General features: G+C 43.5%; 3 protein-coding genes across 9 annotated transcripts; 1 reads left to right on the top strand and 2 right to left on the bottom strand.

Annotated features, from left to right (window-relative positions):
• Positions 1-445: 445 nt before the first annotated feature.
• On the bottom strand, positions 446-20,892 carry LOC106604846 (macrophage colony-stimulating factor 1 receptor 1). 6 transcript variants are annotated; one of them, XM_014199901.2, is made up of 22 exons: positions 20,708-20,892; positions 20,385-20,572; positions 15,129-15,419; positions 14,738-15,025; positions 14,420-14,556; positions 14,138-14,303; positions 13,706-13,901; positions 9,542-9,657; positions 9,244-9,355; positions 8,889-9,088; positions 8,527-8,618; positions 8,183-8,309; positions 6,965-7,069; positions 6,685-6,795; positions 6,362-6,515; positions 6,123-6,202; positions 5,892-6,001; positions 5,561-5,683; positions 5,349-5,460; positions 5,133-5,232; positions 3,836-3,950; positions 446-3,625 (listed from the first exon to the last, which is right to left on the bottom strand). In XM_014199901.2, exons 2-22 carry the CDS (start codon positions 20,434-20,436, stop codon positions 3,461-3,463), a joined length of 2,952 nt encoding a protein of 983 aa, XP_014055376.1. In that variant the 5' UTR covers positions 20,437-20,572; positions 20,708-20,892; the 3' UTR covers positions 446-3,460. The 6 variants fall into 6 exon arrangements, with proteins under 6 accessions (XP_014055376.1, XP_014055375.1, XP_045574193.1 ...); XM_014199900.2 differs by having other exon boundaries at positions 20,385-20,493; XM_045718237.1 differs by having other exon boundaries at positions 15,129-15,416; positions 20,708-20,891.
• Positions 20,893-21,608: 716 nt separating this feature from the next.
• Positions 21,609-80,913, bottom strand: LOC106604848 (platelet-derived growth factor receptor beta-like). Of its 2 annotated transcripts, none has more exons than XM_014199903.2 (23): positions 80,488-80,913; positions 47,891-47,966; positions 47,235-47,516; positions 46,483-46,740; positions 45,995-46,125; positions 43,510-43,675; positions 42,273-42,453; positions 41,759-41,874; positions 41,331-41,454; positions 40,848-41,056; positions 40,433-40,527; positions 40,168-40,300; positions 39,911-40,015; positions 39,702-39,812; positions 37,367-37,526; positions 35,344-35,510; positions 31,078-31,196; positions 27,814-27,936; positions 25,892-26,003; positions 25,255-25,354; positions 25,032-25,137; positions 24,416-24,705; positions 21,609-23,531 (listed from the first exon to the last, which is right to left on the bottom strand). In XM_014199903.2, exons 2-23 carry the CDS (start codon positions 47,937-47,939, stop codon positions 23,378-23,380), a joined length of 3,291 nt encoding a protein of 1,096 aa, XP_014055378.1. In that variant the 5' UTR covers positions 47,940-47,966; positions 80,488-80,913; the 3' UTR covers positions 21,609-23,377. The 2 variants fall into 2 exon arrangements, with proteins under 2 accessions (XP_014055378.1, XP_014055379.1); XM_014199904.2 differs by having other exon boundaries at positions 40,168-40,297.
• A 4,967-nt stretch (positions 80,914-85,880) lies between these two features.
• Positions 85,881-88,732, top strand: LOC106604895 (homeobox protein CDX-1). The gene is made up of 3 exons (XM_014200010.2): positions 85,881-86,414; positions 87,672-87,820; positions 88,037-88,732. The coding sequence occupies exons 1-3, from the start codon at positions 86,003-86,005 to the stop codon at positions 88,238-88,240; spliced, it is 765 nt and encodes a 254-aa protein (XP_014055485.1). The 5' UTR covers positions 85,881-86,002; the 3' UTR covers positions 88,241-88,732.
• The last annotated feature ends 33,164 nt before the right edge of the window (positions 88,733-121,896 follow it).

Genomic DNA, 121,896 nt, shown 5'->3' with positions numbered 1-121,896 from the left:
TGCACCATGCTGCATCGTTAACAATATGAGCGTGCGGCACGGACCTCCATTTCATTTTGAGCAAGGCACGCGTGCCATTGGCCGGTTCAGCTCGGGGAAGCTTAAATGATTACATTTCCTGAGTGGTTTTGCGCAAGACTTTCTAAATAAAGTGGAAAAGTATTTATTTATGTTGAATAAGGTTGTTTGGGGTGATTCTTACTTCCTATTTAGGTGGTCTGGTATTGCTCAACCTCCCATGACAACATGGAATGAAACTTCAGAAGAACGCAGAGAAGACATTATTGTATCCAAAATGGGGACTGAGTTTAAAAATCATAGAAATGTAGCATTTTGTTCCCTGTTGTGGTCCTATTTGTTCTTAAGACGTACAATAGAGTATCTAGGCTGAAATATTTCGTTTTTGAAGTCGAGGATAAATGGAAATTACATATTTCCAAGGAAAGCCAGAAAAATATATTTATTCAAGTTTCAGAGTTGCCCTTTGCCTTCTAGCAGTAAAGTAAAAATAACATTTACATTACACTGAGTATACCAAACATTAGGAACACCTTCCTAACACTGAGTTGCACCCCCACCTCTACAAGGTGTCGAAAGCGTTCCACACGGATGCTGGCCTATGTTGACTCCAATGCTTCCTACAGTTGTGTCAAGTTGGCTGGATGTCCTTTGGGTGGTGGACCGTTCTTGATACACAGCGTGAAACTCAGCAGCATTGCAATTCTTGACACAAACCGGTGCACCTGGCACCTACCCCGTTCAAAGGCACTTACGTTTTTGTCTTGCACATTCACCCTCTGAATGGCACACATACACAATCCATGTTTCAATTGTCTCAATGCTTAAAAATCCTTATTTAACCTTCCTCCCCATTCATCTATACTGATTTGAATTGGATATAACAAGTGACATCAATAAGGGATCATAGCTTTCACCTGTTCAGTCTGTCATGGAAAGAGCAGGTGTTCTTAATATTTTGTATACTCAGTGTATATCATACATACAGTTAAAGGGGCATTTCAAAATCTTTTTACTTCATATGCATCATCTCCAGCACCACCACAACATCAACATATGTGAAAATTATGCGTTTCTATATTTTGTAGTAAAAAAGATAGTGGAAGATAAGGCTGGAGTTACACGAAGCAACTTTCACGACATTTTCGCTACAGATGCAGGTTGCAAGTGACATAATCTCAAGCAACTTTGCTGTTACATGAAGCTACTCAAACGTGATTACATTTGCATGCAACAGCCAATCAAATTGAAGCTGCTTGTTTGAGAATTCTAAACTCTCCCCATGTCTTCTGCTGCATTACATTGTGGTTTCACAAATGAGTTGTTTATCCAACCATTTGGTTATTGTAACAGCAAGGATATAGAAGATATGCATTATGTACAATTTAGCTTGTTAGCTTGCCAAAAGGACATTGCAAACACCAACACAGCTAGCTAGCTAGCACAGTTCACGGTGGACATTTTTTGTTTGAAATATAATTTATTGACTGCTAAACCATGTACAATCATTTGTATACATCTCCTGTTGTGCTAGTCTCTGTTCTGTCAACCTTGACCACTGATGGTGCTGCACAGCACTGACAGCTGTGTTGACATGACAACTGGGTCAGAATTCCTAACCTTCAAATGGATAATGTGACAAAAGTGTTTGTTTTGATTGGTTGTTGCTTGCAGCCAAGTTGCAGATTAGTTGCTTATTATTTCACAAAGCAATGAAGAAGCAACTAAAATTGCATGCAAGTTGCATCGTGTAACGGCAGCCTGTGTTGCAGTGGCATCATCAAGCAATTAGAAGACAATGCCTACTCATAAATGCTTAAAATCACATTATGCACACCAATGATGTCAATGGAAATACTTATCTTTATCTTTTTTACAACAAAAAAACATAGAAACGCTCCATTTTCACATGTTGATGTTGGGGTGGTGCTGGAGATGATGAATATGCAATTGAACATCCCTTTAATAAAAAGCTCATACTTTTCTCTGCTTACAACTCAGTATTGAGAATAGCTGCTGACAATCCGAGTAAATGCCTTACAACAATTCTGATTTACAGCTGACATATAGCTTTTACTCTGACGTAGAGCTCGCATCTGCAATCATCAAAATTACAGCAGGCAGTATTAGCTGAATTCTACATTCAATACAATGAATCAACATTTTTACAGCATAATTGACCCCCCAAAAAATGATGAACTGATGAATGAATGAGCATCAAAATATTGAGTGTTACAGAAATAAAGAATCGGTTGAATCAATCAAAAACAAAGCCTTTGTGTTGTCCATACTGTGATCCACAGATTTCCTTACACAGTTTTATCTGCCTTTCATTCCCTACTGTAGCATATAGGCTATATGTCGATGTGACAATCACATGTTGCCATCGACTGGCTGAGTCTGAAGTAATATTGCTTAACACACAACTAAAATCTTGCGTCATTTAGTCAGCTGCGTGATTCTGTCAACACGAGAGTAACTCAGAAGATACTGTGACTGTCATACGAAACAACTATGACTAGAGATAAAAGAACAATACACATGCTTTCATTGACGTAAATAGCGTCTCAATATCCATTTCAATGGTTCATGCAGCATGTTTAGGCTGAAGGACAATACATAGAATGTGGTCCCCAGTTAGATTGTATCTCATGTTATTACATCCAGCATCAAACTAAGCCATCATACAAATATAGAACATGCTCAAATATACTGTAGCAGAAATTATACAATTGCATTGTTTGCTACTGTACGGAAGAAAAAAAAATGTATGAAATGTATTCACTACTGTAAGTCGCTCTGGATAAGAGCGTCTGCTAAATGACTAAAATGTAAATGTGAATGTACTGTCTTGCTGCTGCATAGCATGTTGAAAAAAGGTAGTCCTACAATGTGAAAGTGAACCCGCTGACAAATGTCAATTTAAACGCCACCAGCATTCATTCCCATTTCCCACAGATAATAGATAAACCCTCACCGTAGTGGCTACAGAAGAATATAATGGACATTAAAAGGACAAATAGCCTACAAAATGCTGTGAGCAACACAATCTGTTCTGTCACGGTAGGTGCATCTTTCGTGCATAGATTTAAAATATAATCTCCAAAACATACAAAGAAGAGTAATTAATGTAAATTAAGGCATTATATGTATTAATTACACAAATAAGGCACTATCTGTGATAGATTATTTCTCGCCTTTGTTTTTCCAAAACTTGTCATGGGATATAACAAGTCACATGACATGACTCTCTCAGCTTCCTGTCTGTATACAGTGTAAAACAGGGCGTAAAAATTGCTTTTCACTGCTTTAACAAAATATCTGTGCTGCCAGAATGATTCTACAGTGAGCAGGAGAAGATAGAAAGTGGACGAATTCCAGATCAGAATGTGGATAGTTTGATGATGTCGGAGCTGTCAGACATAGAAATAGAATTATGCTTTCAGCAGAACTGATAGTTATTGGTCTTCACCAGTGGTTGCTCCTCCTCTTCGTGCTCACACGACTGGTCACAGGAGCCGTCACAACACTTAGGCTCATCATTATCATCACACAGCTCCAACTCCTCAACCATCATGTCCTGCTGCAGCTGGACGTTCTGGTGCTCCTGGGACAGGAGAGAAGAACACTGAAAATAACAGGTTTCAAAACAAATACTCATTCATATTGCTATCTTCAAACAATGCTTAAATCTGGTCAATCCAGTCTGACAATGAAATATGTTTTATGTTGTCCATAGGGTATATGCTGTTTTATTCTGATAAGAGCTATACAGCTTATCTACCATGGTAAACATCCATCCCCCTGTCTGTGTTACCTGGTCTGGACGTTCTGGCTGCTCACCCAGTAATCTCTCAATCAGCTGGCTGACCTTGCTGAAGGTCGGTCGCTCTGTTGGCTCCAGATTCCAGCACATTTTCATGATTGTATACCTAGTGGGACATAAATACATTATTATTTTATTCTTCTTTATTCTTACTCTTATTATTATCCATCCTGATGCCCAGTTACTTTACCCTGCCTTTATGTAAATATATACCTCAAATACTGTGCATAGTACCCTTGCACATTGATCTGGTACTGCTACTCGCTGTACTGAATATACAGTAGCTTCATTCTTGTGTATGTTATTCCTCTTGTGTTATTTTTTACTCTGCATCGCTGGGAAGGGCTCGTAAGAAAGCATGTCACGGTCAAGTCTACAACTGTTGTACTCAGCGAATGTGACAAATATAATATGATTTGTTTTGAAATATCATATTGGTTCCGATACCGTATAAAAAATGCAATATTTTGTATCATTCATCATCGTTCTACAAGGCCTTCAAGCATCATGGAGAAGATTGTCTCAATATAGAGCTCTGTGGTCTTTCGAATCCCACCATGTCCATATCAAATTAACTGGACAGTATACTTTTCAGTTGCAATACTTCTGCCTTGTGTTACTTAGAACCCTTTTTGGCCAATCTTTGGGGTTGTATGTATCTAGGTCCGAGAATGATAAATATGGTTGATTGTGACGCACGGAGATGCACCCCTCCTAAACGCCACTACAGTCCCTCTAGTCTTCTCCTTGCCTGGTCTGTGAAAGGTCACTGTTCCGGGCTACAGTCTGCTGATCATGTGGCTAACACGCAGAACCATGCCTGACCAAGGACTGACTCATCCCCACACAAAGGGGCCCAGATGAATAAGTCCTGACTCAGTCTCAGTCGCCCTCTGTCGCTCTGTCTCCGGACCCACAATACAGTTATTCCGGGTAGTGTGGCAACCACAGCGAATCGACACACACAGATGTATGGAGCCTTGGAGATATTGAAAAATACACTCTTTATTTCTCATTTCTGTGGGGTGTTTGATTGTGGAGGAGAGCTTTGTTACTTTTTCAATGTAGGGCTCAGAACTCCAGCCAAGTAATCTGGAATCAGCAATGCTTAATGCTTTTATGGCACAATACATGTACTTTTACTACAAATGCTGAAAAGGGGGTATGACTGGAACATAGGGTGACTTTGTCCAGTCTTGCATAATATTATAAAAGGATATCCCAATGAAGCCCAATTGGCCTGGGAACAAGGTTATTTAAACCTAAAAGCCCTGAATCTGTAACTTACATCTCTGGAGGTGCGAAGTCTGGTTGAGACATCTGATAACCACACTTTATCATGTTGTAGAATTTAATATCCACCAGGATACTGGGGTAGGGGCTCTTTCCTAAAGAAATTAAACAAAGACACATGAATTAAACAACTAAACAAGAATGACTGAATGATTTCACCAGAGATATCAAAATCTATTATGTTGAGAAATCTATGTTTATGCCAGCTCACCTAGAGAGAAGATCTCCCATAGCAGGATCCCATAGGACCAGACATCACTCTGGACAGTGTAGAGACAGTCAAAGATACTCTCTGGAGCCATCCACTTCACTGGCAGACGCGCCTATAGACACAGGGTGTGAGGAAGCGCATATTACACATACATGAATGTTTTTTTATTGACATTGAACATGTTACTGAGGTTGTTGTTGTTGTTTGCTCACATTGCCCTTCACCACATAGTTGGAGTCATTCATGATGTCACGTGCCAGGCCGAAGTCACAGATCTTAGCCACACGGCGGTCTGTCAGGAGAACGTTCCGGGCTGCAACGTCCCGGTGAATACACTGAAACAAAGAGACAGAGAGAGAGAGAATCAGTTACAGTACCTTACGACAACATCACATAGTGCATCTCCAATTTCTATGAGATGATATTTAAAAAAAACTATAGTATGCTGAATTTTCATCAAACATAATCTCAAACTGTGAAATATAGTTATACAAGCTTTGTTTCGCAACCTTTGTTGTGAAACTTTGTGTTGATGTGACTCACGTTCTTGGCTGCAAGGAAGTCCAGGCCCTGAGCCACCTGGTAGGAGAATCTCAGCAGGTCCTCCATGTCCAACGGCCACGAGTCCGGCCCACCATCCTCACACACAGAATCTGATAGAATAGAATTTTATGTTCATAGAAATGTCCAACTGAGACAAACAACAATAAACTGGTGAACCAATGCAATGAATGGTGCTAGATAAAAGAAAAGGGAGTAAGACAGATCAATTACCCAGAGAGGAGTTGACAGGCTGGGGACCAGGCCTCATCTCCAGGTAGCTGTCAGAACACACACTGGATATCCCACTATCACTGGTAGAAGGAGCGGAGAACGGGATCAGGGGAGGAGAGGAGCGTGAGGGATCGGGAGGAGGTAAATCACACAAAGTGGTTACTTCACAAGACTGCTGCTGTGTATGCTGAGTACACCTTATTTTTCATGAGCTTGGTGCATGCCAACATTATCCATACCTTCTAATGAACTGTTTCCCCTCACAGAGGTTCTTGTAGTCACTGGTCTCTTCTGGTATGTTCATGACAAAGTTCAGGAAGGTCTCCTGCTTGTGTCGCAGGAAGTTCAGAAGGTCGCCATGACTACAGTACTCAGTGATCACCAGTACAGGTCCTGAGATAAGAAACATTTATATTTTCAATAAATGGAGAAAACTATCAAACTTCCACATAGTATGAAATTTGACTCAAATACATTTACAAAAAAATACAGATACTGTATTCTCTGAATGTCTCTGTACTTCTTCAGATAGGAAGCTGTGTTGTATAGTGTTCAGTCTCACCCGCCTGAGTGCAGGCTCCCAGGAGGTTGACAATGTTCTTGTGCTGTCCCAGGTGACTCAGAATCTTCAGTTCTGACATCAAAGCCTCTCTCTCATCTGAGTGGGCCCTGGCTGCAGAAAGAGATAGATCGATAGACAGATAGATAGACAAATAAACAGAGAGAAAGACAAACCCAATCATATGACACTTCCCTACCACTGTGATCACAGACGGTTTCTCAGACTTTGATCAATTCTACTCCTGAACTAAAAAAGCTTGTTCAAGTCAATGGATTCTGACCTTTGAGCATCTTTACAGCCACTCGCATTGCGTTGTCGTCCTCCCCCAGACCATAGGCTGTGGCCTCCACCACCTTCCCAAAGGCCCCGGCTCCAAGGATCTTTCCTGCAGGTCACACATCCAACGCATCACTTTCTAGTCTGACTGTATGTCAATATCCTTTCTTTCCGTAAATAAAGACACTTTACAGTTGTACATGTAGTTGAGATTCCACTCATTCACCATACAGTATGGAATATCTAACCCAGGGATGGGAAACTGGCAAATTCACAAAAAAACTTAAATAATAAATCAGTCGAGGTCTCAAATTACTGTTGACAGTTAGAATAATAGAATACACAAGGTGCAATGTTGAAATTTAGTTGTGCATCAGCAGTCAATTAGTCCATGTCAGCTGTGTCTTTTTTAACGTGGTAAGTTAGTCTAGCGGACAGCTATCTAAACTTGTAGTAAGCATGGTCGAATTACCGATGGGACGGGGCCCATTGATCATCAGTTAGCATATTAAAAACTGCATACATGTGTTTCAACCTTAAGGCAAAATGAGCAGAATTGCATGAAATGATTTATACAATTTCAAAAACGTCTCTCCGCCCCATGGCAAAATGTGTAGAATTGCAGCTAACTTGCTTTAAAACGGCAACGTTTTCGCTACGCCACATGGCAAAATGTGCAGAATTTCAGGAAATGTACTTTAACCCCCTTGTGGGAGTCGTAGTTTTGCTCTACTACCCCGACCATCTTCTTGGGACTCTTCTGTAGTCGGTACAGCCGATCTTCCAACTTCTGTCTGTAGTGTCTGAACAGTTTGGGCTACACACTAATATGACCCCTCTGTGGAAAGGTGAGTCTCTCACAAACACGTACATGTCCATTGTTTTGCCTTAGGATGCCCACAAGCCTCACAAGACTCCTCTGAAGGTCCCCCATTACCAGTTAAAAAAAGTAATGGAAGCACTGTATACAGTATATGGAGATAGTTTTTGTCAAAAATAAGTGGTCAAATACATGTCAGAAAAATCTTTCTTATATCTCACAGATATAGAACAGACACTTCAGAACAAACTTCCTTTTTGGGGGACCATCTGTTGTTCCATGTAGTGAATCTGTTATTCAATGTGTTTGTATGGGCTAACAGTAGTAAGGCCAAATTACATTTTTCATCAAACTTCCAAGAACCAAACCACTGCAGTAGCCTATCTAAGAAAGGCCACACACCTAGCTTGAGCTTGTCCCTGGGAAACTCCCACTTCTCATTGTACGGCATCTGAGTCGGGTCGATAAAGGTGTAGTTGTTTCCTTCACTGGCCTGGATGATCTTCCACCGGATCTCATATCTCGGTTTCTTCAGAGGGAAGGAAATTTTCATTTGTCAACCATTTGAATAACTAAGGGTTCTCCATGGTTTCTATGACTAAAGGTAACAATGATTTCAAACGAAATATATTTGTGAATACTCTATTCATGAATATATCAGTTTCTTACCTAGTTTATTTTAGATGAGATCACATACTGGTCTATTAGTATATTTTCTATATTACAGAGGGTGTTTTGTGTCCTACCTGTTTGTACTTGTAGAGCAGGACCATGAGTAGCAGGAGGAGAAAGGCCAGAACACCAGCTGCTCCCAATAGAGTGGAGGTGAACATTATATCTATCCAATCAGAGAGAAGAGTCAGGGTGTCTTGTGATGACACACTTAGAACCTTCTGTGTGTGATGGCTTTGTTATGGGTTTATGTGGAACCAAGGAAGAGTAGCTGCAGCTAAAGTAACGGCTATTGTGAATCTGAATAAACAAAAGAACAGACAGTTCATGTACCGTTCATGTACTTGACTATGATGACACAGGAAAAAGGAGTATGAACTAAGGATAAGACAGTAAGCCTGAGGATAACCATGGGTGACCGTGCTCTGGCTCTTACTGGAAACTTCCATGGCGAAGGTGTCTTTACTGACTCCGACCAGGTTGAAGGCGACACACTCCACGGTCATCCTATGGCTGGACGGTTCCACTGTCAGGACGCTCTGGACTTCGACCGCTCCATACTCCTCCCTCCGGACCTCGACTGTTTGGGCCAAGAGAGGAGCAGGCATCTGGAGACCTGTTGCGTTCTCATTGCACCTGTTCCATAGGAAGACACAGATAGGACAGAGTTCCCCATTTAGTTATGATACCTAATATGTCATTATAATAAAAATAAAAAATACATACTATATTTATTAACTCTATCTTTTACAATGGCAATATCATACCACTGTGCCCTCTCTAACACCTACGTGGTTCGGATTCCAGAGCACTGGTACCAGAGGATTATGGGAGCAGGGTAACCGAACGACGTGCACGTGAGGGTGGTGATGTTCTCCCATCTCACCACGGCAACCGGCCTCTCTGCCAATCAAGAGAGAGCAGAGGAAGTCAGTGGCATGGTCAAATAATAAATCTCACACACACTCAAAATAGAGACAAATATGTTCAATAGATGCTGTGCTGAAAAAAAATGTATTCCTCAGAGAGTATGGTTGTTGTATGAACTGACACTGTGTATTAGTACGTCTGTACTCATACTTTACTTACGATACATTTGGATTTGGAATGTAATGGATGCGTTGGCCATGGAACTCCTGGCATAGAAGGTGTACTGGCCCTGCTCCTGTGCAATCATCCTCTTGAGCAGCAGGGTTGCGGAATACCTGAGTGAAAAACAGACCGGATCTACAGTCGTGGCCAAAAGTTTTGAGAATGACACAAATAGTAATTTTCACAAAGTCTGCTGCCTCAGTTTGTATGATGGCAATTTGCATATACTCCAGAACGTTATGAAGAGTGATCAGATGAATTGCAATTAATTGAAAAGTCCCTCTTTGCCATGCAAATGAACTGAATCCCCAAAGTTATTTCCACTGCATTTCAGCCCTGTCACAAAAGGACCAGCTGACATCATGTCAGTGATTCTCTCGTTAACACAGGTGTGAGTGTTGACGAGGACAAGGCTGGAGATCACTCTGTCATGCTGATTGAGTTCGAATAACAGACTGGAAGCTTCAAAAGGAGGGTGGTGCTTGGAATCATTGTTCTTCCTCTGTCAACCATGGTTACCTGGAAGGAAACACATGCCATCATCATTGCTTTGCACAAAAAGGGCTCCACAAAAAGGGCTTCACTGCCAGTAAGATTGCACCTAAATCAACCATTTATCGGATCATCAAGAACTTCAAGGAGAGCGGTTCAATTGTGGTGAAGAAGGCTTCAGGGCGCCCAAGAAAGTCCAGCAAGCGCCACAACCGTCTCCTAAAGTTGATTCAGCTGCGGGATCGGGGCACCAACAGTACAGAGCTTGCTCAGGAATGGCAGCAGGCAGGTGTGAGTGCATCTGCACGCACAGTGAGGCGAAGACTTTTGGAGGATGGCCTGGTGTCAAGAAGGGCCGCAAAGAAGCCACTTCTCTCCATGAAAAACATCAGGGACAGACTGACATTCTGCAAAAGGTACAGGGATTGGACCGCTGACCGCGTCATTTTCTCTGATGAATCCCCTTTCCAATTGTTTGGGGCATCCGGAAAAAAGCTTGTCCGGAGAAGACAAGGTGAGCGCTACCATCAGTCCTGTGTCATGCCAACAGTAAAGCATCCTGAGACCATTCATGTGTGGGGTTTCTTCTCAGCCAAGGGAGTGGGCTCACTCACAATTTTGCCTAAGAACACAGCCATGAATAAAGAATGGTACCAACACATCCTCCGAGAGCAACTTCTCCCAACCATCCAGGAACAGTTTGGTGACGAACAATGCCTTTTTCCAGCATGATGGAGCACCTTGCCATAAGGCAAAAGTGATAACTAAGTGGCTCGGGGAACAAAACATCGATATTTTGGGTCCATGGCCTCTAAACTCCCCAGACCTTAATCCCATTGAGAACTTGTGGTCAATCCGCAAGAGGCTTGTAATTATACTTCAGTATTCCATAGTAACATCTGAAAAAAATATCTAAAGACACTGAAGCAGCAAGCTTTGTGAAAATTAATATTTGTGTCATTCTCAGAACTTTTGGCCACGACTGTACACTCTTAGAAAAACAAGGTACTATTTATTTAGAACCTAAAAGGGTTCTTCGTGTCACGGTTGTCGTCTGTGAATGAGGACCAAAACGCAGCAGGTATGTGTATGCTCATTGTGTGTATTTATTTACAGACTAAATGAACATCAAAACAACGAAACGAACTCACGAGAATAAACGAACAACCAACAGTCTGGCAAAGCATAGGCTCAACACAGAACAATCACCCACAAAATACAAGACAAACACACCCAACTAATATAGGACTTCCAATCAAAGGCAACACCAAACAGCTGCCTTCAATTGGAAGTCCAACCCCAATTAACTCAACATAGAACCAGACACACTAGACTAAACATAGAAATACCTAAACATAAACCAAAACCCGGAAATACTAAATCAAACACCCTTTTAACAAACACACCACCCCGAACCACATAAAACGAATACCCTCTGCCACATCCTGACCAAACTACAATACTAATTAACCCTTATACTGGCCAGGACGTGACACTTCGGCTGTCCCCATAAGAGAACTCTATGAAGAACCCTTTTTGGTTCCAGGTAGAATTTGTTTGGTTCCATGTAGAATAATTTTGGGTTCCACAGAGAGATCTACATGGAACACAAAAGGGTTCTACCTGGAACCAAACAGGGTTCTCCTATGGGGAGAGCTGAATAACCCTTTTGGAACCCTTTTTTCTAAGAGTGTATTGTAGAATCACTGGAAATGTTTAACTGGGACAAAAGTGGAATGAATGCAGATGTTGTGGTGTGGTTTGGTGACTTATACATGCTAGTTCTCCTTAGACAGTTACTGCTATGTGTCATAGCGGAGGTAAAACTTTAGCTCTTTCCTTCCCTTAACTCTAGTTTCATAGTACAGAACTCTCTGGACTGGTGGTGGTCACCTCTGAGTTTGTGCCAGATAAACAAATAAACGGAAACATCAGCTAATTTCAAATCTTCTGCAGTTTCCCCATTCTGAATTGTAGTACATTTAGAAAGTATTCAGACACCTTGACCCTTTCCACAATTTGTTACATTACAGCCAATTTAACAATGTATTAAATAACAAATGTCCTCATCAATTTACACACAATACCCCATAATGACAAAGCGGAAACAGGTAAAAAAATGTTTTTTGCAACAAAAAAACTAAAAAACCCAGAAAAACCTTATTTACATAAGTATTCAGACCCTTTGCTATGGGACTCGAAATTGAGCTCAGGTGCATCCAGTTTCCATTGATCATTCTTCATATGTTTCTACAACTTGATTGGACTCCACCTGTGGTAAATTCAATTGATTGGACATAATATGGAAAGGAAAACACCTGTCTATATAAGGTGCCACAGTTGACAGTGCACGTCAGTGCAAAAACCAAGCCATGAGGTTGAAGGCATTGTCCATAGAGCTCCGAGAAAGGATTGTGTCGAGGCACACATCTGGGGAAGGGTACCAAAACATTTCTGCAGAATTGAAGGTCCCAAAGAACACAGTGGATTCTATCATTCTTAAATGGAGGAAATTTGGAACCACCAAGACTCTTCCTAGAGCTGGCCGCCCAGCCAAACTGAGCAATCCGGGGAGAAGGGCCTTTGTCAGGGAGGTGACCAAGAACCCAATGGTAACTCTGACAGAGCTCCAGAGCTCCTCTGTGGAGATGGGAGAACCTTCCAGAAGGACAACCATCTCTGCAGCACTCCACCAATCAGGCCTTTATGGTAGCGTGGCAAGACAGAAGCCACTCGTCAGTAAAAGGCACATGACAGCCAGCTTTGAGGACTCTCAGACCATGAGAAACAAGATTCTCTGGTCTGATGAAACCAAGATTGAACTCTTTGACCTGAATGCCATGCATCACGTTTGGAGGAAACCTGGCACCATCCCTATCGTAAAGCATGGTGGTGGCAGCATCATGCTGTGGGGATGTTTTTCAGCGGCAGGGACTGGGAGACCAGTCTGGATCGAGGGAAAGATGAACGGAGCTAAGTACAGAGAGATTTTTTATGAAATTCTGCTCCAGAGCGCTCAGGACCTCAAACTGGAGTGAAGGTTCACCTTGCAACAGGACAATGACTCTAAGCACACAGCTAAGACAACGCAGGAGTGGCTTCGGAACAAGTCTTTGAATGTCCTTGAGTGGCCCAGCCTGAACCCGGACTTGAACCCGATCGAACATCTGTGGAGGGACCTGAAAAAAGCTGTGCGGCTACTCATCTAACCTGACAGAGTTTCAGAGGATCTGCAGAGAAGAATGGGAGAAACTCCCCAAATACAGGTGTGCCAAGCTTGTAGCGTCATACCCAAGAAGACTTGAGGCTGTAATCGCTGCCAAAGGTGCTTCAACAAAGTACTGGGTAAAGAGTCTGAGTATGTACTATGTACATTATTATTATTATATATTTTTTCAAACATTTCTAAAAAACAGTTTTTTTGCTTTGTCATTATGGGGTATTGGGAAAAAAATATTTAATTAATTTAAGAATAAGGCTGTAACGTAACAAAATGAGGAAAAAGTAAGGGGTCTAGTGAGCCTTTGATCCGTGAACATTTTAAAATACAGTTTTCTGTTGCTGCCCTTTAGTCCCAAAGCCCCAAACGCCTTCCCAAAACAGCTAGAGGAGGATCACTCCTCACTCAGTCAGTTCTCTTCATCTTGTTGTTGTATGAGTCCCACCCACCTGTTGTTATAGCGTGTAAAGGTTTGTTCCTGCGTGGAGGAGGCTGTAGGGGTGTCCCAGTGCTGGCCTATGATCTGAGGGTACGCCTCGATCAGGACACTGAGTTTCAGGTCTTCCCCCTCGTTCACGTCAATGGACAGGCCCTGCTGAGCCAGCTTGGAGGATAGCTGGGGAGAAAGACGGATGTAGGCCTCCTCTGGACAGAGACATGGAGAGACATGGGAGTGGTTATCTTCAAGATCAGCCAGAAGTGTTTTCATTAGGCACTGAAACAGAGAGGGACTTCCTTAACTTGTCCACCCAAAAAAAGCTTCTGTTGCAAAATGTTTTGATACAGTGTGTGTTGATTCTAACAATCCAGTTCTGTGATTGGAATATGTGCTAATATCCCCATGTGTGCCTGAATTGTATTAGAGTTATCCAATAACTTACCTACAACCATCAGGGAGGTGGTGGATTTGTTGACTCCAGCCTCGTTGGTGCCGATGCAGGTAATGTTGCCTGTGTCTGACTGGTCCACTACAGGGATGGTCAGGATGCTTTCAATGTCCAGACGGTTACTGTCCACTGATTGGACTTTCTGCTCTATTGTAAATCTCTGTAGGAAGAGACAGGAAAATAACATAATGTCATTGTCAAGACATATTGTCATGCATTTTATTTTGGCCAACAGTGGAACAAATAGGTTGTTTCAGATACTCTGAAAGTGCTTGCCTTTTTGGAGCTGTAATTCCACGTGACATTATAGTTGAAGTTGGGGTTGTGTGTGGTGCAGTGGATGCTCAGCTTCTCGCCCACGATATGAACATACTCATTCTTTTCCAGGAATACATAAGGTGGGAAACGCAGCCCTGGACACAGAGGGAACCAGAAACACAGCATGTATAAGAAAAGTACAAGCTCCTTTGCCAATTCGAATACTTGTTCCTGAATTTGAATATATAGCAATTTTACAGTACAGTATGGTACATGGGCCTGATCAAGCATGCGCCTTTAAGTAAAGTATCCCTCCACAACACTCAACCTACTTACTTTGGATGATGTTGAGGTTGAAAGTCTTGGAAGTCCTCTCCACCCCGTGGAGTTTGGCGCTGCAGACATAGTCAGCATTGTAGCTGGGGTGGAGGTTGCGGATGAGAATGCCTCTGCGGGGGTCTGCTGTGTAGTTCATCCCTGGGGGCACGGAGGTACAGTTGTCCATGCGGAGCCCCAAGTCTGTGGCCTCTGGGTCGGTCAGCAGGCAGGGGAGCAGGTGGTCCTCCCCCTCCTTCCTCACCACACGCAGGGATGTGCTGCTGGTCCAAAACAGGCTGTCTGGGTCTGGTGGAGAAGGTGGGATGTGTTAGAATGAGGGATACTGGCCAACACACCCTTTCTACAGGTATGGTAAACAAACGGCAACTCACTCCTCTTCTGAGCTTACCTTTAACATATACGTGCACCGTAGAGAACAAGTCCCGGCCCTTGACGTTCCCACTGGTATATTCACACTTATATGTCCCAGTGTGTTCTGCAGAGGGACGGTCCACCGTGAAGGTTCTGACACTCCCGTTGCCCTTGGAGATTAAGCTCTTGTGTTTGGACAACCGGGTTAGCCAGTTGACTGGCCCATCCCCCTCACACCTCAGGACCAATGGGGTGCCAGGGTTCAGTACTACTTCAGGCCCAACCACGACCTCTGAGTTTAGCTTGATCACAGGACGCCGCCATTCTGCTGAGGTTAACATAGAGATGAGATCATAAATCTACGTGTTCAAAACAACTGGGAACTGGGAACTCGGAAATCTCTGACTTCAGTGGGTTCAAGACTAATGGGAACTCAGAAAAAGCTTAAACTTGGAAAATTTGTTTTGAACAGACATCAAACTGGGAATTCTGGGTCGGAAACTCTGGCATCTTTATAGACGTCTGACCAGAATATCACTGATGTCATGATTTGACAAAGTTTTTTTTTCAGATTAGAAAGCACCATATTGGTTAGGATGGAGTTCTTCAAATAGGGGGTGCTTATATTTGTCCTTTTTCACACATGTACAAGTGTCAGGTGTAAAATGGAAATGTATGTTTTACATATCCTCCTCCCACTGAGAATGGGGTCACAGCCAGGGATCAGCCATCATTGACGGTGACCCTGGACAAACAGGTTTTCACCTAGTCGACTCAGGGATTCGAACTACTGTAGCAATCTTTCAGCCCAATGCTCTTAACAACTATGCTACCTGCCACCCTGTGCATGACCAGGAAACTCTGATTCCTAAACATGGTTATATCAACTGGTTTTATTTCAGTTAACTCTGTCAAGACAAGATTTAAACCTCAAATCACATTTTCTTTCTTCGGAATGTCTTTTTGGTCACTCTGTGTTTAGGGGGTTTCATCGGATGGGGCCACAGTGTCTCCTGACCCCTCCTGTCTCAACCTCCAGTATTTATGCTGCAGTAGTTTATGTGTCGGGGGGCTAGGGTCAGTCTGTCACATCTGGAGTATTTCTCTTGTCTTTTCCGGTGTCCTGTGTGAATTTAAATATGCTCTCTCTAATTCTCTCTTTCTCTTTCTTTCTTTCTCTCTCTCGGAGGACCTGAGCCCTAGGACCATGCCTCAGGACTACCTGGCTTGATGACTCCTTGCTGTCCCCAGTTCATCTGGCCGTGCTGCTGCTCCAGTTCCAACTGTTCTGCCTGCAGCTATGGAACCCTGACCTGTTCACCGGACGTGTTACCTGTCCCAGACCTGTTGTCCCAGACCTGCTGGAACCCTGACCTATTCACCGGACGTGCTACCTGTCCCAGACCTGCTGTTTTCAACTCTCTAGAGACAGCAGGAGCGGTAGAGATACTCTCAAAGATCGGTTATGAAAAAGCCAACTGACACTTACTCTTGTGTTACTGACTTGTTGCACCCTCGACAACTACTATGATTATTATTTGACAATGCTCGTCATTTATGAACATTTGAACATCTAGGCCATGTGCTGTTATAATCTCCACCTGGCACAGCCAGAAGAGGACTGGCCACCCCTCATAGCCTGGTTCCTCTCTAGGTTTCTTCCTAGGTTTTGGCCTTTCTAGGGAGTTTTTCCTAGCCACCGTGCTTCTACACCTGCATTGCTTGCTGTTTGGGGTTTTAGGCTGGGTTTCTGTACAGCACTTTGAGATATCAGCTGATGTAAGAAGGGCTATATAAATACATTTGATTTGATTTGATTTGAGTAAGAGTCATCTTGGACACCACAAATTCAGGAAACAAATTACAGAACTGGCCAGTCTGGCTCTAAAGGAGAGATCCTATTCTCTCTCTCACTTCTGCTTTTCTTCTCTATATCGATGTCATGCTACCGAGGACGGGAGTGAATGGAGACACATTTACTAGTCCCTCAGGGACCCACAGACATTTCATAATTTAGTTGTAGCCCTGAACTAGTTCAGTTGATTTACCTAGTCAAGGGTCGTGTTCCCCTGCTCAGATGTTGCATGCATCAACTAATGGTTGCGTGTTGCGTCATTGACAGTACGGTCGGGCACCAGATTGCTATAATATATTATATGGTTAGCTGATACATAAAATACATATCCAGGCATGTAAGATCTGGCATGCGACAGAAACACCTGGGCAGAGGAACACGCCGAAGGGCTTGATGATTAGTTGACAAGTTGAGTTAGGTGTGCTAGTTCTGGAATATATCAAATACATGTTAAATACAGTTAAATAAGGGTTAAATAAAAATCCATGGAACGGCTGGGGGTCCCTGAAGAGCGGTTTGAGAACCACCGTCCTAGACTATGGTAAAGCCCTGGCCCTTTTACACCCACAAACACCAACACAAAAACAAACAAAGAAATCTTTGAATTACTTATTTTCTTCCCGAACAGAAGGGTCAGAGTGAGACAGAGGGAGCTGTATGGGGTGGTAAAACCATGTATATGTCCTTTGGGTGTGACAAAGCTAACTGCTGGTGATGCGCTGATACAGGGACAAACAATGCCTTCTTTGAGACAGTCCAGCAAATCACAGGGGCCAAGGGAGTTTGAAGAACTTCAACATAAATCTACAGTAGGATATGGCTTCAAATAACATGTTTTTCTTATCCTCTCTAACACCTTATTTGGTAAAAGGTTAATTTGGGCTCTATTGGGCTCTAATTCGGCTCTCTTGTGGTGGATTTATTTCAGCATCCACTCTCCTGTATCTGGTAAAGCATGGATCAGAAAACAACATCTGAAAATCACAATAGGTTTTGTCTCAATTCATTCTTACATGTAAAGTATGTCTTGTTATTGATTTATCTCAAAGCAGAACTGAGTTTTGTTGTTCAGCAGATTTTCTTATTTTACCACAGCCCACAGCTCAACCTCAGAGGGTCAAAGTGAGGGAGTGCTCATGGTTTTAGGCTATTCAGTATTGATTGGGTCTAGACTTCCTGATAACATTGCACACCACCTTCCTATGGACTCCAAGTATACTAGCTGCCTATCAAATGGCTGTCGAGCAATGGAACAAGAACAGCAGCAGATGTACAGGACAATACGGTCCTACCAATGTAGGCTCATAAAAATAAAAATAATGAAACATTAAAAACGCTATAATTTTCAGATAAAATTATACTAAATATATTCACGTCACCAAATCATTGATTAAAACACACTGTTTTGCAATGAAGGTCTACAGTGGCCTCAAGAGCACTCTGTAGGGTAGCACCATGGTGTAGCCGGAGGAAAGCTAGTTTCCGTCCTCCTCTGGGTACATTGAGTTCAATACAAAACCTAGGAGGCTCATGGATCTCAACCCCTTCCATAGACTTACACAGTAATTATGACAAATTCCGGAGGACGTCCTCTAACCTATCAGAGCTCTTACAGCATGAACTGACATTTTGTCCACCCAATCAAAGAATCAGAGAATTAATCTAGTACTGAAAGCATAAGCTACAGCTAGCTTGCACTGCAGTGCATCAAATGTGATTGGTAGCTGACTCAAAGAAAGAGAAAGACAATAGTTTAACAGCTTTGAACAAATATATTTCTTTAAAAATGAAGGAGAAGCAAGAGAGAGGGAGAGAGAGCAAGCTAAATATATATATATTTTTTTCTCACTTTCCTACCAATCATTCAGGGCAGAGCCCCACCTATTTAGCCCTGCATGCATGTTATTTTGGCATTAAAACATGTCACATATCAGTTTGCAAACATTGTTTTAAAAAAATCTTTGAGTTGATAAAGCTGCATACATTTTTTTCTTTCTTGAATAAGGCAGCTCTAAAATGCAGGTGTTTCAGCCTAGCTCAGTGCTTTCTGTGGTGGTGGGGCAGCCAGCGAGAAAATACGGAGCATAGGGGTTGGTAATGTTCTCTAGCTGCGCCGTGATTGGCTCAGTGTTCTGTCACTCATGGGGACCGCAGAATCTACGGGGAGATCTTGAAAATTCAAGCCCCTTGAGTGCTGCCATAGATTTACATTAGAAGTGCCCATCTGAGAGGACTCAAGGTCATTGGCCACAGATAAAATCATGTAAAATCATGTTATATCTACCATAGCTTTGATTGGACTGATCATGTTAACATAGCAAGCTGGACAAGCAGTCATCATCATGAGTCAAGTCAAAAGTCTACTGGCAAATCCTTTTCAATCCTTGTCATATGAAGAGAAATTATAGATAAAAACTATCGGTGCTCATTGGCCATTGGACATAAACATTACACTAGTAGTGGAAAAAGTACCCAATTGTCATATTTGAGTAAAAGTTAAAATATCTTAATAGTAAATGACTCAAGTTAAAGTGAAAGTCACCCAGTGAAATACTGTTTGAGTAAAAGTCTGAAAGTATTTGGTTTTACATATACTTAAGTATCAGGTATTGGGGCAGTAGGTAGCCTAGTGGTTAGATCATTGGCCCAGTAACCAAAAGGTTGCTCGGATCAAATCTCTGAGCTGACAAGGTAAAAATCTGTTGTTTTGCCCCTGAACAAGGCAGTTAACCCACTGTTCCCTGGTAGGTTGTCATTGTAAATAAGAATTTGTTCTTAACTGACTTGCCTCGATATTTTTGACAACTTCTACTTTTACTCCACTACATTCCTAAATAATATAATGTACTTTTTACTTCATACATTTTCCTTGACACCCAAAAGTACTAGTTACACTTCGAATGCTTAGCAGGACAGAAAAATTGCCATATTCACACACTTTTTAAGAGAACATCCCTGGTCATCTCTGCCTCTGATCTTGCAGACTCACTAAAAACAAATGCTTCGTTTGTAAATTATTTCTGAGTGTTGGAGTGTGCCTGTGGCTATCCGTAAAATAATAAAACAAGAAAATCGTGCTGTCTGGTTTGAAATGATTTATACTTTTACTTTTGATACTTAAGTATATTTGAGCAATTACATTTACTTTTGATAATTAAGTATATTTAAAACGAAATACTTTTAGACTTTTACTCAAGAAATATTTTACTGGGTGACTTTCACTTTTACTTGAGTCATTTTCTATTAAGGTATATTTATTTTCCTGAAGTATGACAGTTGGGTACTTTTTCCACCGCTGCATATAAATTGCATTTTAGTCTGGTAATATATATGTAAAACTATGGAGGACAGAAGAGCTGCAGTGAATACAATGTCAACAACACAACACATGAATCCCAATATGATGCAGTATAGTTGAAAACAGGTGTTGAGTCGTACCTTGAGCTGCAGTGGGCAGGATCCCCAGCAGAAAGGCCAGGTACAGCTCCATCCTGGATCTGCTCCAGATCTGTGTGTGTCTGTATGTCTAGAAGTGTTGTTATTGTGTCTTGGTCAAGGAGAAAAATTTGGAATCATTACGCTGGATCTCTGCTGTCACTCACTCACTGTCATTCACTTCTTCTTTTCTAAAGAGGATATTTGGAAATCAAGGCAATATAGGCCAGACCTTACTGAAAGCCTTTTCTAATGTCATTCACATGCTATTAATAAAAGTTACTGTGTAACATGACTAAGATTAGAAACAATAAACTCTACTGAACCTGTAGATGTCTTCAGCTCAGTGGTATGCCTCTGATCCCACAGAGCTCTGTGGATTCACCATCCAGGAGCGAGTAAAGTCCCTCCAACCCTGTCTCTCTTTTGTCTCTATCTCCCTTAGTCTGACCAGAAGCCAGTAAAAGAGAGAGAGGCATAAACAGACAGATAGAGGTGTCACGCTCCCCACTAATGACCATGTGTCTCTGTTTAGCTAGAAAACAGGCCGGCCCTCCCAGTCCTAATGCCATGGTGCTGAGACTAATCTGCTGTGATGATGGGTCACACTGCTGCTCTGCTGCCTAGCCCCAGGCCAAGCCTGCTTAGCCTCATCCCTATTCCCAGCCTGCTTAGCCTCATCCCCATTCCCAGCCTGCCTAGCCTCACCCCCAGGCCTCAATGTTCCTCAGCTCCAAACAGCGTAGAGGGCTGGGGCTTCTGGGAGGACAGTAAAATACCTAATTGATGGCCCTCGGATTCAGGGCATGGAGTGGGGGAAAGGGGGGGATGGTGAGAGGGCGCAAGGGAGTATGTTGGGTGAGAGGTGTCGGTAGGGGGGTGTAGAGAGAGAACCCATGATGGACACGGTAGATGATCAGCTGAGTTTTGAGTTTGTTTGTACTGAGGGCTGAAAAGAGAGGCTTTGATTGAACTAAGTCTAGCTGGGCTTGGGAAAGTTCATTTGGATTTTTTGGGGATCTCTCTCTTATGGTCAATTCATCTGGGGACATTTATTATCTCTTCGACATTGAATGGATAAAGCCAAGGCATTAAAATACAAGACAGTGTAGAAACAGATGTTGGTGTTGAAAATTAGAGAGCAAAAAAACATAATTTATTATTTTCCGTTATGGGAAAATAGTAGAACGCTGCAAGTCATTGAACTAATATAAAATGCAGAACACATTTCTTGTGAACTGATCTATCATATTTTTATTATAAACTTTTATTTTCACATAATCACTTTTAATTAACATACAAAATACTGCATATAAAAATACATTTGTGAACATACAGAAAAGCTTTGGTACCATAGCGTGTGTGTGGTGAATATTCTACATTATGTAGTGTGTGTGTTCTGCATTCATGCGTGTTCTGCATTCCGTGTTCTTACATCATGTGACAAATGTATACAAATAAGCATATTTATATTTCAGTGGTAGTGTATCTAACCATAGGTCAACCTCTGTGAGTGGACTCTAAGCAAGTTACAAGAAAATAAGTAACTTCTCTCAGGTATCATTACATTGTTTCAATAATATAGATTAAAATCTCGATACCCACATTTCTAAAAAGATCTCCTACCAAAGAAAAGCTTATTTTAACATTAGGCCTACTATTTGTATTTTTCATAGAACTTCATACAATACAAAGCACTTCAAAGACATTAGATCAGTCATGGTCACAGTACACAACAACGTACTAATCTTGTACCAGGTGTGCTAAGGCAGTGATATGCTCAGATCACTTCTCATTCAGTCAGTACCTCCGTGTAAAAACATACAATTTGTTCATACCTCTCAGACATCATTCAATCTCTTATGTACTGAACCTAAATCCCTTTCTTGGAAATGTTCATGTTTTCCTAAACATTGTAAAGTGCAAAATGTATACAGAATTGTTTAAACAAAATGCTATATAAAATGTGAAAAGAAATCTCTATAAAACTCAAGACAACATAAAATGATATTTGACACATAACCTTTACTGAATGTACAATATTCTGCTTAATTAAGGCCAAATGTATGAATCTTTTCTCTAAGTTAATTATATTCCCACGAAATAACTTGAAATAGAAAGTACACATTTGTAAAAACAAAGAAAATATATCTCAGTGCAACTAGAAAGTCATATCCCATTGATATTGAGAAGTATAGATGCCATAAGATGATGTGTTTCTGATTGTTTTTACTAACTAAAGTAGCCTACCCGTCTAAAAATGTGAACTTCTTCACACAAGCAAAATGTACCAGTACATGCTTCACTTTTAGTGATAAAAAACTGAAAGGGTTTTAGAAGCCTAATGTTTTCATCTTCATAATATAAAAATACAACACATGTAAAAGGAAAAATGACTAGACAAATCCCCATAGAAACATTGCAATAGTGACCATAATACAAGTGTATTTTAAAATCATGAATTTCCTGATGTACATTTTTATTCTTATGTGATACTGGTATTTTTTCCATCTTCATTATTATGTGAAGGCTTTGAAAATGGTCCTTCTCTTCAATATGGAGTATTTTGCATTGATTAGATTAATTAAAATCATCATCAATCAACAATCATCATTGATTAAATATATGTCACTCTCTCATTGTAATTATTGATTTTCAATTGATTTTCAGCACAGAATTATTTTGAAAGTACCAGTTGTGAAATATTTGCTTAAGCAGTTGGAATTGTTTATGTTGTTAGGGTTAGCTTCTCATTGAAATCGCAACATGTTGTCTTAAACCACTAAAGCAGGGATGGCCAACTGGCGGCAGGAAATTAACTAGTACCGGCTCTGACTGCATTTGTGGGTAGGGATGTGTGTACGCAGACCTGCAAGCCACTGCGGACCCTCATGATTAGTAAAAAAAATGTGGCCCCAACCCCCATCAAAGTTTCCCATCTCCACACTAAAGCTATTCAGGAATGTTGCTATACATTCACCAAGTTTCTTAAAGGTCTACAGGAAGCTGTCTTCCACTTCCGGTGTTCCAGAAGATTCCAGTGGAATCAGAGCCTGGTTGGCATGGAGATCCTCCTCTTCTGGAATGGTGTCTGCCTCTGCTGTCTCCTGGGAGATGGAATCAGCCTCATCATCCTCCAGAGCCAGAGAGCTACAGGGAATAACAACACACATGTTCCTTTACAAACAAGCGTGGGATTTTACGATTTTACGTCCCATTTCAGGTGAAAACTATACAGCATTGTGCCACAAATCCAAACAATGTAAAACCTAAACTATCATATTTCTGCCAGCTTGGCTTTTCTAAGGTTTCAGGTTAAATGTCTTACAAATTCCTCAAAATGTAACACTGTGTACCAAGCATTATGAGCACCTGCTCTTTCCATGACAGACTGACCAGGTGAATCCAGATGAAAGCTATGATCCCTTCAATCAGTGTAGATGAAGGGGAGGAGACAGGTTAAAGAAGGATTTTGAAGCCTTGAGACAATTGAGACATGGATTGTGTATGCGAGCCATTAAGAGGGAGGATGGGCAAGACAGTGTCTTTGAACGGAGTATGGTAGTAGGTGCCAGGTGCACCAGTTTGTGTCAAGAACTGCAATGCTGCTGGGTTTTTCACCCTCAACAGTTTCCTGTGTGTATCAAGAATGGTCCACCACCCAAAGGACATCCAGCCAACTTGACACAACTGTAGGAAGCAATGGAGTCAACATGGGCCAGCATCCGTGTGGAACGCTTTCGACACCTTGCCCCGATGAATTGAGGCTGTTCTAAGGAAAAATTGGGGGGTGCATGGTGCATCTCAATATTAGGAAGGTGTTCTTAATGTTTAGTACACTCAGTGTATACATGGTAAGATAAGACCGATTTTTTTATCAAAATCCCACATATGGCTCTGTGTGTTGGTGTTGTAACGATACAAGGTCCTCTAGAGTAAATATGCTTTATCTTTCCTGCATGATCAGCATTTGGCACACATTTGCAGTCAGTCAGTCAGTGTTTGTAGTCAGGAAGTATGTTAGACAGCCATACCTCACGGGGCTTTCCATTGGCATGCTGTTGGCCTCGGAGAAGACTTCCTCGTGAGGCTTGGGGTCCGGGATGGGAATGATGTAGTCGTTGTAGGAGGTCGTCACTTCCTCTCCATCTGTCTCCGGTCTAAAGTCTCCAGTTAGGGGGTAGGGGTTGAGGTCCTGGAGGGTGTCAGGGGCAGTGTAGGGGGTGATGGCTGGGGTGGGGAAGGGGGAGGAGAGCCTGGGTTTGGTTCGGACCACGGCCGGGTGGTCACTCTTGAAGAACTCGTCGTTGACTTGGCAGTATCTCTGTACCAATAATTATAGTCAATTAGATACATCTCAGTGATCAATGTCAGATCTGTCCATAGTCAAAACACACTTAAAGGAAAACTCCACCCAAAAACTATATTTTGGTATTTGTTTCATTTGTCCTTTCTGGACATAGTCCCAAAATATTTTACTTGTCAGTAATCAGGTTTTTAAGATATGTAACTTTCAAAATACAGAAATCATCCCCGTATGATGGATTTTGCATTTTGCAAAAAATGTGATCGTTTCATAGATGGATGTGGAAATACTGTTGGTCCTCAGATGCATTGTGTAAAGGGAAAAACCCTATATTAATAGGATACCTTTTTATAGCTGTCAGTGAGCATGTTCCCCATGGTGTGCACCAGAAAGGAGAACTCTGGCCTCTTCTCATGCTTCTCATCCCAGCACTTCTGCATCACTTCATAACTGGAGGACATATTTACTTCCTTAGTTGAACACTTTAACTGAACATGTCACTAAAAAAGAAAACTGACAGAAGACATGATTAGAGAGAGATGTTTGAGAGTGATGGTAGAGACTTACACTTCGTCTGTGGCGTGGTTAGGTTTGGCCATGCGATAGCCTCTCTTTAAGGCACTGTAAAACAGCTCATTCATGGGAAGGTCAGGGTAAGGGGTTCCTCCTGTTAAAAGATCAACCATTCAAGTATTTAAAGGCTGATCTGTTTAAGTCATGCTGAATCAGCAGTGTCTAAAAGTTCTCAAATCTCGAATGAAACAAGACTCATGCTGTATTTGGTTTCCCACGAAAAACATTGTTCACGCTGTTTCACGCTAAATTAATCACTTCTCAATTGGTACTCTTCTTGTCACAGCAGTTCCAAAAGCATTTGTAAAAATCCTAAAATTAATTGATAATAAACCCAGACTGTAGCTAATAACAAAACCTCATCTGACCCTAAATAGACTCAGGATTAGACAAGCTGATTGTCTTGTCCTCTTAAGACAACTTTACTGCCTGTCTGTTTAAACACGGTATTGACAGCCTTTTGAAACCTCTATACTAACATACATTAAATAAACGAGGTCATCAAACCGCTCATGCTTCGACTGATCTTTCTGAACGAATTCCAGTTAATGGGTTGTTTCGATTTAATCAAACAGTAATCTCTTCACTCTATCAGTTAATATTGAATGGATTCCATTTCCCGTCCACGTACCAAGGGTGAAGATCTCCCAGAGCAAGATGCCGTAGGACCACACGTCACTCAGGGTTGTGTACAGGTTATGGAAGATACTCTCTGGGGCCATCCACTTCAGGGGCAGGAATGTCTAAGAGGGCCAGAATTAGAGAGAACGTTAGCATCAGCCAGGTACTTAGAGGTAGGTTACAGCAGCAGTTATGGCTTACAATTTAAGTCGGTTGAAAGTTGTAATTTATGGTGTTTAAATGGTGTTTTACTGTGATCGTTCAAACTTTGTCTTATTTTATGTATACAGTGGGGGGAAAAAGTATTTGATCCCCTGCTGATTTTGTACGTTTGCCCACTGACAAAGAAATGATCAGTCTATCATTTTAAAAGTAGGTTTATTTGAACAGTGAGAGACAGAATAACAACAAAATAATCCAGACAAACGCATGTCAAAAATGTTATAAAATTATTTGCATTTTAATGAGGGAAATAAGCATTTGACCCCTCTGCAAAACATGACTTAGTACTTGGTGGAAAAACCCTTGTTGGCAATCACAGAGGTCAGACGTTTCTTGTAGTTGGCCACCAGGTTTGCACACATCTCAGGAGGAATTTTGTCCCACTCCTCTTTGCAGAACTTCTCCAAGTCATTATGGTTTCGAGGCTGATGTTTGGCAACTCAAACCTTCAGCTCCCTCCACAGATTTTCTATGAGATTAAGGCCTGGAGACTGGCTAGGCCACTCCAGGACCTTATTAATGTGCTTCTTCTTGAGCCACTCCTTTGTTGCCTTGGCCGTGTGTTTTGGGTCATTGTCATGCTGGAATACCCATCCACGACCCATTTTCAATGCCCTGGCTGAGGGACGGAGGTTCTCACCCAAGATTTGACGGTACATGGCCCCGTCCATCGTCCCTTTGATGCGGTGAAGTTGTCCTTTCCCCTTAGCAGAAAAACACCCCCAAAGCATAATGTTTCCACCTCCATGTTTGATGGTGGAGATGGTGTTCTTGGGGTCATAGGCAGCATTCCTCCTCCTCCAAACACGGCGAGTTGAGTTGATGCCAAAGAGCTCCATATTGGTCTCATCTGACCACAACACTTTCACCAGTTGTCCTCTGAGTCATTCAGATGTTCATTGGCAAACTTCAGACGGGCATGTATATGTATTCTACAGCAGGGGGACCATGCGGGCGCTGCGGGATTTCAGTCCTTCACGGCGTAGTGTGTTACCAATTGTTTTCTTGGTGACTATGGTCCCAGCTGCCTTGAGATCATTGACAAGATCCTCCCGTGTAGTTCTGGGCTGATTCCTCACCGTTCTCATGATCATTGCAACTCCACGAGGTGAGATCTTGCATGGAGCCCCAGGCCGAGGGATATTGACAGTTCTTCTGTGTTTCTTCCATTTGCGAATAATCGCACCAAATGTTGTCACCTTCTCACCAAGCTGCTTGGCGATGGTCTTGTAGCCCATTCCAGCCTTGTGTAGGTCTACAATCTTGTCCCTGACATCCTTGGAGAGCTCTTTGGTCTTTGCCATGGTGGAGAGTTTGGAATCTGATTGACTGATTGCTTCTGTGGACAGGTGTCTTTTTTACAGGTAGCAAGCTGCGGTTAGGAGCACTCCCTTTAAGAGTGTGCTCATAATCTCAGCTCGTTACCTGTATAAAAAGACACCTGGGAGCCAGAAATCTTTGTGATTGAGAGGGGGACAAATACTTATTTCCCTCATTAAAATGCAAATCAATTTATAAAATTTCTGACATGCGTTTTTCTGGATATTTTTGTTGTTATTCTGTCTCTCACTGTTCAAATAAACCTACCATTAAAATTATAGACTGATCCTTTCTTTGTCAGTGGGAAAACGTACAAAATCAGAAGGGGATCAAATACTTTTTCCCCCCATTGTATGTGTATGAGTGACCCTTAGTGAGCCTGCCACTCACGCTGCCTTTGGAGATGTAGTTGGAATCGTGCATGATGTCTCTGGCTAGGCCAAAGTCACAGATCTTCACCAGTTTCCCCTCACAGATCAACACGTTCCTGGCGGCCAGGTCACGATGGACACACTGGGGAGGAGAGGGTTTTAAAAAGGGGCAATCTGCAGTTGCTACATTCATTTTTGGACTAATAAAATGTATGATATATTATGTACCCGTTGATTCTTGAAGCGTAGGACGTATATATGCCTCGTGAGCTTTACTGTAATACCCAACAACATCATTGGTGAAATGCTTACCACAATAGCAGACAGTATCAAGTTCTGTACACACCGTGTGATCCCCATGAGAACCACCAGGTTATTTCCGAATGACAAACCATGGATTAATGGCAAGATCAAAAACGCATTACGGATGAAGAAGATTGCGTTCTCCCATCGGGATATGCAGTCCCTGCGCTAACTGAACAGCTCACTCAAACATGCCATCCAACGAGCCACACTAAGATACAAGGACAAGGTGGAGGTGGAAACAGCAATATGATTTCTAAGCAGGTCTTTCAAAAAGTCAGGAAGTTGGCAGGCTACTCTGACAAACCATCTCCGCCGGCCCATGATGACCCACTCGCCTTGTCCAACAACCTCAACAACTTCTTGTCATGTAGAAAAAAGAGGAGGAAGGGAAGCGCTGCTAAGGTACACAAAAGTAGATTTTGGTAGACAGAAGGTGCTCTTTGGTAAAAGGGGTAAATTGGTTATCAAAAAGCAAGGAGGACCAAGGCACTCTTCATATAATTAATTAAAATGCCATTTTTTTGGCATGTTCAATAGAAACAAAGTTTCGGCTGCATGGCCTTCGTCAGGGAGTACAAAGAAACTTCTTCTCATGTTTTGATACCCACGTTTTGATACCCACTATGATCCAGAAGCTGTGAGAACCTGCTGGATGCCCTCCACTTTACTGATTCCCCTGCCCCACTCTTCAGTGAGGAGGAGGTGGCGGTATACCAGCGGAAAGCTACAGTAAGTGCAAGGCCAGGCGGGATAAAGTGTCGAGTCCCAAAAGCCTGAGCTTCTGAGCTCAGCCCCATCCTCCACAGCCTTCCACCTATTGCTATCCACTGGCACAATCCCCACCCTATGGAAAACATCTACCATCGTCCCCATTCCTAAAAAGTCTACCTCGACTGAGTTCAACCGGCATGTTGCTCTCAAGTCACTGATCATGAAATTCTTGGAAAGACTGGTTCTTAACATCCTACTACTACTACCCACCGTTCACTCCGCCCTTGATCCCTACCAGTTTGTTACAAAGCAGGGAGAGGAACGGATGACACGGTGGTCTGCAGCCTGCACAGGCTCCTGGAACACCTGGAAGGAATGGGGAATTACGCACACATCCTGTTCGTGGGTTTCAGCTATGCCTTCAACACCATCCAACGACACATTATGATCCAGAAGCTCAGTAACCTGGACTTATCTCCCACCATCATTCGCTGGATCCACAACTGTTTAAGTGGCAGACCTCAGGCCATGAGAATAGATAACACCCAGTCCTCTGTAAGCATAACCAACACTGTTGTTTGTTTCTTCTGTGTTTTCATATTTGTTTTAGTTATTCCTGTGTGAGCTGTGCCAAGATTTTCCAATTGTAGGACAATAAATGGGATTCTGATTCTGTCAGTGGTATAAATTACTTTAAAGTACCACTTAAGTACTTTTTGGGTGTATCTGTACTTTACTATTTATAGTTTTGACAACTTTTACTTCATTACATTCCTAAAGAAAATAATGTACTTTTTACTCCATATATTTTCCCTGACACCCAAAAGTACTCATTACATTTTGAATGCTTAGCAGGACAGGAAAATGGGCCAATTCACACACTTATCAAGAGAACATACCTGGCATCTCTACTGGTTCTGATCTGAAGGACTCACTAAACACAAATGTTAGTTTGTAAATGATGTCTGAGTGTCTCAAATATTTTACTGAGGCACAGTTCATATAAGTAAATCAATGAAATTAAATAAATAAATTAGGCCCTAATCTATGGATTTCACATGACTAGGAATACAGATATGTATCTGTTGGTCACAGATACCTTAAAAAAAAGGTAGGGGCATGGATCAGAAAACCATTCAGTATTTGGTGTGACCACCACACATCTCCTTCACATATAGTTGATCAGGCTGTTGATTGTGGCCTGTGGAATGTTGTCCCACTCCTCTTCAATGGCTGTGCTTATTTGCTGGATATTGTCGGGAAATGTAACACGCTACACGTCGATCCAAGGCATCCCGAACATGCTCAATGGGTGACATGTCTGATGAGTATGCAGGCCATGGAAGAATTGGGACCTTTTCAGTTTCCAGGAATTGTGTACAAATCCTTGCGACATGGGGCCGTGCATAATCATGCTAAAACACAATGCCATACACGTGGTATGCGGTTCTGAGGCCGGTTCGATGTACTGCCAATTTCTCTAAAACGAAGTTGGAGGCGACTTATGGTAGAGAAATGAACATTGAATTCTCTGGCAACAGCTTTGTTGGACATTCCTGCAGTCAGCATGCTTATTGTACGCTCCCTCAAGACTTGAGACATCTGTGGCATTGTCTTTTGTGACAAAACTACAAATTTTAAAGTGGCCTTTTATTGTCCCAGTACAATTTGCACCTGTGGAATGATCATGCTATTTCATCAGCTTCTTGATATGCAACACCTGCCAGGTGGATAGATTATCTTGGAAAAGGAGAAATGCTCACTAACAGGGATGTAAACAAATGTGTGCATGAAATTTGAGAGAAATACGCTTTTAGTGCATAAGGAACATTTCTGGGATCTTATATTTCAGCTCATGAAACATGGGACCAACACTTTACATGTTGTGTTAATATTTTTGTTTAGTGTACATGTCAAACTAATTTTATATGTCATTTTGGATCAGCTGTTGCATCCATAGCTCTGTCTATTTGAGAGTGGTTACATTTCTCCAGCCCCATCTATCAGCTTTTAACCAAAACATTGGCAGGGAAGATGCTTTGTTATTGTTTCAACTGCTGATTGCCCATGTAAACAACAGGGTTACAGGAAGCCAAGGTCAGACTGGACATTAACTATTGATGGTGAAGTACATTCTATATCCATATCTACAGCTCTGTAATTACTGTGCCTGGCTCATTAAAGGGTAAATGATAAATAAATATATATCAATAAAGTTTAGATTCCATGTAATTAGTAAAGGCTGAGTAAATAAAACATTACATACGTTCTTGGAGGCGAGGAACTCCATGCCTTTGGCCACCTGGTAGCTGAAGCCGATGAGGTCAGTATAGCTGAGGGTGGTAGAGTCACTGATGAACAGGGCAGGGTCCATTATGGTCTGGTCTGGAGGGAGAGCAGAGACAGGGATGGCAGGGTTCATTAACGAGGTAAAAAAGAGAGACAATGTAAAGGTGAATAGATGTTCAGATGATACACATGGACAGTATACACTGAGTGTACGAAACATCAATAACAAATAAAATAAAATCGAACTTTATTTGTCACATCCGCCGAATACAACAAGTGTAGACCTTACCGTGAAATGCTTACATACAAGCCCTTTCCCAACAGTGCAGTTTAAGAGTTAAGAAAATATTTACCAAATAAACTAAAATAATAAAAGGGAACACAATATCATAACAATAACGAGGCTATATACGGAGGTACCGGTACCGAGTCAGTGTGCGGGGGTACATGTTAGATATAATTTGTACATGTAGGTAGGTGTGAAGTGAATATGCATAGATAATAAATAGCGAGTAGCAGCAGTGTACAAAACAAATGGAGGGGGGGGGGGGGTCAATGTAATAGTCCAGTGGCCATTTGATTAATTGTTCAGCAGTCTTATGGCTTGGGGGTAGAAGCTGTTAAGGAGCCTTTTGGTCCTAGACTTGGCACTCCGGCACCGCTTGCCGTACGGTAGCAGAAAAATAACAGTCCATGACTTGGGTGACTGGAGTCTCTGTGTCATAGGCGTCGTAAGGATAGGACCAAGGCGCAGCGGGTAAAGTGCTCATACTTAATTTATTTAAAGATAACACTTAAACAAAATAAATGTACGACGAAAACAGTTCCATAAGGCACACAGGCTATACAGTAAATAACCACCTACAAAACACAAGTGAAACAAACCTCAACTAAATATTGCCTCCAATTAGAGACAACGACAACCAGCTGCCTCTAATTGGAGGTCCTACCAAAAATCCAATATAGAAATAGAAAACTAGATTTAAACATAGAACCTAAACCAAAAACAAACACCCCCTGCCACACCCTGACCAAACTACAATGACAAATAACCACTTTTACTGGTCAGGACGTGACACTCTGGCAATTTTATGGGCTTTCCTCTGACACCACCTATTATATAGGTCCTGGGTTGCAGGAAGCTAAGCCCCAGTGATGTACTGGGCCGTACGCACTACCCTCTGTAGCGCCTTATGGTCAGATGCCGAGCAGTTGCCATACCAGGCGGTGATGAAACCGGTCACAATGCTCTAGATGGTGCAGCTGTAGAAGTTTTTGAGGATCTGGGGACCCATGCCAAATCTTTTCAGTCTCCTGAGGGGGAAAAGCTTTTGTTATGGCCTCTTCACGACAGTCTTGGTGTGTTTGGACCATGATAGATCGTTGGTGATTTGGACACCAGAGAACTTGAAACTATCGACACGCTCCACTATGACTGCGTTGATGTTAATGGGGGCCTGTTCGGCCCTCCTTTTCCTGTTGTCCACGAACAGCTCCTTTGTCTTGCTCACATTGAGGGAGAGGTTGTTGTCCTGGCACCACACTGCCAGTTCTGACCTCCACCCTATAGGCTGTCTCATCATTGTCGGTGATCAGGCCTACCACTGTTGTGTCGTCAGCAAACTTAATGATGGTTTTGGTCGTTTTTTGGCCATGCAGTCATGGGTGAACAGGGAGTACAGGAGGGGACTAAGTACACATCCTGAGGGGCCCCACTGTTGAGGATCAGCGTGGCAGACGTGTTGTTGCCTACCCTTACCAGCTGGGGGCGGCCCGTCAGAAAGTCCAGGATCCAGTTGCAGAGGGAGGTGTTTAGTCCCAGGGTCCTTAGCTTAGTGATGAGCTTCGTGGGCACTATGGTGTTGAACGCTGAGCTGTAGTCAATAAACAACATTTTCACATAGGTGTTCCTTTGGTCCAGCTGGGAAAGGGCAGTGTGGAGGGCGATTAAGATTGCGTCATCTGTGAATCTGTTGCGGTGGTATGCGAATTAGAGTGGGTTTAGGGTATCTGGGAGGATGCTGTTGATGTGAGCCATGACCAGCCTTTCAAAGCACTTCATGGCTACCGATGTGAGTGCTACGGGCGGTAATTATTTAGGCAGGTTACCTTCACTTCCTTGGGCACAGGGACTATGTTGGTCTGCTTGAAACATGTAGGTATTACAGACTCCTGATAATAGACTACAGCTCCTGATAATCCATCTGGCACCGCGGCTTTGTGAATGTTGACATGCTTAAAGGTCTTGCTCACATCGGCTACCGAGAGCGTTATCACACAGTCATCCAGGACACCTGGTGAACTCGTGCATGCTTCAATGTTGCTTGCCTCAAAGTGAACATTAAAGGCATTTAGCTCGTCTGGTAGGCACGCATCACTGAGCAGCTCGCGTCTGGGTTTCCTTTTGTAGTCTGTAATAGTTTTCAAGCCCTGCCACATCGGATGAGCGTCAGAGCCGGTGTAGTAGGATTCAATCTTAATCCTGTATTGACACTTTGCTTGTTTGATAGGTCATCTGAGGGCATAGCGGGATTTCTTATAGGCGTCCGGATTAGTGTCCGCTCCTTGAAAGCGGCAGCTCTAGCCTTTAGCTCGATGTGGATGTTGCCTGTAATCCATGGCTTCTGGTTGGAATATGTACGTACGGTCACTGTGGGGACGACGTTGTCGATGCACTTATTGATGACGCCGATGACGGAGGTGGTATACTCCTCAATGCCATTGGATGAATCCCGGAACATATTCCAGTCTGTGCTAGCAAAACAGTCCTGTAGCGTAGCATCCACTTCATCTGACCACTTCCGTATTGAGCGAGTCACTGGTACTTCCTGCTTTAGTTTTTGTTTGTAAGCAGGAATCAGGAGGATAGAATTATGGTCAGATTTGCCAAATGGAGGGCGGGGGAGAGCTTTGTATGCATCTCTGTGTGTGAAGTAAAGGTGGTCTAGAGTTTTTTTTCCTCTGGTTGCACATGTGACATGCTGGTAAAAATGTGGTAAAACTGATTTAAGTTTGCCTGCATTAAAGTCCCCAGCCACTAGGAGCGCTGCCTCTGGGTGAGCATTTTCTTGTTTGCTTATGGCCTTATAGAGTTGGTTGAGTGCGGTCTTAGTGCCAGCATCGGTCTGTGGTGGTAAATAGACGGCTACAAATAATATGGATGAGAACTCTCTTGGCAGACAGTGTGGTCTACAGCTTATCATGAGGTACTCTACCTCAGACGAGCAATACCTCGAGACTTCTTTAATATTAGACATCGCGCACCAGCTGTTATTGACAAAAAGACTCACACCCCCCACCCCTCGTCTTACCAGACGTGGCTTCTCTGTTCTGCCGGTGCATTGAAAATCAGCTCTATATTATCCGCGTTCTCGTTCAGCCGCGACTCGGTGAAACACAAGATATTACAGTTCTTAATGTTTTATTTTCCAATGATTGCATGTTAGCAAGTAGAATTGATGGCAGTGGGAGTTTACTCGCTCGCCTACGGATTCTCAAAAGGCAGCCCAATCTGCATCCTCTTTTCCTCTATCTTTTCTTCACGCATATGACGGGGATTTGGGCCTGTTCCGGGAGAGCAGTATATCTTTCTCGTTGGACTCGTTACAGGAAAAAGCTTCTTCCAGTTCGTGGTGAGTAATCCCAGTTCTGATGTCCAGAAGTTATTTTCGGTCATAAGAGACGGTAGCAGCAACTTTATGTACAAAATAAGTAAAAAAAATAAGTTCCAAACAACGCAAAAAACGAACAAAATAGCACAATTGGTTACGGGCATGTAAAACGTCAGCCATCCTCTTCGGCGCCATTTTAACACCTGCTCTTTCCTTGACGGCTGACCAGGTGAATGCAGGTGAAAGCTATGATCCCTTATTGATGTCATACACAATCCATGTCTCAGTTGTCTCAAGGCTTAAAAATCCGTCTTTAACCTGTCTCCTCCCCTTCATCTACACTGATTGAAGTGGATTTAACAAGTGACATCAATAAGGGATCATAGTTTTCACCTGGATTCAACTGGTCAGTCTCTGTCATGGAAGGAGCAGGTGTCCTTAGTGTTTTGTACACTCAGTGTACATAGAGGCTCTGTAGGTCAAATAAACAATTAAACTGTCCTTAACCCATCCTCCTGCGCTTTCTCTTCTCATGTGCTTCCCATATGTTTGACATATAACAGACCTAAAATATACAAAGTATACAGTACGCTTGAGCTTTGTTATGGCTCTGCATTTCTTGGACTCTATACCTTGTTCCTGGTAATGGTCGTGCTGATAGGGAGACTCATAGGGAGAAGCCTGGATGTCAGCGTATTTGATGGTGTCTTTCAGCTCCTGCATGGGGACGTACACTGTGGGCTCGTCCTTACTCATGTCCATGTAACCACCGTCACACTCACTGCCAAATGACACGTAGCTGCCAAGATATTTGGGACACATTAGGGTAAAGTATAATGAAAAATAAAAAAACGCATGGTCATCTCTATGTTTCTATGGCCTCATTTTGTAATTGAATGTCTACAGATGTAGGATCTAAATTTGAGGTAGTTTGCTACAGCAGGAATAACCCTGCAGCAGCAGGAAATGCAAATTATTATGTGGATTATAATGAATGGACATTTTTGTGGTTGATCAATTTTTTGTAAATGAAAATCAAGTCTGAAATTTCAAAGTGGAAATGACAACTTCAGAAGCATTTTTAAAGCTCAAATACACAACATGTTTACATTTCCTGCCTTGCAGAAAAGTTCTCCTGCAACAGGGTGATCAAATTAAGATCCTACATATGGACACTACTGTTCAAAAGTTTGGGGTCACTTAGAAATGTCCTTGTTTTTGAAAGAAAAGCACATTTTTTGTCCATTAAAATAACATCAAATTGATCAGAAATACAGTGTAGACATTGTTAATGTTGTAAATGACTATTGTAGCTGGAAACGGCTGATTTTGAATGGAATGTCTACATAGGCGTACAGAGGCCCATTATCAGCAACCATCACTCCTGTGTTCCAATGGCACGTTGTGTTAGCTAATCCAAGTTTATCATTTTAAAAGGCTAATTGATCATTCGAAAACCTTTTTGCAATTATGTTAGCACAGCTGAAAACTGTGCTCTGATTAAAGAAGCAATAAAACTGGCCTTCTGTAGAGTATCTGGAGCATCAGCATTTGTGGGTTCAATTACAGGCTCAAAATGGCCAGAAACAAAGAACTTTCTTCTGAAACTCGTCAGTCTCTTGGCAATTTCTCTCATGGAATAGCCTTCATTTCTCAGAACAAGAACAGACTGACGAGTTTCAGAAGAAAGTTATTTGTTTCTGGCCATTTTGAGCCTATAATCGAACCCACAAATGCTGATGCTCCAGATACTCAACTATTCTAAAGAAGGCCTATGTAGATATCCATAATAAATCATCAGTTTCCAGCTACAATAATAATTTACAACATTTACAGTGTCTACACTGTATTTCTGATCAATTCTATGTTATTTTAATGGGCAAAAAATGTGCTTGTCATTCAAAAACAAGCACATTTCTAAGTGACCCCAAACTTTTGAATGGTAGTGTATGTCTTTTTTCTCCCATTCATATGTGGTTGTACTTGATCCACGCACTGGCCAATATAACCTCTTCTTTATCTTCCAAATGAAGACCTGAGTGACCCTGATAAAGGATTTATATGTTTAAATGTAATGATTAAATAATTCTACCCTGAAACCTAACTATTAGTGATTATTCGTTTATGTAGCATGTATAATTAAAGTACTAAACGTAAGTCCCATAAGGTTTAGTAGAGACCTGTGAGGAAGAGAAATGTATGTGTGTATGTGTGTGCCTAAGAAAATAACAATTAGACTGTGTTTGGCTCGACCTGGCTAGAACTCTGAGAAACTTATGATAGGACAGGGAATACTTCAAGGTTCCTCTAATCTCAGGGGAATGGAATGGACAGTGCTGGGTAGTGATAAACAGCGGTGAGAACTCTGGGGAGGGATACATCCCACCTACTGTTCGTGTGTATGTATGTGCGTAGGATATCTACTGTTTGTGTGGATGTATGTGTGTAAGGAAGAAGCAAGTTATAAAATGAATATCTTTGAATAATGGACTTCAGAACGTTCTCTGAATAAACTGTACGAACCTTTTGCATAAGCTGAGTCTTTGCCTAATTACTATTAACCCAGTGTCTTACAAACCTTGGGGATTAGTCAAAGCTTATCAATGGGATTGAACATTCTCGTGACAGACCCCCAGATGAAGAGGTAGCTCTCACCCTTTCCTCTGGCTGAGAGGAGTGCTCCCTCCAGAGATGCGGCAGCCAGAGTCCTCCTGGTTCTTTTCAAGGTAGTACTGCAGGAACGTGTGCTTGTTCTTGTGTAAGTAGTCCACCAGGTCTCCATAGCGACAGTACTCTGTCACCAGGTAGAGAGGGCCTGAGAGGTTGGGTGCCACAAAAGGGACATTTTTATCTTCATCGGGGAAGAATTTGTGTGAACTATTGTATTACACATACAATTACATGGTTAGTAAAAATAAAAGTTTGTAACTATGATGTTATAGTCCCCTTAGTGTGGGAGGCAACCCATCTGCCTAACAATGTTCCAGCATACAGTGCCTTGCATAAGTATTCACCCCCTTGGTGTTTTTCCTATTTTGTTGCATTACAACCTGTAATTTAAATTGACTTTTATTTGGATTTCATGTAATGGACATACACAAAATAGTCCAAATTGGTGAAGTGAAATGAAAAAAATAACTTGTTTGAAAAAATTCAACAACAAAAAACCCGGAAAAGTGGTGCGTGCATATGAATTCACCCCCTTTCCTATGAAGCCCCTAAATAAGATCTGGTACAACTAATTACCTTCAGAAGTCATATAATTAGTTAAATAGAGTCCACCTGTGTGCAATCTAAGTGTCACATGATCTGTCACACGATCTCAGTATATATACACCTGTTCTGAAAGGCCCGAGAGTTTGCAACACCACTAAGCAAGGGGCACCACCAAGCAAGCGGCACCATGAAGACCAAGGAGCTCTCCAAACAGGTCAGGGCCAAAGTTGTGGAGAAGTACAGATCAGGGTTGAGACATATAAAAATATCAGAAACGTTGAACATCCCACGGAGCACCATTAAATCCATTTTTGAAAAATGGAAAGAATAGGGCACCACAACAAACCTGCCAAGAGATGGCCGCCCACCAAAACTCACAGACCAGGCAAGGAGGGCATTTATCAAAAAGGCAACAAAGAGACCAAAGATAACCCTGAAGGAGCTGCAAAGCTCCACAGTGGAGATTGGAATATCTGTCCATAGGACCACTTTAAGCCGGTGGCACCGGACTAGTGACACGGACTTCAGGGCGAGTGCGGGGAGCAGGCACAGCACGTACTGGACTGAGGACACGCACTCCAGAGAGAGTGCGAGGAGGAGGCACAGGACGTACTGGGCTGTGGAGGCGCACTGGAGACCTGGTGCGTAGAACCGGTGCAGGATATACTGAACTGTGGAGGCGCACTGGAGGTCTGGAGCGTAGAGCTGGCACAACCCGTCCTGGCTGAACGCTCACTTTAGCCCGGCAAGTGCGGGGTGCTGGCACAGGATGAACTGGGCTGTGAATGTGCACTGGCGACACAGTGCGTAGAGCTGGCGCAGGATATCCTGGACCAAGGAGGCGTACTGGAGACCAGGAGCGTTGAGCCGGCACAACCCGTGCTGGCTGAATGCTCACTTTAGCCCGGCAAATGCGGGCTAAAGTGCGCACCGGGCTATGAATGCGCACTGGAGATACAGTGCGCATCACTGCATAACACAGTGCCTGACTTGTCACACGCTCCCGCTCCCCACAGTAAGCACGGGGAGTTGGCTCAGGTCTAAACCCTGACTCCGCCAATCTCCCTGTGTGCCCCCCACCCCCCCCTAACAATCTTTTGAGCTGCCTCTTGGGTTTCCGTCGTTGCCGTGCTAATTCCTCGTATCGTCGCCGTTCCTCTATCTCCTCCCTTGGACGCCGATATTCCCAAATCTGCGTCCAGGGCCCCTTGCCATCCAGGATCTCCTCCCATGTCCACTCCTGGCCACGCTGCTTGGTCCTCTGGTGGTAGGAGATTCTGTCACGTTCGTCGTAGGGAGACCAAAGCGCAGCGTGGGTATCGTTCCACATCTTTTATTTTAATGTGAAACTTTGCAAAACAAACAATAAACTACAAACAAAACACAAACCGTGACGAAAGAGGTGCAACATGCACTAACTAAAAATAATCTCCCACAAACACAGGTGGGAAAAACAACTACTTAAATATGATCCCCAATTAGAGACAACAATGACCAGCTGCCTCTAATTGGGGATCATACAAAAATCCCAACATAGAAAAAATAAACTAGAACCAAAACAACATAGAACTAAATAAACTAGATAACAACCCCCCCCCCCCCCCACCTACTCTACCATAGAAAATAAGAGCTCTCTATGGTCAGGGGGTGACAGGGGGTGAATACTTTCGCAAGCCACTGTACATGCTGTTGTCCTAGGTCTGGGATTTCAGAGACTAATGACATTAGGTTGTGAGCTTGTGATTGTTGCTGTGGTGACGGGGGCAGGGCTCACCCTGTTTGGTGCAGGCCCCCAGCAGGTTGACAATGTTGAGGTGAGGCCCCAGGTGGCTCATGATCTTCAGCTCTGACATTAGAGCCTGGGTCTCACTCCTCCTAGCCGTGGCTGGAGGAGTGGTCAGAGGTCAGAGAACTAAAGCATGAAACAGACTGGCATACAGGCTTAAAACTATCTCTATGCTGAAGATGATTGTTCTCACTTACATTTGAGCATTTTCACTGCCACTTTCGTGCTGGACTGGGAATGACCGAGACCATACGCGGTTGCTTCGACCACCCTGCCGAATGCTCCGGACCCAAGAGTACGACCTGGAACACAACACAAACATTGCCCAAATCAGAAAAGTCAATATGAACAGTAACTTATATCTGTCTCTATTAAATACACTATCAAATAAAGACTGGGGGTAGCCCCATAGACATCATTGGCACCCCCTTCCCCCATGGTTCCTGGTCCTTACCCAGCACCAGGCTGTCTCGGGGCATCTCCCAGGCAAGGTCATAGGGCAGATGGATGGGGTCAACGTAGATGTACTCATGTCCGTCCAGACTCACTGACTCGATCACCTTCCACCTGATCTCATAGCGAGGCTTCTGAGGCAACACACAAGAGTAAGAGTTACCCAATCACTCAGGCACATTGAGATACCATGAGTGAGTTAGTAATTGTACTCCATTTTGCATTGTTGTTTTAACATTGTTCATTGTGTCTTTGTGTAGTCTCACCTTCCTCCACACAGCGATGAGGATGATGATGGAGAGGATGACGATGACTACCAGGGCTAGAACCGCAGCCAACACTGCCACCTGGGAGAAAAAAGCTAGAACACAACACAGAACATTAACGTCCAACTATTACATAGTCGACATAGTCACAGAGAACATTTGTTCCTAGTATTAACATTCACACCATTATTTATACATAAACTATTATTTATCAGGTGTGCTAGTGCTGGACTGGAACCAACAGCCTCCACAGTACACCCTGCAACTCTCCAGGACTGTCTAGTTACAGTATGTGCTTGATAAATGCAACCCCTTAGGTAGATACACATCGAAATACAAATATCCCCATCGATAAAATGTTGTTCTTAGATAATGGCAATAGCATCATTGTTCGGTTCTATCTTTAGATACATACTGCTGGACACCAGTTTGACGTCCCTCCTGCGGAGTCCTCTCTCGTTGCTAGCCTCGCAGCGGACGCTCACCTGCTGGGGCTTGTGGAAGATGACCTGGCTGCGGACCTGGCCCACCTTACGGCTCTCGTTGAAGCTGACGTTGGTCTGGACGCTCAGGGTCTCGGGGTCTGACACTAGGGGCTGCCACACTGTGCTCCGGTTACTGCACCTGGGACAGATGTTATAATGATAACTGCAGGTGTTTCAATAGTACAGTAGTGAAGGTGAACTACTACTGCTACCTTTACTCAGGTGTGTCTGAGGTAAATGCTGTGAGCTAATGCACTGTGGTATAGAAGTTGTCTGATAACCCATAGCTGGCCTGATATCAGTTTAACTGCGATTACTAAAACGAAACAAGCTAAGTCTGCCCTCTAGTGTCCAGAGTGTGACAGAATGCCAGACACTGACAGTGTGATGATGATGATGATGACATGACCCACTTGAGCATGCTGTCACAGCTGAACCATTGGATGGTGGGGGAAGGTACCCCCTCAGCCACACAGGTCACTGCATGCCTCTTCCCAGGGAGGTGGTGGTCTGACAGGTCTGTGATCTGAGGGGGGACTACACAGAGAGGGGTACAGGATTAGGAACGACATATCCCATGAATCTAGATGATAAGTGTAGGTATATGTTGAGCCAGGGTGGAATTTCAATAGTCTTAAGTTACTTTTTATTATCATCGCCTCTCATTTATTTATACTGATCTCAAAGCATAGGGAGTGTGAAAGCAATGGAGCTACATCCATGGTGGATGCAGTTCTTTCAAATCAGTGCTGATGACAAAAGGTAAAGGAGGAGAAGGAACCACTTAACAGACTACTGATATACACCACATTGGTTTACATTGGTTGCAAAGGCGACTCACCTTTGACCTCTAGATCAAAGGTCAATTTCTTGGTATCATCTCCGTTGGCGACGTGAACGGTGTAGAGGCCTTTCTGTTCTGTCCTGATCCTCACCAGGGTCAACGTGCTGACGTACCTGAGATAGAGGGGTAATGGAAAACCACACAGTTATAATGTTGGTTCACTGATCCTGTAAAAATGGGTTTATCTTAATAAACCCATCAACATTGCTAAAACCATAAAACCTCCTGAGACATCCAGTCTCTATCAATCAACAGCAGATAAAGCCTAGACAGCAGGTAACCCAACACCCAGCAGGAACCAGAGGCAGACTAAGACCATCTCTGAGGGGTAAATTACCCAATTAGTCGCTAACGTAATGCATTGCATACCACACAAGTGGGATTGTAAATCTGGTTGCCTGATCTGTTTTATACTTTCATGTAACGACAAATAGAACAAACTCTATTGATCTAATCTGAGAAATGTAATCTCCAGATTGATTAGAATTGATCGTCGTCCAGGTGGTCTCACCTGGTCTCATGCTCCTGCGTGGTGACTACGACTTTGTCCCCATTGACCGTGGCATCATCTTTGGTCCAGCGGACACGTGGAGGGGGGTAAGCTTCAATCTCCACCCTCAGCTCTACGTTCTGGTGCAGCTGGGCTGAGACATTACGATCCTGGATGGACCTCAGCTCCACGAATCCTTGTTCTGACAGAAGAAGGTTGTCATTAGTTAGTTAACACATATTAAGTATAGTACCTCTGTAAACATTCTGCAAGAACATGTAGCCTGCGTTAAGGAATAAATAGCTTGACAAATGGGAGTTGAGAAGCTGAAACAGACAGGCACCCAGGGCAAGGGAAGATGCCTTTAAATTGTTGATCCATATCTGCAGCCAATGCTTTCTGATGCCCAGTATGCTAGCGTATATGCTATGATATCAAAAGTTCTTTTTTTCCCCTTTATCGTAACTACTATTTAAGAGTATTAAATGTAATTCACTGTGTTTACAGTATGGCTGCTAAGTATAGTGGGTCCATATTGTAGACTGAGGTGATTACAAAGCTGTCTATTCAAATGGTTGAACTGTTTAGAGACTGAAATGAGGATCTGTCATTTCCAGTGGGCTGTCCAGAGTATTGGCCCAGAGCCATGTAGAGAGAAAGACTTACAACATGCATGCCCTGGCTGTATGAAGAAGGCAGTTTATACATGTTTGACTACCGTGGCCTAAATATAGCACAACTCAGTGGGAATAGGGTAAGCATTCACAGAGGCACCACTGTCTTTGGCTACATCCAATCCTCAAAAAGGGTGAAAGAGAAAAATGTTGGGTTTACCCTTCAAAAAACTTTCTGCTGACTTTCATTTTGCAGCTTGTTAGATGCAGTTAAGTTGAATGAATTTCAATTATTTGAAATGACTTCAAAGGTAAAGGTACAGTGCTGATTCTGAGTCGACAAAATCTCTCAGATTGGACACTTTGCACATAATGTTATCAAAAATAATAATTCAATATTATTTTATTTTAATTGACTATCTCACACAAAACACAGATGTTGTGTTTGCATGTTCAGAGACGTTCACTAGCTAAATGATAAAAAAAACATTTACATGTGGTTTATTTTAACAGAACTCTCTCTCGCGTAGTGCATGGGGGTTCATATTATGAGTGATGCTCTTTCAGTCTTAAAGAATTGCCTTAATAATAATCTATCCAGTCATTGTTTGTTTTTAGAGAGTCTCTTCCTGTCTCCTTCTCACCAAGGATGGTGATGTTGACGTTGGCTGTGGCTCTCTGGTCCTGGACACCCTCGTGGACATGACACGCATACTGGCCTGTGTTGGCCAGCGTCACCTTGGAGACTATGAGGCGTGAGCGCATCTTCTGGGATGACAGGACGTCAGTCAGAGGCTCAATGGAGTCCACCTGACAGACACAGGGGAGGAAAGGGGTGCATACATTTTGTATTCCTTCTGATTGAAGGCTATGGAAATATAAACTAAGTAATATCAGATTCTACAAGTTTAACAGGATGTGTTGATTTTATCCACATGTATATCTATCAGTGAAATCCTAACACAAGGGCCTTCAAACCTCTTAACTTGTTTGGGATAGGAGGCAGTATTTTCATGTCTGGATGAAAAGTGTGCCCAAAGTAAACTGCCTGCTACTCAGGCCCAGAAGCTAGGATATGCATATAATTGGTAGATTTGGATAGAAAACTCTAAAGTTTCTAAAACTGTTCAAATTATGTCTGTGAGTATAACAGAACTTATTTGGCAGGTGAAACCCCGAGGACAAACCATCCAGGATTCTTTTTGAGGTGACAGTGTTTTCAATGGGTTTTCTATGTGGATCTAGATTTCTAAGGCACTTGCTTGCAGTTCCTATCGCTTCCACTGGATGTTAACAGTCTTTAGAAATTGGTTGATGTTTTTCTTTTGAGTAATGAAGAAGTATAGCTGTTCAGAACGAAGGTCGAGTGTAGTGTACTTTTGTGGTTGGGGCGGGCGACCTGAAAGCTCGCTCCACTTTGTTTTCGTCCTGTATTGAACACAGTTTATCCCGTCTAAAATTTGATCGATTATTTACGTTAAAAAAGACCTAAAGTTGTATTAGGAAAGTTGTTTGAAATGTTTGGATCAAGATTACAGGTAATTTATTAGATATTTTGTAGTCATGTTGCACGAGTTGGAACCCGTGTTTTTCTGAATAAAACGCGCCAAATAAATTGACATTTTGGAGATATAATGACGGAATTTATCGAACAAAAGGACCATTTATGATGTTTATGGGACATATTGGAGTGCTAACAGAAGAAGATCTTCAAAGGTAAGGCATGAATTATATCGTTATTTCTGAGTTTTGCGTCGCGCCTGGTGGGTTGAGTTATGATTGTCATGTGTTTGTTTGATGGGGTGCTGTCCTCAGATAATAGCATGGTTTGCTTTCGCCGTAAAGCCTTTTGAAATCTGACACGGTGGCTAGATTAACAAGAAGTTAGGATTTAATTTGGTGTATTGCACTTGTGAATGTATGAAAGTTAAATATTTGTAATACTTTTTTTTTTTTTTCGCGGTCTGCAGTTTCACCGGATGTTGTCGAAACGTTCCGCTAGTGGAACCCCTATCCCAAACAGGTTTTTAAGGATCTTACACTTTAAAAAAAAGTTTTCATCTAAAATGACATACCCAAATCTAACTGCCTGTAGTTCAGGACCTGAAGCAAGGACATGCATATTCTTGAAACCATTTCAAAGTAAACACTTTGAAGTTTGTGGAAATGTGAAATTAATGTAGGAGAATATAACACATTAGATCTGGTAAAAGATAATACAAACAAAAAAAATGTGTTTTCAAAAAAAATATTCGAAATGCAAGAGAAAGGCCATAACATCATATTGCAGATTAGGCACTTGTGTGTGCAAAGTTTTAGATTGATCCAGTGAAGCATTGCAATACTGGACAATATTTTGTATCAAGTCTGCCTAAATGTGCCGAATTGGTGAATTGATACATTTTCAAGTACATAACTATAGAGAACATACACAAATTATATGGTAATACAACATTTTACAAAAAAAGTTAAAACACTCCCAGGAATGTCATACATGATGGATCATTAGCTATTACACTAACTTTCACACATCTAGATGGCCGGGCGGGGTGGGTGTGGAGCCAGAGACAGCAGGGGTTCAAACTGTAGAACCCAGTTCCTACATTTTAATATAAAAATTGATTTTATCAAACAAAACTATGCTACATTTTATCTCTGGGACCCTCAGGATGACAAATCAGAGCAAGATTACTGAATGTAAGTACATTATTTACCTTCAGATATGAATGTATCAAACCAGTTGCCGTGATAAAGTTTGTTGTTGTTGTGCACTCTCCTCAAACAATAGCATGGTATTTTTTCACTGTAATAGCTACTGTAGTTAGATTAACAAGAATTTCAGCTTTCTGCCCATAGAAGACATATGTCCTGGAAAGTTTGCTGTTACTTACAAAAACCTGCTAATCGCATTAGCGCACGTTAGCTCAACCGTCCCGGTATAGGGACACCGATCCCATAGAGGTAAAACACTTTCACCACCAAAAAGATAGTGTATTATGAATGATGATATGAAAACCATGTCTGTCATGAATTATATTTCCTGGGGATTTAACACATCTAGGTGTGGCTACACAGACATCTTGATGTAATTTACTCTATGCCTGTTCTCCTCTCTTCTCTCCCACTCACGTCTCTATTGGGATAGTCCCAGGAGAAGGAGACCAAATCCACTCCGTGCACCGTGCAGTTCACTGTAAGAGGCTCGCCCTGCTTCAGCACCGTCTTAGACGCATTGATGTAGGCGTCGATCATCTCCGGAACTAACACGGGAAATGTGTGGAAAGCGAAGAAAAGAAAGAAAAGGGAGGGTGTCAGGGAAAGAGGGATAGAGATAATGAGTTCCTTGTTATTTTTTTGACATTACCGCAAGGTGAAAGAGAACATATTGCTTACTTAGCAATATCACTGATATACAACAGCTTGAGACCATAGATTGATACCCTTGCAATACTGTCTTCGTTACATCCATACATGCATATCAACAATGACGTTCATGGCCTGTACAGTACAATGAATGTCATGTAACGCTAGGTCTCTAGCGTTCTCTAGTCTCCTTCATTGTTACATCCCCAGCCCTATCTCTGAACCCCAGCCCCAGCCTCAGCCCAGGTACCCACCAACAATGCTGAAGACGTAGAAAGCCTGGGACTCTTTCTCCTCCCCGTTCAGCTCTCCTCGGCACACATAGGTCCTGTCCTCCAGGGGCGCCCTGTAGCCCTCACTTGGGATGTAGACCCCCTTCAGGTGCATGTCACTGTCTCTTTCGTAGAGGGTGACGTTGATCTGGGGGTTGGTGACCACACACGGGATGATGCCCTCCTCGCTGGTCTTGGTCACCATGCCGTGGAAACTCTCAATGAACCACACATCAGGGTCTGTATGAGGAAGGCGAGGGACGGGAAGACTTAGCATCACTTGAAGAATAAGAGGAATCATTTCACACCATATGAGGAATAAACATATTTACTTTATATCATGATTGAACCAAGATATGGAGGCCTATAAGCTGAGTTCGCTGTTACAATATCCAATATTTGCCTGGGCAGTGGGAACATAACAGTTGTCTAACCTAGCCTATCTTTGTAAAAGTACAATAGCTGTGACAGAGTGTAAAGGGGGTGACAGGTAGCCTAGCAGTTAGAGACGAGACAGTAACCGGAGGGTTGCTGGTGTCAAATCCTAGATGCTGCTGTACCCTTGAGCAAGGCACTTAACCCCCACTACAACGGTGCCGAGTGTGGCAGCCCTGCGCACCTCTCCAAAGGTGGGGTTGTGTTAAAAGCGGAAGTACAATTTTGGTTGGACCATGTGTCTAATTGACCAATAAAGTGATCTTAATCTAATTTTAAAATTATAACAGTGTTCTCACCTGGCACAAAGACTGCCACCTCTATAGTCTTGTCAGTCCAAGTCTCGGCACAGACATATACTCCCGTTTGGCTCCATGTCACATTGTCCAGAATGAGAACACTGGTCGTGTTCTGGTTCTCCACTCCAAAATAGGGAACATTGTCATCCCGCTTGAACCTCCATTCGACCGTCCCCCAGCCGGTACAGGTAATGATTATGGAGTCACCCGCTGCCATGACGACTTCACTGTTGCTAGGGGAGATCTCCAGGCAACAGAACTCAGGACAGAAGTGTAAAAGAGCTGCAGTCAACACAAACAAGAAAAGGTCAGGTTTGGGATCAAATAGCTAGATCTCCAGGTCAAGGGTCAAAGGTTACGATAGCAATAACAACTGAGATATCCGTCCAATTACACAGCGATGACGGATGTGACCAGTCTGCTGGGCTATGGAGGAGGGATGATGACGCACCGTTAATGACAGATCCTTTTAAGCTGATCAATGCTCTTTGCCATCCATATTAAAGAACAATCTCTATGGCAAAATAGCTGGATACAAAGTTCAGAAGTTTTTCCCTACTATGTAACCTAACTAGGAAAGACTCAGGCTCTAGTCATGTTATACCTCACAGTTTATTTTCATTATATTTCAGTAGATGTGTGGTTGTTCCTCTCACCTGTAAGAATGGTTGTCAGATGGAGAGTGCATACTCTGACACTCCTCATGGTGATACGCTTCAGGAGAGAATTATTCTGCAAACAGATTTAAAAACAAAAACACTGAATATTGTATTCTCCATTATAGCCCCTGTTTTCTTCATGACATTCCTCCCAGCATATTGAGTTTGACCCTTGTGTTAAAGACAAACTCCCTACCCAGAGTTTCTATTTTACACTTGTCCTTCATACAGTAAATGGCTTATGACAGACAAAATGATTGAGAGAGACAGACGACTCCAAGGTTAGCGCAAGGGTGTTGTTCCCTCCGACGCCGGTTACTAATGAGCTCAGGCATTAGGACGGCTCGGGGATTGGGACATGGGGAGGGTGGGACTCAGAGTTGGTCTGAACATTCTGAACTCATAACATCTCATTAATATCTCTTCACATACACTACTGATACGCTCATATCATGATGGACCAACAAGGTTAGGTCGAAACCAAGTTGTGAGCTTACTATATAAATCACATGTCATGACAGCACAATCTGTTCCTAATCCAAAGATACTGTATGCCACAGAAAGAACACAGGGCTAATCATAGACAGACTAAACAGAGTAGATGCGGCTCTTAAAATACAATGGAAGGTTACTCCCCTCTCAATAATGAGATGTGAGTTCTGTACACAACATTCCGGTTCTATGTTCTGAATGGGTTCACATGAGAGGTATGTGACGGCTCGCTGCACAGGGACAGAACAATGTCGGAGAGTTTTTGTTCTTGTTTTGCCAGCGTTCTGTCCAACTAACAGGTCAGTGTGTGCCTCGGCAACACTCTGCTGCTGGGTCTAAAACTATTCCACTGTCGTGTCAAACCCTTAGTTGGATTCCAAGTAAACAAAAGGCAACCACAGAACGGCAACAACAAACCATATTTTGGAGTTTGTTTGCTGATAAGTTGCTATGGTGATACAATGTGCAGTTTCGTATTTTAAAACAACACTGAGGCAAAATCTCAAATGATACCCTATTCCCCAACAATGCTGCTGGGTCTAAAACTACTCCACTGTCGTGTTGAACCCTTAATTGGATTCCAAGTAAACAAAAGTAATTAGGCAATAGCGGCAACCACAGAACGGCAATAGCAAACCATATTTGGGGTTTTGTTTACTGATAAGTTGCTATGGTGATACAATGTGTAGTTTTGTATTTTAAAACTCAACACTGAGGTAAAATCTCAAATGATACCCTATTACCCTTCAGAAAGGGTATTTACATCCCTTGACTTTTTCCACATTTTGTTGTGTTACAAAGTAAGAATAAAATGGATTTCGATCTTGTCTCATCGCTGCAACTCCCCAACGGGGCTAGGGAGAGGCGAAGGTCGAGTCATGCATCCTCCGAAACATGACCCGCTTAACCTGGAATCCAGCTGCACCAATGTGTCGGAGGAAACACTGTTCAACTGACGACCGGAAGTCAGCCTGTAGGTGCCCGGCGCGCCACAAGAAGTCACTAAAGCATGATGAGAAGTAAAGCCCCCCCGGCCAAACCCTCCCCTAACCCGGATGACGCTGGGCCAAATGTGTGCCGCCCTATGGGACTCACGGTCACGGCCAGTTGTGACACAGCCTGGTAACAAACCCAGGTCTGTAGTGACGCCTTAAGCACTGCAATGCAGTGCCTTAGACCGCTGCGCCACTCGGGAGGCCTATAATTGTAATTTTTGGTCAATGATCTACACAAAATACTATGTAATGTCAAAGTGGAAGAAAATTATCAATTGTAAAAATACTTTTTTTTTTAAAGATTAAAAATCTAGCACTAATATACCTTGATTAAATAAGTATTCAACCCCCTGAGTCAAATCATGTTAGAATCATCTTTGGCTGCGATTACAGCTGTGAGTGTTTCTGGGTAAGTCTCTAAAGCCTTGTTCACATTGGCAGTTTGAAGTGACTCAAATCCAAATTTTTCCCATATCCGATTTGAATCTGTTATTTTTCCTGCAGTCTGAACACCCAAAAGCCACATGGAATCTGATATTTCAATCCACATTTCAAACCACCTTCAGATATAGTTTAAATGAGATACAAATTTGATTCCTGGCCTAGCGAATCATGTCTGAACAGTCAAATCTGATTTATTTGCCCTCAAGTGGTTGTGAGACTGTTATTTGGCATGTCTTGTTGCTTGCTAGCTACTCTATTGACAGTTTGACAAGAACAAGGCGTTGTACCTAACTTGTTCACTGTTTACAAACAAATTAGTGTTTGAAATGTGATAGAAAGATAAACAGCTACCTAGCTAGCTGACTGCTGTGGCTAACCAAAAATGACTTATTTTGAAAGTTGGATCATCTTATTCTTTGATGCTTTAAAGGTGTTCTTACACTATGATTTAGAACATTCAATGCAACTGGGAAACATCCAATGGTAAGCATTGTTGTCACCTGCTAACTTCTGAGCTACAGGAAGCACGACCACCAATCAGCCTACACACCCGTCATTATATGACAACTAGCATAGCCATGTCAGCAAGTGACTGCTGTCTGATTATACACAAATCCGATTTGGTCACTTGTAACTTGTTGTTTGGACAGTCAGTATTCCAAAACGGATTTGAAAAACAAAACTGATTTGAGAATTAAGGTCTGCAGTGTGAGCAAGGCATAAGAGCTGTCTGCACCTGGATTGTGCAACATTTTCCCATCATTCTTTTCAAAATTCTTCAAGCTCTGTCAAATTGGTTGTTGATCATTGATTCCTAGACAACCATTTTCAGGTCTTGCCATAGATTTTGAAGCAGATTTAAGTAACTTGGACACTCAGGAACATTCACTGTCATCTTGGTAAGCAACTCCAGTGTAGATTTGGCCTTGTGTTTTAGGTTATTGTCCTGCTGAAAGGTGAATTAATCTCCCAGTGTCTAGTGGAAAGCAGACTAAACCAGATTTTCCTCTAGGAGTTTGCCTGTGCTTAGCTTCATTCTGTTTCTTTTTAATCTGAAAAACTTCCCAGTCCTTAACGATTACAAGCATATTCATAACATGATGCTGACACCACTATACTTGAAAATATGGAGAGTGGTACTCAGCAATGTGTTGTGTTGGATTTTCCCCAAACCCAACACCTTGTATTCAGGCCAAAAAGTGAATTGCTTTACCAAATTTTTGGCAGTATTACTTTAGTGCCTTGTTGCAAACAGGATGCATGTTTTGGAATATTTGTATTCTGTACAGGCTTTGTTCTTTTTAATCTGTCAAATAGGTTAGTATTGTAGAGTAATTACAATGTTATTGATCCATCCTAAGATTTCTCCTATCACAGAGTTTAAACTGTAACTGTTTCAAAGTCACCATTGGTCTGATGGTGAAATCCCTGAGTGGTTTCCTTCCTCTGCAGCAACTGAGTTAGGAAGGATGCATGCATCTTTGCAATGACTGGGTGTGATTCAACATCCAAAGTGTAATTAATATCTTCACCATGCTCAAAGGGATATTCAATTTCCAATAGGTGCCCTTCTTTGCGAGGCATTGGAAAATCTCCCTGGTCTTTGTGGTTGAATCTGTATTAGATATTCACTGCTCGACTGAGGGACCTTACAGATAATTGTATGTGTGTGGTACAGAGATGAGGTAGTCATAAAAAATGTATGTTAAACACTATTATTGCACACAGAGTAAGTTCATGCAACTTATTATGTGACTTGTTAAGCACATTTCTCCGCCTGCACATATTTAGGCCTGCCATAAGAAAAGGATGGAATACTTATTGACACAAGACATTTCTGCTTTTTATTTGTATTTTGTAAAATTTCAAAAAACATAATTCCACTTTGACATTGTAGGCCAGTGACCAACAAAAATCTAAATGTAATCAATTTTAAATTCAGGCTGTAACACAACAAAATGTAGTAAAAGTAAAGGGGTGTGAACACTTTCTGAAGCCACTGAGGTTCACTACCAGACCCCCTTTTTTTGAGACACAGACTGGTTTTGATGTTTTAAGAGCAACGTCATCACTTCAGCATCAACATCATGTCAGAGATCAATAGAGGTTAAAGGTGACATGGCTCACCCATCATTGACTACAGACAGCCAATGAGAGAGCTGGAAAGTATTCCTGAGTAAACACTGCATCATAAGAGGGAAAGAGGACAGAGAGAAATATCTACAACACAGATAATGTGATGGAAGGAGAGAGGGAAAGAGGGGTGGAGGTTCTTGTGGGTGGAAGTGGGGAGGGGGAGCGTTAAGGGGGGCACAGGGAAGGGGTGCAGCAGCAGGCGTCTGGAAACAGTTAAGGATAGATCACAGGCTTGTACGCAGGAGGAGGGTGGGAAATGGAGAGAGGGCGGAAGAAAGAAGCCCTGGGAAGAGAGGGAGGAGAAGCAAAAGGAGGAGGAATCCTTAGTGGAAACATTGAAATTGATCTTAAAAATAATTGTGGGCACTTAAATTGTTTTAATTCTGTTTTGAACTGGATTACTTAATGCGTGCTATTAAAAGCATGTGTAGTAAAAATGATCCAACTTCTCATCTGATCACGATACAACTGCGGAACTGTTCCATCACCATGAAGATGTTCCTCCTCACAAGACAATATTTAATTCATTGTCATATACAGTTTGAAATACTGTAAATTGATTAATTGTTCTGTTTTTAGAAGTAATCAACAGAATCATAAAACCTGCTGGAAAAAGTATTACTGTTATTTTGATTACTGTAAAGCACGTTGTGCTACAAGTATTCTAGCCTATGAAAGGTTCTATATAAAGCATTTGTTAATATTTGAAATCCCCTGACTATCCAGCTAACAGTTACTCAAACTTAGATACAGTATATCTTTAGATCTTTAAGCCTGTGTAAAGAAACTGCCCTTGGCACTTCCGTTCCCCAAACTGAAACTCTTAAACTGTTCCAACAACATGACTAGTACATTTCCTCCCCCGCCTCCATCCTCCTGGTTCTAATAAAGCTGAGGATCCAGAGAGAGAGCGATTGGACGTCATCCTGCACTAGGCTAGCAAGGGCCTTGTGTAATGTTTGATTGATTTCATTATACATTCTTTGGATTCTCTCACACACTCACAGTTACAGAGGAAACAAACGCAGGCACGCACACACACACACGCACGCACACACACACACACACACACACACACACACACACACACTTACTGTCACTCACACACACATTCACCATGATATGTACAAGCATGCATGCACACACTTCATTCAACCCTCAACACACACTCCCTCCCCTTACCTCCCCTCTGTGTCACTGGTGTACAGTACAGTTCACATTCCCACAGTGTTCCTATGAAACTTCCCAGGCCCACTGATACAGTGGGGATGGTGACGGAAGCGCCAGGGCCTGGAGGTCACACCGTCCCAGAAGGCCATACATCAGAACACTCAGAGAACGATCCGCAACCAGGAAAACAGTACATCAATATTTATGAGCACAAGTCTCCTCAGTGTCACATATGACAAAAGTATTCATCCCCCTTGCCGTATTTCCTATTTTGTTGCATTACAACCTGTAATTTAAATGGATTTTTATTTGGATTTCATGTAATGGACATACACAAAATAATTCGCCAAAAGCCATGTGGAAGACTCCCCAAACATATGGAAGAAGGTACTCTGTTCAGATGAGAACTAAAATTGAGCTTTTTGGCCATCAAGGAAAATGCTATGTCTGGCGCAAACCCAACACCTTCCATCACCCCGAGAACAGCATCTCCACAGTGAAGCATGGTGGTGGCAGCATCATGCTATGAGGATGTTTTTCATTGGCAGGGCCTGGGAAACTGGTCAGAATTGAAGGAATGATGTGATGGATGGCACTAAATACAGGGAAATTCTTGAGGGAAACCTGTTTCAGTCTTCCAGAGATTTGAGACTGGGACTGAGGTTCACCTTCCAGCAGGACAATGACCCTAAGCATATTGCTAAAGTAACACTTGAGTGGTTTAAGGGGAAACATTTAAATGTCTTGGAATGGCCTAGTCAAAGCCCAGACCTCAATCCAATTGAGACTCTGTGGTATGACTTAAAGATTTTTGTACACCAGCGGAACCCATCCAACTTGAAGGAGCTGGAGCAGTTTTGCCTTGAAGAATGGGCAAAAATCCCAGTGGCTAGATGTGCCAAACCTATAGAGACATTCCCCAATAGACTTGCAGCTGTAATTGCTGAAAAAGGTGGCTCTACAATGTATTGACTTTGGGAGGGTGAATATGTCACGACTTCTGCCGAAGTCGATGCCCCTCCTTGTTCGGGTGGTGCTCGGTGGTCGACGTCACCGGTCTTCTAGCCATCATTGATCCATTTTTCATTTTCCATTGGTTTTGTCTTGTCTTCCTACACACCTGGTTCCAATCCCATTCATTACATGTTGTGTATTTAACCCTCTGTTTCCCCTCATGTCCTTGTCAGAGATTGTTTGTGTTATGTGCTCGTGTTTTGTATTGGTGCCGACAGGTTATTTTACCCATGTTTATTTATTTATGTACGTTGGTTTTTTCGAGTTTGTTTTTATTAAACTACTTCATTTACCCAAAGTTGGTTTCTCCTGCCTACACACTCGAATACGACAAAATAGTTATGCATGCTCAAGTTTTCTGTATTTTGCACCTTCAAAGTGGTAGACATGTTGTGTAAATCAAATGATACAAACCACTCAAAAATCAATTTTAATTCCAGGTTGTAAGGCAAGAAAATAGGAAAAAGGCCAAGGGGGTGAATAGCAAACCACAGTATACGTTCATGAGTGGCGATGAGGAGAGGTCTGGAGAGTGGACATCAGAGTTGACCCCAAGGATAGGAAAACACTCACTGCTCGTGCCTATGCACATTAAAATGCTTCTGGGAAAGACAAAGTGCATCAGATACTCTGTGGTATTGTAAAGTGAGACTGTGGGGGGGGTGTAAGAAGATACAAATGTGTATGTGCAGAGTAGATCTATGTCCAGGTCAGGACTCTGTGTGAGGAATGTAACTTTTATTAAGCGTGAAGACAGTGAACCATGGGAGGATCTGCCAAGAGGGCCTGGTTGTTCTTCAGTAACTCTGAACGGCCCAAATAATACAAGCTGCTGTTGGTTCCAGTTGATCCCAGAGGAGATGGATAAAAATACATTGACTTAGACCATAGTGACAAGATGCACGTGAAGCAACACTTGGTGCATTCGTAAATACATTTTGGCTATCTACTCAGATTTCAGAGCACTCTCATCTGAGTGTGCCAGAGCGCAAAATAACTGATGAATTTATGAATATACACTGCTCAAAAAAATAAAGGGAACACTTAAACAACACAATGTAACTCCAAGTCAATCACACTTCTGTGAAATCAAACTGTCCACTTAGGAAGCAACACTGATTGACAATAAATTTCACATGCTGTTGAGCAAATGGAATAGACAACAGGTGGAAATTATAGGCAATTAGCAAAACACCCCCAATAAAGGAGTGGTTCTGCAGTGGTGACCACAGACCACTTCTCAGTTCCTATGCTTCCTGGCTGATGTTTTGGTCACTTTTGAATGCTGGCGGTGCTTTCACTCTAGTGGTAGCATGAGACAGAGTCTACAACCTACACAACTGGCTCAGGTAGTGCAGCTCATCCAGGATGGCACATCAATGCGAGCTGTGGCAAGAAGGTTTGCTGTGTCTGTCAGCGTAGTGTCCAGAGCATGGAGGCGCTACCAGGAGACAGGCCAGTACATCAGGAGACGTGGAGGAGGCCGTAGGAGGGCAACAACCCAGCAGTAGGACCGCTACCTCCGCCTTTGTGCAAGGAGGAGCAGGAGAAGCACTGCCAGAGCCCTGCAAAATGACCTCCAGCAGGCCACAAATGTGCATGTGTCTGCTCAAACGGTCTGAAACAGACTCCATGAGGGTGGTATGAGGGCCCGATGTCCACAGGTGGGGGTTGTGCTTACAGCCCAACACCGTGCAGGACGTTTGGCATTTGCCAGAGATCACCAAGATTGTCAAATTCGCCACTGGCGCCCTGTGCTCTTCACAGATGAAGCAGGTTCACACTGAGCACGTGACAGACGTGACAGAGTCTGGAGACGCCGTGGAGAACGTTCTGCTGCCTGCAACATCCTCCAGCATGACCGGTTTGGTGGTGGGTCAGTCATGGTGTGGGGTGGCATTTCTTTGGGGGGCCGCACAGCCCTCCATGTGCTCGCCAGAGGTAGCCTGACTGCCATTAGGTTCCGAGATGAGATCCTCAGACCCCTTGTGAGACCATATGCTGGTGCGGTTGGCCCTGGGCTCCTCCTAATGCAAGACAATGCTAGACCTCATGTGGCTGGAGTGTGTCAGCAGTTCCTGCAAGAGGAAGGCATTGATGCTATGGACTGGCCCGCCCGTTCCCCAGACCTGAATCCAATTGAGCACATCTGGGACATCATGTCTCGCTCCATCCACCAACACCACATTGCACCACAGACTGTCCAGGAGTTGGCGGATGCTTTAGTCCAGGTCTGGGAGGAGATCCCTCAGGAGACCATCCGCCACCTCATCAGGAGCATGCCCAGGCGTTGTAGGGAGGTCATACAGGCACGTGGAGGCCACACACACTACTAAGCCTCATTTTGACTTGTTTTAAGGACATTACATCAAAGTTGGATCAGCCTGTAGTGTGGTTTTCCACTTTAATTTTGACTGTGACTCCAAATCCAGACCTCCATGGGTTGATAAATTGGATTTCCATTGATTATTTTTGTGTGATTTTGTTGTCAGCACATTCAACTATGTAAAGAAAAAAGTATTTAATAAGATTATTTCATTCATTCAGATCTAGGATGTGTTATTTTAGTGTTCCCTTTATTTTTTTGAGCAGTATATATATGACCAGTGTCAGTAAACGTCAGCAAAAAAACGTAATTATATTGTTGTCAGCACTAGAGTTACAGTCACTAACGCTCTAGATAACATGAAAACAGCCTAACCAGCTCTGCTAGGGTGAGCAAAATGGTCAGAGTGAGGTGTTCTCTCATTTGTGTCTGGAAGTAGCTAGCAAACTAGCCAACTTTAGCCAGTTAGGTGCTTGACTGCTGTTGTGAGGCCAGAACACTCAGATCAACCCTACTCCTCAGCTAGAGCGTCCAGTGTGCGCTCTGAATTTACAAACAGACAATCATCTGAATTTACGAATGCCCAGAGCACACTCGGAGCGCACTCGGAGCGCACTCTGGCTCTCCAGAGTGAATTTACAAACACACCCACAGTATTATTATTATTTATTTTTGTGTACTTTTTACCTCTTTTTCTCCATGATTTTGGTAGTTAGAGTCTTGTTCCATCACTGCAACTCCTGTATGGACTCGGTCGAGGCAAAGGTCGAGAGCCATGTGTCCTTCGAAGCATGGCTCTGCCAAGATGCACTGCTTCTTGACATATTGCTCACTTAACCCGGAAGCCAGCCGCACCAATGTGTCGGAGGAAACACCGTACACCTCTACGCAGACGACACCATTCTGTATACATCTGGCCCTTCTTTGGACACTGTGTTAACAAACCTCCAAACGAGCTCCAATGCCATACAACACTCCTTCCATGGCCTCCAACTGCTCTTAAACGCTAGTAAAACTAAATGCATGCTCTTCAACAGATCGCTGCCCGCACCCGCCTAGTATTACTACTCTGGACGGATCTGACTTAGGTGTTTGTAGTTGTCTACATATTCTATGTGTCTGGCTAGACTGTAAACTCTCCTTCCAGACTCATTAAGCATCTCCAATCCAAAATGAAATCTAGAATTGGCTTCCTATTTCGCAACAAAGCCTCCTTCACTCACGCTGCCAAACATACCCTCGTAAAACTGACTATCCTACCGATCCTCGACTTCGGCGATGTCATTTACAAAATAGCCTCCAACACTCTACTCAGCAAACTGGATGCAGTCTATCACAGTGCCATCCGTTTTGTCACCAAAGCCCCATATAATCACCCACCACTGCGACCTGTATGCTCTTGTCGGCTGGCCCTCGCTTCATATTCATCGCCAGACCTACTGGCTCCAGGTCATCTATAAGTCTTTGCTAGGTAAAGCTCTGCCTTATCTGAGCTCACTGGTCACCATAACAACACCCACCCGTAGCACGTGATCCAGCAGGTATATCTCACTGGTCATCCCCAAAGCCAACACCCACTTTGGCCGCCTTTCCTTCCAGTTTTCTGCTGCCAATGACTGGAACGAATTGCAAAAATCGCTGAAGTTGGAGTCTTACTGTATATCTTCCTCACTAACTTTAAGCATAAGCTATCTAAGCAGCTTACCGATCGCTGCAGCAGTACATAGCCCATCTGTAAATAACCCACCCAACTACCTACCTCATCCCCATATTGTTTTTATTTACTTTTTTTGCACACCAGTATTTCTACTTGCACATCATCATCTGCACATCTATCACTTCAGTGTTAATTTGCTAAATTGTAATTACTTCACTACTATGGCCTATTTACTGCCTTACCTCCTTACCCCATTTGCACACAATGTACAGTTGAAGTCGGAAATTTACATACACTTAGGTTGGAGTCAATTAAACATGTTTTTCAACCACTCCACAAATTTCTTGTTAACAAACTATACTTTTGGCAAGTCGGTTAGGACATCTGCTTTGTGCATGACACAAGTTATTTTTTCGAACAATTGTTTACAGACAGATTATTTCACTTATAATTCATTGTATCACAATTCCAGTGGGTCAGAAGTTACATACACTAAGTTGACTGTGCCTTTAAACAGCTTGGAAAATCCCAGCAAATGATGTCATGGCTTTAGAAGCTTCTGATAGGCTCATTGTCATCATTTGAGTCAATTGGAAGTGTACCTGTGGATGTATTTCAAGGCCTACCTTCAAACTCAGTGCCTCTTTGCTTGACATCATGGGAAAATCAAAATAAATCAGCCAAGACATCAGGAAAAAATTGGTTCATCCTTGTGAGCAATTTCCAAACACCTGAAGGTACCACGTTCATCTGTACAAACAATAGTACGCAAGTATAAACACCATGGGACCACGCAGCCGTCATATCGGTCAGGAAGGAGACATGTTCTGTCTCCTAGAAATGCACGTACTTTGGTGCGAAAAGTGCAAATCAATCCCAGAACAACAGCAAAGGACCTTGTGAAGATGCTGGAGGAAACCGGTACAAAAGTCTCTATATCCACAGTAAAACGAGTCCTATATTGACATAAACTGAAAGGCCGCTCAGCAAGGAAGAAGCCACTGCTCCAAAACCATCAAAAAAAGCCAGACTATGGATTCAACTGCACACAGGGACAAAGATCATACTTTTTGGAGAAATGTCCTCTGGTCTGATGAAACAAAAATAACTGTTTGTTCATAATGACCATCGTTATGTTTAGAGGAAAAAGGGGGAGGCTTGCATGCCGAAGAACACCATCCCAACCGTGAAGCATGAGGGTGGCAGCATCATGTTGTGGGAGTGCTTTGTTACAGGAGGGACTGGTACACTTCCAAATGGACAATGACCCCAAGCATACTTCCAAAGTTGTGGCAAAATGGCTTAAGGACAACAAAGTCAAGGTATTGGTGTCACGTCTTGACCAGTAAAAGGGTCATTTTCCATTGTAGTATGGTCAGGGAGTGGCAGGGGGGTTGTTTTGTGTGTTTTGGGGTATTGTGTTTCATGGGGAATTTGTTCTAGTTTTCTATTTCTATGTTTCGTTTTCCATGTTTGGCTGAGTATGGTTTCCAATCAGAGGCAGGTGTCTTTCGTTGTCTCTGATTGGAAGCCATACTTAGGCAGCCTGTTTTCCTTTGGGTTTTGTGGGTGGTTGCTTTCTGTTTAGTGTGTGAGTATACCTGACAGAACTGTTTGGCTGTCGTTTGTTTTTCTTTGTGAAGTGCTTTCATTCAAAATTAAAGATGAGCTCTCAACACGCTGCGCCTTGGTCTGTTCACTACGACGCCTGTGACAGAACCACCCACCATAAGAAGACCAAGGTGTGTGGGAGGAGATACGTGGAGTCATGGACCTGGGAGGAGATTCTAGATGGGGCAGGACCCTGGACAAGGCCGGGGAGTATTGCCGTCCGAAATGGGAGATAGAGGCAGCGAAGGCGGGATGGTGATACTGGGAGGAACGGCTGGGACGGCAAGAGGAGGCTGAGAGGCAGCCCCCCCAAAACATTTTGGGGGGGCATACGGGTAGTTTGGCTAGGTCAGGGGGAGCTCTGACCTAACTTCCCGGGCGTACAGGAGAGAGCCGTGGAGCAAACCGGAGCCAGTAAAGGAGTCAAGCGCTGAGTTCGACGCGAGATTCCAGGAAATGGTACTGGTGGAAAGGGCACTGCGGAGCGGGCGTGCAGAGGGGTGAAAAATGCATTACGGTGAGATGCGCACTATCTCGCCCATCCGAACGCACAGTCCTGTGCGGTCGGTACGGGCTCCGCAGCGTTGCCAGGCGAGAGTTGGACGGCAGCCAGGAAGAAGTGCGCCGGCTCAACGCATCTGGTCTCCAGTGCGTCTCCTCGGCCCAGTTTATCCTGCGCCTGCTCTACGCACAGCAGCCCTCATTCCCCAGCACAGCCCAGTTCGCCCTGTGCCAGCGCTCCGCCCGTGCAGGGCTACAGTGACCATCCAGCCAGGACGGGGTGTGCCAGCCCTGAGCTCCAGACCTCCGGTGCGCCTCCACGGCCCAGTGTGCCTTGTGCCTGCTCTGTGCACCCAGTCTCGTGTGCGTTTCCCCAGTCTGGTGAGACCGGTTCCAGCTCCCCGTAGGAAGCCTCCAGTGTTGATCCATGACCCGGAGCCTGTAGGGATGATCCATGGCACGAAGCCTCCAGTGATGATCTAGTTAGGATCTAGTCTAGTTCCGGAACTCCAATTTGAGCAGCAGCAGCTGAAAAATGAGCTCCTACAAATATTGAAATTTACATGGTTTTTAGAGTGAAGTACATCGGAAAAAAGCAAAAGAAAACTGCAAGACTGAATAGGAGAAAAAACAAGCAACAAACAAAGAAGATAGGCTTTTGAAAAATAACTATTTTTCATAAAATTGTAGTTATCTTAGCAAGCTGAATTGTTTATCAGTTGCTAAGTTGTTGCTAGGGACTCTTTTGGAAGAAGCTAGCTAGCTAACGAAGAACAACAAAGAATATCTAGTTAACAGAAGAAAAGAAAGAGAAAATCAGGACAGAAGAAAAAGGATATCAAAGTGAAACAGTTCTCTAAAGACACAGGAGACAATAATACAAGAAACAACACTTCTGTAGCTTGTCAACTATGTGTCTGTCTATCCCTGTTCTCTCCTCTCTGCACAGGCCATACAAACGCTTCACACCGCGTGGCCGCTGCCACTCTAACCTGGTGGTCCCAGCGCGCACGACCCACGTGGAGTTCCAGGTCTCCAGCAGCCTCTGGAACTGCCGGTCTGCAGCCAACAAGGCTGAGTTCATCTCAGCCTATGCTACCCTCCAGTCCCTAGACTTCCTGGCGCTGACGGAAACATGGATTACCACAGATAACACTGCTACTCCTACTGCTCTCTCTTCGTCTGCCCACGTGTTCTCGCATACCCCTAGAGCATCGAGCCAGCGGGGTGGTGGCACTGGAATCCTCATCTCTCCCAAGTGGACATTCTCTCTTTCTCCCCTGACCCATCTGTCTATCTCCTCATTTGAATTCCATGCTGTCACAGTTACCAGCCCTTTCAAGCTTAACATCCTTATCATTTATCGCCCTCCAGGTTCCCTTGGAGAGTTCATCAATGAGCTTGACGCCTTGATAAGTTCCTTTCCTGAGGATGGCTCACCTCTCACAGTTCTGGGTGACTTTAACCTGTTAGGGCTAGGGGGCAGCATTTGCACGTCTGGATAAAATTTTTTTACCCGATTTAATCTGGTTACTAATCCTACCCAGTAACTAGAATATGCATATACTTATTATATATGGATAGAAAACACTCTAAAGTTTCTAAAACTGTTTGAATGGTGTCTGTGAGTATAACAGAACTCATTTGGCAGGCAAAACCCTGAGACATTTTCTGACAGGAAGTGGATACCTGAAGTGTTGTATTGACTTTAAACCTATCCCATTGAAAAACACAGGGGCTGAGGAATATTTTGGCACTTCCTATTGCTTCCACTAGATGTCACCAGCCTTTACAAAGTGTTTTGAGTCTTCTGGAGGGAGATCTGACCGAACAAGAGCCATGGAACGATGATGTCCCATTAGACACCTGGCGCGCGAGTTCATGTTGGGTACCCTCGTTCCAATACGTTATAAAAGAGTATGCATTCGTCCACCTTGAATATTATTCATGTTCTGGTTAAAAAAGGCCCTAATGATTTATGCTATACAACGTTTGACATGTTTGAACGAACGGAAATATATTTTTTCCCCTCGTTCATGACGAGAAGTCCGGCTGGCTTAGATCATGTGCTAACAAGACGGAGATTTTTGGACATAAATGATGAGCTTTTTTGAACAAAACTACATTCGTTATGGACCTGTGATACCTGGAAGTGACATCTGATGAAGAGAATCAAAGGTAATGGATTATTTACATAGAATTTTCGATTTTAGATCTCCCCAACATGACGTCTAGTCTGTATCGCAACGCGTATTTTTCTGGGCGCAGTGCTCAGATTATTGCAAAGTGTGATTTCCCAGTAAGGTTATTTTTAAATCTGGCAAGTTGATTGCGTTCAAGAGATGTAAATCTATAATTCTTTAAATGACAATATAATATTTTACCAATGTTTTCTAATTTTAATTATTTAATTTGTGACGCTGACTTGACTGCCGGTTATTGGAGGGAAACGATTTCCTCAACATCAATGCCATAGTAAAACGCTGTTTTTGGATATAAATATGAACTTGATAGAACTAAAAATGCATGCATTGTCTAACATAATGTCCTAGGAGTGTCATCTGATGGAGATTGTAAAAGGTTAGTGCATCATTTTAGCTGGTTTTATGGTTTTGGTGACCCTGTCTTTGACTTGACAAAACATTACACACAACTCTTGTAAATGTACTGTCCTAACATACTCTAAATTTATGCTTTCGCCGTAAAACCTTTTTGAAATCGTAAAACGTGGTTAGATTAAGGAGATGTTTATCTTTCAAATGGTGTAAAATAGTTGTATTTTTGAAAAATTTGAATTTTGACATTTATTTGGATTCAAATTTGCCGCTCTTGAAATGCACCTGCTGTTGATGGAGTGCACCACGGGTGGCACGCTAGCGTCCCACCTAGCCCATAGAGGTTAACCTCCCCACGTCTACCTTTGACTCATTCCTCTCTGCCTCCTTCTTTCCACTCCTCTCCTCTTTTGACCTCACCCTCTCACCTTCCCCCCCTACTCACAAGGCAGGCAATACGCTTGACCTCATCTTTACTAGATGCTGTTCTTCCACTAATCTCATTGCAACTCCCCTCCAAATCTCCGACCACTACCTTGTATCCTTTTCCCTCTTGCTCTCATCCAACACTTCTCACTCTGCCCCTACTCGGATGCTATTGCGCAGTCCCAACCTTCGCTCTCTCTCTCCCGCTACTCTCTCCTCTTCCATCCTATCATCTCTTCCCTCTGCTCAAACCTTCTCCAACCTATCTCCTGATTCTGCCTCCTCAACCCTCCTCTCCTCCCTTTCTGCATCCTTTGATTTTCTCTGTCCCCTATCCTCCAGGCCGGCTCGGTCCTCCCCTCCTGCTCCGTGGCTCGACGACTCACTACGAGCTCACAGAACAAGGCTCCGGGCAGCCGAGCGGAAATGGAGGAAAACTCGCCTCCCTGCGGACCTGGCATCCTTTCACTCACTCCTCTCTACATTCTCCTCTTCTGTCTCTGCTGCTAAAGCCACTTTCTACCACTCTAAATTCCAAGCATCTGCCTCTAACCCTAGGAAGCTCTTTGCTACCTTCTCCTCCCTCCTGAATCCTCCTCCCCCTCCCCCCCTCCTCCCTCTCTGCGGATGACTTCGTCAACCATTTTGAAAAGAAGGTTGACGATATCCGATCCTCGTTTGCTAAGTCAAACGACACCGCTGGTCCTGCTCACACTGCCCTACCCTGTGCTTTGACCTCTTTCTCCCCTCTCTCTCCAGATGAAATCTCGCGTCTTGTGACGGCCGGCCGCCCAACAACCTGCCCACTTGACCCTATCCCCTCCTCTCTTCTCCAGACCATTTCCGGAGACCTTCTCCCCTTCCTCACCTCGCTCATCAACTCATCCTTGACCGCTGGCTACGTCCCTTCCGTCTTCAAGAGAGCGAGAGTTGCACCCCTTCTGAAAAAAACCTACACTCGATCCCTCCGATGTCAACAACTACAGACCAGTATCCCTTCTTTCTTTTCTCTCCAAAACTCTTGAACGTGCCGTCCTTGGCCAGCTCTCCTGCTATCTCTCTCAGAATGACCTTCTTGATCCTAATCAGTCAGGTTTCAAGACTGGGCATTCAACTGAGACTGCTCTTCTCTGTGTCACGGAGGCTCTCCGCACTGCTAAAGCTAACTCTCTCTCCTCTGCTCTCATCCTTCTAGACCTATCTGCTGCCTTTGATACTGTGAACCATCAGATCCTTCTCTCCACCCTCTCCGAGTTGGGCATCTCCGGCACGGCCCACGCTTGGATTGCGTCCTACCTGACAGGTCGCTCCTACCAGGTGGCGTGGCGAGAATCTGTCTCCGCACCATGCGCTCTCACCACTGGTGTCCCCCAGGGCGCTGTTCTAGGCCCTCTCCTATTCTCGCTATACACCAAGTCACTTGGCTCTGTCATATCCTCACATGGTCTCTCCTATCATTGCTATGCAGACGACACACAATTAATCTTCTCCTTTCCCCCTTCTGATAACCAGGCGGCGAATCGCATCTCTGCATGTCTGTCAGACATATCAGTGTGGATGACGGATCACCAGCTCAAGCTGAACCTCGGCAAGACGGAGCTGCTCTTCCTCCCGGGGAAGGACTGCCCGTTCCATGATCTCGCCATCACGGTTGACAACTCCCTTGTGTCCTCCTCCCAGAGTGCTAAGAACCTTGGCGTGATCCTGGACAACACCCTGTCGTTCTCCACTAACATCAAGGCGGTGACCCGATCCTGTAGGTTCATGCTCTACAACATTCGCAGAGTACGACCCTGCCTCACACAGGAAGCGGCGCAGGTCCTAATCCAGGCACTTGTCATCTCCCGTCTGGATTACTGCAACTCGCTGTTGGCTGGGCTCCCTGCCTGTGCCATTAAACCCCTACAACTCATCCGGAATGCCGCAGCCCGTCTGGTGTTCAACCTTCCCAAGTTCTCTCACGTCACACCGCTCCTCCGCTCTCTCCACTGGCTTCCAGTTGAAGCTCGCATCCGCTACAAGACCATGGTGATTGCCTACGGAGCTGTGAAGGGAACGGCACCTCCATACCTTCAGGCTCTGATCAGGCCCTACACCCAAACAAGGGCACTGTGTTCATCCACCACTGGCCTGCTGGCCCCCCTACCTCTGAGGAAGCACAGTTCCCGCTCAGCCCAGTCAAAACTGTTCGCTGCTCTGGCACCCCAATGGTGGAACAAGCTCCCTCACGACGCCAGGACAGCGGAGTCAATCACCACCTTCCGGAGACACCTGAAACCCCACCTCTTTAAGGAATACCTAGGATAGGATAAAGTAATCCTTCTAACCCCCCCCTTAAAAGATTTAGATGCACTATTGTAAAGTGGTTGTTCCACTGGATATCATAAGGTGAATGCACCATTTTGTAAGTCGCTCTGGATAAGACCGTCTGCTAAATGACATAAATGTAAATGTAATGATCCATGGCACAAAGCCTCCAGTGATGATCCATGGCACAAAGCCTCCAGTGATGATCCAAGGCACGGGGCCTCCGGCGACGCCCCTACAGTCACGTCCTGACCAGTAAAAGGGTAATTTGCCGTAGTAGTATGGTCAGGGCGTGGCAGGGGGGTTGTTTTGTGTGTTTTGGGGTTTTGTGTTTCATGGGGAATTTGTTCTAGTTTTCTATTTCTATGTTTCGTTTTCCATGTTTGGCCGAGTATGGTTTCCAATCAGAGGCAGGTGTCTTTCGTTGTCTCTGATTGGAAGCCATACGTAGGCAGCCTGTTTTCCTTTGGGTTTTGTGGGTGGTTGCTTTCTGTTTAGTGTGTGAGTATAACTGACAGAACTGTTTGGCTGTCGTTTGTTTTTCTTTGTGAAGTGCTTTCATTCAAAATAAAAGATGAGCACTCAACACTTGGTCTGTTCACTACGACGCCTGTGACAATAGGAGTGGCCATCACAAAGCCCTGACCTCAATCCCATAGAAAATTTGTGGGTAGAACTGAAAAAGTGTGCGAGCAAGCAGGCCTACAAACTTGACTCAGTTACACCATCTCTGTCAGGTGGAATGGGCCAAAATTCACCCAACTTATTGTGGAAAGCTTGTGGAAGGCTGCCCGAAACATTTGACCCGAGATAAACAATTTAAAGGCAATGCTACCAAATACTAATTGAGTGCATGTAAACTTCTGACCCACTGGAAATGTGATGAAAGAAAAAAAATCTGTAATAAATCACTCTCTCCACTATTATTCTGACATTTCACATCCTTAAAATAAAGTGGTGATAATAACTGACCTAAGACAGGGAATTTTAACTCGGATTAAATGTCAGGAATTGTGAAAAACTGAGTTTAAATGTATTTGGCTAAGGTGTATGTAAACTTACAACTTCTACTGTATATAGATTTTTCTACTGTGTTATTGACTGTACTTTTGTTTATCCTGTGTAACTCTGTGTTTTTTGTTGCACTGCTTTGCTTTATCTTGGCCAGGTCGCAGTTGTAAATGAGAACTTGTTCTCAACTGGCCTACCTGGTTAAATAAAGGTGAAATAAAAATCCAATGGGTCTACAGGATCTGTACTACTAAAGCTGGTGTCAAGGTCGTCATCATGATTATCAGCAGCAGGATTAGTCAGTAGGACATACACAAGTCAGTGATTAGCCAACATTTTACTACTTTGTCCCCATCAATACACAATTAAACAAGGTACTATATCCCCCCCATCACCCTCGTGTCAATAGATCACGCTGACTAACCATCCCACAAAATATCCATCCCCAACAGACACCAGTCAGTCACCCACACCATCCCCTCCTTACTAATAACTTAGCTTTTTTTCCAATTTAGAAATTAAGCTTTGCATTAACTGTCAGCTAAGCCTCCACAATACAGATAACTACAGTAGAAGTGGTACCCTACTTATAAACTACAACAACTATAACAAGACACACCATGTTTATGCCTAGCTCCAGTATATTTATTTGATCATCATGGAGTCATGGAAAGATTTAGCAAAGGTGACTTTGCTAAGATTTAACAAACACTAGTTCCTGGTGCTGAGTTTGATGTTGATGTTGCTGCAGATGTTGATGGGATCAGACTCGAACATACAGGCCAGTCACGTTAGCCTATGCGGTAGTTAGCTAGCTAACAGTTAGATATGGTCCGGTACGCTGTAGCTAGTGTAATCTGACATAGCTTGCAAAGTTACAAATCACATTACCAGATAGCAGCTGGCTAATTACAATGATTTGCTTTGGAACATCTAGCCAGCATATTATGAAAGCTAGCTAGCTCGACTTTGGTTAAGATAAACAAATGTAGTTTGCTAGCTAGTTAGATACCTGTTGACTCCCATTCTCAAACGAATCCACCTTGGCAGGGGCGGCAATTCATCCTGAAATTGTGAATTCTGTATATTGTGGCTTGCTTACAACCAGTAAATGTAGATGGCCCGTTTCTACCGGTAAGATGCTGAAATGCTTGCATTTGCATGTAGTGAGGAAATTATTAATTTGACACATATATTAATAACATATTAATGGACATATACAGTTAAAGAGCAGTGGTGAAATGTCCTTTGAATCACATTAACGGCAGTTAAGGCTGTGGCAAAAACAGAGTTTTCTTTAAAAAAATTAAAGGGCGTACTTGCTACTGTAATTCCTGAAATGGAATATTTTTCTGAAATTATGGAATATTTTTCAAATCCAAAATTATACTTTTGTTACGTTGTTTTCTAGCTCAGTCTCATTGACCACCAAATGCTAGCTAGCTAGCCACTTAATATAACGTGTTCTCAAAATGTATGTTAGCTAGCAATGGTATGAATACTACTCCAATCTGCCGATTTGAGAGGACTATTTAGCTACAAAAGTGGTTATAAAACTTTGACTGCATGATGACAGTGAATTCAGAGCCATTCACTGGCTAGCTACACTACAAACATAATTTGACCAGGTTTTCGTGAAGCAATTATAATGACAGTCCACCACAAGAGTTTCCTGATTAGCAAGGGGTAGTATGTGTTTAATTTTATTGTGTTTAAGAAACAGTGAGGGGATTTTGCCAGTGGTTGAATGGGGATTTGGGCTTTCCGGAAAAATGTTGAGGTTGCAACAGTAACCAAGGTGAGTTGGGCTTGGTGAAGGGTCAATTGAAGGGGCGTTATCAGATTTGAGTGGTCCATAGAAAGAGTGGTGTAGGACAGTATGTATACTGTCCCTTTCCCCCATTGGCCATGGTCGACGTAAAGATAGGTGTTTACATTAGAGATGTCATGGTAATCACCATGCAGTTAAAAGTGTGTTCTCAGAGCGTGAGTTTTCCCAGGGATGCCTTCCCAGCATTCACTACCAACCCCACCACACTCAGTGTCAACCCCCCCCTGATGTGCAGGCGGCCCGGCCCACGCACAGGCGCAGGATACAGCTAGTGTGTAAACTGACCTTCCTCAGCAGCCTTCATGCTCAATCTCTGGGTATTATCCATACTGGTCCGTGTTTGAGTTAGACATCTGGCACATGATGAGGTGGGAACCACTTTCTCAATCACGTTTGCAACCAAGCATTTGCCTTACTGAGTGTGTCCCAAGGGGAAGAGGAAAGACAGTGTTTGAAAGAATAAAAAATACATTTATTAACAAAAGACAGACACTTGGTCCAAAAAGCTTATTTGAGCGCAGCTGGAAAGTCTTCACTTCCTGTATGGGGAAACATGCGGCCATGTGTGGGTGTGAAGGAGTGATTCAACAGTGATGCTGCAGACCACCAAGACCACTGGCCAGACACATTGTAAAGCACAACACAACGTAACCAGATACAGAGTACAGTGCAACACAACACATCCGTACACACACAAAACAATGACACAAAAAATGGCACATCACAATCAGAGACAGAAGAGCGCAACACAGACAAAACACAGGATCAAACAGACAATTAAAATAGACCAGACAACTGTACACAGGAAAACACAAGACAAAGCATAAATCAGGACAAAATAAGGGACAGAATGAGCAAGATCAAACTCACTGGAATAGAAGAATGAGAGATACCACAACAACGGATAGAACACAACCTCAGATGATACAAACAAAACAGAGAAGGGACACACTGATGGGCAGAACACAGTTTATGACACAACACCACAACAAAGTGAGAAGTACAACAAAGAGAATATGAGAACAGACACAAAGCGTACTCAACACAGAGGGTATTGCCTATTCTTAATACGTGTGCAGGACATGGTCCTGAACTAAACAAACCTCTCCAACTTTGTGGTCAACTTTTCCATTACAGAACCGTGCTCTGAAAGCACTAGTGTAGTGGTCATACTATACATGAATTGGACATCTTCTAAATCACAGGACTAATATGGTAGCTATAGACACGTTTACACATCATTGTCATCCTCCAGCTTTTTCTGGAGTTCTCTTTAGACAACAGAGTCAGTCTCTGACAATGACAATGTGGGAAAAAAATGATCCATTGTCCTTTTTAAAATAAACCTATTTTTCTATTATTCCTCACAGAGTGACTAAACCCCCCTGAGACAAGACTCCTGGGGCCGGATTCACGAAACATTACTTATGAAAAAAGTAATGAAGAAGTTTCTTAAGGAAGAAAAATAGGAAGTTCATAAGATAGGAATTGCATTTATGAACTTTCTTAGGAACTTCGTAAGTATCTTCTTAATGTGGCATTGACGTTAGTGACGTGCTTGAAACCAATAAATAAGCCTATGTGACAGGGATGATTGGATTTGGTTATTTCGTTATTTTTCACACATTATAGCCATCAGACTAGCTATATCAAAAATCAAAAATGGATAACCAAGAAAAGAGATTGAAGTGATGGTGGAGGAAATAGCAACCGGGAAAAGGTTGCTGTTGGGGAGGTCACTGCGGGGTCACTGCAGAGACCAAAAAGAAAGGATGGGCGAGAGTGGCCGAGTCTGTCTCTGCCGTCGGGGGTATGGCAAGGGACAGTGACGCCGTAAAAAAGAAGTGGTCCGACATCAAATTGGCTGCTAAGAAGGGAGCTCAAATCAAATCTTATTGGTCACATACACATGGTTAGCAGATGTTAATGTGAGTGTAGCGAAATGCTTGTGCTTCTAGTTCCTACCGTGCAGTAATATCTAACAAGTAATCTAACAATTTCACAACAACTACCGTAAATTCCGGACTATAAGCCGCAACTTTTTTCCCAGGCTTTGAACCTCGCGGCTTAAACAATGACGCAGCTAATATATGGATTTTTCCCGCTTTCCCGCTTTCTCCAAAAAAACACATTCTGTGACGTGTCAGTTTTTTGGCGGCATGAAGCTTTCATTAGACCAATGAAATTGCCGAACGGGTTACGGTCAAACAACTTTTTGGTTTACTGTTTAGATTAAATCGAGCGCTCTCAAACTTCCCATCATTCTGATTACGGTAGTCATTTTGTCACCCTCATCATGGCAAAGACACGGAGAAATGCATATGATGCAGCTTTCAAGTTGAAGGCGATTGATCTGGCTGTTGGAAAAGGAAATAGAGCTGCTGCACGGGAGCTTGGTCTTAATGAGTCGATGATAAGATGTTGGAAACAGCAGCGTGAGGAATTGACTCAGTGCAAAAAGACAACTAAAGCTTACTGCAAATTTTTTTTTTTTGTTACAAGCCGTGTTTCGTTAAAGCCTATTTATTTTTGTTACAAGCCGTGTTTCGTTAAAGCCTATTTATTTTTGTTACAAGCCGTGTTTCGTTAAAGCCTGTGTAAAGTTCATTTGTTTCAATGTACCGGTAGGCACCTGCGGCTTATAGACATGTGCGGCTTATTTATGTTCAAAATAATATATTTTTTTTAATTCAGTGGGTGCGGCTTATATTCAGGTACGCTGAATAGTCCGGAAATTACGGTACCTTATACACACACAAGTGTAAAGAAATTAATAAGAATATGTACAAATAAATATATGGATGAGCGATGGCCGAACGGCATAGGCAAGATGCAGTAGATGGTGTAGAGTACAGTATATACATATGAGATGAGTAATGTAGGGTATGTAAACATTATATAAAGTGGCATTGTTTAAAATGACTAGTGATACATTTATTAATTCAATTTTTAATTATTAAAAGTGGCTAGAGATTTGAGTCAGTATGTTGGCAGCAGCAACTCAATGTTCGTGATGGCTGTTTAACAGTCTGATGGCCTTGAGATATAAGCTGTTTTTCAGTCTCTCGGTCCCAGCTTTGATGCACCTGTACTGACCTCGCCTTCTGGATGATAGCGGGGTGAACAGGCAGTGACTCGGGTGGTTGTTGTCCTTGATTATCTTTTTGGCCTTCCTCTTACATCGGGTGGTATAAGTGTCCTGGAGGGCAGGTAGTTTGCCCCCGGTGATGCATTGTGCAGACCTCACTACCCTCTGGAGAGCCTTACGGTTTTGGGTAGAGCAGTTGCCGTACCAGGCGGTGATACAGCCCGACAGGATGCTCTCGATTGTACGTATGTAAAAGTTTGTGAGTGTTTTTGGTGACAAGCCAAATTTCTTCAGCCTCCTGAGGATGAAGAGGTGCTGTTGCGCCTTCTTCACCAAGCTGTCTGTGTGGGTTGACCATTTCAGTTTGTCCGTGATGTGTACGCCCAGGAACTTAAAAACGTTCCACCTTCTCCACTACTGTCCCGGCTCCCTCTGCTGTTTCCTGAAGTCCACGATCATCTCCTTTGTTTTGTTGACGTTGAGTGTGAGGTTATTTTCCTGACACCACACTCCGAGGGCCCTCACCTACTCCCTGTAGGCCGTCTCGTCGTTGTTGGTAATCAAGCCTACCACTGTAGTGTCGTCTGCAAACTTGATGATTGAGTTGAAGGCGTGCATGGCCACGCAGTCATGGGTGAACAGTGAGTACAGGAGAGGGCTGAGAACGCACCCTTGTGGGGCCCCAGTGTTGAGGATCAGCGGGGTGGAGATGTTGTTTCCTACCCTCATCACCTGGGGGCGGCCCGTCAGAAAGTCCAGGACCCAGTTGCACAGGGCGGGGTCGAGACCCAGGGTCTCGAGCTTAATGATGAGTTTGGAGGGAACTATGGTGTTAAATGCTGAGCTGTAATCGATGAACAGCCATGCCGTGATTAAAAGCATTGTTTCACGCTTCAGTTATGCGCGAATGGTGCCATTCATTAGACCATTCATGTGGACCAGCTGGAGGAGAAGGTGTAGTCCATCATAGAGATGGTGGTAGAGGGACTGCGCGACCGGTAAGTTAGTTAGCTACATTAGCTAGCTAACGTGTAAAGACATTATAGCCAAAATAGCTAACAACGTTAACGTTAGCTAAGTTAGCCAAGTTCTTCTTTGCAAATTCACGAGATAGCATTAGCTATTTAAAACTTCTAGAATATTGTAACATATTGTTTAAGAAAAGTTGTGAGATTTCAGTCCAGATATATAGTATCTTCAGCATATTGTGCATACTGTACTGTGCATAACCATACGTCTTCTCTACTTTAGTACTGGGTGTGTGTGGTCTATACAGTAGAGTAAAGTACATTATTTTTACCATAACCAATAATCTTCCAGTCTGTGAGAAAAGTAACATTTCAAGCCTTTGGGCATTTTCCATCCACAACCAAAGTGTAAACAACATGTCACTGGAACACAGATGTATTCTACTGTAGATGCATCTTCATGACAGTTGTTTAACATTCTTGAATTGACCTATTTCTTCATTTATTATTACGGTCGCTACATGAACAGCTTTATGTGCCAGACAACAAAGATTAAATAAAAATACTTCACCATCGCGGAAATACCAGAAATGTTTTCCCACTACTGAAACTTGTCTGACACTGTCACAGTCTCTTCGGAAAATGAACTGGAACTGTGTTTATAGAACCAACCAAGTCTACATCCTTGTAGAACACCACGCTACCTTGGCTAATAGATCTTAGCTTTCCTACAATTAAACTACTGACCCTTCAGTAAGGATCACACAGAGGCCATTCTCTATAGACTAACTGTTAACTTCCTTGTTTGTACAGTAAGTATACTGCAGCTTCTGCCAAGAGGTCTGGACCTTCATGGCACAGGTGGTAACGGGGAAGTGTATGCCAGAGATGCTGATTCACACACCACTCCAGCAGTCTCCCCTAAATCGCTATACTATCGTCACAGAACAAGATGTTAATTGAACGAGACAGAGGAAACTACAGTGAAACTGATATAACAGCAAATGTCCATTGCTGTATTTTCTCCGCTTCTTGAAATGCACCGCAGTGGTGTTGGATTATCATGGGTAAACAGTGACTGGTGTCTGAAGGGCCCTACCTCAACAGAGTTGTGTCAGACTTCTTATTTGGGAAGCTGTGGGTTCTGGCTAGCTCCTATTTAAATGAAGCTGTAAATGATACTGAGAAGGCTAAGGGTAAAACCCAGTGGTAAAAAGTGTGGTAGTTGTTGGATGTGGCTGACGTTTGATATCAGTTTAATGATCTCGTTTGCAAGTCATTTGGAAAACTAAACGAGGAAAAGGGCTTAAAAAGCATTAAAGAGGAGGAAAAACACTTAACAAAGTAGCTCTTATTCAATGTCTCATTAAGCGTTTGTCAAAATAAAAACTATTGTCCTGTAATCAAATGTTTGTCCTTTACTATCAAGGCCTAAAAAATCTAGACCAGTGTCTATGACGTAGAGTAAAAAGCACATCCAGTATTATCACCAGGCAATGATAATATGTTATAAAAAGACGAAGGGCAGAGTTCCAGTAAAATGACAACCGAAAACCCACTCCTAGCGAAGATACCGGATGTAGAGGGTTAGACACTGACAACTAGCCCCAGTCCCCTACACCCCCCCACTCCACTAAACCCTCCCCATCTGGCAAGTAAAACACCCATGTCCCCCAACCCTCATTCCCACCTCTCAGCTCAAACACTTGAGGGAATAGCAGACCCTACCACAGACCCTCCCCTTCCCCGTGAGAAATAGAGGACGCCTACACTCCTCAAAAAAAAGGAAAGAAAAAGAAACAGCTGAATACAATTACAGCTCTGACTGGCTTTAAATCCCTCTCGTTTTCCATGGCGGCTTCCAACACAGCCGAGAGGGAGAGAAAAAAGGAAGGAAAAGGAGATTTTTAAAAAGTTTGTAAAGTTTGTCCATTAAAGCAGCTTTACAGTGGGGTCAGGACTATGGGGTCAACTGACCCTGCTTTGAGGAATTTCAGTTTATTATTTTCATGTTTATTGATAAGTGTTTTAATGAGATACTCATATAGTGGTGATTTTCTATTTCCATCCCTGAGACTCATGGGTAGTTTAATTTATGATTTTAAGGAGGGAAAATGTAATTACACATAAGCTAGTTTTGTTCACTGTAGTATCATCAGCTTAGCGTTTATCTTTCAAATTCACACAGAGTAGCAAGCCAGATAAATTCACTCTAGCCAAGGACTATTTTTTCTCTGTTTTCCTTCGTGTGAAAGGTCTTATCACTTCTGAGAGCTACAGCATGCTTTCCTTTGCCCTCCTGCCCAGTTTGTATCACCAGAACAAATCCCTGACATGTTTTAGTTGGACCGAGGACAGCGCCAGAGGAAACAGCATTGTTTTCAATGGACCCACTACAGCCTGAATAGTCAAACTGACTCTATTCACCATTCACTTTCATCGTGATACTGTTATGGCGAATTCTCGCTGTCAATACACATGACCTCATGGGATGCGTTTCACTTTCTTATGAAGCCTTATTACTCTGTTACGAAGCTTTTACGGAACCCTTCCATTTCTATTGTCCTCCAAAGAGAGTGGCTGGCTGAATAGCGGTCACACCCACTCTCAGATATGATGCAGCTGCTTCTTGTAGTGTTGTTGAGTAGGCGGTGGGAGGGAGGGAGAGGAGTGCTGCAAGCCAGACCTGGACAGGATGTATTAGCCCAGCACTCCTCACAACTCATTAAGTGTTCTATGTTCTAATGACTCTGTCAGTAGAATGATTTGTACCAAGGTGGAGGAGGAGGGAGAGGTGGAGGAGCATGAGAAAGAGGGAGGCTTTGAGTAGCAGGCTGTTTCAGCCACCACTGGCCTTACTACAGTGGCTATTTCTTGATCCAGAATTATAAGAATGATACATAATGAATCAATGGATTATTGACCACTGGTAAATTATTCATATAATGTTGTGTTCTGACAATAGCACGAAGATGTGGCTTTTCAGTGTTGATCTCTATATATACTATAGCTGTAGTACAAGTTAGAGGTGGCAACACTTCAAGGAGAGTTAAGTGCCAGGGTCTAAACCCTTGTTGTTATTATTATTATTATTATTTTTTTAATTTAAACTTTATTTAACTAGGCAATTCAATTAAGAACACAGTCTTATTTTACAATGACCATCTACCCCGGCCAAACCCTCCCCTAACCCGGACAACGCTTAGCCAATTCTGTAATCATTGTATGATCTCTAAAGCAGGTATACTAAACTATCTATCCATGAAGGCCACTTAAATACAATTATTTGAGAGAATTCTGATTTATTAGTACCAAATCTAAACAGCATTAGTGCCTGTGCTTGATTCAAAACACTTATGACTTTGGATTGAAAAGATCAATCATAGGCCTTATTCAATGTGCTGCAAAGCTTGTAAGTTACCACACTGGTACTTTAGACCATATGGGTTAGTGCCTGTGAGCCGCCTGTTTAATCAGATACACTGCATGTCTTCTGCATGGTCATAATGTGAGTCACATTTCTCACTTTGGCTGGCATGCAGGGAGCTCTGAGAGCCAGGATACAGCTGATGACAGCTAAAGGATTAGTTCTACTGCCAGACAAAGAAGGGAGGGGAGAGGAGAGGGGCGGAGGGGAGAAGAGAAGACTGTGCACTACAACAGCACAGGGAGAACTCTTTCTATCCAACATACCGGCCCCCTGACACACTAAGAAAATCCACACAATGTTCCAAACTTGCCTTAAATTAAACTTCCGAACGTCTTAGAATGGCAATTATCAAACGATACATAAAACACTCGTTACAAAACAATGGTATGAACATCATTTTTAAAAGATCATTAAACAGGCTATACATGTCTTATATACATCCAGACAGCTCGTGACAAGATGGTTAAACATGATTAAAAAAAACTCTACTTCAGAGAAGAGACAGATATGAGGAGTCAACAGTAAACCACATGTCATGCTAACATCGGTTGTATCAAACAGATCCATCTGCATTAGAGTGCTAGAGTGTTGTCTGTTTGTGGCTCTACAACCTAAACCGCCCCATGCCAGAGCATTGGTATACCGAAGGCTTCTAGCATCTGACCATAGTCATAGAACAGCAGTCTCAGGTGTACAACATCTGTTGGATGAAAGATCAACATGCCACACATGTCTTTGTTATGAGATTAAATGACTGCTATAACCATACGGTATGTAATATGTATGCCAGCTCAATAACTGAAACATCCACAGTGATTAAGTCTGTCTGTGGGGATGTCAGAGAGTAGAGTATGTTTGTATGAATGTCTGCCTCTCCCTCTTTTCTGCTCAGCTGACACAGATACAACTCACTGGTTACAAGTGACACATGCTCACCAATGACAAAGCAAAAATTCAATGGGCCAGTTTCCTGGGCAGAGATTAAGCCTTGTCTAGAACTAAGAAACCTTTTCAATGAAGAATCTCCATTCACATCCTGTTTCAGCCTAGGACTAGGAGTCCGGGAAATCTGGAGTCCGGGAAACCGGGCCCAAATGTATTACACTTAGATGTACAGTAGGATCTTAATTTGATCACTTTTGTTCCCGGGAATTTTCCTGCACCACAGGAAATGTAGATGAGCTTTGTGATTTACATACATTCACTGAAAACCCACTCTAACACACAATTATATTAACAGTATTGCACTTTTCATGTAGCCTACTTTTGGCCAGCTAATAGCCTAACCACCCATCAAGCAACATTATGGACTTAACATTTAAATCCGGTTGCTGCAGGATTATTTTGCTGTGACAATAGTCAAATTAAGATCCTACATCTGTTTGTGTATGTGGTTAAAACAAATCAGAGTTGTATCCTCAACTGAAGACTCCTATGACGTGACTGATGCTATGCTATGATAATGGCTCCATGGCTGTCAGTGGCTCCTCTGTGCAGCTATGCGTAGAAGATTGATTCTGTAAAGGTCATTCACCAGGGCTGCAGGGCATCAATGGTTCACTGGTGAGGACCAGTGGTTCACCAAGGGTGAGTTGAGAAAGCTGTACAAATAGCCCCTTTAGCACCGAAGCACAAAGTGTCAGGGTGTGTGTGTGTGTGTGTGTGTGTGTGTGTGTGTGTGTGTGTGTGTGTGTGTGTGTGTGTGTGTGTGTGTGCGTGCAAGAGTTGCACCGCCTCTTTTGCCCTCAGAACATCCCTGTCGGTGCATGGACTCTACAAAGTGTCGAAAGTGTTTCACAGGAATGCTGGCCCAAGTGGACTCCAATGCTTCCCACAGCTGTGTCAAGTTGGCTGGATGTCCTTTGGGTGGTGGAACATTCTCAATACACACAGAAAATTGTTGAGCATGAAAAATCCAGCAGTGTTGCAGTTCGACACAAACTGGTGCGCCTGGCACCTACTAACATATCCCGTTCAAAGGCACTTACATTTTTTGTCTTGCCCATTCACCCTCTGAGTGGCACACATACACAATTCATGTCTCAATCGTCTGAAGGTTTAAAAATCCTTCGTTAACCTGTCTCCTCCCCTTCATACCACACTGATTGAAGTGGATTTAACAAGTGACACCAATGAGGGGTCATAGCTTTCACCTGGTCAGTCTATGTCATGGAAAGAGGAGGCGTTCTTGATATTTTGTAAAATCAGTTTATTCACTTGTCAACACACATGAAGGTCTACAGTAGCCTCAACAGCACTCTCTGGGGCAGCACCATGGTGTAGCCAGAGGACTGTTATTTTCCGTCCTCCTCTGGGTAAATTGACTTCAATGCAAAATCTAGGAGGCTCTTGGTTCTCACCCCCTTCCATAGACTTACACAGTAATATGACGACTTCCGGAGGATATCCTCCAACCTATCAGAGCTCTTGCAGCATGAACTGACATGTTGTTCACACAATCAAAGAATTAATCTAGTAATGAAAGCATAAACTACAGCTAGCTAGCACTGCAGTGCATAAAATGTGGTGAGTAGTTGACTCAAGAGACAAAGATAGGTTGGAGGATATCCTCCGGAAGATATCCCTCTAGTGGTGTGGGGGCTGTGCTTTGGCAAAGTGGGTGGGGTTATATCCTGCCTGTTTGGTCCTGTCCGGGGGTATCGTCGGATGGGGCCACAGTGTCTCCTGACCCCTGCTGTCTCAGCCGCCAGTATTTATGCTGCAGTAGTTTATGTGTCGGGGGGCTAGGGTCAGTCTGTTATATCTGGAGTATTTCTCCTATCTTATCCGGTGTCCTGTGTGAATTTTTGTATGCTCTCTCTAATTCTCTCTCTCTCGCGGAGGACCTGAGCCCTAGGACCATGCCTCAGGACTACCTGGCATGATGACTCCTTGCTGTCCCCAGTCCACCTGGCCGTGCTGCTGCTCCAGTTTCAACTGTTCTGCCTGCGGCTATGGAAGCCTGACCTGTTCACCGGACGTGCTACCTGTCCCAGACCTGCTGTTTTCAACTCTCTAGAGATAGCATGAGTGGTAGAGATACTCTAGATACTCTGCAATGAAAAGCCAACTGACATTTACTCTTGAGGTGCTGACTAGTTGCACCCTCGACAACTACTGTGATTATTATTATTTGACCATGCTGGTCATTTATGAACATCTTGGCCATGTTCTGTTATAATCTCAACCCGGCACAGCCAGAAGAGGACTGGCCACCCCTCATAGCCTGGTTCTTCTCTAGGTTTCGGCCTTTCTAGGGAGTTTTTCCTAGCCACCGTGCTTCCACACCTGCATTACTTGCTGTTTGGGGTTTTAGGCTGGGTTTCTGTACAGCACTTTGAGATATCAGCTGATGTAAGAAGGGCTATCTAAATAAATTTGATTTGACAATAGTTGAACAGTTTTGAACAAATTAATTTCTTCAAAAATTAAGGAGAAGCAGCCACGATATAGAGAAATAGCTATATTTAATTGTATCACTTTCACTTACTTAGCTAGCTAATGCAGCTAGCTAATTTAGCTTACCAAACACCCGGCTCAAACAGAGAGGAATGCTATTTATGTTAGCTAGCTGGCTAAGGCTATCCAACACTAAAACTCTTCCAAGTCACGGTAAGCTTTTGGTTTTATTAATTTATTGCCACCGCGTCCCACCTGTGTAACTCCTAAACTGCTTGCTGTATGTACACTGTACTGTGTGATTGTAGTGGGTTTACTAACGCGTTAGTTCTAGAAGCTATGTTGACTATGACGTTAGCTAATATGGTGACAACGATTTAGGCTGTGTCTGCTGGTTAGCGGTTATGGTATGAAAGTTTGGGTTGGAAAGTTGTTTTTTTTGCCTGGTCAGGCAGCTGTTGTGTTGTGCATTGAAGTCCACAAGCAAAGGGAAAATGTGAGAGGAGGAAAGTGTGTAGATAAAAGGACTTACACAATAAGCAAAGTGATGATGCTTTTTGTATGTCGCTGCTATGAAAGTGAACTGTATGTGCTCAGGGGTGTATTTATTTGACAGATTCTGTTGAAAAACTTTTCTTAAATGGAAGCAGACAAAATGGTGATAAATCTACCTGAATTTGTCTAGAAACTCTTGTTTGCAACTGTTTGGACTAATGATTACGCCATAGATCAGCTAGATGCAGACAAGAGTGTGCAAGACGGTATTGAATGTGTCACTTTCTATCACCTTGATTAATCCAATTTTCTCTCGACCTGTCATCCAATAGGAAGTAGTAGAAATAAGGCCATGCTCATAAAATAAAATCATCCTCCCCAGTCTTAAACAGAACCAACCACCAACACACACAAAACACACGATAGTGTAAGACTGGCAAGCCATTCCATGACATTAAATACACAAAGTTAACTAAATGAATACATTCCCAATTAATCATTACAACAGAAAATATGTTTTAAGAAAATGGCATTATCCAGTGGTGGACAGTTACATGTGATAGACAGCCATGTAATTTCATTATTCGTAGTGGGATTTCAGTCCCAACTAATTGAATTTATACATCCTTCATGTCCAGTAGTAAATCATAGGCTCTATTAAAGCTGCCAAAAATGTATTAGTCAGAAATACTGTAAATGTGAAAAAGAAAGAGCCAGGCTTAAACTAAACCCTCTTACCTTCAGTGTATCAGTTCTCAGCTGTCTTGGCTCCTAAAACATGATCAAGTCTCAGTCTCTGTGAGTGTCTAGTTCTCTATCTCTCGCTCTCTCTCTCTCTCTCTCTCTCTCTCTCTCTCTCTCTCTCTCTCTCTCTCTTTCTGTCAAAGAAGTGCTCTATCCAGCGGTTGGTTGCCTTTAGAGTAACAGTAATGGTCTCTAGTAACAGTCTCCAGCCAATTGTGTTTTTAAGGATTGGACTAGATTCCTCTGAAGTGCAGGACTGTAGGGTTAATCTCCAGTGTCCTGGGAGTCCGCAGGAGGAGGTACGGCTCTGAGCTCTGTTTATGTAGTCAAATCACAGCACAGGGGGTCTCCTCTCTTCTGGTCTGCTCTCCTCTGCGCTCTTCTCACACACAGATAAAGCCAGCCCACTGCTCTGCCGAATAGCAAAGAGAAACTCACCCAGAAGAGACTGCCAGTGCTCGAGAGAGGAGGAGAGAGGAGGAGAGAGGAGGGACAAATGGATCAGGTTGTGTTTGTTGTTCTATGGTTCACCACCGATGTGATTTGTTTGAGGTGTAACTGAACTGAAGCAGTTCCGACAGTCACTACTAGCAACAGGACTGGACTGCATCTAAGACTCAAAACAAGCACAACCAAGTGAGAGAAAGGGACAATTCCAGGAGAAAACATGTTTTGGCAAGCCTGTGCGAGGCTATAGAAAATAAACGAAAAGTCTCTTTCACTTAGTAACATAACTCAGCTTCACTTTCAGTATTCATCACCTCATCTACACAAAGTGTGAAAGAGTGAGAGAAAACAGCAGGTTTGTACTGTGCAAAGGAGCTCTGCTTTCAGTTTGAAAGAATCTCTGTTTTCAATGTCTGTGCCCAAGTCTGTTTTCAATCTTGGCCAGATTCCTAGTTTCTCCTTTCCCAGGATATGAGTGGATGGCCTGAAAATTCATAATGCCAGCCAGCAGCTGACTCAGGCCTTTCTATTAGAGAGGGCCTCCTGAGAGGGAACGGGGGGACCGAGAGTTAGCGATGCGGGGGAATATTGGACGATACTCTCCTTTAATTGTGTGAGTCAATGTGAAGGCCCAGCAGCAGCAGTTAGAGGGATGTATAGTGCCTAGTAGTTAAATAGGAGGGCAGTTACAACAGCACATGGAGTTCAGAGGGGAAAACAGCATAGTCTTCAGAACAGAAGCCGCCAGTCGGGGCATAGTGGGCCCCACCTCAGTTTTATACTAATGCAATAGTAATCTACTGTAATACTTTAGAATAGATATTATCATGTTCTCTACAAGCCCAAAGTGAGCTCATAGTGCAGTATAAACATTGCACAGATCGCTACACTGCTGCCACTACTAAAACATCAATTACTTAAACTTCTATCACTGTAATATTAGCCCTCTGCTACAGCTTCTCCATCTACTGTACCAGATGTAGAAAACATCCTCATTTTGAAATACCAGTAATAGTAACACCATGGCTGCTATTCAGTAGTTATTGCTTCCCCAGGCAGGAGTCAGTAAACCGGAGGTGGGGCAACGTTACCGGGCGGCAGGCAGGCTCAGGGTCCGGGTAAAGCATAGGTTGGTAATCCAGAGGGGGGGCAAAGGTACAGTTCACCAGGCAGGCTCAGGCAGAGTGGTCAGGCAGGTGGGCTTGGAGTCAGGACAGGCAAGGGTCAAAAATAGCAGGGCGAGAAAAGAGAGACTGGAAAAAACAGGCGCTGAGACACAAAACACTGGTTGACTTGAACAAACAAGACGAACTGGCAGCAGACAAACAGAGAACACAGGTATAAATACACAGGGGATAATGGGGAAGATGGGCGACACCTGGAGGGGGGTGGAGACAATCACAAAGACAGATGAAACAGATCAGGGTGTGACAATATAGAAAGCTTAGTAGGGAAATAAATCACTAATTCGAGCTAGGATAAGGTGCCATGCAGTTCTGCCTACTGTATATTGGTTTATGTGTGGAGAGTCTGAAATTGGTCAATCCTCATCAGTAGTTACAGTAAGAGAGAATTATGTTGTATAAGAATGAATACTGGCCACAATTAAACACTTAAAGAATTGTTATGACGTTATCAATGACTTGCTTGTTTGAGGTTTGTAAACGATCTGTGGGATAAACTTCAAGCAACCACATTTAGTATTGCATAATAAAGTATTACATAACACAGTAAGAATAGATAACACAGCATTTAGCAAGGCCCAGTAGGCCAGAGGCATCATGCCCATAGGGGGCAACACAGGGGCATGTGCCACCGCAGATTTCTACATTCTACACTTCTGTAATACTACTAGCCACTTAGAAATTTTATGAAGTTGGCCTTAGCTTGCCCAGATAGGTTCCCAACCCTGCTCTCAAGGTTTGTAGACTTTTGAAAAGCAAGCAATAACTAAGTGTACAGAATAAGACTCACATTCCTACCAATCTTTGACCCAGATATTAGCAGAGATGCAGAGAAACATATTTAGTTTCTTTAAAAAGGACCACCACTCAGGAGGATACAGACAGCTCAAGAGGTATGCTTAGATATGGAGAAAAATAGACATATTTGTTACATAGAATTAAGCGTAATGATAATGGCTCTTGATAGGTTTCAGGTGTTTGAAAAATGCTAAATCTTCCAATTTACCGGTGTCCACCCACTAGCGATCCTCACGTACTTTGTGCCCCCTCAGAGTTTTTGGGATCATGACGCCCCTGCTGTAGGCCACAGGTTGCCTCAGACTGTGACTTGAGTCCACAGTATCTTTCCCTCCAGGAGGAGGCTGGTGAACATCAAAGCATTGGGTCTGCCTGGGGACCCATAACAACTCATCACCGCCCAGAGGCAGTGCTCCTGACACGTGTAAGCGTCTCACAAGTGGCCCAAAGAGGCTAGACATTTTTGATTACTTCCCCAGTTACACTTTATGTGCCTACAAGACATACAGTAGTGAAATGCTATACTGTTTATGTAGGACTACTACACTTAACCACAGAGACAATTCAATCTACCTCTGAATTAGAAAAAGTCTGATTCTTATTTCTGGCACAGAGCGAGGGTCAAGTTCCTCTAACTCAGTTGCCTATATGCACTTTATTCTATTTAAAGTGTTTTGTAGTTTGAAACTTTTCGGCAGATGTGGAAACTTTTATAACTTTAGATTTACATAAAGCTCAGACAGTTGGCTTTGCTCAAAGCTTGTGTCTGGAATCTGTGTTGTGTAATGGACAGACTTGCCTGTTGAGTTGAGTGTGCATGCTTCGTGCGTGAGTGTGCATGCTTAGCATTCCTGTCTCTGTCTGTCTGTCTGTCTGTCTGTCTGTCTGTCTGTCTGTCTGTCTGTCTGTCTGTCTGTCTGTCTGTCTGTCTGTCTGTCTGTCTGTCTGTCTGTCTGTCTGTATGTATGTATGTATGTATGTCTGTTTGTCTGTCTGTCTTTTTTGCAGCAACAACAACGAAGATATGCGTGGTCCTACACAGTCCAACCAGTGGCGGTTCTAGACCATTTCAACTGGGGGGGCCAAGCTGGTGCCAGTTGTACTGTTAGAGGGGCCAGTTACATTAGACGTTATTGTTGTCATATCGTTTTCTTCATTGCATTGCAGGCATTAGCAGGCAAAAGACCATGTTCATAATCATCATCGTTGCCACTGTCTAATAACGGATGTAAAAAAAGAACGAAAGCAAAAATTTGTTATGTAAAAATTATTTAATACTCCATATTTAGGGGGGCCACAAGGGGGTCCAAAATTGTTGTCACAGGGGCACTGGCCCCCCCTGACCCCCCCCAGAACCGCTAGTGAGTCCAACAAGATACCAGTGCTGAAAACACACTCTCCACAAAGCTGTACTTTATAACCTATTCTTTACATTACAAGTGGTAGAGAAAGTGGGATTTATAGTACAGTATGAGCTATATTCTGTCTGGATGCCAGATCACCGTACATTTTTCTACACATTCTGATGGACATCATGTTTATAGGGCGCCGGCAGGTGAATTTGGCTGGATGCTTTAAGAGTATTATAACAGTTTCTCATCCTTTAGTGTTCACTTGGCCGGTGCTAATGGTGGATTGTCGCTAATGGACGTCTAGACTAGATATTGACTTCAATCTTTAATAAATGCCTTCCCTTCCGAAATTCAAATGGATGGTGTCTTTGCACCAGCTGAGTAGGCTGTCACTGTAGATTATCAACAATGTGACATTTTTATTCATAAAGTAAGTAGAAGGGTCTATACAGCATTAATTGCCTCAGGTGAAAGTAAAAGTAGTTTTGAGATGGCAGCCTACTTCAAACCCAAGAAACATTACTTTTCACAAACAGTAGAGGACAGCAGATCACACATGTAAGTGGTGTTACATAGATGCTGTGTTCACGATGCATGATTAATACATAATTCATGGTTTATTTGATGTAGTAAATAAATAAATGATTTATTGATGTATAGATAAGAATGTAAATGTGATGTAACAGGTAAATTAACATTAGGCCATTGTTTGTGTTTTTATGTTCCATCCTGGAACTAACGTTCTCTGTTGTGTTACTGCTACGGAATTTGTTAATTGACTGTGTGCAATCTAACTTAAGCAGATCTTAGTCTGAGTCATAATTGTTGATGGCAGAGGCTAAGAAAGACAGTAAAGGGACTTTCAAGGGACTTTAAGGATTCAAGAACCTCTTTTCAGTACAAGCAGCAAATGAGGTATTTTGTTCAACCTTTAGAACTTTGTTTATAGTCGCGCCAAGTGCCATTTGTATTGTCGCGCCAAGCGCCATTTGTATTGTTGCGCCGAGCGCCATTTGTATTCCTTTGTTTCAGTACTGTATAATTTATCAACGTTACTGTGTTCATTCAAACATATAGTTCTCACGGCGTGACGTGGATGCATCGGAGAAAAAGACGTGCAAGGCAATAAACGCCCGTTTCAAGGAACCAACCTGTGTCTGTTGTCATGAAGAGAGCTACAACACACATTAGATGTACTTTACCCCCAGCATGTTGTCGTCTCTCCTTTCAGGTTGTAGGCCTGCATGCCATGTCTGGTAATCTGATGCCCCACTATGATCACTGTAAAGTCATGCAGTGTATCCGACTTTAAGGAGGGAATATATCCCCCAACCCCTACCTCATATAGACATAAACACAGTGAATGACTTTGATTGAAGGAATCATTTTGTACATGAAATAACCATAATGTCCTCACCTCAAGGGCCTCAACTGATCCTAACTTTTTAATCAACACAATTTCTGAAAAATACCCTATATAATCTTGATGTGAGGAGCTGAGCTAACTAGGTAGTCCCTCCAGGTTGTAAAGTTGACGTCATGGAGATACCTTCGAACTGTCAACTTGTCCAGGAAACAACACTATATAAAGGTGTGGTGAGGTGTAGATACCCAACAGGTGCGTAGGTTACAGGAGGTCGAGTCACATAGATAGATTTGTAGGAATTTCTAGAGAATTGGTGATATAATTTTGTGGATTACCATGCGCAGAGGAGTTAATTCATTGAGATGTACGTGAGTTACCTGATGGATCAAAACACCGGAATGTACTCAAATTCCGTGGGACACCCGACTCAACCTCTGAACAGTCAGAACTTCATGCAATATACGGATTTCACCGGTTATCATCACGTCACAGGCATCAGTGACCCGCATGCCCAGATGACAGGTGTGTGGAACCCTGCTTACTTAGCAGGTCCGCGGGAGGAGTGGTCACCGTATGGCCAGAGCGCGGACTTCCACGGTTTGAGCCCAGGTACAGAACAGATAAGTTTCAGTTCCCCGGATCTGACATCCATCCTGCCTACGGGGCCGGGAACTCTTCCATCACTCAACTCACCTGCCGGGCAGTACTCTCCAGACTCAGAGAGAAGAAACTCATACGACTGGATCAGACACAATGTACATTCATCCAGTACAGGTAAACTCCCCAAATCCCAATTCCCTTGAGCCTGTCTCATATCTATAAACTGGCATAGTTTATTTCCTCAATAAAATGTATTTATTTTGTACAGTAGGCTACTTATCGTTGAACGCCCAAAACAGTTTGTTGATTTATGAACTTTGCGGAGAGTATTACACCTATTCGAAAAATAGCACACGTTATCGATTTGTTGATCCAATGTCAATGCTCAATGGCAGACATCAGATTTAACATTTTGAGTGGGTGTAGGCTTACAAGATACAAAACAAGCATTGTTGGCACACTGAAAACAGAATACATATTCATATACACAAGTTTCAGAACCATTGCACAACGTCACACACATTCATCAAACAGAACCTTTTCACCTATCCTTTCCACTGGTTAAAATATTTTTGTGAAAAGCTAACATCCGAGGCGAGGGATTCTGCAGCCTGTGGTTCCCCACCCTCTCTGTCCACTGTGGGGGTGACAGGTTAAGCAGATAAGGCTGAGAGCCAGGGGTTTGGTTTGGACTGGGCTGGGTGTCTCAGAGAGGACAGGATCAACCCCCCTCTACTGGAAACGCTCCTGGCCTTATCTCACTTTGTGTTCCCCTCCTCGCCCTACTACGATCAATGTTCGGTCGCACTGTGCCGTCAAGATCTCTCCTGTGGATCAATACCATCTCCCTGACTCACCCGTCCCTGGCGCTGTGTGTGTGTGAGAGAATGTGTGTTGTGTGTGTGTATAGGAATTGTGTGTGTACACACGCACGCAAGTGGGACTGAATGGCTATCTATGTAAACTCCTGTGTAAACAGCTCTCACAGTGATAAGAACTACCACAGTAATGTCTTACGTAGTCTCTTACACAGTGCTTATGATTAACATGACTAATAGGGTAGATGAGGCTTCACAGGCGCCAGAGTGCTTTCAACCACCCCCATGTGTGAGACTCAACTCTAACACGGCTCCAGACATATCTCCATCAGCAAATGTAGCAGTCTGCGGTGACACTACTGTTCATACATTGTGCAGCCTGAGTCATGGAGATATCTTCACACTGCTTACACTTGAATCTACGTATGCCAATCCCTCCAAGAGTTATACACTTTTTGTATTGATCATATCACCCGACATACCAATTTAACCAATATAGAACATCGACATCAAAATCCTTGACAAATACTCAGTGCTGGACCATTCCTTTGATTGTTGATAGATGCATTGGTTATTATACTTGTTGCATTGTCATACTTGTGTTTGGTTCCAGGAGGGAAGACGCGGACCAAGGACAAGTACAGGGTGGTGTACACAGACCAGCAGCGCCTAGAGCTAGAGAAGGAGTTCCAGTACAGCCGCTACATCACCATCAGGAGGAAGACAGAGCTGGCCCTGGGCCTCAGCCTCTCAGAGAGACAGGTGGGTCAGAGAGACAGGTGTGTGTTACAGAGACAGTTGGAGAGCTGTAGAAAGAGTTCCAGTGCAGAGCTGGCCCTGGGCCTCTCAGAGAGACAGGTAGATGGCAGAGAGCAGACATGTCGGTGAGAGTGACGGGTGGGTCAGAGAGACAGGTGAGCGCTACAGGTGAGTCTCAGAGAGCAATGTAGGTCTCATCATTCTCTGATATCACCACAGGTAAAGATCTGGTTCCAGAACAGGAGAGCCAAGGAGAGGAAAATTACCAAGAAGAAGATCCAGCTGTCCCAGCAGGCCTCTAAGACTACAACTACCCTGACCTTTCCCCCATCCTGCCTGGCTGACCCCAGCAACGGCTCCATGGCAACCAGCTCCAGCTTGTTGTCAGAGACAATATCAATGACTATAAAAGAGGAGTACTGAGGATAACAATATTAAACTGCTGTTCCCATGACAATCACTACAGAAGATGTAATTGACCTCAGTGATATGATGAAAATACTATTACATGCGTCTTCCACACCTGTAATAGAATTCTACGGTCTGTGTTATGATAAGAAGAAAGAGAGAGAGAGAAGAACAGGTTACACTATGCAAATATGTATAAAAGGCATAAGTGCCTTATTTGAAACTGCTTTTGTGTTTATATTTTCTTGACCCAATGAATTTGTAACTGCAAAATAATGGAAATGTTTTGATCTGATCTCATGTTTTTTTAAAAGATTTTTATCTTTAATATTTTGCGTGAAAGGTTTGATTAGTTTTGAGGCACTGTGAAGAGAAATTAAATTGAAGAGGTGTTGAGATACGAAGTAAGCAGGGTTATTTCTCTTCACATCCTGATAGTTGACCTACAGCTGGCCTCAGTTTCTCAATCATATGATTCATCCAGACAAATAAATGTCTTGGAACGTCTTATTTTCATTTCTGTGTTACGAACGACTTTACAAGTGTATTGGTGACACATAGGCTACATATAGATGTTGTTTGTCCTGGTTTGCCAAAATGAACACCTGAAAACAAGTTTGAAAACCACTGCTGTATACCCTGTACAGTATGTGGCAAGACAGCCATGATCACCAAGGAGATAAACCACACGTTTTAGCTGTTTACAGTCTCTCCACAAGTGATGAGTTTGCTATTTTAATGCCATAGGCAAATGAAAAGTTTCATGATTGCACTATCAAACTGATAAAAGCCCTATCTAAGTCACATGATGATGGGTAATGAACTCATTCCATTGCTGTAAAACTTATGGACACTTACATCCCCAGTTTACAGTACCCATATGACAGTATTTGGCCTTAACTCTTATGAATTTCACATTAATCTGTGCAGTCTGCTGATTTTGAAATTGCATACTCTTTTCTCCCTGCTTATTGTCTAATAGGGGACATGAAAAGAAGATGTCAGAAGAACATGTTAGTTATATGATTACAGCAGCATACCTGGGCATCTGTCACCTGTCTTATAGATCAGTAACCATAGAGAGGTAATGATCTTGGGGTTGTGGAGAATTCAACTATGATTGGCCATAAAGACTGTGTTTATTACTCCTCAGATGGGATGAATGGTAGCCCAATGCTCTTAACCTTCGACCTCTGACCTCTATACTGTACTATTAGAGAAGACAGGAACAACTTTTGCTTGTTTTTAAAACACAGGATTTTATTATGAAATTGCAGTTTCCAATCACACAGTGGCATCAACAATGAGCACGACAAGTGATTCCTCTGCATATTACATTGATATCAACACTTTGTTAGAAACAAATCTTTATTTATAAACAGCCGCTTCACAATTTGTTCTTTTAGCTTAACTTATTGAGTGAGAATGAGATACCATATGGCAAAATCATATATGATTTATTTTTAGTTAATGAGGGGATTCTCAACTGGAAATAATGCAACTCGAACAGGAAATGCATCACCAACTTTAACCCCCCAAAACCAGAGACGTGGAAAGGTTCAAGGGAAGAAAAAATTTTTTTTGATGGTGTGAAAAGATATGACCATGTATCTAAACAACTATTTTACAACATTAGCTTATTATTGCACTAGCTTAAAAACAGATACAATTTCAAAAAATGTAACATGATCTTATTTGCTGTACAGGTACTGTGCTGTAAAAAGATCATCATGTAACTACTATCTTAGATATTACCAGAAATGTATGCATGTGTGTGGATGCCAGGATGATTTTCCTCATAGAAAAAGAAGAGTATATTAGATTTTTTGCAATATCTCAAGCTATGTCCATGAGGGAGATGGACTGCAAGCTTTAAAGTATTGACTTAAGCTATTGGAAATTGGTAATTCAATTTCTGTTATGCAATTATCAAAATCAAAAATTCTTTAAACATTATTTGAAATAACTATTTCATTACTTCTATCATGCAGCAAACACATGTAAGAATTTGGGACATATCACACAACTGAAACAAGACCACACGTAAACTGGTAAAACACTTTTCCAAAGAAAGAAATGTGGTAAAGAAAAACAGAAGTGTTGTATCCACTTCTTGGAAACAGACAGTATGTGCTCTAAAGCTGAACATACAGTTACAGTAACAGCTGTGTTTTGTAACTAAGACAACATGATTCAACATGGCTGTCGTCTGTATCAACTCTGGGCCTCTCAGGGGCCTCTCTTTCTTCCTGAAATGTGCGCTCGTTCACTACTTCCCACACATTTAAAAGCATTGGATTGGTGTTGGCACGGGCAACAGGGAGATTCCATATTCCATTCATTTCCTTTCAAATCCAAGAAGGGAAGTGAACAAGAAAAGTAGAGATTATCGGGACGCAACCAGTGATTCATCTCAGACTCTCAGTGATTCAACTCTCAGTGTCCTTCTATTCATTAATGTTCTATCTAGACAGTACCTTGCTCACTGGCCTTTCTGTAATCTGGCGTACACACAGTCCTCCTCCTCAGGTGTGTCTACCTTCCGCCGGGGACCCTCTAATATTTTAAACTGTCCATACTCCACCTCGATTGACGCCTCCTTCTCCTTCTGTCTCATCTGCTTCTTCAGTATCCTGACATCAACGTATTCCACATCCTGGCTGTCATCATTAGCTAGCGAGAGAGAGAGAGCGAGAGCGAGCGAGCGAGAGGGACAGGTGGGGAGGCGTTACATCTAGTATTTCACTGGCAAGACTGGTAAACGCAGTAAATTGTAGTACTTAAGAAAAAATTAAGAGCTACTGATAAATGTCCTCTAACCTGGCGTCTTTGAAGGTTTATTTTTCTTCTGGACACAGTAAACTGCCAACACCATCACTAGAACAATAACCACTGCTGCCAGAGACCCTGCTACCATCCAGATGATCACTGGGTAAAAGAGAGGAAACAAAACAACATATGGAAATGTGGAAGGTTGTTCCATTGTAAAACCAGCCACCAATGTTACTACAGATATAGGATCTTAATTTGAGCCCATTTGTTACAGCAGGAAAATCCTCCTGCACTAACAGGAAATGCTAATTGTCTTTGTGGAATGGTACTTCTTGACCTACAAAAGGCCTTTGATACAGTCAACCATTGTCTCCTAATCTCCAAACTGGAGGCACTGGAGTTAAACAGTATCCCTCTAGGCTGGTTAAAGTCCTACTTGTCAGGTAAGGAGCAAGTGGTAGAGGTTAAATGGTTCACTGTTTCAGGCAAATCCAATAAGTTGTAGTGTTCTGCAGGGAGCGTGCTTGGACCACTACTGTTTTTACTGTATATAAACGATACGAAAGAGGCTTGTTCTCAGTCTTTTCCTTTATGAGGATGACTACACTTCTGGTGTCTCATTAAAGTAAAACTGTTGGAGAGCATACTTAGCACAGAGCTTACTAACATTAGCAAATGTCTTGGAGAAGCTCTCTCTGCATTGTTTGAAGTCTTCTGTTCCCATATTAATGTCCCCTACGACATAACTGCAATGATGAGATAAATGTTCTTCTTTGTTTTTATGCTGTATTATCTCGCTGCCATACTGTGTTCAACCGTGTTTGATCTTGTCTCAAGAGGACCACCATGGAAATAAGTCCCAGACTTTACTGTGTGTTATCCTCCATGATTTTGCTCATGTGCAAGTATGGCTTTTTCAAGTTTTATGTGTGCTTGTTTTTTTTAAATGGTCGAATTAATAAACTAGACTAAACTGTATAATAATGATAATGACACCAATAAAACATCAGGGTGAACATTATCACTTATCACTTTAACAATATAAATTAAACAGCAGATAACCTGGACAGTGCGAGATTCTCTCGCTGGTGGTAACACTGCTGATGTTGTTCTTCGACGGTACAGGTGAGATCTCCAGACAGGCCTTTCTTCAGCGTGATGGTGTCTGTCTTGTCACCAGGAGAGGCCTCAGTGTCTCTCAGTGGGTGTCCATCCAGAGTCCAGCTGTACTGGGGACTGTCCCCCTCAGAGGAGCAGGACACCCTCACCTCTCCATTAGACAGACACTCAGAGGACAGCTTTGCAGGGGACACAGGGGCTATGGGGGAAGATGAACAATGGTATTTATGTTGAGGTTATAATGTTGTTACTGGTTGCTGTCTAGTTTATCACAATTACAGCTCTATGGACACATTTACATACTTTAAATAGTTACACATTATTACATGCATTTTTAGTTACTTTGATTTATAAGTCATTGCATCATACTTGTTGATGAAATGTCCTAAATTAATATCTAGTAAGCAAATAGTGAAATGAATGTATCAAATAATAAAATAATATGGTCATGAGTTAGAGAGTTAGGCATTTACCTTCAATTAACAGTTGTAGTCCTCTGGTGCCCGATGATGTTCTATTTGTATCAAAGGTTACAATTATGTATTCAGCTAAATCAGTCCTTTCTGTGTTATTTATCATAAATGTCCCATTGCTGATGAAGAAGTGTGACCTAGCTGTAATGGAGTCATGGATTATCACCTTGTTGTCTTTCATTCGAAATATTCGTGTAGAACTACCAGTGGAGTCTTTTAAACGTGATTTCATATGCTCTGGCATAAGTCACCAGATGGAGATAGACAGTTCCTCCCACAGCTGCATAACATGACATTTTCTGTCTAGCATCACAGGAGGTCACCATACCTGAAAATCAAGAAGAAAGTCAGTGACTATTACTGTCCTCATTTTGAGTTTAATTTTACAGATGATGATACAAGCACGCAACAGTATATGGAAGTATATATACTGTATATATATATATATATATATATATGAGACTGTTCAGTGCAAAAATGTAATATATATATATATATATATATATATATATATATATATATATATATATATATATATAACAGTACCAGTCAAAAGTTGACACCTACTCATTCCAGGATTTTTCTTTATTTTTTACATTGTAGAATAATAGTGAAGAAATCAAAACTATGAAATAACATATGGAATCATGTAACCAAAAAAGTGTTAAATCAAAACATTTTAGATTCTTCAAATTAGCCACCCTTTGCCTTGATGACTGCTATGCACACTCTTGGCATTATCTCAACAAGCTTCATGAGGATGTCACCTGGAATGCATTTCAATTAACAGGTGTGCCTTGTTAAAAGGACATTTGTGGAATTTCTTTCCATCTTAATGCATTTGAGCCAATCAATTGTGCTGTGACAAGGTAGGGGCATAAACAGAAGATAAACTAATGGTCTTTTACCAATTAGATTTAAGACATGAAGGTCAGTCAATCTGGACAATTTCAAGATCTTTCAACGTTTCTTCAAGTGCAGTCGTAAAAACCATTAAGCGCTATGATAAAACTGGCTCTCATGAGGACCGCCACAGGAAAGAAAGACCCAGAGTTACCTCTGCTGCAGAAGATATTAGAGTTACAGGCCTCAGAAATGGTAGCCCAAATAAATGCTTCACCAGAATTCAAGTAACAGACACATCTCAACATCAACTGTTCAGAGGAGACTGCGTGAATCAGGCCTTCATGATCGAATTGCTGCAAAGAAACCACTACTAAAGGACACCAATAATAAGAAGAGACTTGCTTGGGCCAAGAAACATGAGCAGTTGACATTAGACAGGTGGAAATCTGTCCTTTGGTCTGATGAGTCCAAATTTGAGATTTCTGGTTCCAAATGCTGTGTCTTTGTGAGACTCAGAGTAGGTGAACGGATGATCTCCGCATGTGTGGTTCTCACCGTGAAACATGGAGGAGGTGTTGGGGGGCTTTGCTGGTGACACGGTCTGTGATTTATTTTGAATTCAAGGCACGCTTAACCAGCATGGCTACCACAACATTCTGCAGTGATACGCCGTCCCATCTGGTTTGTGCTTAGTGGGACTCTCCTTTGTTTTTCAACAGGACAATGACCTAACATACCTCCAGGCTGTGTAAGAGTTATTTGACCAAGGAGAGCGATGGAGTGCTGCATCAGATGACCTGGCCTTCACAATCACTCAACCTCAACCCAGATGAGATGGTTTGGGATGAGTTGGACCACATAGTGAAGGAAAAGCAGCCAACAAGTGCTCAGCATATGTGGGAACTCCTTCTAAAAAGTAGAAAAAGCATTCCAGGTGAAGCTGGTTAAGAGAATGCCAAGAGTGTGCAAAACTGTCATCAAGGCAAAGGGTGGCTACTTTGAAGAATCTCAAATAAATAGCATCCCGGAGTCGCCTCTTCACTGTTGACATTGAGACTGGTGTTTTGCGGGTACTATTTAATGAAGCTGCCAGCTGAGGACTTGGGGCGTCTGGAGGGATGGTTGCTGATAATGGGTCTCTGTATGCCTATGTAGATATTCCATAAAGAAATGAGCAGTTTCCAGCTACAATAGTCATTTACAACATTAACAAAGTCTACACTGTATTTCTGATCAATTTGATGTTATTTTAATGGACAAAAAATGTGCTTTTCTTTCAAAAACAAGGACATTTCTAAGTGACCCCAAACTTTTGAATGGTAGTATATATACACATTTCCTGATATTTCTTATATCTCTCAGATATAGGAAAGACACTTCAGAACAAATATCCTTTAGATTTTTTCATGGGACTATCTGTTATTCAATGCATTTGTATGGGCCAATAGCAATAAGGCCAAACTTAATAATTTCAAGGGGTCTTAAAATTCAAAATCAAATAGCAAAATGATCCTTGGTATATGACCTTCTTAAAACAATTCTATATAGCTTTAGATACTATCCTTTAGATTCTTTCATGGGACTATCTGTTATTCAATGCATTTGTATGGGCCAATAGCAATAAGGTCAAACTTAATAATTTCAAGGGGTCTTAAAATTCAAAATCAAATAGCAAAATGATCCTTGGTATATGACCTTCTTAAAACAATTCTATGTAGCCCCCCCGCCCCCCCCCAGACTCTTATACTGTAACAGCACCTCAGTTTATGAGAGGTATTAATTTGACAAAAGTGATTCTGAGTAACCTACGGTATACTGTATCACAAAGAGCTGTGATCAAGCGATGCTCTTACTGCTTTATATACTGTACAAAACTCCTTATATTATGCATAAAAAGAGGGACACCGACACATAAAGAAACTTCTTACCATGAGACACTCCTACTAAGATCCCCAGCAGTCCAAACACAGCCTCCATGTCCAAGGTCCGACTCATCCATAACCATCTCAATTGGGATGAGGTCAGGTGACTGTGGAGGCCAGGTCTTCTGATGCAGCACTCCATCGCTCTCCTTCTTGGTCAAATAGCCTTTACACAGCCTGGAGGTGTGTTGGGTCATTGTCCTGTTGAAAAACAAATGAGTGTTCCACAAAGCGCAAACCAGATGGGATGGCGTATCACTGCAGAATGCTGTGGTAGCCATGCTGGTTAAGTGTGCATTGAATTCTAAATAAATCACTGACAGTGTCACCAGAAAAGCACCCCCACACCATCACACATCCTCCTCCATGCTTCACGGTGGGATCTACACATCCGTTCACCTACTCTGCGTCTCACAAAGACACGGCAGTTGGAACCAAAAATCTCCAATTTGGACTCATCAGACCAAAGGACAGATTTCCACCTGTCTAACGTCCATTGCTCATGTTTCTTGGCCTAAGCAAGTCTCTTCTTATTGATGTCCTTTAGCATTGGTTTCTTTGCAGCAATTCGACCATGAAGGCCTGATTCTCGCAGTCTCCTCTGAACAGTTGATGTTGAGATGTGTCTGTTACTTGAATTCTGGTGAAGCATTTATTTGGGCTGCAATTTCTGAGGCTTGTAACTCTAATAAACGTATTTTTTGCATCAGAGGTAACCCTGGCTCTTCCTTTCCTGTGGCGGTCCTCATGAGAGCCAGTTTCGTCATAGCGCTTGATGGTTTTTGCGTTCAAAGTTCAGAGAGAACAGTCGCTAAGTGCGTCGTTGGAGTATGTGTCGATACTGATAGAATCAAAAGAAAGGGATCGGATCAGCTTTCTCCATTCAAATATTTCCTTAGCATTATATAATTATTTCACAATACTGACAACGGATCAGCTCCTAGAGAGATCGTACCACCTACGGCTGCAAATATTGAGGCGGCTTATTCTATGCTTACCCAATAAAAATTCATAAAATCCCAGATATGACACATCATTGCACACGTTAGGCTACTCATCATAAAATATATTGAGGCAAATTACAGACAGTGGCCTACAAGTAGCAGAACAGTACTCGATTGAACATAAAATGTATTTCAATGATTAAAATAGGCCTTGTTATGTGTTCAATTCAGTTGATTTGAAGCATCTTTTTACATGTCGCTTGTTTGTAACAAATGCAAAGACATTGTCAACTTTGTATTTGTAGTCAACTTTTTTCTGAAGTTCTCTCTCTCCTCTCTCTCTCTCTCTCTCTCTCTCTCTCTCTGCATGCTGGGAGTTGTTTGAGTGTTTGGTGCGGAGGACTCTGGCCTAACTAACTTTCTAGACTCTTTTCTTGATCTTTTTCTTACATTTTTTTTTCTATGGTGGAGGGTTAATGCAATATTTGTTTTAGCGGTATCCACCGTTTTTTTTCAGAGTTAGGGTGGAAGAAGACAGAGTAAGGTTTCTGGGGTTTGCAAGGTGTGGTATGCGCGATGGCTTCTCAGCCTAGCGCGGAGGAGACGCTGTCGATACGGCATGGATTCAGGTGTGTTCCTGAGAATGGAGTTAAGGTGGAGGAGGTTCTGCTCGCGGTCAGCGAACAGGTAGGAGCTGAATTTATACATTCTGCTTCTAGAATGAACAAAGCGGTGGTGGTGTTCATGAAAAGAGAAAATTTGGTTGGTAGGCTAATTGCTAGCGGAATATTTGTAAGGGATGTGTTGGTGCCAGTTTTACCTCTTTCTACCCCTTCGACAAGAGTAGTTGTTGCAAATTTACCTCCGTTTATTACGGACGATCAAATCAGGAAAGAGCTGAGTCGTTTTGGTAAGTTTGCTAGCGGGTTTCGTGTACTGTCGGCAGGTTTTCAGGCAGCTGCTGTTAAGCACGTTGTTTCGTTCCGGAGGCAAGTGTTTATGTTCCTGAACAACAATGAGCAACAGCTAAATGTGCATTTTAAAGTGAGGCATGGGGAGGGGCTCTATGCAGGGTTTGCCAGCACAGACAGTCTACGGTGTTTTGAGTGTGGGGATTTGGGGCATAAGAGCTTTGCGTGCCACATAAAGGCCGTAGACAAAGTGAGGGTACAAGCGCCGGTGGGGGAAATCGAGGTCAAAGTGCAGGGGGAAATGAGATGCAGACAGCAGAGGCTGGGCCTAGTCATACCAGGGATGGTGGGGTAGCTGAGGCTGGGTCTAGTAAGGCAAGAGATGGTGGGGTAGAGGAGGCTGGGTCTAGTCAGACTAGAGATGGTGGTGTAGTGGAGGCTGGGTCTAGTCAGGCTAGAGATGGTGGTGTAGCGGAGGCTGGGTCTAGTCAGGCTAGAGATGGTGGGGTAGTGGAGGCTAAGCCTAGTCAGGCTAGAGATGGTGGGGTAGCTGAGGCTGGGCTTAGCTATGATATGGAGGATGGTGTAAATGATGCTGGGCCTAGTCATGCTATGGAGGGTGGTGTAGAGGATGCTAGGTCTAGTCAGGTTATGCTAGTGGATGAGGAGAGTATAGTGGGGAAGTGTAAGAGACTAGGGGGGGAGGAGGAGGGTGCCAAACGGAAAAGGAAAAAGGGTGTGGTTAAAGGCACAATGGAAATTTTGCCTGTTGCTGTGGGAGATGCCATGACCAGAGAGGAAGAGCAGGTGGTCAGGGTGGGAGATAGAGATGAGGAGGAAAGTGAGTCTGAGGAAGAGGATGAGGAGATATTTTTTTCAGACTCCTCTTCAATAGGCCCGGAGCTGACAGCCAGTCAAGCAGAGGGGTCTAAGTACACATTGAGAGAACTGACAAGGTTCCTGAATGAGACCAAGGGAAAAAAAGTTAATCTTGAGGTTTTTTCCCTGATTCAAGAAAGTTTGTACGATCAGTACAACATGCTGTGAAAAATGAGGGGCATGGTGTCCTCTCACCCAGGAAACGGTTTAGGTTGAGGAAGTGGGTCACAACAGTGCGTAAGGGTTTACCTTCGGACACTGTTTAGATGTATACTTTCTTTCTGACACTGGGACTTTTGAGCTTTGCTATTGGTCTTTTTCTCTGCTGGCTTTTCTCCCACTTCTTATGGAGACTCTACGGGTAGGCTCGCTCAATATAAATGGCGCCAGAGATGCGGGAAAGATGAGTGTGTTGGGTGAATATGTAAAACAAAAAAAAGTACAGGTGTTGTTTCTGCAGGAGACACATAGTGATGTGTTGAATGAAGTCGATTGGGGGCTCTGGTGGAAAGGGGCAAGTGTGTTGAGCCATGGGACAAATCTTAGTGCAGGAGTGGCAGTCCTTTTTGCACCGGGTCTGTCTGTAAAAATGTGCTCCTCAAAGGAGGTGTGTAGGGGTAGGCTCCTTGTTGTTAAAGCAGAAATTAACAACATGGGTTTTGTCTTTATAAATGTGTATGCGCCTAACACAGGGAGAGAAAGAGGGGTTACTTTTTGGGAGTCTTAGACAGGAACTCTCACAGGTAGCGCCTGAGGAGACACTGGTGGTCGGAGGGGACTGGAACTGCACAATGGATTTTACAAAAGACAGAAATGGGGAAGAGCCTCATTCAGTGTCAGTGGGACTGTTAAGGGACATTATTAATCAGTTCGACTTAGTGGATGTTTGGAGAACTAAACATCCGAACACAAGACAGTACACATGGGTGAAGGTTTTTGGGGCTAGGGTGAGTGCAGCCCGACTTGATCGGTTTTATATGTCTAGGAATCGGAGCAATAGGCTGTTGGGCGCTACCATTCTCCCGGTGGGGTTTTCCGATCATCACATAACCATGGCTCGGCTGTCTATTTCACCAGGGCCCCGGCAGGCATCCTATTGGAAATTCAATGTAAAGCTCTTACAAGATGCCACTTTTTGCGCAGGTTTCCAGACCTTCTGGGAAAGGTGGAGGCAGCAAATAGAGGAGTATGAGTCTCTGAGCCAATGGTGGGATGTGGGGAAAATCCAAATTAGGCTTTTCTGTCAACAATACACAGCTCTCTCATCCTCAGAGGCTAGGAGAGTATTGGGGGAACTAGAGCGGTGTATTAGTGAGATGGAGGTAGAGATGATGGGGCAAGGCAATGTAGGCCTCCAGGCTAATTTAGCTGAATTACGCAGGGACCTGGGCAGTTTTTTCCAGGTTAAAGCAAAGGGAGCACTTGTAAGAGCTAGATTCTCCATGCTCAAGGAGATGGATGCTCCCAGCTCCTTCTTCTTTGGTTTGGAAAGACAGAGCAGTGAAGCCAAGGGTATGCATTGTCTACGGCTGTCTGATGGGCGGGTGACCTCTGTGGTGGGTGAGATGCGGGAGCGGACTGTGGAGTTTTATACTGAATTGTATAGGGCAGAAGAGTGTGATCCTTTGTGTGCTCAGGTCTTGTTCACAGAACTCCCTAAACTCTCTCTGGCACAGAGGGGACGATTTGGACGTTCCTCTGTTGTCCCATGAACTGGCAGAGGCCGTAACCCAGATGTCCCCCGGTCGTGCACCGGGGGTCGATGGACTCCCAGTGGAGTTTTATAAAAATTCTGGGGAATAATTGGACAGGACTTCTTTGCGTGTTGCGTGAATGCGTCGGGGTAGGAGAGTTGCCGATGAGCTGCCGTCGGGCGGCTCTGACTCTCCTGCCCAAAAAAAGGGGACTTGTGTGAACTTAAGAACTGGAGGCCTGTGGCATTGCTCTGTGCGGACTACAAGATATTTGCCAAGGTCCTCTCTAACAGACTGAAGTCCCACTTGGACTCGATAGTACATAAGGACCAAACATATTGTGTACCGGGACGCTCAATCACGGACAACCTGTTCTTAATTAGGGACATGTTGGACTTGTCGAGAGGTTCTAATGTGAACTTTGGACTGGTCTCTTTAGATCAAGAGAAGGCTTTTGACAGAGTGGACCATGAATATCTGTTTAATGTGATGTCTGTGTTTGGGTTTGGGAGGAGTTTTTTGACCTGTGTGAAGCTGTTGTATGCTGGGGCATCATGTATGGTTAAGGTGGGAGGGGGGGCTCAGTAGGCCAGTCTGGGTGAGACGGGGCATTAGACAAGGATGCCCTCTATCTGGGCAGTTATACACATTAGCCATTGAGCCTTTTTTAGGCCTGCTACACAGGAGACTGCAGGGAGTGTGCTGGACAGGTATGGGTGTGGTGACAGGCATAGCAGTGTCAGCATATGCAGATGATGTCTCTGTGATGGTCAGGGATGGTCAAGATATGCAGGCACTGGAGACCAGTCTGAAGGTGTACGAGGGAGCTTCATCAGCTAAGGTAAACTGGGGCAAGAGCAAAGCTCTGTTATGTGGGGCATGGGGGATAGGGCTCCTCCTCTGCTTCCAGGGGGTTTTGCAGTGGGGTTGTGAAGGGCTTAAAGTGTTGGGGGTGTACCTGGGCTCGGAGAGGTGGGTCAGGAAGAACTGGGAGGGGCTGTCACAGGCAGTGGTGTCAAGACTGGCCAGGTGGAGGTGGCTCCTGTCCCAAGTGTCATATAGAGGGAGGGTGCTGATAATTAACAACCTGGTGGCATCTTCCCTGTGGCATAAACTGGCTGTCCTCAACCCCCCCGCCGGTCTGCTCGCAGACCTGCAACGCAAGCTGGTGGACTTCTTCTGGTCGGGCCATCACTGGCTGAGGGCGGCAGTGTTGTATATGACCGTCCACGAAGGAGGACAGGGCCTGGTGGAACTGGAGAGCAGGATGGCTGCTTTCCGGCTAAAGGCGGCACAGAGACTGCTGTACCATACTGATGTTGGCTGGAGGGAACCAGCATGCGCGCTGCTGAGGAGAGCTGGAGATTTAGGGTTGGACCGGCAGCTGTTCCTCATGAAGCTGGAGAGGCTGAGTACAGCAGGTCTCTCCGATTTTTACTCTGCGGTGCTGAGGGCCTGGCAGCTGCTAAGGCACACACGAGAAGGGGGTGTGGAGCCTGGGCTGTGGGTGTGGGAGGAGCCTATCTTCCACAACCCAGCCATCCCTTTGAGATCGGTCCAGTCGGCCACCCTGCAGAGGCAACTGATGGCAGGGGGTGTAAAAAGGCTGGGTGACTTGAGACTCCTGGGAGAGGAGGGGTGGAAAAGCCCAGAAGTCTTGGCACAGCAAACAGGAATAACGTCTCTTAGGCTGCTGGAGAGATTCCTGGAGGAGGTCCAGGAGGCACTGTCTGAGCCGGTAAGGGGGATGTTTGAGCAGCCAAAGGGAGAGGGGCCACCAATGTTTCCGCCACTGCAAGTGACGGCAGAGACTGGAGACTGGCAAGGGGGTCTGGAGGACTTGTTAGATTTTAACACTCCGAGCCTGGGGGAGTTTGAAGGGGTGGGAGGTAAAGCCCTCTACAACCTCTGTGTTAAGGTGAGGAACATTAGGAGCCTAACAGGAGTGAAGGCACATCAGTGGCAGGGGGTATGTGGGGTGGAGAGTATGGTGGGTTTTAGATGGAGGGGGCTCTACAAACCCCCAGTACCAAAGAGGTCAGGGGACCTCCAGTGGAGGGTTCTACATGGAGCCCTGGCCACTAACAGCTGGTTGGCACGGGTTGAACCGGGAGTCGGGCAGGAGTGTCATTTCTGTAAAATGAAAGAAACTGTGATTCATGTGTTTTCTGTGTGCACCAGATTAATGCCATTAATGTCTCTGTTGGAATGTCTGTGTGAGAGGTTGGGGGTGGTCTTTACTGTTGGGGTGTTCATAATGGGATACAGGTATTCAAGTAAGGAGAAGGAAAAATGTGTTTTGTTGAATTTTCTGTTTGCTCAGGCAAAGTTAGCTATTTGGCTAACAAGGAGGAACAGGGTCAAAGGTGGGGGGATAACAGACCCTTTATTATTGTTTAATGGGATGGTCTCTGCGCGCCTTAGGGTTGAGTTTGAGTTCTATAAAATGATAAAAAGTGTGGAGATGTTTCAGGAGATATGGTGTGTTGGGGGGCTGTCTGTATAGCTGGGGAAGATGTTTTGGATATACGGTTGTAGGAGTGGGTATTGTCTTGAGTATTGTGATGTTGGCTTGTATCATGTGGTTGCTGGAAAGGCGAGTATGGTACATGTATGCATTACAGGATGTATTTTTGGTTTTATTTTTAAGGGGGAGGTTGGGTGGTGAGTTTTAAATGAAATGAGAATGTTTCAGTAAAGAAAGACAAAAAGTCAAAGTCTCTCTCTCTCTCTCTCTCTCTCTCTCTCTCTCTCTCTCTCTCTCTCTAATGTTGACAGTCAGGATATGGAATACGCGGATGTCAGGATACTGAAAAATCTGATGAGACAGCAGGAAAGAAATGTGGAGTACGGACAGGTGAAAGTGGTGGGGGTTCCCCAGCAGCCATTGGAGCAGTATGGACAGGTTAAAATATTAGAGGGTCCCCGGTGGAAGGTAGACATACCTGAGGAGGACTGTGTATACGCCAGGGTACAGAAAGGCCAGTAAGCAAGGTACTGTCTAGATTCAATATGATAGAAGGAGGTTGATTTATAGGAAAGTACAATGCAGTTTCCATCTGCCTATTGGCATATCATCCCTAACAGGTATTGCATATCTTACAGATTTCATCCCATTATCCCATTAGATTCAGGTTTTCTAAGGTGTTCCTTACTTAAAACCTCTTGGGGCTAGGGGGCAGTATTGAGAATTTTGAAAAAAATATGTGCCCATTTTTAACTGCCTCCTACACCAACTCAGAAGCTAGAATATGCATATTATTGTTCAGGTTTGGATAGAAAACACTCAGAATTTTCTAAAACTGTTTGAATGGTGTCTGTAAGTATAACAGAACTCATATGGCAGTCAAAACCCTGAGACAAATTCTGACAGGAAGTGGATACCTGATGTGTTGAATTACCTTTAAGCCTATGCCATTGAAACACACAGGGGCTTATTAATTGTTGAGCACTTCCTATTGCTTCCACTAGATGTCACCAGTCTTTAGAAAGTGTTTTGAGTCTTATACTGTGAGAACTGAACGAACAAGAGCCTTGGAACGGTGGTGGCCGATTAGACTCTGGCGCGCGAGTTCATGTTGTGTACTCTCGTTCCAAAACGTTTTAAAAGAGAATGCAAACGTCCGCCTTGAATATTATTAATGTTCTGGTTAAAAAAGGCACTAATGATTTATGCTATACAACGTTTGACATGTTTGAACGAACGTAAATATTTTTTTCCCCTCGTTCATGACGAGAAGTCCGGCTGGCATAGATCATGTGCTAACAACAAGGAGCTTTTTGGACATAAATTATGAGCTTTTTCGAATAAAACTACATTTGTTATGGACCTGGGATTCCTGGAAGTGACATCTGATGAAGAGAATCAAAGGTAATGGATTATTTACATAGTATTTTCGATTTTAGATCTCTCCAACATGGCGGTTAGTCTGTATCGCAAAGCGTATTTTTCTGGGCGCAGTGCTCAGATTATTGCGAAGTGTGATTTCCCAGTAAGGTTATTTTTAAATCTGGCAATCCGGTTGCGTTCAAGAGATGTAAATCTATAATTCTTTGAATGACAATATAATATTTTACCAATGTTTTCGAATAGTAATTATTTAATTTGTTGTGCTGCTTGACTGGCAGTTATTGGAGGGAAACGATTTCCTCAACATCAACGCCATAGTAAAACGCTGTTTTTGGATATAAATATGAACTTGATAGAACAAAAAATGCATGCATTGTCTAACATAATGTCCTAGGAGTGTCATCTGATGGAGATTGTCAAAGGTTAGTGCATCATTTTAGCTGGTTTTCTGCTTTTGGTGACGCCTGTCTTTGAATTGACAAAACATTACACACAGCTATTGTCAATGTACTCTCCTAACATAATCTAACTTTATGCTTTTGCCGTAAAGCCTTTTTGAAATCGGACAACGTGGTTAGATTAAGGAGATGTTTATCTTTCAAAGGGTGTAAGATAGTTGTATCTTTGAGAAATTTGAATTATGACATTTAATTGTTTTCAAATTTGGCGCTCTTGATATTTCAACTGTTGTTGATTGGGTGTACCAGGGGTGGGACGCTTGCGTCCCACATAGCCCATAGAGGTTAATTTGCAATATGTACACCAAGCCTTAAAGAACAACCAAGTTAAATCATTTGATGAACTAAGTTCAGAATAACATTTGCCAAAGTCAGATTTCTGTAGCTATTTACAGCTAAGAGACTATTTACTGAAATACCCCAACTGGGTAAAAATGAAGGGTGAGCCCTCTCCCATAGAAAAACAACTAGTCAGTCCCTCTACAGTGGCTTGTGAAAGTATTCACCCTCCTTGGCATTTTTCCTATTTTGTTGCCTTACAACCTGGAATTAAAATAGATTTTTTGGTGGTTTGTATCATTTGATTTACACAACATGCCTACCGCTTTGAAGTTACAAAATATTTTTTATTGTGAAACAAACAAGAAATAACACAAAATAACAGAACTTGAGCATGCATAACTATTCACCCCCCCCAAAATCAATACTTTATAGAGCCACCTTTTGCAGCAATTAAAGCTGCAAGTCTCTTGGGGTATGTCTCTATAAGCTTGACACATCTAGCCACTGGGATTTTTGCCCATTCCTCAAGGCAAAACTGCTCCAGCTCCTTCAAGTCGGATGGGTTCCGCTGGTGTACAGCAATCTTTAAGTCATACCACAGATTCTCAATTGGATTGATGTCTGGGCTTTGACTAGGCCATTCCAAGACACTTAAATGTTTCCCCTTAAACCACTCGAGTGTTGCTTTAGCAGTTTGCTTAGGGTCATTGTCCTGCTGGAAGGCAAACCTCTGATCCAGTCTCACATCTCTGGAAGACTGAAACAGGTTTCCCTCAAGAATTTCTCTGCATTTAGCACCATCCATCATTCCTTCAATTCTGACCAGTTTCCCAGTCCCTGCCGATGGAAAACATCCCCACAGCATGATGCTGCCACCACCATGCTTCACTGTGAGGATGGTGTTCTTGGGGTGTTGAGAGGTGTTTGGTTTGTGCCAGACATAGCTTTTTCCTTGATGGCCACAAAGCTCAATTTTAGTCTCATCTGACCAGAGTACCTTCTTCCATATGTTTGGGGAGTCTCCCACATGCCTTTTTGGTGAACACCAAACATGTTTGCTTATTTTTAGTTAGCTTTTTTTCTGGCCACTCTTCCGTAAAGAGTGATTAATGCCCTCCTTGCCTGGTCCATGAGTTTTGGTGGGCGGCCCTCTCTTGGCAGGTTTGTTGGGGTGCCATATTCTTAAAAATTGTTTAGCATGGATTTAATGGTGCTCAGTGGATGTTCAAAGTTTCATATTTTTTTATAACCCAACCCTGATCTGCACTTCTCCACAACTTTGTCCATTACTTGTTTGGAGAGCTCCTTGGTCTTCATAGTACCGCTTGCTTGGTGGTGCCCCTTGCTTAGTGTTGTTGCAGACTCTGGTGCCTTTCAGAACAGGTGTATATATACTGAGATCATGTGACAGATCATGTGACACTTAAATTGCACACAGGTGGACTTTATTTAACTATTTATGTGACATCTGAAGGTAATTGGTTACACCAGATCTTATTTAGGGGCTTCATAGCAAAGTGGGTGAATACATATGCACGCAGCACTATTCCGTTTTTAATATTTTTTATTTTTTTTGAAACAAGCAATTTTTTTAATTTCACCTCACAAATTTGGACTATTTTGAGTATGTCCATTACATACGATCCTAATAAAAATCCATTTCAATTACAGGTTGTAATGCAACAAAATAGAAAAAACACAAAGGGGGGTGAATACTTATGCAAGGCATATACAGTGCCTTGCATAAGTATTCACCCCCCTTTGTGTTTTTTCTATTATATATATATATATATATATATATATATATATACACAACTTTTGAAGTTAATGTATTGTTAAGTGAGAAAACCACTCTGGAAAAGAGTGAAACAGCTCTTCCAGATGTGAGCATGAAACAAATTTCAAATGCACAGTCTAGTGATACAAAGAATCCTTTCAAAGTAGAGGAGGCGACACGGGTGAAAAAGTCAGACGTGACCCCCACCTGTGGGCTCTCTGTACCTTCCATATATCCTCACACTGAGTTGTGGAAGGAAGATCAGGTTGCAAGCATCTGGTCAGCACTGCATGGCTTTGAGTCAATAGATTCTGACAGCGGTGACGAACGATGTCTTAGGCCAACCAGAACACAGGCTGTAAAAGGTAGTAAAGACAATCCTCCAGTGACAGTAATCACACACAAATCAGCATCTCCAAAACAGTTGGATGAATGGTCAAATACCTTGAAACATCCCCGAGACGTGGTATGAAGATATGGGACCATTTGAAGCGTTATAAGAAACTCTACAATCTACGTCCTCATGATGGGTTACAGTTATTAGCCTTTGTTTTGAACAACCGTGAACATGGCGTACTTGAAGAAAAGATTTATAGAGCTGTGGGCGGTGAAGAGCAAGATGTGGCCGATGGATGGAGAGCCATACATTTTTTCCTTAAGCAATTAGGGAGCGATAACCAAATGTGTTCAAAAACCGAAAGAACCGTTTGTTGAATTTCAAGAAAGGTTTAGAGCAGAAGTGGTTAGACACAGTGACCTGACATGGAAGAGGAAGATTGTCAGAGCTCTCTACGAGAGGTGGGTGTAGGAGTCAGGCGCAGGAGAGGAGTAGATGAAAAAAGTGTTTAATGAGTCCATCCAAAACATACAGGCCCAGGACCTAAATACACAGTCCGTTAACACCACTAGAAATAACAATCTAGGGAAAAACCTGAATGAATATACATGAACAAAAATAACGTTGCCCAACATAGAAACAGGGAAACGAAAATAAATCCATACGAAACAAAAGCGGGTAGGGAGAAAATAAATAACCACACGAATTAACCTAAACAAGGAACAGGTGCACAATCAAAACAGACAAGACCAAACCAAAAATAAAAAAGGATCGGTGGCAGCTAGTAGACCGGCAACAACGACCACCGAGCACCACCACCCCCCCGACGACACCGGCCTCGAGGACAACACGGGGGACGAGGCGCAGGGCAATCCGGACGGCAGCTGTGGAACTCACTTAGCAATGATGGGTCCAAGATGTCCCCCCTCCTTACCCAGCACCTCTCCTCCGGGCCGTAACCCTCCAAATCCACAAGGTACTGCAGGCACCCCACCCGGCGCCTAGAGTCCAGGATGGACCGTACAGTGTACGCCAGTGCCCCCTCGATGTCCAGGGGGGGCGTCCTGCAGTGGACCAGCTACCACCGGCCTGAGGAGAGACACATGAAACGAGGGGTTAATACGATAGTGAAAGGGGGAGCCTTAACCTATAACATACCTTGTTAATTCTCCTCAGGACTTTAAATGGCCCTACAAACCGTGGGCCCAGCTTCCGGCAGGTCAGGTGGAGGGGCAGGTGGAGGGTCGAGAGCCAGACCGGTCTCCCGGCGTGAACACTTGGAGCCTTACTGCGGTAGCAGTCAGCGCTCACCTTCTGCCGTCCCCCAGCCTGTTTAAGAGACTCCTGGACGGCTCTCCAGGTCTCCTTTGAGCGCTGCACTCAATCCTCCACCGCAGGAACCTCGGTCTGGCCCTGATGCCATGGTACCAGGACTGGCTGATAGCCCAACACGCACTGAAACGGTGACATGTTCGTGGAAGAGTGGCGGAGTGAATTCTGGGCCATCTCGGCCCATGGGACGAACCTCGCCCAATCTCCAGGCCGGTCCTGGCAATATGACCGCAAAAACCTGCCCACATCCTGATTAACTCTTTCCACCTGCCCATTAGTCTCGGGGTGAAAACCAGAGGTCAGGCTGATCGAGACCCCCAGACGCTCCATAAATGCCCTCCACACCCTGGACGTAAACTGGGGACCCTGATCAGAAACTATGTCCTCAGGCACCCCATAGTGCCAGAAGATGTGTGTAAACAGGGCCTCTGCGGTCTGCAGGGCCGTAGGCAGACCGGGCAAAGGGAGGAGACGGCAGGACTTAGAAAACCTATCCACAACGACCAGGATCGTAGTGTTCCCTGTGATGGAGGAAGATCAGTAAGGAAATCCACCGACAGGTGGGACCAAGGTCGCTGTGGAACGGGAAGGGGCTGTAACTCCCCTCTAGGCAGGTGTCTAGGAGCCTTACACTGAGCGCACAGAGGAAGAGACGTACATCCTCACGTCCTTAGCTAAAGTGGGCCACCAGTACTTCCCTCTAAGACCCTGCACCGTCCGATCAATACCTGGATGACCAGAGGAGGGTAGCGTGTGAGCCCATCTGATCAATCTATCGCGAACACCAAGCGGAACGTACTTCCGACCAGCTGGACAACCTGGTGGAGGGGGGTCTGATCGTGATGCCCGCTCAATGTCCGCGTCCACCTCCCACACCACCGGTGCCACCAGGCAAGAGGCCGGAAGTATGGGAGTGGGATTGATCGACCTCTCCTCAGTGTCATAGAGACAGGACAGTGCGTCAGCCTTAGTGTTTTGGGAACCTGGTCTATACGAGATGGTGAAGTGGAATCTGGTGAAAAACATCGCCCACATAGCCTGACGGGGATTTAGTCTCCTCGCCGCCCGGATGTACTCCAGATTACGGTGGTCAGTCCAGATGAGAAAAGAGTGTTTCGCTCCCTCAAGCCAATGGCTCCACACCTTCAGGGCTCTGACCACAGCCAACAACTCCCGGTTCCCCACATCATAGTTTCGCTCCGCCTGACTGAGCTTCCTAGAGAAGAAAGCGCAGGGGCGAAGCTTGGGGGTTGTGCCCGAGCGCTGTGAGAGCACAGCTCCAACCCCAGCCTCAGACGCATCAACCTCCACTATGAATGGTAAAGAGGGGTCCGGATGTGCTCCGGATGTGCCAAGACGAGCGCATCGGTGAACAGAGCCTTCAGACGACTAAAAGCTTTGTCCTCCTCTGCCGACCACCTCAAACACACCAGCCGCCCCTTTAGCAGTGAGGTAATGGGAGCAGCCACCTGTCCAAAACCCCGGATAAACCTCCGGTAGTAATTGGCAAACCCTAAAAACCGCTGCACTTCTTTCACCGTGGTCGGAGTCGGCCAATTACGCACGACAGCAATGCGGTCACATTCCATCACCACCCCAGATGTGGAAATGCGATACCCCAGAAAGGAGACGGCTTGTTTGGAAAACACGCATTTCTCGGCCTTGACGTATAGGTCATGCTGCAACAACCATCCAAGTACCTTGTGCACCAGGGACACATGTGCGGCGCGTGTAGCGGAATAGATCAAAATGTCATCGATGTAGACCACCACACCCTGCCCGTGCAGGTCCCTGAGAATCTCGTCTACAAAGGATTGGAAAACTGCTAGAGCATTCTTCAACCCATACGGCATGACGAGGTACTCATAATGGCCAGATGTGGTACTAAACGCGGTTTTCCACTCATCTCCATCTCGGATACGCACCAAATTATACGCGCTCCTGAGATCCAGTTTTGTGAAGAAGCGTGCTCCGTGGAATGACTCCACCGCCGTGGTGATGAGAGGTAATGGGTAACTGAACCCCACTGTAATGGAATTTAGACCTCGATAGTCGATACACGGACGCAGACCTCCATCCTTCTTCTTCACAAAAAAGAAACTCGAAGAGACGGGTGACATGGATGGCCGAATGTATCCCTGTCTCAGAGATTCAGTGATATATGTCTCCATAGCCACTGTCTCCTCCTGTGACAAGGGATACACGTGACTCCTAGGAAGTGCAGCGTTAACCTGGAGGTCTATCGCACAATCCCCACTACGATGAGGTGGTAATTGGGTCGCCCTCTTCTTACAGAAAACGATAGCCAAATCGGCATATTCGGGGGGGATGCACACGGTGGAGACTTGGTCCGGACTCTCCACCGTCGTTGCACCGTTTGAAACACCTTAACACCTACCTGAGCACTCCTCTGACCACCCCTCTAGAGCCCCCTGTCTCCACAAAATTTTAGGATTGTGATCAGCCAACCAGGGAAACCCCAGTACCACCGGAAACGCAGGAGAGTCAATGAGGTAGAGACTAATCTGCTCCTTATGCCCCCCTCGCGTCACCATGTCCAGTGGGACCGTGGCCTCCCTGACCAGCCCTGACCCTAGTGGTCAACTATCTAAGGCGTGCACGGAGAAGGGTTGATCCAACTGAACCAAGGGAATCCCTAACTTACTAGCGAACCCAAGATCAATAAAGCTCCCCGCTGCGCCTTAATCTACTAGCGCCTTATGCTGGGAGTGAGGGGAAAACTCAGGAAAGGAAACATACACATACATATTACCAACAAGGAGCTCTAGATGAGTCTGGTGCGGACTCACCTGGGATGTTCGAGCAGTACTCTGCCTGCCCTCTCGACTCCCAGACGAGCTCCTCCAGCACCGGTCAGCAGTGTGTCCTCTACGACCACAACTGGTGCAGGAGGAGGTTCCTGTCGGCCTAGCGGCAGCATTTCCCAATTCCATGGGAATCGGAGCAGGTGGGCTTGGAGGTGGAACGAGCAGGACCCGATCAGGACGCCAACGAGCAGCCAGCAAGTTGTCCAGTCGAATGGACACGTCAATTAACTGGTCCAAGGTAAGGGAGGTGTCCCGACAAGCTAGCTCCCTGCGGACGTCCTCTCGTAGGCTACACCTATAATGGTCTATCAGGGCCCTCTCGTTCCACCCCGCACCTGCGGCCAGGGTCCGGAACTCCAACGCGAAGTCTTGTGCCCTCCTCGTCTCCTGCCATAGATGAAACAGACGTTCAGCCGCCGCACTACCCTCTGGTGGATGGTCGAACACAGCCCGGAAGCGGCGGGTGAACTCTGGGTAATCCTCCCTCGCTGAGTCTGGGCCTTCCCAAATGGCGTTGGCCCATTCCAGGGCTTTCCCCGAAAGGCAGGAAATGAGGGCGTTAACGCTCTCCTCTCCCGAGGGAGTTGGGGCGAACGGTCGCCAGGTAAAGATCTAATTGGAGCAGAAACCCCTTGCACCCGGCAGCCGCTCCGTCGTACTCTCTCGGAAGCGCGAGTCAAATCCCGCTGGAGCTGGATACCGTTGGAGAGGGTGGTGGTGCAGGCTGAAAAGTGGCTGATGGTGGAGGAATACTACTCCTCTCCCATCTCTCCAGTCTCGCCAGTACCTGGTCCATTGCCGTTCCCAACTGGTGGAGTACGGCTGTATGCTGGCATACGCGCTCCTCCATGGATGGGGCGGGTGCGTCGGCTCCTGCTGACTCCATAATAATAGCTGCGGGTTTCTGTCAGAGCTCTCTACGAGAGGTGGGTGTAGGAGTCAGGCGCAGGAGAGGAGTAGATGCAAAAAGTGTTTAACCTCTATGGGCTAGGTGGGACGCTAGCGTGCCACCCGTGGTGCACTCCATCAACAGCAGGTGCATTTCAAGAGCGGCAAATTTGAATCCAAATAAATGTCAAAATTCAAATTTTTCAAAAATACAACTATTTTACACCATTTGAAAGATAAACATCTCCTTAATCTAACCACGTTTTACGATTTCAAAAAGGTTTTACGGCGAAAGCATAAATTTAGAGTATGTTAGGACAGTACATTTACAAGAGTTGTGTGTAATGTTTTGTCAAGTCAAAGACAGGGTCACCAAAACCATAAAACGAGCTAAAATGATGCACTAACCTTTTACAATCTCCATCAGATGACACTCCTAGGACATTATGTTAGACAATGCATGCATTTTTAGTTCTATCAAGTTCATATTTATATCCAAAAACAGCGTTTTACTATGGCATTGATGTTGAGGAAATCGTTTCCCTCCAATAACCGGCAGTCAAGTCAGCGTCACAAATTAAATAATTAAAATTAGAAAACATTGGTAAAATATTATATTGTCATTTAAAGAATTATAGATTTACATCTCTTGAACGCAATCAACTTGCCAGATTTAAAAAATAACCTTACTGGGAAATCACACTTTGCAATAATCTGAGCACTGCGCCCAGAAAAATACGCGTTGCGATACAGACTAGACGTCATGTTGGGGAGATCTAAAATCGAAAATACTATGTAAATAATCCATTACCTTTGATTCTCTTCATCAGATGTCACTTCCAGGTATCACAGGTCCATAACGAATGTAGTTTTGTTCAAAAAAGCTCATCATTTATGTCCAAAAATCTCCGTCTTGTTAGCACATGATCTAAGCCAGCCGGACTTCTCGTCATGAACGAGGGGAAAAAATATATTTCCGTTCGTTCAAACATGTCAAACGTTGTATAGCATAAATCATTAGGGCCTTTTTTAACCAGAACATGAATAATATTCAAGGTGGACGAATGCATACTCTTTTATAACGTATTGGAACGAGGGTACCCAACATGAACTCGCGCGCCAGGTGTCTAATGGGACATCATCGTTCCATGGCTCTTGTTCGGTCAGATCTCCCTCCAGAAGACTCAAAACACTTTGTAAAGGCTGGTGACATCTAGTGGAAGCAATAGGAAGTGCCAAAATATTCCTCAGCCCCTGTGTTTTTCAATGGGATAGGTTTAAAGTCAATACAACACATCAGGTATCCACTTCCTGTCAGAAAATGTCTCAGGGTTTTGCCTGCCAAATTAGTTCTGTTATACTCACAGACACCATTCAAACAGTTTTAGAAACTTTAGAGTGTTTTCTATCCATATATAATAAGTATATGCATATTCTAGTTACTGGGTAGGATTAGTAACCAGATTAAATGGGGTACATTTTTTTTATCCAGACGTGCAAATGCTGCCCCCTAGCCCTAACAGGTTAATGAGTCCATCCAAAACATACAGGCCCAGGACCTAAATACACAGTCCGTTAACACCACTAGAAATAACAATCTAGGGAAAAACCTGAATGAATATACATGAACAAAAATAACGTTGCCCAACATAGAAACAAGGAAACGAAAATAAACCTGCACGAAACAAAAGCGGGTAGGGAGAAAATAAATAACCACACGAATTAACCTAAACAAGGAACAGGTGCACAATCAAAACAGACAAGACCAAACGAAAAAGAAAAAAGGATCAGTGGCAGCTAGTAGACCGGCGACGACGACCGCCGAGCACCACCCGAACAGGGAAAGGAGCCACCTTCGGTGGAAATCGTGATAAAGAAGCACTCAATTCCTCCAAAAATGGGGCAATCACCCATCAGCTGATGCAATCCATACATGATGATTTGCAAAAACTTTTGTTTACACAACTAACGACTGGGAGAGACAAAACTACGGCGACATCATCTACAGGCTGTCACGACTGGACAGAGACATCAATCAACATAATAAAATGGCTGTTATCAGTGTTGCGCAGGTTCCGAGTAGAAACAACATTATTTGTTCAACAGAAGAGAAAGCTCGTGTCTTTATGAGGAATGGCCAGGAGAAACGCTGTCCGTTGACACGATGCTGATGCAGAAATTTAAGAAGGTCTCTCCGGCTCATCAGCAGAGTTTGCTGGATGCTGTGGAGGTAAACTAATTGACCCCCTCTTACGTCCCATCTCAGCTGGTGTACATATGAAATCGGATGGAATATGTGTGAACATGTCACGACTCCCACCGAAGGTGGCGCCCCCTCCTGCTCGGGTGGCGCTCGGCGGTCGTCGTCACCGGCCTACTAGCTGCCACTGATTCCTTTTTGTTTTCCCCTTTCTGTTATTGTTTTCACCTGTCCTTAGTAGGGTTGATTAGCGGAGCTATATTAGCTAGTTGGCCCGCCTGCTCTTTGTGCGGGATTGTTTCTCTGTTGGTTGCTTTGTTAAGCTCTGTATTGTATTTAGCGCTAGTGCGTGGGTTTACGCTCACTGTGTTTTGTCCCCTGTGTTTGGGGCACCTAGATTTTTGTGTGCGCTGAGTTCGCTATTTGGGGTGGCAGGTGTTTTGCTGTGTCGCTCATTAAAAGCCATCACCCGTATTGCTGCTTCCTGCGTCTGATTCTTCCTCCACTACGCCTAAGCATTACAGAACTTGATGGTTAACAACTTGCAATAGATTTTTTTGTAGATACGGGTGCTGAAGTCACTGTATTGCCCGTATCGTATGCAAAAGATATATATCCTCAATACACGGGCAATAAGATGAGAGCAACAGGAGTGGGGGGGGGAAGACAGATATGAAACAGACCAAACTATTATCAATTTCTATTGGTCCAATGAAGATTGATGCGTGTGTGGATAGGCTCATTTGAACAACCTATTTTAGGCCTTGATGTTATTATGCAACTTGACTCTACATTGAACATCTCTGAAGGGAAGGTGACATGGCAAATCAGACAACTGCAGGGATCTACAGTTCAGAACTATCCTATTTAGACTACGAAGAAAAATGAGTGTGGAACTTTGGATATGGAACCAGTGTGCTTGACAAGTGTTGCCCCACCTTGCACAAAACAATATTCCATTCCATTCCAAGCTATGGACACTACCAAAGTAGAGATTAAAGATCTATGCAACATGGGTATAGTTGAAAAGGCCACAGTCTGCCGACATGCGTTCATACTCTTTTGACAATGAATCAAGTTGCACAGGTCACAGCTGCTCGTAGGAACAAATGGTTGACTGTGTTGGAGGCTCCTAAGATCACCATACCACATGGCACACCATGTAATCCAGCTACTCTGATGCTTCCTCCAGATACCGCATTACTTGAGCACGACTGTTGTGAGTTGGTTTTGGATCAGCTCTCAGATGGGTTTATTAATTTATTATTATAATTTATTATTGGTTTCTCAAATGATTGCCTCGCCTGGTTCACCAACTACTTCTCTGATAGAGTTCAATGTGTCAAATCGGAGGGCCTGTTGTCCGGGCCTCTGGTAGTCTCTATGGGGGTGCCACAGGGTTCAATTCTTGGGCCAACTCGTTTCTCTGTATACATCAATGATATCGCTCTTGCTGCTGGTGAGTCTCTGATCCACCTCTATGCAGACGACGCCCTTCTTTGGACACTGTGTTAACAACCCTCCAGACGAGCTTCAATGCCATACAACTCTCCTTCCGTAGCCTCCAACTGCTCTTAAATTCAAGTAAAACTAAATGCATGCTCTTCAGCCGATCGCTGCCCGCACTTGCCCGCCCGTCCAGCATCACTACTCTGGACGGTTCTTACTTAGAATATGTGGACAACTACAAATACTTAGGTGTCTGGTTAGACTGTAAGCTCTCCTTCCAGACTCACATCAAACATCTCCAATCTAAAGTTAAATCTAGAATTGACTTCCTATTTCGCAACAAAGCATCCTTCACTCATGCTGCCAAACATACCCTCGTAAAACTGACCATCCTACCGATCCTCGACTTCGGCGATGTCATTTACAAAATAGCCTCCAATACCCTACTCAGCAAACTGGATGCAGTCTATCACAGTGCCATCAGTTTTGTCACCAAAGCCCCATATACTACCCACCACTGTGACCTGTACGCTCTCGTTGGCTGGCCCTCGCTTCATACTCGTCGCCAAACCCACTGGCTCCAGGTCATCTACAAGACCCTGCTAGGTAAAGTCCCCCCTTATCTCAGCTCACTGGTCACCATAGCAGCACCCACCTGTAGCACGCGCTCCAGCAGGTATATCTCTCTGGTCACCCCCAAAGCCAATTCCTCCTTTGGTCGTCTCTCCTTCCAGTTCTCCGCTGCCAATGACTGGAATGAACTACAAAAATCTCTGAAACTAGAAACACTTATCTCCCTCACTAGCTTTAAGCACCAGCTGTCAGAGCAGCTCACAGATCACTGCACCTTTACATAGCGCATCTATAATTTAGCCCAAACAACTACCTCTTCACCTACTTTATTTATTTATTTTGCTCCTTTGCACCCCATTATTTCTATTTCTACTTTGCACTTTCCTCCACTACAAATCTACCATTCCAGTGTTTTACTTGCTATATTGTATTTACTTTGCCACCATGGCCTTTTTTTGCCTTTACCTCCCTTATCTCACCTCATTTGCTCACATTGTATATAGACTTGTTTTTCTACTGTATTATTGACTGTATGTTTGTTTTACTCTATGTGTAACTCTGTGTTGTTGTATGTGTCGAACTGCTTTACTTTATCTTGGCCAGGTCGCAATTGTAAATGAGAACTTGTTCTCAACTTGCCTACCTGGTTAAATAAAGGTTAAAAAAAATAAAAAAAATAATTAAGAGTCACCCGTTGGAAAACCCTGAGTTTATCTTATACACAGATGGTCCAAGCATTGTGGAGGGGGGTGTGAGGAAGGCAGGCTGGGCAGTTACTACAATGGACAATGTCATAGTGACAGGCACGTTCCTGCAGGAACATCAGCACAGGTGGAGGAATTGGTGGCTTTGACAGAAGCATGCAAACAGGCTAAAGGAAAAACAGCTAATATCTACACAGACTCAAGGTATGCTTTTGGTGTTACCCATGATTTTGGAAAAATATGGAAAAACAGAGGATTCATGACATCACTGGGAGCTCCTGTGAAGAATGGACCAGAGGTGATGGCTCTACTGAATGCTCTCCAGTTACCTGGACAAGTTGCAATTTTGAAAATGAGAGCACATGGAAAAATCTTTACAGATGAGAGAACACCTCTGTCACCTAAACTGATTAGGAAATACACCTCGGATGCATTGCCTATGGTATTATGTAGTATACGGGCAACAATTAACAAAACCACAGGGTTGAGTCCGTTTGAGGTCATCACAGGTCGACCCATGTCACTACCAGGCACGTTAGATTTGAGAAAAGCAGGCGTTCACTTTATGAGTGACAAAATGCTGAACTATTGCATACAACTCTCTATTGCACTAGGGCAGTGGTTCCCAAACTTTTTATAGTTCCGTATCACTTCAAATATTCAACCTCCAGCTGCGTACCCCCTCTAGCACCAGGGTCAGCGCAGTCTCAAATATTGTTTTTTTGCCATCATTGTAAGCCTGCCACACACACACACACTATACGATACATTTATTAAACATAAGAATGAGAGTGAGTTTTTGTCACAACCCAGCTTGTGGGAAGTGACAAAGAGCTCTAACAAGCATTAATTTTGCTCTTTATTTAGTTAGTGGAATTCCTGCGAGAGAGTAACGGTTAATGTGATTGGATGTTAATTATTTGACTAAGCTACCTGTATTTGACATTGTGTTGTTATTTCGCAGAAAACAAGATGGTTTAATTTTATTTTTGGCAGTGAAGCCTCACCCACATGTACAGCCCCGTTGGAAAATATAAATGGACTGTTAGAATTTAATAATTTTTTTTAATGTGAATCACATTTTTATTTGGCCTACCCCCGGCGGCATTGTACCCCAGTTTGAAGATACTGCAGTAGGGGAAGCAGACAGACAAGTAAAAGAGGCGTGGGGAATAAATCCTGAGGGGGGACATGATGTACAGTGGGGAAAAAAGTATTTAGTCAGCCACCAATTGTGCAAGTTCTCCCACTTAAAAAGATGAGAGAGGCCTGTAATTTTCATCATAGGTACACGTCAGCTATGACAGACAAAATGAGAAAAAAAATCCAGAAAATCACATTGTAGGATTTTTTATTAATTTATTTGCAAATTATGGTGGAAAATAAGTATTTGGTCACCTACAAACAAGCAAGATTTCTGGGTCTCACAGACCTGTAACTTCTTCTTTAAGAGGCTCCTCTGTCCTCTACTCATTACCTGTATTAATGGCACCTGTTTGAACTTGTTATCAGTATAAAAGACACCTGTCCACAACCTCAAACAGTCACACTCCAAACTCCACTATGGCCAAGACCAAAGAGCTGTCAAAGGACACCAGAAACAAAATTGTAGACCTGCACCAGGTTGGGAAGACTGAATCTGCAATAGGTAAGCAGCTTGGTTTGAAGAAATCAACTGTGGGAGCAATTATTAGGAAATGGAAGACATACAAGACCACTGATAATCTCCCTCGATCTGGGGCTCCACGAAAGATCTCACCCCGAGGGGTCAAAATTATCACAAGAACGGTGAGCAAAAATCCCAGAACCACACGGGGGGACCTAGTGAATGACCTGCAGAGAGCTGGGACCAAAGTAACAAAGCCTACCATCAGTAACACACTACGCCGCCAGGTACTCAAATCCTGCAGTGCCAGACGTGTCCCCCTGCTTAAGCCAGTACATGTCCAGGCCCGTCTGAAGTTTGCTAGAGAGCATTTGGATGATCCAGAAGAGGATTGGGAGAATGTCATATGGTCAGATGAAACCAAAATAGAACTTTTTGGTAAAAACTCAACTCGTCGTGTTTGGAGGACAAAGAATGCTGAGTTGCATCCAAAGAACACCATACCTACTGTGAAGCATGGGGGTGGAAACATCATGCTTTGTGGCTGTTTTTCTGCAAAGGGACCAGGACGACTGATCCGTGTAAAGGAAAGAATGAGTGGGGCCATGTATCGTGAGATTTTGAGTGAAAACCTCCTTCCATCAGCAAGGGCATTGAAGATGAAACATGGCTGGGTCTTTCAGCATGACAATGATCCCAAACACACCGCCCGGGCAACAAAGGAGTGGCTTCGTAAGAAGCATTTCAAGGTCCTGGAGTGGCCTAGCCAGTCTCCAGATCTCAACCCCATAGAAAATCTTTGGAGGGAGTTGAAAGTCAGTGTTGCCCAGCGACAGCCCCAAAACATCACTGCTCTAGAGGAGATCTGCATGGTGGAATGGGCCAAAATACCAGCAACAGTGTGTGAAAACCTTGTGAAGACTTACAGAAAACGTTTGACCTGTGTCATTGCCAACAAAGGGTATATAACAAAGTATTGAGATAGACTTTTGTTATTGACCAAATACTTATTTTCCACCATAATTTGCAAATAAATTCATAAAAAATCCTACAATGTGATTTTCTGGATTTTTTTTCTCATTTTGTCTGTCATCGTTGAAGTGTACCTATGATGAAAATTACAGGCCTCTCTCATCTTTTTAAGTGGGAGAACTTGCACAATTGGTGGCTGACTAAATACTTTTTTCCCCCACTGTAGTACCAAGACAGTAGAGTTGCAATTCAACGGCTCAGACACGAGAGGTATGTGGCAGGGTCTACAGTCAATCGCGGACTACAAAAAGAAAACCAGCCCCGTCGCGGACCCCGATGTCTTGCTCCCAGACAAACTAAACAACTTCTTTGCTCACTTTGAGGACCATACAGTGCCACCAACATGGCCCGCTACCAAAACCTGCGGGCTCTCATTCCCCGCAGCCAAAGAGAGTAAAACATTTAAACGTGTTAACCCTCGCAAGGCTGCAGGCCCAGATGGCATCCCTAGCCACGTCCTCAGAGCATGCGCAGACCAGCTGGCTGGTGTGTTTACAGAAATATTCAATCAATCCCTATCCCAGTCTGCTGTTCCCACATGCTTCAAGAGGGCCACCATTGTTCCTGTTCCCAAGAAATCTAAGGTAACTGAGCTAAATGACTATCGCCCCACAGCACTCACTTCCGTCATCATGAAGTGCTTTGAGTGACTAGTCAAAGATCATATCACCTCCACCCTACCTGACACCCTAGACCCACTCCAATTTGCTTACCGCCCCAATAGGTCCACAGACGACGCAATCGCCATCACACTGCACACTACCCTAACCCATCTGGACAAGAGGAATACCTATGTAAGAATGCTGTTCATCGACTACAGCTCAGCATTTAACACCATAGTACCCTCCAAACTCATCATTAAGCTAGAGACCCTGGGTCTCGACCCCGCCCTGTGCAACTGGGTCCTGGACTTTCTGACTGGACACCCCCAGGTGGTGAGGGTAGGAAACAACACCCACAAGGGTGCATTCTCAGCCCTCTCCTGTACTCCCTGTTCACCCATGACTGCGTGGCCATGCACGCCTCCAACTCAATCATCAAGTTGGCAGACGACACTACAGTGGTAAGCTTGATTACCAACAACAATGAGACGGCCTACAGGGAGGAGGTGAGGGCCCTCTGAGTGTGGTGTCAGGAAAATAACCTCACACTCAACGTCAACAAAGCAAAGGAGATGATCGTGGACTTCAGGAAACAGCAGAGGGAGCAGCCCCCTATCTACATTGACGGGACAGTAGTGGAGAGGGTGGAAAGTTAAGTTCCTCGGCATACACATCACGGACAAACTGAAACGGTCCACCCACACAGACAGCGAGGCTTCAGGAGGCTGAAGAAATTTGGCTTGTCACCAGAAACACTCACAAACTTTTACAGATGCACAATCGAGAGCATCCTGTCGGGCTGTATCACCGCCTGGTACGGCAACTGCTCCGCCCACAACCGTAAGGCTCTCAGGCCATCGCTCATCCATATATTTATATATACATATTCTTATTTATTCCTTTACACTTGTGTGTAAAAGGTTGTTGTTGTGAAATTGTTAGATTAATTGTTAGATATTACTGCACGGTCGGAACTGGAAGCACAAGCATTTCTCTACACTCGCATTAACATCTGCTAACCATGTATATGTGACCAATAAAATTTTATTTTATTTTATTTGACAGTGGGTGATGGTAAAAAAATATGTAACAGACACATTAGGGCCAAATGGGAAAGTCCTTATCAAGTTTTACTCATAATGAGGTCAGCAGTAAAAGTCCAGGGAAAATCACGATGGAAAAATGTCACTCACTGCAAGGTTGTCCATTTTGATGACAAAGCGGAGCCTGGAGAATGCGTGTGTCTTAGACCATTGTGACACTCGGGAGCCCCGAGTGTTCAGGATATCTAGGTGAAATGTCCAACTTTTTCCTGAAAGTCGGGACATGCTTACTTAGGGAAATCTGAAATATCAATTTGTCTTGAAACCACATGTTACTTTCACTTATTGTTTCCTTCATTACAGGTTATGAGAATCTACTGTGTGAAGCTGTCACAACATCCCTTGACCCAAGGACTGTACCTGAAAAGATACAAGATCACCGGTGAAGTGTTAATTAGAGAATTCCTTATCAACCAGTGGAACGGAAGAAGAATTCCTCACTAGAGGCAGACTGTCAGAACATAAGTTCTGATAGTTATCTATGTGGGAATGATACCAGTGTGGAAGAGCTGGTCACTTTTAAAGGACTTGGTGAATTATTACCTTGCCAATAGGACGATTTACTATTATTGTCTTGTAGACAAATATTTATTTTTTGTGAGTTTCCTCCTAATACAGGATGTGTTAGGAATCATAAGGGACATCATCATTACACCTGTTAATACTTATTTTCTATAACTTTGTGTTACGCCCTGACCTGAGAGAGTCATTTTTCTCTGTTTAGTTAGGTCAGGGTGTGATATGGGGTGGGCATTCTATGTATTTTATTTCTATGTTTTGGCAAGGGTATGGTTTCCAATCAGAGGCAGCTGTCTATCGTTGTCTCTGATTGGGAGCCATACTTAGGCAGCCTTTTCCCACCTGGTTTTTGTGGGTAGTTGTTTTCTGTTTAGTATTATGTGACCTGACAGAACTGTTGGCTTTCGTTTTGTTTCTTTTGTTAAAGTGTTTCGTATTATTAAATAATATCATGAACACTCACCACGCTGCGCTTTGGTCCCCTCCTTTCGAAGGCCGTAACACTTTGTTTGAAATCTATTTAATTAATGTAACAGCAAGTAGAATATGCCCTTTGTGTTTTATAGAAATG

Source organism: Salmo salar, chromosome ssa05 (genome assembly GCF_905237065.1).
Source record: "Salmo salar chromosome ssa05, Ssal_v3.1, whole genome shotgun sequence".
Classification (NCBI taxonomy): domain Eukaryota; kingdom Metazoa; phylum Chordata; class Actinopteri; order Salmoniformes; family Salmonidae; genus Salmo; species Salmo salar.
Note: the sequence above shows the minus strand (reverse complement) of the source record. Positions and strands in the feature narration are given on the sequence as shown.

Bases quoted from the DNA above. Each gene is read 5' to 3' on its own strand.
- LOC106604846 (XM_014199901.2), bottom strand. From the start codon at position 20,436: ATGGAGCTGTACCTGGCCTTTCTGCTGGGGATCCTGCCCACTGCAGCT. The intron at 6,796-6,964 runs GTCAGAATCCAT...CTCTTTCTGCAG, and splicing joins GGCTGTAAAGATGCTCAAAG to CCAGGGCCCACTCAGATGAG. The intron at 5,684-5,891 runs GTGAGTCACATC...TCTTTGTTTCAG, and splicing joins ACTTCCTTGCAGCCAAGAAC to TGTATTCACCGGGACGTTGC.
- LOC106604848 (XM_014199903.2), bottom strand. From the start codon at position 47,939: ATGAGGAGTGTCAGAGTATGCACTCTCCATCTGACAACCATTCTTACA. The intron at 42,454-43,509 runs GTGAGAAGGAGA...TTCTTCTGTCAG, and splicing joins CGTCAACATCACCATCCTTG to AACAAGGATTCGTGGAGCTG. The intron at 24,706-25,031 runs GTATCCTATTAA...TTATTGGTACAG, and splicing joins TCACTGACAGCTATAAAAAG to AGATACTGCCAAGTCAACGA.
- LOC106604895 (XM_014200010.2), top strand. From the start codon at position 86,003: ATGTACGTGAGTTACCTGATGGATCAAAACACCGGAATGTACTCAAAT. The intron at 86,415-87,671 runs GTAAACTCCCCA...GTTTGGTTCCAG, and splicing joins TGTACATTCATCCAGTACAG to GAGGGAAGACGCGGACCAAG. The intron at 87,821-88,036 runs GTGGGTCAGAGA...ATATCACCACAG, and splicing joins TCAGCCTCTCAGAGAGACAG to GTAAAGATCTGGTTCCAGAA.